Below are 144179 nucleotides of genomic sequence, written 5' to 3' on the forward strand. Positions count from 1 at the left end.
CCTCCAGTTCAGTAGCTTTCAGAAGTAAATAAATCCCCAAGTTCGCTACACCATCTCTACTGCATCTACTACTGCATTCTACTCACAAGAAACATAAGGTCCCTAGCTAGGTTTTTTTGTTGTTATTTTTTGTTTGTTTGTTTGTTTTGTTTTTAATCTTGCATGTCTATGAATTACCTGATTTCATCATTTTGGTCATAAATGCCCTGTGGATTAATGCATCCGTCAAAATATTGGGAAGTCTATAATCAAAGCAACTACCAACATTTCCTGTGGTTCTAGTTGTTAGCTTGATTTATGCGTTACCAAACATTGGCCATGATTCCCAGCCCTTGCTGGAGGGTGGGGGGGGGGGAGCACTCTCATTTCTTATCTTAAAATTAGCATGGCACATAAGATATAATAAACTTCCATGTGCACATGGACAGTTTTATCTCAATGATATTTGCATATTGCCTTAGATCAGCTTCTCCAGCAGACAATGAGACCTGCAGTTGTGTAGCGGTGATTCAGTACATAAAGGCTCTCCCAGGAGAAACCTATGAAGGGATGAGGGAGATAGGGCAGGACAGAGGACAAACAAGGGCATGAGTTCAGGCAAAGTCTCAACCTCAGTCTTATCCTGTGGGAGCTCCGGAACCTGAATTCTACCTAGGGTTTAACCCACCTTTTGGCAAGGGTGCTGGGCTCTCATAAACTGTGCCAGTCTGTCCTTTGTCAAAGTCATCCTTGAGGACATGAGAACAGCCAAGGAGAGACGCTGGCTGGCTGTGCACGCAGGTACCATGGCACCAGTAGCTCAAAGGCAGTCCTTCAAAAAGAGTCACAGTTGCCAGCCTCTAGGGGCCAAGCACACTAAAGCCAGGGAGTGGGCACAAAGCAACAGTCTGAGGGATCTGAGGGGACCTACTAGAGCACTGACAGCATTTGATTCACATATTATTACATTATCTGTGCTAAATAAACAGGATAAAAATATGACTAATCACTGGCACTTATCAAAAGCCAACTCTTTCTTAGGAAAATACCATAAAACAGGTAGTGATGATATTTGCTCTCTTTTCAGGACAAAGGCTCAATACTACCATATGCATATTTTTTTTCTAGACATATATATTATAGAAATATATATTATGTGTGCATTCTAGAAATATTTCTAGAATATATATATATATATATATATATATATATATATATATATATGTATATTTCTAGAATCATGTATGTATTTTAAAAAAGAGTTTGCATAAGTAAAACATTACTCTTATTCACAGTGTTATTATTTCATGCCCCCACAATTTTCCCTAGGGATTTATTTATCTCCCTTTAAACCCAGTTAACTAACTCATTTCAGGTCCTGATGACTTTACTAGAACATGCTAGAACTCTTATTTTATATACCTTCCAATTTTCAAAAAGTAAACCGTCATGATGACCAGTTTCCTCCTTTATCAAGCAAGGAGAGACTAGGTTTCTTTACATCTGTCTACTGTTTGGCTTGTAGATAAAAATGCTTTCTCTCCAAAAAAAGAAAATTAAAATAAAATGAAAAGTTTGAGCAGAATCCTATCAAATCTTTTGACATTTGAAGATCATTAAAAAAATTGGAGAAATCATCACTTCTTAACTAATCTATCCCCATAATTTTACACTTTTAATTTTGCTCATGTTGTAACTCAGGATTGTGAATAATGAGAACAAATTTAAGGGGAACAGATCACTCATGATACAATTTATAGTAGTTATTCCCAATTTAACTTTTCAGACCCTCCCAGTATGTAAATAAACATAAAAAGCTATGTGAAAATCACACATTTACTTGGGGCATAGACATACGGATTAAACACCAGGATAAGTTTATTTTTTCTAAACTCAAAATCACATAAACCCAACATGGCAATACTCATCACATTCATTATCAGAAGCTCTGCTGGAATTTACATCAGTTTGACTGAAAGATCAAAATATGAAAACAAATAGTTATTAATGAATACAATTATTTTGTTAGACCAATTATCTCTAAATATAAACCTTATGAGTGAAAAACAATAGAAGGATTCTTCATTGGTGAAAAGGACTGAGAACACCTTCTCCCTTCTCCTACCCATCTCTCAGGTTGTTCAAGTATCTAAGCCTAATTAATAATTTATCAGTAATACTGGTCTTTAGATAAAACTGTCAGCAAAACCTCCTATAGGACTTATTCCAGTGCTAGCCATTTAATATATTAGAGTTCAGCGCGCCCACATACTGCTGCAAAGTTGTGTATTGTACAATAGCACCAGTCTACAGGGCGAATGGGGCAGAACTACACCCAGGCCCAGGAGCCAAGCTGTGTTTTTCAGGGCTGTAGCTACCCTAAAGCAGTGCCTTTTTTAATTTAGCAAATGGCACCATGAAGGCCAATGGTAGCTCTGTTCATCTTATGAAAATAAACATATCTGACCAGATGTTTTTCTCTTCGTATCTGAAAGGTTACCCTTCAGTGAAGAAACACTCCCAAAAACCTAGATAGCCAATTATGAACAATTAAATAATTTCCAAATTATTCTAAATCAAATCTTGAAATTTAGTTTCAAGCTGCTGAAATAAAATTTTGTAGCTTCAATTGAGAGAGACAGAGACAGAGAGAGGAGAGAGAGATTTTTTACGTATAGATGAAACTACACTTCACTAGAAAGCTGGTCCAGATACAGGAAAACATGTGGATCTTGTATGGGTCAGGTAATTGGTCTTAACAGTCATGTTCCATAGCAATGCATTTTGTCATATAAAATGGGAATCATCTCAAGTTCAGAGGAAAGATACCCTTTGTAGATCCTATGATTCCCTTAAATACCCTCTTGGTAACACCACTAGAATCTAAATTTTGGATTCTATGACCCAAACAAAATTATTCTTTTAGATTCTAAAATTACCTTTCACCAGGTATTTATAACTAGTGATTTGTATTTATTAAATTCAAATGTCGCAATGTACTTTTAATAAATATATATAAATAATCTGATCCTAAAAATATCCAAGCTATCTTTTTGTGTCCTCAAGAACCTTATACACTTCTGTCATTATAAAATGTGGACAAGTCTGTCAAGTATTTACCATTTCATTTTCCATTTTCTCATTTCTTTCCATTGCTTCATTTACTAGATTGTGTTTCAAAATTCAAAAATAGCACACTTAGTAAAAATGCCCCCATTTTATTTTCCAAGCTTGATTTTTTTCTTCACTAATGGGAAAAAAAAGCAGTTTTATTTCATTGATTGTTATTCTATCTACTATAGAGGATTTTCAAATGTTTTACCCTTTCATTTCTGACCACTATCTTGATCCTCAGCAAATAAATAATTCAGTTTCTCAATTTTTCTCTCTCTCCCCATACCCTTACCAAACACAAAGATACAGACACACACACACACACACACACACACACACACACACACTGGCACACTCACAGGGGGGTTAGAAAAGAAATCTTTTCTGTTTGCTCTTTCAAAGACAGGATTCAGGTAAATAGTACTGTTCGTTATTAGAGGAAGACTTAGGTAGAGAATAGATGTTGCTATGAAGAAATAATCTGGAACCATATAGGCATTTTGAAAAGAAACTATCATGGGAAAATAAATAATACGTAGTTAATATCACCTACTGTGTGTCTTGGGCTGGACTATTTGCCATAGTTGACGCAAAAATAATGTCACACACCTAGATGTCCTGTTTTTGCTATCTACTAAGGGAAGTAATGTAATAACACATACTAACTAAAAATCCAAACAGAAGGCAGAAATTCAATTCTTTGCACTGGTCAGGAGAGTTTTTATGATTGTGAAGGCTTGGATTGAGTCTTTAAAGGAGTAAAATTCAGATGAGTGGAAGAATGGAGAAAGCCATTCCTGGCAAACATACAGCATAAGCAAAGTCTAGGGGAGAGGATTTGAAGAAAACGTATTGGGCAGGCAGAGGGAGGTGGAAGGAGGAGACTAAACCAACAGAAACAGAGAGAACATTCTAGAATGCAATGTTATGCCCTTCAAATAGGATACTGCACTCCATGATTGCCTGCTTATCTACATTGGAACGACAGTATCCTTATTTAAAACTACAGATTTACATTTTTTTCCCAATTCTTTGACTGAATATCCACCTCCAAGATAGTCTGCTATTGATAATTGCTCAGAGAGGAAGATAGAGAAAAAAAATAATCTAAATAATTCAGTCCTCAATTCAAAATAGAATTTTTCAAAATGCAGGAGCTGTTTTAAAAATACAAACAGGAAGCAATCATTCTCACTTTATTCAAAGGACAATGGCCATCCTGTGTGAGAAAAGGAACCTGTCTGTCTGGCATACTAACTGTGGAAGCCACAAACACAATTACTTCTCCTGCGAGTTAGAAGCCCCAAGCCTGTGCTAAATCATATTCTATAGAGCACAGGTCAAATCATGAGACACATGTGCAGTAAGCTGGATGCCTCTCAATCCTGGGGGAAATCAGAGACAGATCCAATTGCATAGTTCCAAAGGCAAACCTCAATGAGCCTAGTAAAAGTAGAGCCTCATCCTTTGCCCTCTGAGAGTACAAATTTAATTTCTGTCTCCACACCTCAGTTATAGTCCCTTTGCCCCCTTCAAAAGTGTGCAGCAAAGAAGTTATTCCCACTGCGCATATCTTTCTGGAGCTGATCCAAGGACAAGGTGACATTTGCACTGTATTAGTCTTCAGATTATTGACGAGGATTTCTCTATCTTGTGTGAACTTATGTAAGACGAGTACACGTGAAATACTGATGATAATGATAACTATGGAGACTCCTGACCTTTACTCTCTAGTCCTACGACATTTAAGTTTCCACTTTGATTATTTTGGCTCACACTCAAAGCGAGATTTTCTTCATAACCCCCTTCCTGGGCTGGAGCATCTTCTCTGACTTGATAAGAGTGACACCATGTTCTGAAGAAACTTTGCACAGAGCTGAATCAAAGAGATAAATGCGATTCTTTGCAAAATCTGCCTCTGTTGGAGCCAAGGTTGCTCCCTGCAGGGACTTTCAATAGAATGGATCTCAGACAGGCGCAGTACTGCACAGGGTTATGTATGCTACCACCTGGCACGCACATGATGCATGAGCTGAGATTTGACATGACGTCATCCCTGTTCCAGAATACATGTGAAACCTAACTCAAAATCTGATCAGAATAAACAGCACCCATTTTGCTGTTTTTCACAACTATTTAAATTTCTCTCTTTTCTTAATTTAAGGATAGTTGGTATACAATATTATGTTAATTATATTAGCTTCAAGTATACGATATTCAACATTTTTATGCCGTACAATGTGATCACCCGAGTAATTCCAATAATCACCTGTCACCTTGCAAATGGTATCACAATATTATTGACTATATTGCGCCTCCACCTTTTTCACCATCTCCTATGCCTCTCCCCTCTCGCATCAATCTCTTTGGTCTCTGTTTCTGTTTCTTCTCCCTAGAAGGGGTGCGATTTTTAAAATGTGTTAGCTCTATAGAGGTTTTTAGAAATGGTACCCTGGATTATGAGTTCAGTAAAATTAGAAAGGTATGTAAAAAACATGATTTTGTGAAGTGAACTAGATCAGAAGAGGATAACAGAAGGAACTAAATGTAGTAATGACATCAAAGAAGAAATTAAAAAAATATAACAGAATGATCAGTTCATGAGTACTTACTTTTTACTCTTATTGATGTGTTTTTCAAAGAATGCAATGGTCAACAACAAAAGAAGAACCAAGGAAATATTTTATTGAAATTTATTTGAATTGCAAGTGAAAAGAAATACATAATCAAAACTGTTTAATATCAGAATTTGTGCAGTTTATTTTGACCCCCCACCCCCACTGCAGACACCCTTCTCCATCCTTCTCTGCCCAGGGAGGCTGTAACAAGTCTCTCTGACCCCATCTTGTTCCAGCTTGTATTATTCCTAAGGCCTCAGGATAATAGTTCCTGCTATAGACATGCTACTCATAGAGGAATTCTGCTTGGGGCTTGAGTTTTTAAAAGAAGAGCTCCTTGCCAGAAGGTGTCTCTCCTGAGGAGGTAGGGGAAATGTATACAAAAATACTGTTTATCAAAGATTTTCCAGAGCCTCCAGACAGGGCTCAAATCAGCAGAAAACACCGGGAACAACAAGATTTAGAGATTTCTTGGTCTTCCTCAAACCTCTGCTGGTGCCCAGATCTCTGCAGTTGTTAATCACCTCTCGCGGCTCCCATTTTCCGTTCCCTAGGTATAAAAGAAGCCTGAATTCGGTACTTTCTTAAGATGGATTGGAGAAACTGCTAGCTCTCTCATCTTCTCAGTTTGACGTCTTCTCAATCAATAAATCTCTTCTTACTCCAAACTCTGACATCTTGAGTTTTGGCTTTTTGAAACACCAGGCACACAGGCTTTTGGACCAGTAACAGGCTGACCTCTGGGGACTACATCACCAGGCTTCTTACTTCTGATTGGGTTTAACCGTTGAGGGGCGGGTACTAGAGGGATGGAGGAGAGAAAGGTCAAGATATTTCTTCCGTGACTCCTCCCTGTTTTGAGCCTGTGCCCCTAGCACTCATTGCATTCTCCATATGCATCAACTATAGCCCCTACCTCGTGGCCCCTCATTCAGAGTCCCAGCGCTCCTTGTGTTCTGATAACTATTTCTTCTCCTCCTCCCTTCAAACCTAGAGATGGTAAAGATTTTCGATATTCCTAGTGCCTGGGCACCTCACCCTTATTTTTATACTCAAACTCTGAAAGTAGTGCGCTCACTGCATTCTCTTTATTTGAAGCATCTGGGAAAATGTTGTTCACTGCCAAAGTTTGACAGATAAACTACCAAAGAGAATGAGGACTTGAAGGCGTCCTGGGAAATGGAGTCCAGTATCTTCATTTTGAAAACAATGGAACCAAGGTTCTGAGAAGTAAAGTGACCGGCCCAAGTTCTCACAACCAGCAACTGAACAAGCTGAATTAAACTACACTTCATATCTCTTGACATGTGGTCTGGCTGTCAGTTTCTTCCACAGAACCATATCAGTTCCAGTGTTACTGGTTTATAAAAGGGACGGTAAGCTTAAGCATGTAAATCAGATTGCACTGCAAATTTTATGTGTAAATTAATTTTGTATTTATTGATATGGACTAAGAAGGACTTTGACACATACATTAAATCAGATTGATAACCACTCATAACACAGAGCAAAAGTTTTGTTTTGCTGTGGTAACTTTTGTTATACTGATGTTACATTCAGCCATACTCACAGTGATTTTTCTACTGTGAGCATAATGCTTTTTTACATGACTCAAATAACTAAATTATCACATATTCCAATTTACTGCTCTGTCTAATAAAATGTTTTGAAATGTGGTTATATACACCATTTGAATCAAAATTGATGGGAAGGGAGGAAGTATTTTTCTTCAAATGGACTCAAAAGTGGCTGGAGGGAGCCTGAAGGCCCAGTTCTAGCCCAGCCTCTTTACTGACTCAATAGCTTCCTTCTCTGGGTGTCAGTTTACACGTCTCTAAACAAAGGGAGGGCTCAGATGATTTCTTATATTCCCTTCTATTTTCCCTATTCGATAGTTCTATGAAAGAGAAAATTGAATCAAGAACCTTTCCTTCAGTTCTGTCATTAATATATCAAAATACAAAAAAAAAATTCAAATAATTTTTGACTAGTCTTTTATATTTTTATCTTTTTATTTTACAAATACAAAATAAAATGTAATTGCTATTCCTGCACTAAAACTGGACTTCATGGGAAATAAAGTGTTGAAAATGAAGTTCTATTATGTCTTAACTAGTCCAACAACAAAATTGTAGAGCGATATTTTATTTACTTATTAAATTTATTGGGTGACATTGGTTAGTAAAATTATATAGGCTTCAAGTGTATACATTTCTATAACATATCATCTATATATCACATTGTGTATTCACCACCCAGAGTCAGCTCTCCTTCCATCACCATCTATTTAACCACCTTTTCCCTCTTCTACCACCCCCCACACCACGCACACACACTTACCCTCAGGTAACCACTAAACTGTTGTCTGTGTTGATGAGTTTTTGTTTGTTTATCTTGGCCTTTGTTGCTTTCAGTTTTATATCCCACATCTGAGTGAAGTCATATGATACTTGACTTTCTGTCTGACTTATTTCACATAGATAATGTGCCATTTCAGGCTGATATTTTCTTACTGATTTTTTGTTTGGATCATCTAGCCATAGCTGTCAGTGGCATATTTAGGTCCCCTACTATCATTGTGTTTTTGTCGGCTTCTCCCTTTACTTCTGTTAGTAGTTGCTTTATATATTTTGCTGCTTCCTGATGGGGAACGTATATATTGATCCGTGTTATGTCTTTTTGTTGTATTGTCCCCTTTATCATTATAAAATGCCCATCTTTGTCTCTTGTTACTTTTTTTTATCCTGAAGTCTGTTTCATCTGATGTATGCATAAGTATGGCTACAACCGTTTTTCTCTGGATACCATTTGCTTGCAGTATCATTTTCTACCCTATCACTTTTGTAGCTGAGATGTGTCTCTTGGAAGCAACATATGGTTAGGTTTTGTTTTTTGATCCAGTCTGCTACACTGTGCCTATTTAATGAGTTCAGTCCATATATATGTAGGGTGATATTGATATATGAGGATTTCCTATAGCCATTTTATGTTTTGTTTTCTGGTAGCTTAGTGTCTCCATTGTTTCTTTGCCTTTTTGTTCCTGTCTGTTACTTTAGTGTGGTGGTATTTTATGATTTTTCCTTTTGTTTCCTTTTTTTTTTAATGTTATGTGTCTCAGTTCTGGAGATTTTTGTTTTGTTTTTGTTTTTGTTTTGTTTAGTGGACACCATTAACTTTATATGAAAGAAAATTTCTCATATACAGTAGTCCTTTTTCTTCAGCATGCTTCTTATCTCCATTTTCCTTTGCAAATTCACACCTCTACTTCCTCCCCTTTCATGTTTTTGTTATCACAAATTATCCCTATTTATACTGTGAGTTGATTTCTGAGTTGCAGTAACAAGTTGTCATTTTCTTCTCTTTTTCTTTTTTTTGTAATCTTATTTACCCTTTATGTTATGTTTATGTGTGGAGCGCACTATTCTGTGTAGGGATTGCCATTTCCTGTTTCTGTCTGTCTGTTAGCAATCTTACTCATGGTTTTATAGTCTTCTAATTTTTTGTTTCAGGTCTAATATCCTCCTTCACTACTTCCTGGAATGCAGGCTGTGTGGTAGAAAATTCTTTCAACTTTATGTCTGGAAATGCCTTTTTTCCTCCTTCATTATCTAAAGGATAACATTGCTGGGTATGTTATTCTCAGCTGGTAATTTCTCTCTTTTGGTAGTTTGAATATTTTATTCCACTCCCTCCTGGCTTGTAAAGTTTCAACTGAAAAATCTGATGACAATTTAATGGGCTTTTATTTATAGGTTACTGCCCTTTTTTCTCTTGCTGCCTTTAGAATTCTGTAATGTATCTTGGATAAAGCCTATTGGGATTGGGGTATTTAGGCACTCTATTTGCTTCTTGGATTCAAGAATCCAGTTCTTTCCATAGATCTCATGGATCTTTTTTTTCAAATGGACTCTTTGTTCCCTTCTCCCTCTCTTTTCCTCCTAGTATACCCATTATTCTAATGTTGTTCTTTCTGATGGAGTCAGTTCTTGTAGAGTTATTTCATTACTTTTAACTCGGAAGTCTTTACTTCCATCTGTGTCATTTCCAGATTTCCATCTTTGATATCATTAATTCTTTTGTCTGTCTGATCAGCTCTATTTCCTAAGCTGGCTATTTCATTCTTCATCTCATTTGTTGAGTTCTTCAGCTCCAGCATTTCTATTTGGTTCTTTTTCAAAATTTCAAACTCTTTGGTAAAATGTTCATTTTGTTCATTGATTTTACTTCTAAGTTCCTTAAACTGCCTATCTGAGTTTTCTTACATCTGGTTGAGTTTTTTCAGACCTTCAGTCTTGAATTCTCTGTCATTAAATCACATATTTCCATGTTATTAAGTTCATTTTCTGGAGATCTTTTATTTTCTTTCTAGGCTGCCTTGTTACCTTGGTTATTCATGGCAATTAATGAATTATTTCACTTCTTGGGCATCTACAGGAGTGAAATCTGCAGCAGGTTGATATGAAGAGTTATTTCTTTTGCTTTCCAGTAGCATTTTATTTTCTCTTGCATGCTGTTCTGGCTTCTCATGGGGCAGGAGATTTCCTGGGGAAGTTGGTTTCTCCTCTGTGAACAGGTCACCTTGGTCTCAGGACACCACCTCCGTGGGAGGATGTGGTGGATGATGGGGTTCTGAGCCTCTGCAATCTCAGTGCTGCCCCTGCAGCCAGATGCAGAGCTGTGTGTTTCCGCAGCACTGGCTGCTCCCGAGGCAATCAGCCAGGAGAGATGGTTTGGGAGAGGTGGCAGGCATTTTTGTATCTCTGTGTAAAGCAATTTTTAAAAATGATTTTAAGTCATTGGTTATTTTTCAGGTCTTCTAAGGGTTGTCTACAATTTCAGGGGTGATAAACTAAGGCATCCATGGACTTAAGTTAAAAATTCCTTTTTTTTTTTTCCAACATGCAAATTTTATAGACAAATTTCTATGTCCAACCTTTCTCCAACAGCATTTTCTTATAATTGTTAAATATTTAACATGGATTTTGGGTAAAAATAGGGGTTAAATCCCTATTTTCTATTACTACCTACCCTAGTGAGTTTGATCAACTTACTTGATTCCGTGGGTTTCAGTTTTCTCATCATTAAAACAGAGTGAACCTTTTGCTCTTACAAGGTAAAATGAGATAATATATGGAAAACTGTTCTGAATTCAGTAAAGGGTTTATTTAAAGCAGTTGCTGTTTTTTGTTGTTGTTGTTATTTTTTCACCTAACACGGTGCCTGACCAAGTAAGTGCTCAATAAATATTTGAGCAATGAAGAGATGTTTGAATGGATAAATAATAAACAATTTGGATTTCCCTCCAAATTCTCTATTGAGACTTGGATTGTTGCCACAAGAACATATGTTTACCAATCTAGACTTTCATTTAGAAGTTGTTCATTATCTTAGTTTATTTGTTAAAGACCATTATGTCAAAAAAAGCTAATGGATGTGTAGTACTACAAATCAATCTTTTAAATACTGAGGTAGCTATAGATTGAATTTTTGGGGTCAATAATTAATCATGATTTAATGTGTTGTTATGAAAACGCATAGCAGAGACACAAAATAACTTATAAATAAAAGCAATTTATCGTCTTCTTTTCTTTCTGCTGTTCCCTAGAGAAGTTCACAGTTTAGAAGTTCACAGGCATTAGTCAGGATAGACTATGGTTAAAAAAAACACCACAAAAAAAAACAAACACAAAGAACTCCAAAATCTCAGTCTCTTAAAGCAACTAAGGTTTATTTCTTACTTATAATATATGTCCATCATGAGTCTCTAAGGAGCTCTGATCTTTATAATTATTAACGGGTCCAGGCTGATGGAGCAGGTACCATCTGACATTTCCAGTTGCTGTACCAGTGGGATATAGCCCTGGAGGGTATCATATCGGCGACTAGATGTACCAGCCAGGAAGTGACATACATCATATCTACTCAAACTCATTGGCCAGAACTAGTCACATGGCCCCACCCAATCATATGTGGCCTAGAAAGCACAATCCTACCATATCCCCAAAATGCAGAGAACTAGAAATACTTGGTAAGCTGCACTAAGGACTACTGTAGTAGAGACATAACCAAACTATGATTATTTTAGAAAATCTCAATCTACCCTTAATCAATTAGTGAGAAATCTTGCTTCAAACAAAGCAAAATCATTCCCATGTTTATTCTGAGAAAGAAGAAAAGCAAGAGATGAGGGAGAGGGATGGTTAGGAAAAAAATGGGGAAAGGGAGAGAGAAGAGAGGAGAGAAACATAAACAAGAAAAGTCAGGAGAAAAGCAGCAAGGTAAGAAAGGAATAAATCAAAGAAAATATAATTATTCAGGAATACACATCAATGAAAGCATGTGCGTAGCTATAACATTTTTAGAGACTCTAACTTCTCTTAGAAATATCCAGAATTACTAGGGTTTTCGGATTTTCTGTTTACTGCTTTCTAGTCAAACAGCGAAAATTATTATTCAAATGTTTAGCCATTTTCAAAGTGATATCACTGACATCATCTTACAGGATTAACATCCTCATTTTATAAATACCAAAACCTGAAGCCCTGTGAAGTGTAGTGAGAAGCTACTCACCAATGAATGATTTAGTGGTGAGGTAAGTCATGGGGGAAGGAGTGAAGATGGGAAGAGGGAAATGACATAGAGTGAAAATAAATAATGAGGAGATAGTGTGGTCCCAAGAATGATTGAGGAAGGAGAAAGTCCTCACCTGCAGGTTGGTATTATAAAGTGGCAGAAGGGCTTTGGTTCGGGAGAGCTCTGTCCTTTTTTAGGAATGGCCTCTTGCACTTCCGATGAAATTCTAGATCATTTCAAAGCCATAACAATAATCAAAGCAAGTGGTCAAAGATAGTGAAGTACTAATCAATTTTTTCCCAGATTTATTCAGAATACAGAGTACAGGAGAGCAAGCTATGATGGAGTCACTTGTGCCATCGGCCTGGTGAAGGAGCCTAGGGAACCAAGGTGTTAAAGAAAGACTTCAGCCTGTGGCCTTTCACTGCCAGGAGCAGCAGATGGCACTTGCTGGACATAGATGTCCGTTATCCTGGGACACCTACTCGTTAAGAACAGCCCAGCAGGGTTCATCATTAGTCCCTAGACTTAGCTACTCTGGGCATACCCAGGAAGACCAGAAATCAAAAAACATTACATTAGGTTCAATACAGTTTGCGCAGTGTATAGAAGGTTCTTAATCCCCTGGTGTATATTTTCTACATCTGTATTTTATTTTTGTATCTCCACTTCTCCTGAAAAGATTCCCTTAAAATACTCAAATATTTAAGTATTTGAAGTAAAATATTATTTTGAAGGTGATATTTCCATTTTTTGCTGAAAGAAACCTTTTCCTGAGAAGACGTGTTTGGCAGCTGGTCCCTTGACAAATACTTGAAAGCCAATTATTGCGTGTATTTTTAAAAGTTGACAAGCAAATTATAATTTTATGGGTTCATTAACATCATGGCATTGTTGATGTGTTTTCACAGAACTCTAGGAGTGAATATAGAAGGTAGAAAAAGTTTTCCTGGGAGTCTCCCACGGGGAAAATCTCTGTGAACATTTCCCCTTGAATTGTGTTACTAATTCAGTCTTGGGCAGAGCTCCAAAATGCTGGCATGGACAAGGAAGGAGGTTCCTGTTCCACGGCTCCTCCTGACCCCATCCCTGCTGCTCCTGCCTCAAGCTGGCAAAGCCTGTACGTGGCTGTCAGAGAATCACACTTTTTCCATCTACCTAGGGTACCAACCACAGGCCTGCCATATGCTGTTGGGGCCAGGAACGGTTCTCTGCCTGGAACTATGGAACACACATTCTCTGAAAATTCTGTTGTCATATTTTCATGGAGCAAATCAGCTTGGAGTGTTTTCCAAATTCTCCACTCACCTCCCAGCACAGTGTACCAAAAAAAGGAGCAGATGGGTGGGCATGTAAAATGTCATTATTATATTCTGGCCAGTTTCCTCGTAATCATGAGATATTAAAGAGCAGAAGAGAATGTTCTCTCAGTCACAATACTGTGCAATAACTTTATATGGGTCAGGAGCCCAAAGTAAAAGCACATATTTATGTGGGTGTGAGATAACTGTTTTAGATGGTGAAATTTACTAGGACGTGGCTACTCAAAGTATGATCTTGAAGCTGGCAGCAAGGCGCCACCTGGGAGTGTGTTAGCAATGCAGTCTGGAACCCAACCCTAGCCTGGATTTTCAGAACCCAAATCTATATTTTAGCAACATCCCTAGGTGATTTATATGCACATCAAGTTTGACAAGCAATGCTCTGAGACACATGTATCCCTTTAGAATATACGGGACAATTGAAAGAACAAAAGATTTTTTTTTCTTTAAATTAAAGTTTATTGGGACGACAATTGTTAGTAAAGTTACATAGATTGCAGGTGTAAAATTCTGTAATACGTCATCTACATCTCACATTGTGTGTTCATGTTCACCACCCAGAGTCAGTTCTCTTTCCATCACCATGTATTAGAACCCACTTACCTTCTTCTAGAGCCCCGTTCCCTCCTCCCCTCTTTCCTTCTGGTAACCCCTAAACTATTGTCTATGTCTATGAGTTTTTGTTCTTTCAGTTGTTTGTCTTGTTCTTTTGTTGTTTTTGGTTTATATACCACATATCAGTGAAATCATATGGTTTTCTACCTTTTCTGTCTGACTTATTTCGCTTAGCAATATAATTTCAAGATCCATCCATGTTGTCAAAAATGGTCCTATTTCATCTTTTTTACTGCCGAATAGTATTCCATTGTGTATATATACCACAACTTCTTTATCCATCTATCAAAGGACATTTTGTTTGTTTCCGTATTTTGGCCACTGTAAATAAAGTTGCAATGAACATTGGAGCACACGTGTCTTTATGGATAAATGTTTTCAGAATTTTTTGGTAGATACTCAGGAGAGGGATTGCTGGGTCATATGGCAATTCCATTCGTAATTTTTTGAGGAACCACCACACTGCCTTCCATAGTGGCTGCACCAGTCTGCATTCCCACCAACAGTGTATGAGGGTTCCTTTTTCTCCACAGCCTCTCCAACACTTGTAACTGTTTGTCTTGTTGATGATAGCCATTCTAACTGGTGTGAAGTGATATCTCATTGTAGTTTTTATTTGCATTTCTTTGATGATTAGTGATGTTGAGCATTTTTTCATGTGTCTATTTGCCATTTGTATGAACTCTTTGGAGAAATGTCTCTTCAGGTCTTCTGCCCATTTTTCAATTGGGTTGTTTGTTTTTTGTTGTTGAGTTGTACGAGTTCTGTGTATATTTTGGATATAGCCCCTTGTCGAAGACATTGTTTGAATTTGAAATCAAAAGAGAGGCTCAAGTGCTTGGTGAGAGTGACCGTATAAGCGTAGGCACATGTAAGTTCTCCAGGAGAGGGAGAGAAAGGAAAGCAAAATAGGGCAGCAGCAATAGTGTCTCAGGCATATCACCCAGTCATTCTCAGAGCCACACCACTTCTGAAAATAAGATTTCTCAGAACTTACCATTGTAGTCTCAACTTTATTTAACAAACACTTATCTAGCACTTACTATGTGACAGGGACAATTCTAAGTTCTTTACAAATATTGACTTGGGTAATCCTGTTTACATGTATGTGAGACAGATACTAGTATTATCCCCATTTTATAGAGGAGAGAACTGAGACCCAGAGAAGTTAAATAATTTGCCTGAGGTCAGATAGTCAGGAAATAGCAAAACCAGTATTCCCACCGTAGAGGTCTGCATAAGTCTGGGTCTTAAACAATAAGCTCAATTACTTTTCAAAGGGCAGAGAAAATTGAAACCCAAATCCAGGCATTCCAAATTCACATTTTTTTGAAATCCTATGTTACATATTTAAAACCTGAGCCACTTTTGTTTTCTATTTTATCATATATCAGTGTTGTTTCAACATAAAAATTATTATTTAATTTACCTGCAACTGGATAAAATTGATGTTTCTAGCATGTGGCTTCACATAACAGGGTGGGTGACCACGCTCGAAAAGTATAGATTTCAAACTTTCCCAAGGACCATCCACAGCTAACTGTGGCCACATGGCTGAGTCCTAGTCCAATCACGTAACACCCTGAAGGTTCCCCTAGGCTGAAGGAAAGGCTGCCAAACCACAACTTCCATTTGAAATTGCAAGTCCTTACATTAGAATCTAGCTAAGATTAATTGCAGTTGGTAGAGCTGTTTCAAACTTGGAAAAGCTTGTAAAAAAAAAATCCTTGGTTGACTTACTGTTTTTATAATTTATAAATAAACTGGTAATCTATATCTCCAGTATTCTTGCTAATTTTCCTTACCACATAGTTTTTAATGACAAAAAATAAGTTGACACATTATGTTGCCACCCATTTGGGTAAAATTTGAATATTCATTAACCCTGTTTTTTTCCATTATAAAGTATTTTATCTAAGCCTCAGGTACGGCAGAGGCAAAAACTAAATAATTACCATATCAAAGATTTCAGAAGACCTCTTACTGGATACTTTTTCTTCTTCAATAGAAAAATATACACACATTTTCCATGTATTTTCTTATAAATATAAGTGGTACAATGAAACAGTTTGCTTTGCTAATAGTGTACTTTACTTATAAATACTAAGCATAGCTAAGTACATTAAAAGGTCTTAGTCAGTGTAAGGAAAAAAAAAAACACAAAAAAAAACACCTGAGGATCAGAAAGAGCAAGACTGCTGGTTAAATTCATTTCTACAAATTTGAATACTTTGTCCTTACAAATGTTAGAGGAAAAGAAAAATCCCACCTATATGTAAAGCGTAGCCTGCAACAGGGAGAAGGTGCTGGATGCCTAAGAAGGCTGAGAACAGAAGTAAAAGGGAAATCACTTTCGTTCACCAAGATAATGTGAAGCAGCTTTAACCTGCTGGTTAAGAGCATGGGCTCAGGTACCACCAAGTGGCCATGTGACTGATTTTCCCACATCCTAGTTGTGACTCCATAGGGTTGTTTGAAGATTACATAAGAAATGCTTATAAAAAAAATATTAATCATAACGCTGCCCCATGACAGGGGCTCAGTAAATGTTACTTATGTGTCTGTATTTACAAAGTGGTACTCCCTATTTCCCAGCCACTCAAACATACAAGCGCTTAACAAAAGAGTTATTGATCTATAGTCATTAGTTTCACTGAGAAGCCAATTTGACAAGAAGAGACCTCAGTTGATTTGTGCCAAACAACATGGGTTTAGCACCTTTATGAAGAGAGCATAGTGAAAAACTTCGGCCACTGGTGTGAAATATCTAGTTGTTTTCCTCTGTCTTGAGCTAACATTTATTAACTGTGCACCCACCGTGTTCATACCAGTTCGCTACTGTCTGTAGAGGATACAAAGCTTCATGGCTCCTGATTTCTAAAAGCTAACATTCTTGGGAAGATAAAACACATTAAAAAAAATCTGTGATTCAGGGTTTTATATGCCAATTATGTCTGTGAAAGTTCTGAAGAATGTGAGATTTTACTCAATGAGCCCAACAAGAATAGCTTCAAAGGGAGGTGGAAGAGAACTGGGTTGGGCTTCCCAGTAAAGGAATACAGACCTCTCACCACAGCCCTGCAGCCTCCACTCAGTTTGGCTGCCACTGCTCTGCCATCATCTGGCTATCTCTTATGGTTGTTTTGATGGTTAAGTTAAAGAAGGTATGAAATAGTTAAAACAGTGTCTAACACGTGTAATCGTTCAATATGTGCTTACAAAATGTAAGCTCCATATATATTCATAGTTAAAATAATCAAATAGTAAAAATAAAAATAATACTTATAAGTTATGTATGGTAAATTGTATGATTATTCAAAAATATTTGCTGAGCTTTCATAATAGGAAGATTAACCTTCAGGCTTGACCACATGATTGTTTTGGTCAATGAAATGTGAGTGGAACTAATATGAAACACTTTCAAAAAAGGTTTATGAGGCATCATTTGGTCTACCACTGATCTTTTTTCTCTATTGCAAGACCAGCATATCCCAGGTCGATGCTGCTCTCTCATTCTAGGTCTCAGAATGAAGACAAAATAGGGCATCAGGGTGACCCATGATGGTCATGTAATGTGAGCAAGAAATAATGCTGGTACTGAAAACCACAAAGATTTAGGGGCTGCTTATTATTGAGAGAGAGAGAGAGAGAGAGAGAGAGAGAGAGAGAGAGAGAGAGAGAGAGCGAGCTTGAGATTATAAGGATTGGCTCATGTGATTATGGAGTCTGGAAACTCCAAAGTTGCAGTTTGGGCTGGCAAGCTGGAGACCCAAGAGAGTAGATGGTACAGGTGAAATATGAAAACAGTCTGATTAAGAATTCCCTCTTGTTTAGGGAGACTGTCTTTTTCTTCTATTTGGGCCTCCAACTGATTAGAGGAGGCCCACCCACCTTAATGGAGAGCAATATGCTTTGCAAAGTTCACCAATTGAAACGTTAACATCAGTCAAAATCACCCTCCAAGTTGACACATAAAATTAACCATCACAACCATGGAAGCTACATCCTTTAATAAGCAATGGAAAATTGATGGTGGAATGAAAAACAAAGAAAAAGTAATATAAGAAGAGGTCATGGTCAAGAAGTGTCCCAATCATAAATAAATAAATAATTTTTATGAAACTGTCATTTTTTTATCATTTGACTTCCACATTTAAATAATATGTGATACAAAAAAATTTTCAGATTTTATTAATGAAATTTAGTGATATTCCTGTATTTTATATGTTCACGCAATTAATAATGCTAATTCTAAGTCAGTTTGTTAAGGAAATCTCAAACTTTCAAATCTCTTCTATTACATGTAGTCCTTGCTTTTAACATTACTGTGTTATCTAAAACTGTGCATTTCAGAGTTGGGCAAAGCAGGGACACAGCTCTGATATGCTCAAGTTTCAGTTAACATAGTGCCGTGGAAAGCAAGGACTGCCTGCATGTATTTGACTGTGAGAGCTACAAATGTAAACTAACATAGGTACACATATTAGCAGTTCCAATACTACAAATAGCAGTGCTATAAGCACAGTGAGCTTTGGACATTAGCAATATTTCTTGGTAAACTTCCAAACAAAATAAAGAACAATCTTTTCTTGGTTTTCATGGTGTTTACATTCCTGGAAATTTTGGTATGTATTAAAATGTACAAAAAAATATTATATACATATATATACTAATATATATATATATATATATATATATATATACACACTAATATATATATATATACTAATATATACATAAATATTAAATACTTTATGTATATGTGTGTATATATATATACACATATATATGTGTGTATATATATATACACATATATATGTGTATATATATGTGTGTATATATATATATATATATATATATATATACACATATATATGTGTGTGTGTATATATATATGTGTATATATATATATATATATATATATATATATATATACACACATATATATATATATCCCTAGATCCTTCTCGGCTAAATGTCAATAGCAATAGCAAGGGAGGTACCATGCTGTGATAAACAAAAATTTCCCACAAATTTCCAAAATGTTTTTAAAGACACAGAATACTCTCAGATGGAATCACCACGTATAGCCTAAAAAATTACCGTAAGAACCACCCACGATAAGTTCTATTACAAGTAAATTTCAGGAGACCTATTTTCTTACGTAATGATTAGACAAAATAAGCATGCTAAAATTTAGGAAACTCTGACATCTACCCCTCAGGTTAAAATTGCTCATAAGATCTTAGTGGATTAGTAATTCTGACAGGGAGACATACTTCCTTGGTTCCTCATATATAGTAGATGCTAAATAAACTTGATTTAAATTTAACACAGGTAAATTTGGCTTTGGTTAAAAAATATTATTGAGAGTATTGGTTATAGTAATTCCTAATGCTTACTTGAGTAAAATGGGAAATAATTCACTCAAAAAACACAGATTTTTCTTTAGTTTCTTTGGTTACTACTAGTTTTCTCATTGCTGCTTTACATCAGAACCAGTTCCCCTTGTAGACCCCATTGTCAAGGTGGTGGGAAAAGGAGAATCATCAGAAGAGGCTACTGCCCTGAAAGTAAACCAGCCCAAGGACAGGTAAAGGGTGAAAATGATGTCCCTGAAATTATGCATTAAGTGCACACCATGTTTTTCAGCTCATGGAAACAGATGCACTACTGTTGTTTTCTTTTACTTTAAAATTTTGTTTATAAACTAAACTTCCATAACACATTGCCAAGACAGTGTATTTGTGATCAAGGCAAATGTTTTTGTAACCCACTAAACTGACAATTTACTACTTTAGTTATGCTTTTGATAACATCATTCATTTGGGATCATTCAATTAGTAAACACAGTGGGGTCCTTGATTATAAGAAAGTGTCACTAATTCTGGAAAAATAAAATAAAATAAAGGAATGTGCTTCTCAATGATTGTTTATCATTTGATAATTACAGAGCCCTTGCAGCTATTTTCTATATTGCAAGAACTCCTATTTTTTCTCAGGATCCAGCAGTTCTTTGTTTTAATTTATTTTCTTCTTAAATACCTCCTGCTATTTAAGAAATAATTCCTTCTAAATCAATTGTTAGCAGCAGTTAATGATCGGTTGGTTAATTAGTAGCTCAAAGCAAAGCTGAGGGTGTTCCCTGTTCTAACAAACCACCAGACTCTAACTGGGGTATTATTGTTCAAGAACCCTGTAATCACTCGCTTCTCACAGCCTCATTGCCACATATTATTTTATTTTAACTAACAAGGAGGAGATGAATGGGAAATAGATGGCATTATAAAATCAATCATAATAATATACATATTTATAAATTATTTGCATGTCCAGATTGATCCTTATTCCATAGGATGTGTCATAGGCAAGGCATGAAATATCAGCTTGGTATTGTTAGGAAGCTCATGTAACCATAGCGTTTCTCTCTTCAACCTCCAGGCTTTCTAGCCTGGTGTAGCTGCAGTAGGTTCGTGGCATTCTGAATCCTTTTTGTTCCAAAATTGTACTCTTAAGAACTGCACTCACTGACGGTGAAAGGAGAGACACTGTGCTGCACATTTTCTGCCTGATAAACATATGGTTTACTTAGCGACACCAGATAATGCCTTTTGTATAGCTAATAGAGAGGGTATGTGCTTAATAATTAGTGCAAGAAACTAAACATCAAAAGTCCTCAGTTGTATTCCTAACAGCTTCTGCCTTGTTCTGTGTGATCACAGGGAAGTGATTTAGCAAGTTTGTGCTTCTTGTGCTAATACTTCTACCAATCAACCGAAATTAAAGAGAAGACAAGTATTCATTAAGACCAGAAGAGTCTAGAAGTGCGATAATGCCCTACAGTTTTGCCTTTTCTGAACATGTTCTACGAAAATAATTGTCAGGCAGATTTTGTGTGATATGCTAAAATAATGTTACATTTTCCTATGCTCTCCTTTTAACCATCAGTTCCTTGAGATGGTAAGATAGCTTTCATTATATCATCCAACCCTCTCTGTTTACTTACAAGACATTGATTTACCAAGGATAAATAATAGTGTGGAGGGTTTGGATATGAATAGTAGGTAATATTTTTCCTTCTATTCCATGATGTCAATGCAATAGAGTATTGCTGGATGAAACAGGACATTATCATGGAATCATAAATCTCAAACCCCAACTTTAAGGGTTTGCTTATAGCATAGTGACATGGGCTTTCAGAGATGACAAGGGAGGAGACAAGTGGATGGAGATAGAAGCAGAAAGGAAAAGTATAAGCTATTCATGGATAAAAAACACTCCAAAGGGGAAAAGACATGAAAGATACATAAACACTAGAGGATAAAAAGATGAGTATGAAAGACATTATCAAATGCATGGCCAGTAAAGGTTGTGTGGTACACTTACACTTGTGAGAACCACAGATAATGATTTCGGCTGAGTCACAACGGAAATAAGAGCCAGAGCTCATGCCCTCTGATCTCTGACAGGATTTCAAGCTCTGTTTGCAGGTCATTGCTTGACTGTTAGTAAAGGTTACTCACTGGAGCTCCAGTCTATCTATATTTTATTATTTTCATGGTTTCTAAAATTTCAGTATTCACTGAAACTGCCTCAGATTGCCAGAATAAGCAAAACATATCCATTAAAATAATAAATTTCCAACAAGCTCCTGGTCTGCAGAGATGATTAACAACATAAAAGATTAAAATATTCACAGAAATGACTTTTTGGCTAAACTAAATTCCCAAGTGGATTGCCCTCTCATGATTACCTGTAATAGTCTGTGCTTTGAAACAGGATATTCCCATCAGAGATATAATAGACATTTTTTTGTCCTGCATCAATTTAAACAGCCTTCTCAGATTTAGGGAGAGCAAATTTATTCAAATTTTAGTGGGGGTTTATTTTCTTAATTATATCATTACTGTGTATATTAATGGAAAAATAGTAACTTCTGCTTGCTGCATCTAGTCTATTCTAAGTGCTGGACCTTATTTCATTTAATCCTGACAATAAATCTGCCTGGTGAGTGTTATTATGTACACTTTACTGTGCAAACTGAAGACACTAAAGCACAGAGATGTGAAGTAACTTGCCCAACTTCAGCCAGCTAGCCGTTAGCAGAACCAGGGTTCAAACACAGGTCTGCCTGACTCCCATACTGTTATATCCAGTAAGTAGCACTGATCTTTGAATTCCGTGTAAGTCTCTAAATCAGTGTGTGTTGATTGTGATGATGACACAATCATCCTTTACATTTTTCAAGTTCCATTCTTGCACCACATTTGTTTTATGTTTTCTCAAAATGTATTTTCAACCATAGAATTATCTGGAGGAAAAAAATGTGAGGTCATTCTTGCCTTTTGAAGTCTCTTGATTAAAATTATATGCTGATTGTGAGACAGAATTCCTCACCTCAAAGCACTTTGCACGGCTGAATGAAAACCCATGACCAAGCAAAGAAAACTTATGCAAACTCAGGTCAAGGACCCACGTGCCATAGAAGCACTGAGGGTTTATTTTACTGTGCTCAACAGGCTTTACTGAGAATCAACCACAGGCGAGGAGGCCTCACAGCTGCCCTGTAGGATTCCTCAGTCTCTCAGTAGTTCACTGAAGGAAGACTGAACAGTTCATAAGTGAGCACAATGCAATAATGGGAGAGAGTCGACAGCAGCCTTTGGGACTTCTAAACGACCCTGACAATAATTATAGCTGTGGGTCTGGAATCAACAACATCACATCCACCTTTGTCAAGGCAAAGGGAACAAAATCTCTATGCCTGTCCTACTCATATCAAATATAGAATTTCTTTATTAAATTGACTTTTGTTTCAGGGCCACCACCTAGATGTCTCTGCTCTCAGGTAGGCTGCTATGTAAGCCTGTTACAACTAGTAATTAGTTATGGATTGAAAAGCTAAGCATAATCTATGATCCTATGCGTGTCGGACCACCTCGTGATCATTCACAGCAAGACTTCAGTCAGGTGGGCAATGTTTACTTTATGTAAGAACGAAGACAAAATAAGCTATGCATAATACATTTATTTCTCATATGTAACCACATGAACATATTTGGCTTTCAAACCACACTAATTATTCACACAGTTCGGCAAATATTCAAAACACTGCAGCAGTGGAAACTAATGCAGTAAAAATAATTTTCACACATTTTCATTTCATGTGAAGATTGTTCTTCCAAGTCCCTTTCAAAGTGTTTACAATTCATTAGAAAAGGTTTAATCTCCACTGAACTGTATTCAAAGCATTATGCTTTTTATTCCTTTAAATTACCTCATTGGTGAATAATAATCCAAGAAAGTGTTGTTCAATAGTAAAGGATGTAAATTGGGAACAGCTCTTGGTTTTGCAAGTTTCCGATTTGCGAAAGAGGGGCCTCAGACTATTCCCCCTCTTCAGAAAAGTAATTGAGAAGTCAGGCCTCCCCTGGGAGAAAAATCCTCTTGGGAGGAGCTTCTGATTGGAGTAGTAGGTTGCTTGGTCTGAGTCTGAGTTTTGAGGAAAGTTTCAGGAGGAGGTATCATTAAGGTAAGCCATCAGGTGGAAGTAATGCACTGCTTGGTGAAATCTACATGTATATGTAACTAGCAGCGAGTGTTCCGATGAGTGTGGGAAGACAATGGAGGAGGCGAGCTAAGGGTAAGGCATGTCATAAATGCCAGTATAGGCATTCAGTCTAGCTCCATAATTAGCTGAGAACATCAGAGCTACCTCTTCATTTTTATGCATAAGCCGAAAAAGAAACTAGTCACTTTATCCTGTTTTTTAAGTGCATAGCAAGCATAGATATCCAAATTTGTCCTCAAAATAGAAAAAGAAAAACCTGGTAAATATTTTCAGAGAAATCTTCATGATTTATGGTAATATGGATTTCACTCTGATATTTTTTCCAACGCTCGCCTTTCCTAATGGTATTTGTCCAAAGGTTATGCAGTCATAGCCAATAGAATATACTCCACAGAATGAGAGAAATGGTAGTAGTCAAGAGTTCCAGATAAGTTCAAATATGTCCAAGGTAAAGATGGTTTATGCTAGATTAATCTCCAGTCTTTTTCAGTCACTTTTGGTTAATTAGACAATGTGGAGAGAAAAGAGGTTAGTTGAAATGACATGTCTGGATAATCACACTCCTTTCTTTCTCTGTTACCTTGAGTATGGCTCATGGTGAGAACCTCAGTATAGTCCTAGCCTATCTTATATTCATCCTGGGACAAGAATACTGAGGTCCAATTATTGAAAACATATAAGGTTTTTTTTTAGTTTTTGTTTTAGAAATACATTTATCAAGTAAAATGTATTCTATCTGCCTACGTAGGCAAACACCCTTCAAAATCCCCTGGAAAACCAGATTGGAATTTTGAATTTTGGCAAGTCTCAGGGTTGCATGCTGGGAAGGCAACAGCCTCAGGATTTGTGTCCTGGGCTATGAAGCTTGTGGGAAGTTATTTTCTAAACCTGCTCAGATTTTCAAACATTACTCCAAGGATGTGCAGATCAAAACTAAAAGGAATAAGCTCTCCTTCAGGAACACAGGCGATGCATACATATTTTGGAAAGGTATCCATCCAAAATAGTTTCAGTTGTGAGCATAAATTTTATTTGTCTGAAAATGCACTTATAAAAATCAGTTCATGCCTGAAAGTAAGCAGATGAATACAAACTAACTAGACTTAAACGACCGTTGGGCTAATAGCAAGCATAGCAGAAAGACGATTTTTTGGCTTTCACATGTCATTTCACAGCCACAGGCATGTATGGGTTACATTTTACGGCACTGTCACAGCTTGGTATGGCTGACTAAAAGGTTTTCTTTTTCCCAAATAGATTTCTGTATGGGAAATTAAGAGCCCAAGTTTTTGTTAGTTTGATTATTTTAATATTTTTTTATTGTTTTTCACTCATTTATTCCTTAACTCATTCTATCACACCACCTATTATTTTACCAGGTACTCTTCCAGGTATAAGATCTACAGAGATTAAAAAAAAAAAAAAAAAAAAAAAAAAAGATAAACTTTTGCCAAGTCAAACAACTTCCAATATTATCTGACCTACCCAGGGTTAAATATTTACATTTGATATTATTTGAGTGCTTTGAAAAATACCTCAACATTGTCTCAAGAAAAACAAAAACAGTATTTTTCAGGAACTTTATGAAAGTAGGGCACGATCTGAAGCATTCAGCTGTATCTATGGGAAAGCAGCAATCTGAAGGAGGCCAGCAGCTTCACTTGGGTACCTAATGCTATTATGAATTATTAAGCCTACCTTCCTCCTCTGGGTAACTAATTTGTATTGAGTGCTCACTATGAGCAATTCTTGTTTTCAAGTTCATTATCTCATTGATTTCCCCTATAAAAATGCCAAGCTCTACATAGGATCAGAAGCTGCCAACCCTTCTCACAGGAGAGTATCATCTGAGACTAGCAGCTTTGGAAGAATCTCACAGTTCTTTAAATATTACTCCCTGGCTAGAAAGGGGTCTAATTCTATGTTCTGTACAGTGTGTATCTCTATGTTGGTGCTCAATAAATGTTGAATACCAATAATAACTATGGCGGTAATCAGAATTCCTTTTGATACAAACTAGTTCATCTCAACCTTGCTTTTACCCTGTGTCTCCTAGTAATTGTCTGACATTTTCCCTGCTGTTCCTGTCTTTTTTAATTATATCCTACGGACATGACTCCTAAAGCATCTTAAAGCACATGGAAGAAAGGCTTAATGCTTTCTACAGGAAAGGAGCAGCAGGAAGCAGGTTCCTAGCAGTCAGAATAATAAACTCAAAAGAAATAGGCAGGATCTTGCTTTCATTCCTCATAAATGCAAAAAGGGAGGCTGGGGGAGAGAGAGAGTGCAAAGAAGGAAGAAAAGAGGAATTAGCTTGCCGAAGTTTACTGATGACGGTAAACATTTTTTCTTTCCCTTTTTTACATTCAGCTGTATTGGGCTGGGTTGGTGCATGGTAGCAGCTCACAGCTACAGCATAAGGTACTTGCTTAGGTTTAGAGAAGAGGTATGGAAAATGTGCACATAAATATCATTTATGGACAGGAACTGAGTATCTATTTCACATAAACCACATATTCGTGTCCTAGTGGAGAAACACAAAGTTAACTGACTCCATTTCTATACTTACAGTTCATATTGCTGATTGAAAAGACAGGTGTTTTCAGAGATCAAAGGCTGTGGTTGTGGGGCCTTCTCCACAGCAACCAGCAAGTCAGAGGTCAAGTTAACCTAAAGAACACTGAAGTGATGCTGACTATTAAAGGGCCACTGAGATTGTTTTAATCCAGTGGGTATTAGCAATAGCTTTGGGATATAGTAGTTTATTATATGGGTTACTTAGATTAAAAAGGAGTTGCTATAGTTTGAAGGGGATATATGAAAATAAAAACTATGAATCAATGCCTGCTATGTGCACTATTGCTTATGCAGCTTCCTATGATCATGTTGTCAACTCTGTGTGAAAATGCTCCCATCTTCGTTTTCCAGGTGAGGAAATCATCTAAGAGAGGATAAGTTACATACCTAAAGTCATAAGTAGCCAAACCAGTATTTCTACTTGGGTTCATCTGACTCCACATTCAGTGTCTTTCCTGTGGACAAAGGCTAGTGATTGGTTTAAGAAGAAAAAGAGACAAGAGTAAAACTTGAGTCCATATTTTTCTGGCCTTGTTAGGAATGAGACTCACAATGTGTGCTCTTGAAGAGGTGAGGGTGGAAGGAAGTGGTCTGACTAAACTTGTGTTTAATGACTAGATTGGCATCGTCTCCTTGGCTAACCATATTAGAATTTTTGTAGATTATGAAAGAGGGGGTGGGGTTAGCAAGAATGGACAGAGAAGAGCAAAACTATCAACACTAATGGAAAAAGTGACCTAAGCACAATTGTCAGTGTGTGAAGAACAGTCTCTTTAGGACAGTCCTCTAGTATAGATTGGTCAAGCCATTCTCCTTTATCTGGCCTTAGGAATATCTGGCTGTTTTGTTTTATTTTGTTTCGATTGCTAGTCATTGTCTAGGAGATACAACCATCTTCACTCACTTGGGCACTCATACTTTCCTACTATTTCTCTCTGAAATACCTTTCTTTAATATTTTTCCTGGTTTGTGATTATCCTTCAAGCTGTGCATTGCCTGGTCTACATTCTGTCAGCAAAATTAATCATTCCATTAGCAAGTCTTTTAATTTACACTCCACTAGAAATAAATTATTTATTAGATAATACTATAAAGAGACTGTTAGAGCTGTTACTCCCACTATATTGTGAGCAACTTGAGATGTCCAAATTATCTTTGCATCCCTAACTTTGGACACATTACCTACATAGTACATACCGTGTTTCCCCGAAAATAAGACCCAGCCGGACAATCAGCTCTAATGTGTCTTTTGGAGCAAAAATTTATATAAGACCACTCTTATATTATACTATATAAGACCCAGTCTTATATTATAATAAAATAAGACCAGGTCTTATATTAATTTTTGCTCCAAAAGACACATTAGAGCTGATTGTCCGGCTGGGTCTTATTTTCAGGGAAACACGGTAGTAGATACTCAATATAAATGAAAAAAAAAAAAAAAGAATAAAATTCACAGTGTAGGTAACTCTGGTTTAAGTACCAATTGAAACCCATTCGTGAATGAAGGCCATGTGCTACTAGAATGAATAAGTTTTTTTCTTAGTTACTTCCTTGAGGATAGATGTTTATATTAAAAATAGTGTCATTTCCTCAAAAGATTAAAAATAGTATCATTTCCTCAAAAGATCAAGCACTAGGCATGGATTCTTAAGGACCTTCCAAGCTGTGAATAGAAGACCCAGCAAAATTTATGTAATGTTTAAGTCAATATGTAATGTTAACCCCATTCACATATTTTAAAGTCATATAGCTTCCCTATCCATGAAAAATCACAGTCCCTGCTTTCAAGAAGCGTATCATCCAGTGGGAAAGACAGACATTTTATAACTTACAAAAATAATTATTAAGTTACGTGTGTAGAAAAACATGATTGGAAAAGTTCTTTATGAAAAAAATACGGGTGCCATGTAAGTATGTAGCAGAAGGGTGATCTTAATAACATGAGGGAGAGCAGGGAGAACATTTAAAAACTACTGCAGTGGTCCATGAAAGAGATACTCTTCACTTGGGATAAGGTTGTAACAATGCAGATGGACAGGAGTGGATACAGGTGATATATACTTCAAAATTTGAATCCATAAGACTCTGAGATTATCGTATCCAGGGAAAAGTGAAAAAACAGAAAAAGACAGATAGCAAGGATGACTGAGTGAATAACAATGCCCTTTACTGAGGTAAGGAACAATGATGAGGTACAGTGGATGGATGGGGAGTAGGCAAGAATGAGAAATTCAATTGTGGACATGTTAGCATAAAGAGTGTTTATGTGAGTCCTAAAAACAGAAATACAACTACGTAAATAACAGGGTTTTTTGCCTTCAGATAAGCTTTGTAAACAATGTTCTCCGCTGTTGAGAAGACAAAGTAGAGTACAGTGGACTAATGTCATTGGGGGCTCCCCCAAAACTTTGCATAGCTCCACGCATTTTGACAGGTTCCCATATTTTGAATCCTACCCTCTTAATTTAAATTTTTAATAGAAACATATTTTCCAGGTTCCTTTACAGTTAGGGTGCAGACATGTGCCTTAAATTTCATCAGTCAGAAGTTCCTGCGGAGACTTTGATTTGGAGGTGAGCTACTGAAAGCAGGAAGCCAGGCATCAATGTTTTTGGAGTGCTGGCATTGTTTTGAAGTTGGTGGTGGCAGAAACAATCACTATAGGGCCCGTTAGAAGTGATATTCCATTGTTGTTCCTGAAAGTTTAAAGCCTTTTGCTCCAGATCTCTTGATGAATCTTAGAGCTGTGTAATATTGTCTAGTAACTCCCATTCTGTTTAAAATAGCAAAAGTTATTGTCTTCACTAAAATAACTCTGTCTCGTTAATACATAATGACTGTTAACATATATATTAATATACTCATATAACACATCTACTCATATATGTTGTTATATGTTGAACAACATATCTACTTCAAAGCGTGACAATATCACATAAGTGCTTTTAAGAAAATGACCTAATGATTTTAAAATTAATAATTCAGTTCATAGGATGTAAAATAATGCCACATAAAAGGAAACAAACTTAAAACTGCAGGAAATGAATATAGAAGCTAATCCTAATAAATATATTTATAATCAGTGATTAGGAGACAGAAAAGAAAAATAGAAAGGAAATCTATGTACATAATCCTAAATTCACAGATGAAAAATTGTTGCATAGCAAGCATGCTCACACTAGGCTTTCAAATTTTCAATTTACACTAAATCCAGAAAATGGCTGGTGCAGCATAGCCATTATGTGAAATGTGTGAAGGAAATTTTATGTACTGCAGTTCATATGTGTAAATTAACACACTTTCCGATAGGTGTACCTATCTAAAAACAGGAACTTAGTCTTCTTCAAACTACAATTAAAAGTAAGGAATTATAAAAAAAGAGCTTCTTAAAATCTAAATGTTCTTATTCCACCTAATTCCACCCAGTTATCTATAATATTCAGCTAACCACCTGAATTCCCTCAAACATGACATGTCAGTCCAGCAAAATCTGAGGAAATTCCATGAAACCAAAAAGTTTTGGTTGGAAATAATATTTTACTGCCTTAAACCCAGATGCAGATTGTTTTAAGGAGAGCCAATATTTATTCAATGCTATCTGTATGCCAGGCCCTCCATTAGATACTTTTCTCACAATATCCTACAGACAAAGATCATGAAGTCTGGGGAAAATTGACATTACACATCTAGTAAAGGGACAAATCTGAGACTCAAACAGATCTCCTTTAGAGCTCTAACCTTTCCATGGTACCAAAATGGGGAAGTGTCCAGTGGTGGCCTCCTACCCCTGCCAGCTAATGGGCTTCTGAGCAGGTCTTGCCCACCCAAGATTTCCCTCTTGCTGTGAAAAGTTGATATTCCAGAAAAGCCCAGTTCCATGGTTCATTTTTTTTTCCATCTGTGACTTGCCCCTCATCTTTTATTTCTACCAGAGTTGAATCCTGTTTTCAATCTTTCTGATTGCCTTCAGAATGATTCTTCTGAACCTACTCAAATTCTCTATCTAGAACTTCAACTGTGTTCTTTTTATATTTCTAGTGTTATGTTTCCCATATAGTCCATCCAATCTAGACACACTTAGGTTGAAAACTTTGCATTGGATTTTTCACTCTTTCTTGAGTTTATTTAAAGCTTGTGGGGCAGGGAGAGAGTTCTTGATTTGACCTTGATTTTTTTGTTTTTTTCATTTACCTGCAACAAGTTCCTTTCACTTAGAAGATTGCCACCAGAATGCCAAACCATGTGGCTGGCACTCCTCTTAATTCTATTCTAGGAACAGTTATTTAAAAAAAAAAAATACACTGCAGGAAAGGATCTCCAATACAATGAGAGCGTCATCAATGACAATAAGTGACATTAGTATTATTTTGTCCATTACAAAGCACTTTCCCATTCATTGTCCATTTTAAGGTAGTGAATACATGTATTATCCTGTGATTACAGAAAAGTAAAATAGAGGTCCTAAATATTAAATGATTTACCCAATGTCACAGAGTTAATTGATGGAGCTGGGTCTCAAACCTATACTTTTTCATTCCAAATGCCATCTTTCTGGGATATAACAGCATTTACAAATAAAATAAGCCATCCAGTAAAATTCACTAAAACATATTAGTGAAATACATAATTTAACATTAATGAGTTTTTAAATCAGAAATAAAGAACAGGAAAATTTTTTACCTCAGGAAGAAAGTTATTCTTTGAAATGCAAGTTAACAGTCTACTGTTTTGAAAAGCTCTAATGCTTCTTGACAGTTTGAGGATTTTTATTGTCTAAATTGGTAATTATATGTGATTGATAGACAGAGGAAACTAAACATCTTTACAAAAACAAGTGTGTAAGTCCAACACATTCTACGTCATGGATGTGCAATACTTTACTCATTTCTTTTTTCAACAACAGGGTCCACACTATCAAATACATCCCTGAAGAAGCTTATAGTAGAAAATATAATGACTAGCATAAGGCTGTAAACAAGAACTAAATGGGTGGCTATGAAAATAGCTGTTAGTAGAGTTCAGAGATTGCTGTGATCTGGAGCAGGGCTCAGCAAACTCTCACCCATGGGCTCAATCTGGCCCACTACCTGTTTTTGTAAATAAAATTATATTGGAATATAGCTATACTCATTCACTTACATATTTTCCATGGATTCTTTTGTGCTAGAAGAAGGGCAGAGTGGAGTAGTTGCAACAGATTTGTTCAGGTACACAAAGCCTAAAATATTTATTATTTGGTTCTTTTCTGATTAAGTTTGTTGCATTGGTCTGTAGTCATTGCAGAAGGTTTTATGGGGTAGAAGAACTGGGCCTACGTTGTTGGGAAGAATGTGGAAAGAAGAAAATTCAGGCAGAGAATCTCAAAACAGCAGAGGTATAGCAACAAGATATGCCTGGGAATGGTCAAGGATAGTAAAACGTATGGCTTAGCTCAAATAAAGGACTGATGCTGGGAATGGAAGGGATGTTAATTTAAAAGACCGACACAGTGGAGGGCCTGTTATGCCAGGCAAATTTGAATTTTTTCCTGAAGATCTTCATGGACAATCCACTGAGGGTCTGACCCAAATAAATGTTTGTGCCCTCTTAGCCCAGTTCTGAATAAAATCATATCAAAGAGAAGCAATTCAGAAACTAAATAAACAAATATAAAATTTAAAGAATTCTTTTTTTTTCTGTATTTTCCAAAGAACATTAAAGGGAATCTCATTTGCAATGAAACCAACACCTGTAAAAATCCTCTTTCCTTCCATCTCTAATTGTCTTATCTTCCATAGTGTCTGTCTATCTCTAACCTTTCATCTCCTCTCCACCCAACTCACATAACACTTGATATCCCCCCCCACTTTCCTACTTTCCTTTCTCCTTTCTCCCTCCCATTTTCTTTGACCCCTCCTCCGTCAATCCATCAATTCTGCTTTATGCAATCTTGAGACTCCTAGAAAAGATTGGACTCTCTTTATAGCAGGTCTTGTAACCAACCTTTTTTGTGCCACTGAACTGGTTAGCATCTGGTGAAGCTTATGGGTCCTATCTCAGAAGACTGTTTCTAAATGCCTAAAATAAAATGCATTAGACTGCAAAGGAATCAAAATATATTGAAATATACTGAACAAAATATTTTTTTAAAAATTATGTCATAGTTATATATGTTGTTGATCTATACATTAAATAACAAGATCTAGTGATAAAAACAACTACTATAATTACACAGCAGTGATTAGTGTGAAAGATAATTTGAGATACATGCAACAATTAAAATATGATATATAAATATTTATGATTTCTATTGCTGAAAATTCCCAGGTGGTGTCATTAATATTACTGTGGTTTGTTGCTACTTAAGTTCACAACTAAAAATGTTCAATTTTAATTAGTAGTGAAAACAATGAGGAGGTTAAACGATCTCCTAAAATCTAAGTTAAAACCTTCTTCCTTAGAGGATGAAGGAGGAGAAACTAAACAAACAAAGACAAAAATCTTTTTAGTAACCTAGGAACTCTCACATGCAAATAATTTTATACCACTAAAATTGTTGCGTAAGGAGGATAATTGTAACAGCAAGGCTTTATAAATATTAAATTGACAGTATTCAAAATATATTGGGAAAAGGAGATGTAAATAAACTAGTCAGAAAGGTTTTGTCATAGTCAATGTGTGAGGTAAACTACGGTGGTTATGTTATATTTGAATTTAAAAAAGGAGCTAATACTTGCATTTAGAAAGTATTTCATTTACTTGGCTGTCACAGTTAAATTAGAAGTAAATGACAATTAAGCAAATGTTTCCAAAAGAATATAGAATATTTTGTTTCACAGAATAGTTTATTCCCCTCAAACTGCAACACACACACACACACACACACACACACAAACACACACTCACAGGAGCGTGCAAAAGTAGAGAAACTAGTAAAGTTGTTAGAAATCTAGTGCACTGAAATTATTCAACAGGAAATTGTTAGAAAATTCTTCCAAAATTCAGACATTTTAAACAATGGTTTATCTGTGTGTCACAGAATAAGTGTTAGAGTTGAAGTTTAAATTCCCATCTGCCACTTGTTAACTGTGTAATCTTCAGGAAATTCCTTTAAGTACCAGTGTCATTTTTTCATCTTTAAAATGAGAACAATACTAATGATACCTACCCCAGAGGGCTATGGAGAGAATAATTAGTCTGCATATTCAAAAGCACTAATCATGGTATTAAATATATTGTAGGTACTCAATATGTGTTGATCATATTTCAAAATAAGAGTGTACTAGATCCACAAATTAAGATGATATCACCTAAAATAATTTTCAAATGAAAAGTATCCTATGTTACCCCTTTTTTCTTGGCTAAATCATGTGTTTGTTGTCCTAGAAAGAAAGCTATAATTTGGCTCCCCATAAAATTTCCTTGGTCCTGAGGCAATACTGAGGTTATAACACTTAAGCATTCAGAGTATTAGAAAGTTGAATATCTAAATAAGGTACTTTGAAAGAATTTTGATTACATTGTATACTCCCATCTTATTGCCTTGGTACAAAATAATTATACTCTTTTGAACACAAGGTTTCCATGCACCAACCCAGTTTTCTGAAGTTGTGCAGTCTCTAGACAAATGGAGCTTGATGTTATGAAATGTGGTTTCACCTTGTTCTCTTGATAACAAGAGCAATGGTCAAAATAAGAAACTCAAATCCCATGTAATAGCTAGTAATGTAACTCAGAAATGAGAAGAGTACTGAAACCCTACAGAATCCACTTAAAGAGGTACTGCATTCTATCTGAAAAGAAAAAAAAATAGCAGCTTTTATATTTGTTTTCTTAAAAAGAAAATGTGGTACTCTTCTACTAGCATCTAAAGAGAGGATGCACATATCAGCCATTCAAGACTTTTTCCAGTGAAGGTTTATTTTAACTAATTAATGCTTTTTAAAACTATATCTGCATTTTGTCCTGAGAGGAAATATTGGCCATGCTCCCTTGATTGTTCTGGACTATTTTTTGAATCTACCTTCTACTCATGTTGGTTTCTCTGTACTATTTCTCAATCTGGCTAAGTGTCCCTATACTCCCAGATTTTATGAGTCATCAGCAGCTTCCTATCCATCACTTCAATTGAGCATAGGTTTGAAAATTTAAGCCAAGATGAAAGAAAAATGATGACTTGTGTCGGCCTTCTCGTGGACATTCTCTTTCTCTTCTGTCTGACCCTTTGCTGATTTTCACCTGAGAGGCCTCCAAGCTAAAATTGGTCATTTATGTGACCCCTTTCTCACAAACACGGTGTCAAATCCTGTTCGGATTTTACCTATTTTCATGCCCTTCTGTTAACTGGAGCAGATTTCTGTAAAGATTCCTCCTGACTAAGACCCCATCACCAAAGATTTAGTACTTTCTGCATCTGCCTTTTCAGCTTGCATTTCAAGAGAATCCTCATGTTCTGTCTGTAGCCCACACACTGATAAAGTAACTACTTTTTTTTTTTCTCCCCAAAGTTTGCATAATTGCAAGATCTGTGTGTGGGAGCTGTGTAACCATGCTGCCATAAGATAAAAAACACAGGCAATTTTTGTAACTCTGCTACCATTTAAAAGCATAGCACTGTAAAACTGCAGAAACAGAACCTCAAAGAATATGTACGACAGAGATCACAGATTCAAATCCGTTTTGGGTCTACTCCTAAGACAACAGAGTAGTGGGGCCTCTGGTGTATTGACTTCAGTCATTGAAATTAATTAAACGCTGTGCTATCCAAACAAAACCTGTAAATGAGCCAGATCCCACGTGTAGAGCATACCAGTTTTATGATCCATAACTGGTCAAATTACTCTCAGCCTACTCATTTAACCCTCAATGAAGAATATACCCTCTCCATCACTTCTGAAACAATGAAGTACTGATATTGTATGATGGCCAGCAAAGCCCTTTCTGCCTTTTACACCAACTGTCCAATCTAAAGGTGGTTTTTGCAGTTTATTTCTTAATCTTTTTTTTTTTTTTCCTGAAACACAGTTGAAGTGAAGATGGTAATTACCTAGAGTTTTGCTCTACTACAAAAATCTTGTAACAGATAGCTCTATCTTCAAAACTCTACACTGCACACAACCACAGAAACCATCTTCCTTAAATATATTGTAATAATATTGTTTCTCTGCCTAAAGACTTGCTGGGGACGTCAGTTTTTTCTTATGCTTATTATAAATTCTTACTGATGAGAAAGCTTCGTATTAACACCTTCATTTGCAATCAGGCTTCCTCATCTCTAATTCTCATTTGAACTCATCTTTTATGTCTAGCAAACTTGCTTATTACCCCAGATGCTAAGTCCAGTTTCTGCATTTTGACACACATTCTCTGTTCTCCCAGGAATATTTTTCCCATTACTTTTTCATAAAACTATGACCCTGGCTCCTTCAAAACTTCATATGCCACATGAGGTCTCAAAGAAGAAATCATAGACAAACTAAAGATTTTGGTTACACCGGTCATACAAGCGACATCTCAGCATTTCTAGATATACACAGAGTTTTATGTCTCATGATTTTGCACATAATTACAAGGATTATACAACTACAAATATGGGATAGTCGCTAAAAATGCAGGAATTGGAGTCAGATCAAGTTCATATCTTTGCTACTTACTAGATGTGTGGACGTAGGCTACATATTCAACTTATCTTTTATTTTTCTCATCAGTAAAATAAGAAAAGCATCATGAGAGTCATTCATTCAACAAATATTTATTGAGTATCTAGTCCATGGAAGGACCTGTTATTGGTACTAGTGATACAACAGTCAAAATAAAAGACTAAAAACCTAACTTCATGGAGCGTATAGTCTAGTGGATTGTGGGAAGAATAAATGATATAATCAACATCTTCACACAGTTTCTCAGAGTAAGCATTACATAAATGTTACCTACTAACAACATCTTTAAATTAAAATTGTATAGTAAGTTTATGGAATTAGCAAATGTGTCATGGAGAAAATGTAATGTGGTTTTAGGACTACCTCTGCAAGCATTCTGTAAGTATTAAACTAGATGTTGCATTTAAAGAACTTAGCATAATGCAAATGTTTGACGTCTTCTCATCTCTAGTTTAGCATGAGAAAGTTTATTTTGCCTAGTCAATAACTTTGTTGTTGCAAGTGCCTCACTGTCCCTTAGAAAATGACAAATTGTACTTCAGAAATCCTAGGTCACCGGTTTTTCCCTGCAGCAATCTCGGTTGCTGTTCTGATCCCATAGCTACCTTTTGAACCTTATCATGTAATGAGGAAATTGTAGATAATTTCTTTAAAATGACAGTGATTACGTTATCTATGGCAAAATTCACCTTCCCTAAACCAAATGTAGCAGAATTTCTTGAATAAAGTGTTGCATGCCCAGAAAGAGAGAAGGAGCAGGATCGAAGAAATTTGTTCCCAAGATTCCCAAAACACTATTTAGGGGCAACTCTAAATCTGATTTATTTAAATCTGAATCATAAGAGAGCCTTGATTTCAAGTAATTACTTTCTTTGAGATCAAGGTAACTAAGGAAAATAGCCTTGGCTTTAAACTATATAGTAAATTAAAAGTGAATTTGTTTTACAGATAAGGGGCCTAAAGGCAGGGTAGGATAAGGGACTAATGGATTGCTGATGGAGACAGAAGACTTAAAACTGGCCCCCTTTGAGGCTTTATGACAAATACCCCTGGAGACTATCACACAGGAGAGAAGTTCCATATCTTGAGAACTAAACTACCTGAACATAATCTGAACAGAGATTAAACACTGTTTTCAAAAAATATCTCTTCCCAACTGTTCTAAGAGGGCCTTAGATATCACCCAACTCATTCCCTCTCTGACTCACTTCACTCAATTTTCACTCACATTATGTAGAAAGAACCTAATATATTTTCTCGTTCACATATCACAAAAAAACCTCATTTCTTTTTTTTTTTATCAAGTTCGGGAAAATTGAAGATATTTATTAAGAATAGCTAGTTAACAAACGGGTAAAGCCATAATGCAAACCTTGGTCTGTTTTTTTCGTGTTGCTGATTATGAACACGTTAACTACTGTGTTTGGGGGACTGGCTCACAAATATGAGTGTGGGGGCTTCCTTATCACCACCACCCCACTGGGGTTCCAAAGCTCCGTGCTCCTTTGCTTGAGTACGAGAGTATAGGAGGCTGTCCCAATGCTGTCCATATGGGATAAGTCAGGTGCAGATACAGCAAAGGCTTGGGATTCTAATGGCCTTCAGCTGTGTTCGATGTCACTGCCCAAGGAGCAGATTGCGGATAAAGGGAAGAGTGGACCAAGGGGGAAGGTACACTGCACTGGATTCTTGGATGAGGTGATAAACAATATTTACTCAGACGACATTTGAAGTCTGCTGAAGGTGATTCAGGGCACACACAACTCCTGAGTGCTTCTCCCTGCCTTTTTGACCCCCTCAAGTCCAGTGACACTCCGTGCCCTTGCTATTCTAAACATGCAGCTTTGATATCAACCTAGGAGCTTGGTAGAAATGGAGAAGCTCAAGCTCCACTTCAAATCTACTGAATAATAGCCTGTATTTTAACCAGATCCTGAACGGATTGTTACATTAAAGTTTGAAAAGTACTCCAGTATGTTATTTCTTTACCAGGCTTGAGACAGAAGACATCTTGGAGGTGGTCTATGGTCTCATCCATGTGGACCTTCCCACAATCTGTCATTCTAACGGCCTCCCTGGGAATCTTCCTAGTAAACAGAACTCAGCGTTCCTCTCCTTGAGAACCATCAGCCCCTCTATTCCCATCCCCTGCCTCCCATCTCCTCTTTCCAGCCACAGACATTTCTTTCTAACTTGGGACCATATCCTCTTTATATTGTTTGTCCCATCATTTGATCTATCTTCATTGAGGTCCACTCTAAGGGCTTAAGTGGTTTGGAGCAGAAAAGCCTGAGAGACTGGGAATCAACTTCTGATTCCTACCTTGCCTCAACCCTGAGCTGAGGCAATTAAATAGAACCAATTCTCTGCTGGAATAAGGGAGAAAAAAAAAAAAAAAAAAGGAGTAAGTAGGAGTTGAAGGACAGACATAGATAAATTTATCAAAAAAGTATTCTACCACATTTATATATGATGTATATGAACCAAGACCATCACCATCATAATGTTTATTAAGCATTAGTTATATGCTTCATTCTCATACCTTATCATATATAATCCTCACAATTTGTGAGACAGTTTCCCTTTTCATCTTTCTCTTTCACCTAATCTCCAAACCTATGTCCTCTGTTCTGGGCACATAGCTAGAGATTAGATAGGCAGCCATCCTTACACCTCAGCGTGACCATGTAACTGAGTGGAGTGAAAGGTGTGAGTCAGAGATTATACTTCTAGGCTTGGCCCACTAAAACCCACCATGTGCCATTCCTTGTTCTCTTTCTTCTTCCATGGCAACCTTGAAAATCATATGTTGAAGACAGAGTTGCTACAAGATGGAAGAAGCCTGGGTTCTTCACTGCCTTTTAAAAAACATTCTGAATTTTATGTAAGTGATAAATTAACCCCTATCATGATAAGTTTCTGGTATGTATTTGTTACTGCAAGTAATCTGACCTTAACTACTTCACTTAAGAGTTTAAGTAGTTTATCGAAGGACACACAACCTACAATAGGGGACCAGGGATTCTAGACAAGTTGAATTCCCAAACTTGTATTCTTGTTCATTAAACTATACTGGCATCAAGATTCATCTGAAAGCCACAGTAGTTTGGTTTTAGTTGCCTGGCAAATTATGCCAAATAGTAAACACTAAAAGGAGGTTAGTCTGAAATCAAGAAACACCTCAACTGGGCTGTTTTCAGAAGCCAGGGCATGAATCAGCCAATTTGTAAGCCCTGGGAATTTACCACAGCTGTCGTCAGATGGTCTCAGGCAATGCCAGTTGATAAGGAAAACAAATTTGCCTTAAGAACCTGTCATTGATTTTCCGAAATCTGTTGTCAGTTTTACTTTTCCCTCTATGGGGTATTGAACCAGTGACGTGTTCATTTGGAGCCTCTAAAGAGGTCGGTAACAGCCTTATAAACTGTCCATGGAGCTCTCACACCTCTAATTGAGAATCAGACTTGAGATTGGACAGAGCCCAGGGAATATTCTCAAAGTGTGTACTCATGGTGAGAATTATTTGCTCAGAAGGCTCACAGTGCCTTCTCCCTACCAGAGCCTTAAAGAACAGGGCAGGCATAGCTCTACTTGGTGGAACAGAAGCTTTATAATCAAACCAAAAACAACACTTATAATAACAACAAAAAACATTTGCATGGCACATACATATAACAAATATATAGTTTCAGTGTCAATAGGTATTAAGATGATCCCCATTTTTATCAATAAGATTCCTAAGAATCAGCGAAGTTAAGTGACTTGCCAAAAGCATAATAAACTAAGGTATAGACATTGGCCTCCTAACTCCAAATCCATCACAAAACTATTCCATATCTAAATTCTCAAAGATACCAGTATGCTCGCAGCAAAGAAATCAAAGGAGCTGATTCTCACACTTTCCATTGCTGGAAGCTGACATATAAACAAAGCAATATGGCCTATGAGTGAAGGTCTGTCAGAATCAGACCCTCAGATCTTCCAGAAGCTGCTGCTTTGTATTGACAATTCTGTGTCTCAAGTAGCATTCAATATGGCTTCTATAATTATTTTTTTTAAATTTATTGGAGTGACAATTGTTAGTAAAATTACATAGATTTCAGGTGTACAATTCTGTATTACATCATCTATAAATCCCATTGTGTGTTCACCACCCAGAGTCATTTCTCCTTCCATCACCATATATTTGATCCCCCTTACCCTCATCTCCCACCCCCCACCCTAATTAATTTTCTTCCTTCTGCTCAGGCTTGGCCTGGCAAACCAAATTAAAGAAACTTGACAGAAAGCAAGATGGTTTTCTTTGCTCTGTATTCTCCTCCAGGCATATCCCAAGAACATTTACACATGCAAAGGTGAGCATCAAGTATGTTCTTGTCAAAAGGCTCATTACCACCAGTTCCATCTCCACAACACTAAACTGTGAATCTGTATTCCCACCTTACCACCATATATATGGTTTTTAAAAAATTCAAGGATGAGCTGAAAATACCTGAGCCAAATTCAGCACTTCTGTGAAAAGGCTGAGCACACCTGGGCACACCGGTGCCACCCATGGTAACAACCCATGGTAACAAACTCACCAACAATATACGCAACAAGTCACCTGATGACTTAATTGCCCCAATTGAGCATAAGCAGTGAAGGAAAAGAGTGTGTTAATGCAGAAGATTTTACTCTTTCACACATAAAATAAAACCCCAAATAGAGATTTTACATCTTATGAAAATTTGTGCCAAGATAACTTTTACGGAGAAAAAGTAGGGCTCAGATTTGTAGATGAGGCTATCTCATGAATAAAATATAATCATCCTTCATCAGTTCTAAAGGAAAAAAAATGACTATTTAGCACACTTCTGACTCCTTCTGACTCAGCATGGGTTAATGGAAAGAGTAGGTGCTCCAGAGTGAGGAAGACCCTCTGTCCTTCTCTTACTGGCTATGTGGTGATGACCCAGTTTGTCAACTTCTGTCATTCAATTTCCATATATGTAACATTGGGCATAATGACCTATTTCCCCTGGGCTGTTTTGAAAATTAAATGAAGTCTCACACACACACACACACACACACACACGGAGTACCTAATGCATAATAGGTGTCCAATAACTATTGGTTCCCTTTCACACTGTACTGTAGAGGGTAGAATGAAGAAATGAGTAGAATAAAGAAAAACATATAAAATAAATTTAAGAAAAAAAACGGAATGAAGGCTAGAACGGCATTGTGAAGTCTGGCCAAATTTAGTCACAATATTGATATGGAAAACAAAGTGAAAACAGAAACCAAGTTCCTGCTCTTCAAAGCTTCATCAAATGAAAACTCTGTGGCAGTCATTATATTTCTCATCAATTGAATGCTATACACCCACTCTAAGTGACTTGAAGTTACAACTGAAAACAGGAAAAGAACAAATGGCTATAAAAAGGTGATATGAATTATCTTGACCACACAGGCATTCCTGATGCTTTGAAAAATTATTAGATATACAATACCAATATTTCAACCATAAAAAATTGATAATAGAGACGTTCAAAATCAGTTTGCAGTAGAAGAAGTAAAATTCTTACTTCAACTGTTTTTGCTTAGGAAAACCCATTTTGTTTGGCTATTTTATTCAAGCACCAGTGTGTGTGACCTAGGCAGGGTCTGCAGAAGCTAGCATATCCAGAGAAAGATCAAGTGCTCTGCAGGCATAGTTAGGAAATTAGAGATACTAGGGGGCATTTCTGAAGGATGAGGAGGAAGGTGGAGAGACTATGAAGAGGAGAGAGGGGAAGATACAAGAACACAACTGTCAGAAAAATTTCTAGTGGTCATGTTGGCTGAGGGATTCTGAACATCTGGGGTGTCTAATAGCATGTGTGAAATGTGCTGGGGTGCATAGTAATACTCCTTCATTGCCTCCAGCCTTTAGGAAATGTCTGTTCTACCCATTGCCTTCTGATAGTGGGTGCTATATAGCAACAATTAAAAGAGCACAGAGCTTCATTTTACAACTGGGTTCCCTATGAATAATGGATGAATGACGAATGAATGAGCCATCCAAGCAGAAAGATGCTAGTTGGTTTCTTGCTAATTATGGGCAGGAGCTCGAGTCTGGGTACTCACTACCACCTGACGTTCAATGTTTTGCGAGAGGAGCCCACAGGATTCAGCATTATCCATGTTATCTGACTCCAGTCAGGGGCCACCTTTATAAGCTGGCTTTGCTAAGGACAGCAGTCTCAGGCTGACTATGCTAACTAACTCTTTCTGCGCAGAGCTCAAAATAGTTTTAAAATATTTTCAGAGAAACATGACCCTCAAATCCTAGAGGACTATAGATGTCAAGTGTCTGATATTTGGGTTACACCTTTTTATTGCACTTTACACTACAATAGGCACTTTCACATGTGCGTTACTTTATCTTTACAACAGTGCTAAGGAGTAAGCATTCTTGTCTCATAGTTGGGGGACCCCGGGGCTCACTGAGGTTTAGTAACTTTCTTACGGCCTCACATTCAGTGTGTTACGGAACTGTGCTTCAAACTCTGGCCTTTGGACTCTAAATTCAGCACACTTTCCAGTAATTCACAACACCTACACCATTTTCAGCTAGTGACTTAAATTCCAGTCCTCACATCTAATCCTCTCCGTCAGGAGCTTTCTATTTTCACACCTGCCTAAATCTAATAATGAGACTGTGGCAGATTGTACTTCACCAGGATACATGGTCACCAGGATATTTCCACTCGCACTTGCCTTTCCAAACCCTTGCTTGCCCCTCTCCCATGGAGATGTGAGGCCTGTTTCCCCCGACTCTTGAATGTGAATTGGTCTTTGTGACTGATTCAACGTGGCATATGTGACGCTGCATGGTTGCAGAAGCTGAGTAGTCAAAAGTGACACAGCTTCTCCCTGGATTCCTCTCCTACCCCCAACCCCCACCACCTCTGTCTCCAAACTCTGGGTAGCCCTGAGGTAACAAGTAAGATGTGCACCTACCGTGAAGCCACCATGCATTTCATCCCCAACTGTTTGAGGCTACCTGGTCCTGGCACCTGAAATGCAAGGGAATAAAACTTCAGATGATTCCAACCCCAGCCTTCGAGCCACCCCAGCTGATGCCCAGTGGGACACAAACGGTCCCCACCAAAACCTTCCAAATTCCAGATTCATGAGCAAAGTAAATGTTGTTATTGTTTCAGTTTTAGTCGTCTGGTTTGTTACACATCAACAGAGAGCTGAAACAGTGACACTGATAGGGCAACAAGAGAAAGTAGGCATTTAGATATGTTCTTAAAAGAAAAATTAAAGCTGATATACGTAAACATACACAGCTGTTAGGATATTTCATATTTACATTGTCACTAATCTTTTCAAGCTAAAATGTTACAATATAGTAAACATTAATGCTAATCAGTCACATAATAAATCTGAATTTGAAAATATGTATAAATCTTAAACTTTTTGTATTTCTTAAGAGGAAATCATTTAATATTTTCGGACAATAATATCATACTTAAATAGAGTCCTTTTAGCTCAGTAATGATGACCTTTCATCATAGAATTGGGCACATGACCTCATTTAATGAAGGCACTTACTTCTTGGCAGACATTAGCTCCTGTATCTCCATCAGTTATAACTTAAAGAGCTGGCATTCATGGAAGGTGAAACGATTAGACCCTTGGAAAGTGGCATCTGACCCCTGAGGACTGAGAAGTGCTAGGAAAACGCCTTGCAGTGGGCAGGTAATATGAAAGTGACAGGCCAGGAATATCTGGGTTCAGAGCCAGCACGTAAGGAGAGGAAAATTCTGTGACACCTGAGCTGGCAGTAACCACCAGAGGAACTAAATTGAGGGAAAATGGAAAACAGGATGCTAATGAGGTGAGAAACTAGAGAAATTAGGAATTTGTCATTATGGGGGAGAGAAAATAAAACAAGAGTGTTATACCTACCTGAAGATGAGCAGAGCTACTTCGTCTACACTTTCCAAGGTAGAGCTCAAGAGAAATAATACTGCTGGAACTTAGACATGGTTTTCTACTATTCAACAGGGTGTATGGGGTGGGGGGGACTACTGAGGGTAGTTATACTGTGGCGTAAATCTCCAGAAAGTAGCCATATCCCTAGTCACCTGGACACATACATCTATACCAACAGAGGGAGAATTTATCGTGTTCCATATTCATGTGAGACTGAACTTGCTATTTATGTAGAAAATTACTCCGTGGCCAGATCTGTAGAAAAGGAGCCTGTAGGAGGGACATTATATCATGCCTCCTTTCTCCACATCTCACCCAAGTGTTTTTTTTGGTGTTTTTGTTGTTTTAATTAAACTTTAACAGAAATTTTTATTAAATTTATTGGGGTAATATTAGTTAGTAAAATTATATGCATTTCAAGTGTAGAATTCTATAATATATCACCTGTATATTGCATTGTGTGTTCACCACCCAAAGTCAAATCTCCTTTCATCATCATATATTTGACCCCCTTTACCCTCTCCTACCTCCCTCTCCCCCTTGATCCTCTGATAACATTAAACTATTGTCTTTGTTTATGAGTTTTTGCTTGTTTGTTTGTCTTGTTTGATTGTTGCTTTCTTATACCTCACATATGAGTGAAATTCTATGGTTCTCGACTTTTTCTGTCTGACTTATTTTGCCCATTACTGGTAAAATTCAGAATCAGACCTTGAATGGTGGATATACTAGGAAAACAGAACTTAGAACAGAAAAGGGGATTTTAATTATGACAATAGTTATAACTTTTCTTCATTGACCCTCTGTCCCCACAACTCTCTATCCTCACCTCCCACAATTTCTTATAGACTTCAAGAATTTAAGTTTTTATATACAAATAATTATTTTTGGCTTTTAGGGAGAGTTCTGAAAACAATACCTCATACTGTTTTGTTAGTCTGGCCTTCTAATGATATTGCAATATTTCTTTTGTGATGTACAGATTTTGAAGGCAGCCACCAATATTCCCACTGCCTGGTGTACATGCCTTGTATAAAAATCCCCTCCCCTTGAGTGTGATCAGAACCTGTGAACACAATGGATAGTCACTCCCATGATTATGTTGCTTTATACCAAGATTCAGTTATAACAGGCTAGAGAGATTCTCTCACTGCTTTGAAGGTATAGACTGCCATGTTTTGAGAAAGTCACATGGCTAGGACCTAAGGGCAACTCTTAGAAACTGAGAGCAATTCCTGGCCAACAACCAGCATGAAAACAAGAACCTCAGTCCTACAACCATAAGGGCCTATATTTGGCCAACAAACAACCTGGATGAGCCTAGAATTACCCTGAACTCCAGTTGAGAACACAGCCCTGCAGGCATCTAGATTTCAGCCTGGTGAGACCCCAACCAGAGGACCCCTTCTATGTAGTGACCAAATTTCTGATCTACAGAATATATGAGATAATAAATGGGTATCATTAAGCCACTAAATTTGTGGTTATTTGATATACAGCAATAAAATACTCATGCAGCTCTCCCCACACCTCCTCTGAGTCTTGTTTCCAAAATGGTGTCACATAGCTCTTACCACAGTATGCATATATTTTATTATTACTATTTTTTAAATTAAGAATATCTAGAAGTTTGGCACAGTCTTTGAATTTATCCTAGGTTGGTCTTTTTGTGTGTGTGTTTTTTGTTTTTGTTTTTTTGTTGTTTTTTTTTATCTATTCTGTGCTAGATGCCCATAACCTGATTCAGCAGGTTTTCAACTTTTCCCTGTTTCTACTTTGTGTGTCCATGAGAAAGAAATCAAGAACAAGAATATTTACATTACTCAGGGCAGCAAAAAGTGATGTTCAATGCTGGCCAAGGGTGGGCACCCTTCCTGCCCCATTTCTTGTGTCCTCTAGCCCCCCATTACAAATACTCATGTCCCTTTCTTACCTCACAACTCTTTGTGGCTGCAAGGATGCCCAAGGCTACTACTCATTCTGGCCCAAAAGTATTGCTGGGAGGAACCCCTCTATCTCTACTTCTATGTCTTCTCTTCGGAGTCTGTGATACTTTAATTGCTAACAGAAATCAAAGTGGTGAATGAAGTCAGCAGTTGGTTAAATTTCCATGAGCAGGAAACATCTAAGATTGCTGCCATATGCAATAATGGTTGACATCAAAAATCAGCATGGAAGACAAGAAGTTAAAATAACCAAAAATTATAAATTTTTTAGGGTGAGCAATGCAACTCTATCTATTCCTCTACCTATTTTAATTTATGACATATTTCCCTAGAATGCTACAGAATGTGACCTAATTTGGAGAAATGGTCTTTGCAGAGGGGATCAAGTTAAAATAAGATCATTAGGGTGGGCTTTAATCCAAAATGATTGGTGTCCTTAAAAAGGGGAAATTTGACAGACAGACAGGCATGCATCGAGAGAAGACAATATGAAATGGTGTAAAGAGAAGACAGCCATTTACAAGCCAAGGAGAAAGGCCTGGAACTGATTCTTAACCTCACAACCCTCAGAAGGAACCAACCCTGCTGACACCTTGATATTAGACTTCTAGCTTCCAGCATTGTGAGACAATACATTTCTGATGTTTCTGATGTGCCCATTTCGTGGCACTTAATTAAGGCAGCCCTAAAAATCTAACACAACCCTCACCCTTTGTTCTACACATTCTTTGTCTGATAAGTCATTGTATTCATTCTGCAGAGTAGCCCTTAGTCTCTGTCTCCATTTCTTCCCCCATGGACCACAACTTTAGCCTTTTCTGTACAGGAAATTTTATTCCTTCACCATTTATGTGTTGTTGTTTTTTTAAAGCTCATTTTCTCACTATATTATCAGTAATGGTTCCATGGCCCTATCACTGGACCTCCTGTAGGAACAAGCCCTGTAAAACACCCTTATAACTATTTGCTGAAACCAGAGGAAAAGCAACAGCTATGTAAGATGTGCAAATTTTGCTATGCTAGACAAATTGGGGAATCAGTGGACAAATCATTTTGGATTGATTAGCGAGTTCATGCCCCAAAGAGATAAGTGAGGAAAAATCAATTTGAGCATAATTTAAGGGAATGTTGGAGAAGTCCAAACCTCATCTTCCAGCCATGAGAAGTCATTAAAGAGGTCGGGTGGTTGTTTTCTTTTGTTTGCCAGGAATGTTGTATTGGATTCAGTCTTTCTGGCAGAAGCATTTGGCCATAATTTTAGAAGATAGATTAGAAAAAGAACTGCATGAGCTGCATATTAAAACCTAGATAATAATAATACAGTAAAAATGGGAAGAAAAGAATGTATGTGAAAAATCTAATGAAGAAAGAATCAACATGTCTTACTGAAGTGTAAGATGACCATGTGTAAGCCAGCTGGGGAAAGCAAAATTGATTCACCTACTAGAGATAAGAAAAAAAAAAAAAAAAATATGTAGCTTACTCCACATAATGTAAGTTGTTTAGCAGGTCTTAATATTGACTAACAAATTTAAGTTACTAATAAAATGTTTTTGCTTAGTAGGGATAGTTTAAAAATTTCTTCTCAGAGAGAACACTTAAAGAGTCCAATACAATTTGGAGTGTTTAAATATTTGGGTTATTGTTTGTTTGTTAAAATTATATGCCAAGAATTTATCCTCTGGGGAGAGGAGTTTCACGGTTTTCTTCAGAAAGTGAAAGAGCATGTCACTTTCTTTAAATCAAGAAAAGAACTCAATTATGCTTGCTTTGTATTGACTGAACAGGTAATCATCTAGGTAATTGTGCCATGTCAGTGTTTACTCATACGCGCACACACACACACACACACACACACACACACACACACACACACACATGTTCACACACAGTCATACAAGGTTTTCTGTATTATAAATGACACCCTTCTTCAGTAGTCTTCAGGAATACCATGAGGCTTAGTAAATGTTAAATTATAACCTAAATAATAGCCCTGAATCCATTCTTTCTAAAGAACCAAATTTAATACTAGCGAGACGGCCTTAATGTAGAAATACATGAGCAACAGGGTCAGTTTTACAATGAGAAGACAGCCTTTGTTGACCCTCATATATTGAAATCAATAGCCTTGATATCATTAAGGATTATGTAAGTCCGTATTCATTCTCTCTCTCTCTCTCACTTACTGCTTTGGATTTATTTAGTGCAAATAAAATGCAGAAGATGGCAACTAAAGAAAGTAAGAAAATGCTACAGAAATGTCAGGGGCAATGGAGGATTTTGAAAAATGGAGCAAACTTTACACCTGGCTACCTGGCAAACATTTAGTCATGGAAATGTAACATCAAGATTTTGAACATATTTTAAAAGTTGTCAGCACTTGAAGTGTGACAAAGCAATGTACAGCCCAAAGGCCATAACATCATAATTTGTTATTATATGACATCCCTAAATCTCAGGTTATTTGGATATTACCTCCCCAGATACAAAGTTCTAAACGTTTTGCAAACTTTTTGGCTCAGCTCCATATCTCAACCTAGGCCAGGCAGGTACAGAACTTACTGCAGTCCACGGATGAAATTCTTTTTACTTCAGAAGGGTGGGGGGAAATATGAAAAGAAACAACCTTTGAAAAATGCTGATGAAATGTAACTTTTCCCCATAATAATTTTCCGGCATTTATGACAAAGATCTTCTGCTATTTACAACTTCCAGTGAATTTCATTTTTGGCTTAGCTAAAAATCTGACAGGGGAGGGATATTAATATATCTTTGAGCAATGAGGGAGCTGTTTTTCAAGTGAGACTGAAGCAATGAGTGTTTGGAACACCTCATACTTCAATGAAATCCAATTTTCTCTTATAGGTTTTACTCAGTAGCAAGAAGGCACTCTTATTGCAATGTTTAGATTCCAACATCTATAAAAGAAAAAAAAGACATTCTACAATGATGTTTAGGGGTTTTTTGTTACTTACAAATGTACTTTCATCTTGTCCAGTTCCAGTGAATTCTAACCACTGAGGCAAGACCTCAGACTTCTAATGATTTTAGAGAATTATGTTACCAGTAGTTTTACATATTCCTCATTTATGAAGTCTCTGGGTTTTGTGGAAGCACACTGCCAGGGACTTGATGGCAGACTGGAATATTTTATAGCAAATGATTAGATGGTAGAGAAGAAGGTTTTCACTAGAGTGATATAGTAGTATGTAAGTTTGGAAATATGAACATTTTCTGCTTTGGAGACATTAAAAGTTCAAGAAGATTCACAGAGTCAATCAATACTTAATATATACCTATTGTGTGTCAGGTCTTCAAATAGCTCCCTTCTTGACCATGAAGTCACCCCAGGCTATTTGGAGTAATGGGAGGTGGAAAACCTGTATACTTTTTGTTAAATCTTTGAGGTGGAAAAAAAGATTGTTTACAGTCATTGAGGCATCTCAGTGGTCCATTCTTTTTTTTTTTTTTTTTTAAAGATTTCTTTTTTTGTATTTTTTTTATTGGGGAAGAGGAACAGGACTTTTTATTAGGGAACAGTGTGTACTTCCAGGCCTTTTTTCCAAGTCAAGTTGTTGTCCTTTCAGTCTTAGTTGTGCAGAGCACAGCTCAGCTCCTGGTCCAGTTGCCGTTTCTAGTTTCAGGGGGCACAGCCCACCATCCCTTGCAGGAGTCGAACCGGCAACCTTGTGGTTGAGAGGATGCACTCCAACCAACTGAACCATCCGGGAACTCAGTGGCAGCTCAGCTCAAGGTGCCGTGTTCAATCTTAGTTGCAGGGAGCGGAGCCCACTATCCCTTGTGGGACTCGAGGAATTGAACTGGCAACCTTGTGGTTGAGAGCCCACTGGCCCATGTGGGAATCGAACCAGCAGCCTTCGGAGTTAGGAGCATGGAGCTCTAACCGCCTGAGCCACAGGGCCGGCCTAGTGGTCCATTCTTAAACTAGCTACCCTCATCTAGAACTTTTGTCTGGAGTTTTCAAATCTGAAAGATAACACAAAGGCTTCTTCAATTTCTTTATACAAATAGATATACGGAGGGTGCCAAATATATATATATATATATATATATATATATATATATATATATATATATACACACACACATTTTAAGAAAGGAAAAAACTGTATTAAAATTGTAATACTCAATATTGTAATAAAATTGTAATACTCAATATACACCGATGAATAACAAAAGATGAATACAAATCATGTGTATACATCATGATTTTGGCACCCCCAGTGTTATAATTTTTTTTTCAGTATTACAATTTTAATACCATTCTTTTCTTTTCTTAAAATGTATATTTTTGGCACCCTCTGTATATACACATATATACATAGATGTATATATGAGAGTAATTGTTGTTATTGTGTGAGCAATTAACTGAAAGTCAATTAAATATGAAAAGAGCTTGAGAGAACTTGAGTCTTCCTACTAAAACAAGAGTCTCTGTTCAAAAAGAATAATTTTGGTTGTTAATAGGAAGGTTAGAGCACTCTTTTTAAACCCTAGCTTTAGGAAAGATATGATGGGAAGTCTTACTAGCAAATGGCCCACTTTCTGGAGCCTCCACAGTTAATTACCCACAGACACATGCTACATTCGTTAAGGTTCAACTGCAGGCACAAGAGTTGGTTAGCAGTACCTGATAGGTGTCTTTCTAGTGAGATTGAAGAGAGTCTCCTCTTACCAGCTATAGATAAGATAAGGCAAGGGCCAGGCGCATTGGGTGCCCTGTGATTATCTCAAACGGTAAGAGTTTATGAGTTCCAACAAGAGTGGAGCTGAGACTTACAAGGACAAACGGCAATGCTTCTGGCCAGGGTATTTGGAAGGTCTGTACAAATTTTGCCAATTGAGTTTTAATAATGTCATTACTACGTTTATCCATACCTGAGGATTAAGCGTAGTAAGTGCAGTGAAAGTGTTGTAAAACTAGCCAAACAGCACAAACTTGTTGAAGCACCTGACCAGTAAAATAGTTTCCGCAACCACTGTGTAGTTCAAGAGGGTTTCCCCAGGTAGAGATAATCTTTTCTAAAAGGACTTTATCCCCAAAAGAGGTCATAGCTTATCTACAAGGGAAAGCTTCCATCCAAAGAGAAAACATACAGACCATCATTACAACATATTTATATCCATGAGACAGGGGGTGCTATATGAAATCCATTTGCCAAACTTGTAATGGTTCATTAGGCAATTTTAAATGTCTGGGAACAGGGCAAATAGGCCCCTGGGTTATACTTTGGACGAGAGGGACAAGTGAGGTAGGCACTTTCTGCAGCCTTGTTAATGCTTCCCTACCAATACTGACCCATGAATGTTATCATTTTTGTCAGTGGACCAATGGTTTAATGAATGTACAGGAGTTAGGAATGGGAATTCTTGTGCCTCCAGCAGGACTGAGTTGTTCTTTGTCCTGAACCAGAGCTTTCTCTTTTTATCAGACCAATAGCTGTTGACTTTTTCAATCTTGTTTTATCCTTCTCTGAGGCTAATTTTTGGGCTACTCTAGCCAGTTTTTCTAAGTTATCATTTGGGGAAATAGGCCTTTGTACCTTGACAGAGGTCTGACTGCTGTTGGTTTCTTTAAGGGTAACATTTCTTTTGGAAGTGTGAGTAAGGTGATTTCCTTTAGCTTCAGAGAGTCAACATTAGAATGCCCTGGGATCTTAATAATAGCTAAAGCAGCAGGTTAGAGTATAGTATCCAATAATTCCTAAATATACCTGGCCATTTTAAATTTTATTCCCTTGGATGTAAGATTGTTTCCACAACATTCCACAATTATGAGCTACTCTGAAAGCATATCTACTATCAGTATAAATGTTGGCAGTTTTGCCTTTGGCTGGAGTGCAAACCCAGCTGAGTCTATATAATTCAGCTTGTGGGGCCGCAATGGCCACAGGCAAAGGTGCCGCTTCAGTTACATAAAAAACAAACAAACAAACAAACAAAACAACAACATTGATTATTGCATATCCAGCACAATATTTGCCAGTATTACCTTTTAAGTAAGAACCAATAATGAACCACGAGAAGTCAGTGTTACTCAAAGGAGTTTCCTGCAGGTCATGACCAGGGGTCAGGAAGTGATTAATCAGCACTAAGCAGCCGTGAGGGGCTTCATTAGTAACAGGGGGCTGAAGAGTAGCAGGTGAAGTTGATTACAACATGAAAGCGTTATGTGACAAGCACTTAACAAAAGGCTTCATAGGAGGTGAGGTGGCTGGCTGAAAAATGTTGAGTGTGATAAGAATTCAGGAAGCCTTTTACTGCATGGGGTACAAAAATGTTTAAAGGGGATCTCACAATAATTTCTTCAGTGGCCTTCACCAAAAGAGCAGTGGTAATAATGGCTCCAAGGCAAGAGGGATAGCCCCATACCACAGGGTCTAGTTGCTGGCTATAATGCCTTATGAAACAATGGTGGTCCCCATGTTTGTGGTGACTCCCCAAAGGGCATGCCCTTCATTTTCATGTACAAAAAGGAAGAACGGAATCTGATAACTGGGATGCTGAAGGGCAGACGGGTACATTAAACTCTCCTTTAAGGCTTGGAAGACCTTGTTGTCCTGTCCTTCCCTGAAATTGGATTGGGATTGTTATTTTTTTAGTGTGCCGTAAGATAAAGATTTGGGATCCAGTTTCAGCAATAACCAACTCGTCTGAGAAAAGCTCACAGCTAATGCTTAGTTTTGGATTTGGGGAAACTTGGGACACCATGAAGCCTAGTTGGATCTAGGTGTAGTCCTTTTTCTGATATCAAATGTCTCATGGTTTGGGAAAACTGCAATTTTTTCTTGGCAAACTTATGTCTCTTAAAGGCTAAAAAACTTTAGCAGGTGGATGCTGTCTTCCCATCAGAAGACTTGGGAGGAAAAGCAAAGTCGTCCACATACTGCAACAAAGTAGAAACCCTAGGGACCTTTATATCATCCAGATTAGCCTTCAGGATTTGAGAGAAATAAGAAGGACTCACCGTTAAACCCTGAGGCATTACTGTCCAGTTGAATTACTTTCCTTCTGAAATAAAGGCAAAAAGGTATTGGCTAGCTTCAGCAACTGGAATGCTAAAGCATGCACTGCATAAATCAATTACAGTAAGGATTTACTTTCAGTTGGGATGAATGTTAGTGGCATTTGAGAATTAGGAACAATAGGGGGGCAAGGGATGCCAATATTGTTGATTGCTAAGAGGTCCTGGACAAACCTTTACCCATGACCCTGGTGTTTCTTACCGGTGAACTAGGAACAATACACAGACTGGTTCAAGGGATAATAAGGCCCTGAGTCTTGTAAGCTTCTATTATGGGCTTTATACCTTGAACGACTTCTTTACTTATAGGATATTGATTGAGCTGGGATGGGGTTTTGAGGGATTTATTTGAATCTTGATAGGAGGTGCACTGTGGATTCTGCCAATATTAGTTGAAGATTTTTGACCATAAAGATTAGCTGATCCAACAGGGATGAATGATCAGTGCTTCCAGATTCAGCTCTAGTGGCATCAGAATAAAGCACATAGAGGATGCTCAAGGGTCATTTAATTCACCAGATTGGCTATTTTGATAGCTACTGACAAATTCTGGAAGTACTTCCTCTTTTGTGAGAAAGAAATTCTACCATGATACTTTTCTAAGCAAGCAGTCTTAGCTTAATAGATGAACAAGGGAGGGGGTCTAAGGAGAAAAGGGTGAAGTTTTCTAAAAGGGCTCAAGAAGGGATAGGTTCAGAGACTGTAATCTATTGAGGTTTATTAGAGATCCCCACTATTTGAACTGTTTTAGTACTCTAAGCCGGGAGCTGCTTTATAGCAGTGAGTTTGGACACCACGGTTGTGGTTCCAGTATCAATAAGGACACAGAGATTCATTCGCAATCTGGAGAGTGCTTTCTCCAAGCCAATTAAGAGGGAGGATTGGAAAGAGCCTCTGCAGTTCCTCAGAGCTCTGTCATTGGAAATAAGCAGGAGCTTAGAAAGGCTAGTTAGAAGGCTGAAGGCACTTAAAGCACTTACATTTGTGACAATCTCTTTTCCAACGTCCTGGCTTTTTGCAAAGAATAAAAGAAATAGGAGGTTTTTGGCTTCCTATAGGGATTTTCATTTGCCAGAGTTGAAAATTAATAATTTTAGCGGTCTTCCTTTTAGGTGACTCATCTAGGGTGGGAGCAAGCTAATTTGCCAAAATAACTAAATCTAGACTGGACATAGTTTCCCATTCCTTCCCGGTCCTTTTTACTAGAAGAGAAAGCTCTCAGTTTAGCTCATCAATAAACATAGAGTTAAAAGCTACTCAGGTGGATTCACCATTTGAAAGAATGCCAGAGTTTTCTTTGAAAACAATCTGAAGTCAATTATAATAGACATAAACAGATTCATCAGACTTTTGTGAGCAAGACTGGATTTTGTTCCAATCAACAGGCTTTGGGAAAGCTACTGTAATTGCTTGATGGAAGCCTCCAGCGAGTGTTCTAGCATTTTGCCAAAAGTTAGGGGTTTGTTTTTCTAGCTCTCTTTCAGGATGTTCCCATCAGGAAAGTTTCATCCAATGTTTTGCTTGACTCTCACAAACAAACATGTGAACTAACTGACATGAATCTCAGAAACATGTGTTAAATTCTTCAGCAAAGTTATGGAAGTCCTAGTTACTTTAGGAAGTTCTTTATAGATAGCAATTCAGTCTTAATCCAGGGAATATAAGAAACTTGGGGTTTATTAGGATCCTCAGAAGGCTTAACCTTAAAGGAACAAGTTCTGATAGATTCAGAGGAGGAGGGAGGAGGTAAAAGTTCAGAGGAAGGGAAAAGGCAACAGAGGTGGAGCCTAAAATAAAGAAGCCGGGAGAGAGAAACATGACGGTCCAGGGGCAGAGCCTGAGACAAAGGAGTTGAGGGTGAGGAACGTGAGGCTTCAGGAGCCATTTTGTGTTTCTTTAATTGTTTGTTTGCCTCAGTTAATAAAAAAAAAAAAAAATGTATTTTGCAAAGAGGCAATTTTAGACTCCTGGAAACATCGGGAAGCCTCAAAATTCCAATTGAAGTAGGTGTTCCATTCAGTTTTGAAAATTTCAGAGCTATGGTTGTTCAATTCGTTCTTAAGAAAAGTAAGTTTCGGGAGTTCAAAAGTTCTTAATGATGGTCATTGGTGTTCTAAATTACTTTTGGTCAAATTGGTCCGTTTAGTTAGAAATGTACATGATGTGGGACAGTGGTTTTTAAATGTAAAAATTAGCTGGGTTCCTGAAGAGGTATCTTCAAAGTATTTGGATAACTGGAATCCCATTTTTCCAAGGCCCTTTCTCTGTATCAAAAGACTAAACAGCTTACAGGCCATATACCAGCATAGTTCCTCTAGGAGCAGTCCGATTGCAAAAAGTTGGACCAAAGGCTGAACAGTATAGTTCCAGTAGGAAGACTCCAGTTCCAAAAGGAATTGGACCAAAGGCTGAACAGCACAGTTCTAGTGGAAAAGACTTCTTCCAAAGGAGTCAGACCAAAGGCACAGTTCCAATGGGACAGCCTGATTCCAAAAGGAATCAGACCAAAGGCTAGTACAGTTTCAGTAGATACAGCCCTGTTCCAAAAGAAACTGAGCTAAAGGCTAGCACAGTTCCAGTGGAATACCCTGATTTCAAGAAAGTCTTGTCGAAGTGCCAGCCATGCACTCACAGGCTAAATAAGACCTTAATCAGAAAAGGACAAAGCCTTACAGTAGGTCCCACATGGAGCCCAGAGAGCTTCAAAACATAAGGAGAGTGCAAGCTAGGATCCAGAATAAAGACTTATCCTCAAACTCTAGGGTCAGAGAGGAAGCAGGGAGCTCAATTGGCTCTTTGGGTCCCATACCTGTTTGCTCACCAGCCTTGGAATTGTCAGGGGGATCTTCTTTTGATCCCCATGTGAGCCACCAAATAACATTGACCTTAAACAAATAGATGGCTAGATATTTCTCCAAAAAAATGGGTTTACCCAGGAACAACAAACAATTACAATTTGGGATATACAATCTAATGTCACACCATGCTGAAGTCCAGAGAACAAAGGAGATAAATGTTTTTTTTTATAGAGGAAAAGAGGAGGTTAGAGGGGCTATTGTAAACAAAGAGTCCACTGGAGGAAACTGGGAGATCAAAGTGTGGCTTTTCATTGGTTGAGTGGTAACAGTCTTTCACTGGCTGAGTGGTTGACAGGTGAGGAAAAGATCCTCCTTTTTCCTGCAGGAGCCGTGGAGTAGAAAAACATCATCCTGTTGGAGATGGAAAGCATTTGTCCCTTCTTATTTGGGACCATTGACAATCCACAGTAGGACATGAGAACTCTCCCTACAGGTGCTCCCCACTCCAGTTTAAATCAGGTTTTTTCATTGATCTTCACAACTCTATTCATACCAATAACAATTATTATTTAATTTTGCAAAAAGATTAGGTATTCCTTGAGAAAATGGAACATTTGACATCCTGACATTTTCTGTGTATTGTCTTTTTTGTTTTGATTTTCGTCAAGAGAAGTCATGTTGATAATGTCAGATAAAATTAGCAAAATTCTGAAGTTTAATCAATAGGATGTACAGCTCTGTGTGTGATTCTTTCTCTTTTTGGCATATCAGCATTTTTGTCAGTAGAAAGTGATCTCCTTACTACCCACTCTAATTCCTTTCTCGTCCCCGCACAACCAAATTCTTGGAGGGGATGACAAGACCCCTGTATCTAAATATACTCAGCTCTAATCATATTGCACCGGAAATTGCAAGTAAAATTAGAAACATCCAGAGATTTGGCTCTCAAGGAAACCATGTTTTCTTTCTTATGAATCCCAAGATGCCTGCAGGAGAGCAAAAGAAATCCTGTTAATGCAGAGACCTAAAGGACCAATGGAAATGATAATGATTTTTCTTCCAAGGGAGAGAAAACTCTGAGTTTTCCTCCTATAGAACAGCATGGTGTGGGATTCAGGCTGTTCACTTCCTCCTTTCCCTTGACTTCTTCAGGAATTTTTTATTTCTACTGATGTGTTACAAAAAATGGGGTCAATTGACCCTCCTATAATGGTTGCAGGAGTTCGTATCTTTGTTTTATTAATCAGTATGTACATTCAGCTGAGGATTAGCAGAAGCTGCTTGCTTTGTTAGCATTCAGGCGGAGCTTCCTCAATCACTAGGGAACACATCAAATCAATGATATGCATCTCTACATCCACTTCCACCTCCACTCGCTCATAACACTCTTTAGAGTTACCAGCTGACTGTGAAATGGGAACAGGTACTCTGAAAATCTCTTTCTACACACACACACACACACACACACACACACACACAATTTTCTGCAATAATCTCCCACACTGGAGACCGACAAGGGCTTTCATACCATTGCAGAGCGCCCCTTCTAGGTGGGAAGTGAGGAAAGATAGACTTGATTTACAGTTCCTGAAGGACCCACTCTCTAAGAAATGAGGTGTGCTCTAAGCCAATGGAGTGGTTCCTTGTACTTTGTGCCACGACTCATACTCCAACACCTGTGTCCTTTCTGCTTGACTTCAGTAAAGCCCAGTAAAGCACACTGTTCACTTCTGCAGGAAAGTCATTACATCTTCAAACTCTGGATGTTATGGGAGTCTTCCTCTTGCTGAAAACTGCAGCAACACAGTTTGACCAATACTGGCTCTGGTCACTTGCTGTTCCTTTTCATGAACACATGGAAAACATGAAAATGAAGAAAGAGATAAATTAAGGTTGCTAAGACTTTGATGAGAGTTGAGTTGTGTTTCAGCTTTTGTATGATCTGACAGATGGCTGGAAACCCTGATGAGAGCATCAGATGCAAAGATTTCATCATCAAAGATCTAGTCTGGCAACCATTTTCCAACCCCACCTTCACTTACATGGACCTCTTGTGTTTTAATTGTAAGTTATCAACTTTGATTTATTTGATTGTTTTGCATTGTTATTTGTCATGACTAAATATTTGCATTCCAAATACCAAAATAATAATAATAACAACAACAAGAACAACACAGAGGTTCTTAACTTATTTTACATGAAAATTCTAGGTTTTTATCATGTAAATTTCTCTTGTGGTCCAGGTTGCTAGTCAAGAATATCAGTGTTTCAAAATTATTCCAATTTTTTTGAGTGTAGAGAGAAGTTCATCTTATTTTATTTTCTCTGGACTTTCTGCTGGCTTTCTTTTCCCCAAGGTTGAATTACACTCATCTAAAGATGAGGAAATTTTAAAACCTAGCCCATTTGTAAATTAGGACATGCCTGCCAATGAAAGCCATATGTAATCTCCAATCCTGATTTTAATCAGTAGTTTCAACTTTTTCACTGAGCAAACCTTTATGCCAGAATGCTCATGGAGAATCCTGAAGTATTATTAGCATAATTGTGCAGCCCCGGGGATTAAGAGTAGGACAGATCTGGGCTGAAATCCAGCTCTACCACTAGCTAGCTGTGTGACCTTGAGCCAGTTGCTTCATTTATACGAACCTCAGGTAGTCACTCTCTCATTTGGCTTTTATGAGGATTAAGTAAGCTAAGGCATGAAAAATGCATTGTTTAATGCCTGAAACATGATAAGCACTCAATAAATATTACTTAATGTTATCCTTCCCCCTAAAGTTTTCAAAGAAACTGAATGTACATCATTTACAAGGCAATGACAACTAGACTGGCACCGGACTTCTGGTCAGAAAGATTGAGGCTGACAGACAGGAAAGTAATACTTTCAAAGTTCGGAGACAATGAGATTTTTAATCTAAACTTCTATACCCAGCCAAATTTTAAATAAGGTATATCAATGTAAGCATCAGCTACAAACCACCAGGAACATACCTCTATTCAAACAAGATTGGGTTCATTCATTCTTGCTGCAGGAAGGAAAACCTCACCATGGAGAAATGTGGGCATCTCTGTAAGAGGCTAAGATAATTCTTGTTATAGGATTGATGTTTGTGTTGAGTGATTTCGGAAAGAGTGCAAGGAAGTAGGGTATGCTTTGATTTGCGTGCTGTCAAGACGTGAGAATGATTCTATGATTAGGTGCCTTAATAAATTTTCATCTTGGAGGCAGGAGAAATAGAACACATAGGTCTAAAGCTGAATTGGCATGGAAGCAACAGACGCTCATGATAGCTAGGAGAGAGGATGCTGAGCATTTCTATGGTCTACTCTGTCTTCTTGCTGTTGTCTGTGCTCAGGCACGCTTACAGAGTGATCCTTTTTTTTTTTAATTTGCTCTATCATGGTCACAGTTACCTTGTCTTATGTTGGTGTTTTGTGAAATTGTTTATGTTGTATAGGAAACAGACTGTTAGTACCAGGCCTGCCACCCAGCTGACAACACTTGCTCCTCCTCAGTGGAATGGAAGACTAAGGACATTTTGAGACATGCAAGGACTCAGATATTTTACCTTACATACACTCTTCCCTAAGGAGGTACTTAAGGATGTGCTAAAGCAAAAACAATGGAGTGACCCAAGATAAAGAAAGATTTAGAATCCAAGCAATATTGGTACCAACCCAGGAAAGCTGGGCAGGTGTCGCCAGGAGTAACAAGCCCATACCAGAGAAAGGGTAAGAGAGGCTCTCTGGAGAGAAAATAAAGCAAAATGAGAATAGCTGGCTAGAACACAGAACTGAAGATATAGAGGCTATGATACATTCAAACAGTATAAGAAAGAAAAAGGCCAATTAGCTTTACATAAAACAAATATAATTAAAGTACATTATATAGCCATACCCTGAATAGTTAAATAATGCAAATACAGTACTTTTTATAAATTTCTATTAGGAATAATATATGTAATGATTAGACAACTTCCATGTAAATTATGTGAACATTTTCAACCTTGATAGTATAAAAATGTTCAGATGACAGAGGTCTACAGTGGGAAAAAGGAAGAAGAGCCGAAGGAAATAGTAGGGGTAATAATATCATCTACCTGCAAAATGGAATTTAGGAGAATCTATCAGTGCAAAAATAATCGTGGTTTAAAAGTTTAAAAATAATTGCAAAAACCACAATTACTTTTGCACCAACCTAATAAAACAATTTTATGGTATAAGAGGTAATTTTGTTATTAAGTTACTCAAAGTTACAACAATAATCAAAAACCAGTTAGGAGAATGCAGGGTGATGGTATTGTGAGGTAAATCCTCATTTATCAGAATAAGAAATCTAAACTGGTCATAAGCATATTTATGCAACATAAGCATATTTATGAAAATGGTGGAAGTAATGATCAGAAGAATGAGAAGGGCCCAGAATAGTTCAAAATGGTTACCTCTAAGCAGCAGGTCTAGCATTAGAAAGGAATTCAGCCGGGGATGGGTTTTCCTCTTTCCAAATCATTTTCTCTGTTTGATTTTTCTCATATGCACAAATTATTTTATTAAAACCTAATTTTAAAGAGCAAAAGGAGTAGTTACAAAAATGAGCATGGTCATTGCTTAATAAATATTTATTGAATACATTATTTACTCTAGATTAAAAATAAGAAAATTATAATTTAGAATCAAAATTTTACCAGTAACTTTCTGGACAGTTTGCAACTTTTTCGTGGTGCAAAAAAAAAAAAAAAAAAAAAAAAAAGGACACATTAAAAAATATATATAACATAGTAGTCCAGCACCCAGATCCTTTAGAATTCACTAGTAAATTTTTCATCATGGGAAGCTGTTTTCTAATCCTACAACTTCTGAATGCCTAATACCATTGACAGCAAGTGGTTGACTTCTGCAATAAACTGTGTCCTCTATGTATTCATCTGACCTCCACCAACCTGAAGATCAATGAATCCAGGACTTTCACAGGGCACCACATAACTGAGTGCAGCTCCATGCAGAATCCAAGACATGTGGAGAGATAACGCCCTCCACCCCACCTCTACCCACCCAGGACCTGCAGGGATCTGCATTGAGAATTGTGACTCGACACTTGTACCTATCCTTTCCACTGATGCCTTCCAGCAGCTCCATCATTGTTGGTGCTTAGATCCCAGGGATTCGCTGAAGTGCAAAACCACTATACAGAATAATTTTAAAAGTCCAAATGTGAGATTACAAAACAGTGTCTCCACAAATGGGAATGACATTTCTTTTTGAAGCTACTTGGTCCAGGGGTGGTTGTTTTTGACCACCCAGTATCAATTTTCCCTTCCTAATAATGCCCCTGTTAATGGAGAATAATTCTCCCCATTGAGTTTGATTTGGTAGGACTGTAATGGGAGAAACTGACTGTCCCTAGCCAAGGAGTAAGTTCATGACCCAAGGTCAGTCAGTCAGGGACTCCTCCCATGAAATCCAAATCTTGAGCAGAGGAACCAGGTCATCCAGGTACCAGCTCACCCAACTCTTCGAAGAATAAGCTGCTCTGGAAAGAGCATCATTATGACTCTCAGCACTCAGCTTGCAAGGGTGCTTGAGATCTGCCTATTTCTAAGGTTGGGTCTACACCCATCAATCCTGTGAGATCAGGCAGTCTTATGTGAGTTAGCTTTTGCTACAGGGAACCAAAGAATCCTAATTAGATATACAACATAAAATGATACTTATATACTTACTTACTGATAGCGACTTTAACCAAATGAAGAATAATGATATCAATAAAGTGAAGATGGTATTTAATATATGAACATAAAAAGGACAAAAAGTGTGATTTCTAAAAAGTGTTATTTCTCCAGTGTATGACAGGACAGATGATATCCACATGTGTGTTCTTACAGATAGAACTAGAGACAGGAAAGAAAAGAGAAGGAGCTGTTTGTTGTTCTTGGGTGTATCTGGGATTTTGTGCAATTCCCTGTGTGCTAACCAGCCTTCCAAAATAAAATTGGAATGCAGTGTGTAGTAATGGCATTACTATAGGCAATCATTCAGATATATTTTGCTCTAAAAAATGGATGTAAATCATTCACAAATTATGGTAAATTAACCACCTCATGTAATAAATCACTGATACAATTCACACCTTGTCATGTCACACCAGTGGCTTTTAACCCTGAGTTTTAAGAACTGTGATCTTAAATGAGGTAAGTAAATATTTGAAAATCATCTCTTAAAATTAAGAAAGGAGAAAGAAATTAAGTTTTCCATACAGTCATCTAATCTATAACTGCTTTCCAAAGAGAGGGCTGGGAGGCAAGACCATGGAGACAAAACGAAAAAGTAAAACAAAACAAATTGATGAGTGGAGGTGGGAGGCATGTGAGGAAGAAGATGCAGAGCAGAATGAGAATGTGGTACATAAAGAGAAAGGAAAATTTAAATATATTACATTGGGAGAGAGGAATGAGATTGCAATTATAAATGAAGAATAAATGAAAAGGTTGGTAAAGCTTCTAGCAAGGAAATATGCAAATAGGAAAAAATGGAGGAGATAGCAGCTTGGTTGGGGTATCTGAAGATGAGGAAGACAGATAACACTTTCCAAAGTATTGATAGTTTTGAATTATATTTCTCAGGTTTTGTACAACAGAAGGAAAAGGGGAAAAGTGAACCTTAAATTATATGTTGTGAAATTTGAGAGGACACATAATAAATTCGGAGGAATTATGATACAATTCATCAAAAAGACATAAGAAATAATGAGTCCTGAATAATATAGCCAACTGAAATAAATTCTCATCTCAAATAAAACACAGACTTAATATAGAGTACAAAAATAAAATACTATCACTTTAACCATATTCTAAGTTTGAGAAACACTTTCAGAGGTTTATTAATAAAGATCAACTGACTAAATTAAGAAAAACTACAAGATGAATTCTGAATTTACTGAACAGGTAACAATCTCAGAAAATAACACTTTAAGACTTTATTCAATTTATCTGAATTGGCTTAAAAATTGGCTGGCAGGCTATCAAGTAAATGGCAACAAGCAGTGATATTTTGGATGCCTGAAGAGGTTCACCAGGATCCAATATTAATTCAATATCACTGAATGTACAAAGAGAGCGGCACTCTTTCTGAGTCAGTAACTGAACAGAAATTACATTCTCAAAGTCCCTTGTAGTCTAGGGCATCAACTTTATTATATTTATATCAAATGGGTTTAGGGTGTTGGGAACATTTTATCATTGTTTAAGATTCAAAAAAAAAAAAAAAAAGAAAGAAAAAGAAAGAAAAACAAAAAGAAAACATCAAGTAGGCAGGCCTCCAGCAAAAAGTAGTTAAATTTAAGAAGTGAAATTTCCTCTGCTTGCCTTATTTGTTTCTGTTTACATATGAAATGTAGGTAGAAGAGAGAGAAAGGAAAGAAACTGTCTCTCCAGGTTTGAAAGAAATCCCAGAAGAGGGGCACATGGGAGACACAGGGGGAAGAGGCGGGGACAATTGGAGGGAGAGGAGGGATAGAGAGTTCCTCAAAAATGAGTCCAGGTCAGCTTCCCAGTCTCAGGTACATGTTGTTAGGCAATTGAAAATTCACTTCCTCCGGTGAATTATGTAGCAATTAAATGTGAACATTCTTCACACCTGTTGTGTTTCTAAGGCAATGGGATTTGATATAAGTGAGGAATACAACAATATAAATCCCAAGTTGCATTGAGGAATGTATTTTCCTCTCTTTTTTTATTAAACATGCTGTTGAATAGAAGTGATGGGAGTGGACATACTTGCTTTGTTCCTGATCTCAGGGGGAAAATATTGTGTCTGTCACCATTAAGTACAATGGTAGTTGTACATTTTTTATAGATGCTTTCAATCACATCGAGAAAGCTCCTTTCTATTTCTAAATTCCCTTCTGCTCTTTATTTTAACAGTAATGCATAATGTTGGTAACAGTGCAACAAGACTGATACACTATACTTTGCTGTGGGGGTGTGAGATTGCACATTCTCTAGAGATCAAATTAGCAATACATTTCAAATATTTTTATGCCATATTTTATGGTGATACATTTATTTCTATTTATCTGACTTAAGAAAGTAATATTATATATTGTTAAAAATTTATTTACAAAGATATTCATCAGAATGCTATTCATAATAGTGACAAATACAAACTAACAGAAGAACAATATTAGGAGAATGGTTAGGATAACTATGGTCAAACATAAAGGAGAATAACATGCGACCATTCACATCCAATTTACAAAGGCTTTTTATGCCATGGGGGAAATGCTTATTTAAAAAAAAAGTACAATAAAGATCATATCTGGGCCAGGAACTTGGTTTCAAGGAGGTGAGGTGAATGGATTTGAAGTAATATGGATCTGAGATCCTGATCAGGGACATGATGTTGGGACCAGAGACTGAAGTGAAGACTCAAATTAGAGTTGCAAGACCAGAACTCTGGGTTCAGTGGGAGAAGGGCTTGAACAAAATGTGGGGCAAGAGAGACAGAGAGACAGAGACAGAGACAGAGATAGACAGAGACAGAGACAGAGAGACAGAGAGACAGAGAGAGACATCAGTGAGAAAAACATCAGTGAGAAAAGGCAGAACAGAAAGAAGACAAAGATCACGTTACTTTTTGGTTGCTTTGGCTTCTCATATTCAATAACACTTTTTCTTTTTTTTCTCTTTGACTCCCTTCACCCATTTTTCCCTTCAACCCACCCCCTACTTCTTGCAACTGCCAATCTGTTCTCTGTATCTTTGAGCTTGGTTTGTTTTTTGTTTTTATTTATTTATTTATTTTTGCAACAAAGCAAAAATAAATATAACGTCATACTAAATAAAGATAACATCATACTAAGAAGCTTTTGCACAGCAAAAGAAACTATCAACAAAATGAATGGGCAACCTACTAAATGGGAGAAAATATTTGCATTCATATATTTGACAAGGGGCTAATACGCAAAACATATAAAGAACTCATACAACTCAATAGCAAAAACCAAACAATGCAGTTGAAAATGGGCAGAAGACATGAATACACATTTTTCCAAAGAAGAAAAACAAACGGCCAACAGGTACATGAAAAGATGCTCAACATCATCATCATCAGAGAAATGAAAATCAAAAGCACAATGTGATATCACCTCACACCTGTTAGAATGACTATGATCAAAAAGACATGAAATAATAAGTGTTTGCAAGGTTGTGGAGAAAAGGGAACCCTGTGCACATTGCAAGAAATCTTTGCCTACACAATCTTCACAGAGATGACATAAGAAGTCATAAAGTTTGGAACATACTTTTCCTTAGAAAAGGGAATTACATGAGTCCAAGATTTTTCCTAAACTATTAATGAAATCTTGACTTTCCCACAAAACTGTATGGGGATGTTATAATCCTCCAGCACACCACCTGCATTCCAAATAAAAATATGATAATCTTATCAATTTTGAAATTACTTGTGTGCAGACCTAGCAATGTCTCTCATTAACTCATTCAAATATAATTATATACATGACATGATGTTTATTATGACAACAAAATGAAAAACAGACAGGTGGAGATCAATCAATAGGAGATTGAAGTATAATACATACCTAGTTAATCATGAAGAGAGATAATTAACTAGTTTATATTACTCAGGTGAAAAGTTTAAATATAAAAGGATGAATAAGAGAAATTTCACTCCCAAATGAGTAATGTTTCCCTAAAGGCCGTATTTGGTTTGTTTTATTATTGACACATACTTAATTTTTGGATTTGAACATACTGGAGTTTCTTCCCACATGAGTGAGAGTTCTTTTGACTTCAACCACCCTCTCTTATCCTGGCTTATCTCCCACAGGGCTTTATGCTCAGTGGCCCCAAACACTGCAGTGGGCATGGCTACGCATTCTCAGTCCCCACAGCCCCAGCCATCACACACCTGGAAAGTTGTAGCAGCAGCAGCAGAAACTAATGAGACTTTATATTCAAGGTGAGGAGACAGCTTCTGGATAAGCTTATAAAGTGTGCTCCGGTCCTCTTCTCTGCTCTTTACTCACCTCTACATGTGTTAAAGATTCTTAATCTTTGAAATCTTTCTCACAGCAGCTCACTTGCCTTTACACCTACTGATCCATCTCTAAGACTCATAGGTAAACAACTAAAAAAAGCACCTGGTGCCTGATCTCCTAAACATCTATCTTGCTCTTTCCTAGGACACCTTATTTACTTCTCCAATTATGTGCATCAATGTAAGAACACTTCCTGAATTTACAGGGCCAGCCAACTGCTCTACCTGGCATCAATGATCCCACATTCTAACATCTGTATAGATTGTTTACATTGCCCTACATTGGTCCTCTTGATTCTTACTCCTTAACAAAATCAATTCCTTTGCATTCGTTAGGGTCAACAAATTAGACTTTTTCTTTCTTTAAATGGTTCTCTCCCTCAACAGAGCTACTGTAAAAATCTTACCAATCCTTTAAAGCCGGGTCCAAATGCTATTTCTCCAAGAAAAATATTGCAATCTCTACAAGTGGAAATTCTGTCTCTCTGACTATTTCTCTCTCTCTTCATCATCATCACCATTACCATCATCACCATCATCATCATCATCAATCTTTATATTACTTTAATAGTTCCAGATTCAGGATAACACCATACTTATTATGTCTGTATCTAACACCCTCTACTAGACACTAGATATGTGCCTCATCAATGTTGAACAAGTAAATGATAAAGTTTCTCTTTTTCTATTCTCTCATTCAATTCTTCAAATGATTAAGATGGAAGGATCAAGGGTACAGGTTAAGAAAAGCAGGGCAAGAGCCAAAAGTCTACTTTCTTCCCCCAGCCGTGTTTGCTAATTTAATCAGTATCTCTGTAATGTGCTGCTTTGTAGGAAGAAGAAAGTAAGCTTGAGGTTGTTCTCCTTGAAGAGAAAATCAAGGTTTAGCATGTAAGATTGCAAAAAAAGATTTTTCAGATTTTTCAGATTTTCTTGTTCCATTATTCATTTCACTCTCCATTTTCTACAGAAGACATTAGAACAAGACACACAAAAAAACATTCATATGTTAAAAGACAGATTAAATTATCTTCTCTGTTTCCAAGATAAATGTAGTAGAGGGTCAGTTAACCAGCAATCTGGCAAAGAAAGAGATACCCCTGCACCCTTCTGTCATATGCCTCTTTTCCTGAGTGAGGCAATGGCCCCTCTAGAATTTATCAGAACACACACATATGCCTCTCTGTGTGTGTATATTAGTAACAGGTAAGTCAGTCAGTCCATCACAAATATCCATTTATTGCCTTTGATGCATCAGGAAGAATGCAAGCTCCTGGGGATTCAGAAGAGAATCAAACAGCCACTACCTTCATGGAATTTTCATTCTTAATATTGCAAACAAAATTCTCCCAAATCACTGGAAATGTGCAAAGTGTTATTTAAGAAAAGCACTACACATGGGTGTTGCAGTTAAGCTCTTGTCCATGGGTGAGTGACCATGGACAGAGACATCCGCATCAAACACATATTTATTAACCACCACTGATATCACATTAAAGGCCCTTCGTATGTGCAATGCTTGGCACATACTAAGTTTTCAGTAAGTGACAAGGAACATATACTTAACCTTGCTAAGGAATTATGTATTTCCACTTCTAAATATTCTACTTTTCATTTCATTCAAATTTAGACTAGGAAATATTACAAAAGTCACTCCATCTTTACAGGGTTGGTGTATCATCCCCAAAAGTTGGTGTACAAAGTGCCAAGGGTTTTAAATAACTCCTCTTTTTGTTCCTCACTATCTACCCCATAGGAGGTTTTTATAGACTCAGTCCCTGGTTTATGACAGATGATACAGTAGCAAGGGCATGGGATTTAGCATGAACTAAACTTGTGTAAGTTATACTCTACCAGTGATTGAGCAAACGTAAATCATCTGTGAAATGGAAATAATAATATTTTCTGCAGGCAACTTTTAGGCACCTGAGATGAGGGCACATCCAAAGGATGCATGATGACCATTGGCAGGAGGACTGGAGTATTTGAGCTATTTTCTGAGGACAAATGAGATTCAACTCTATATTTAGAGGCTGTAAATGCTAACCCAGCCCCATACCGGTACCTTCTAAGGATAACAGAAAGGCATTCTTCCCATTTGTCCTAAGCACATTGTAAACACAGACACAAAGCAGTGATTAACTTCCCACCAGCGAGGTGGCTCATGGAGGGTGACTGGGGCTACGTGCTATGCTGCCTGTTAAAATACCCAAGTGGACCTGACCTTCCCATTGGGAATGCAAGTCAAACACAAGGCACCTCAAGAGTGGACCTACAATCCCCGTTTCATTGGTAGCCAAATGGCAGACACTGCTGCTGTCTTACTTACAGCCTCACTCCAAACCCTCAGCTTGGGCTGCCTTTATTACAGCCTTTAGCATCTCAGTTGCTGCACAGGATTTTCTGAGGACTGGTCTATACAACACCGTGGGTTGCTGGATGTATGTATGCACTAGCACAAGTAAGTAATGGAGAGCTGGCTCAGGCAGAAGGACTTTTTTTTCCTCCTCAAATAACATATTTAAGCATTAAAAACAATGTATTCAGTTCTCCTGCTAGCAAGGAATAATGAAACTAGAGTGTTGCCTTCCCAGAAGCTCTCGCCTTTGAATCGTGCAAAGCAGAAATGATCCTCCGTTTGTAGGCAGCAACAGCCTCCACAAGCTACAGGAACATTGCCAAGAGCCCTGAAAAGCCTCCACAGCTAATTGGGAACTGGCTTATTAGTGACACTTTTGAGAGTCAGGTTGTCATTAAAGACAAACGAAGGAGAACATGGTGGGCGCTGTAGCCTGGAATTAGGCTGTGGGAGGGAGGGCTGGTTCCCGTTCCTCTCAGGAACATTGCTCTGTAATTTTCTCAAATGCTGTGCTCAGCTGTCTTGCAAAAGCCCTAGATCTTGGAAGGCTGCAAACAACACCTTAGCCTCCACTCCTCCTTGAATACCAGCCCCCACCATCCACATTCAGAGAGCAATGTCGCCATTTCAAGGGCACCCTGAATTAGTTAACTCAACCTAGAAAACCACAGCATGCCCTCTTAGTAACCTCTTGAACATGTGTCTATATTTTTGTGTAGCTGACTGAAAGTGTTTTATTTCACAGTCATTAGACAATTCCAGTAGCAAACAACCCCTGACGTTTTGGGTAAATATTAAAAGCTCAGTTAAAAGGGAAGTGAGTTGAAGAATTTTTAAAATTTTTAAATGACCTTGTCAAAATACGAATCAGGTCACATAGTTAGAAAGGACCATAAGAAATGAATCATGTTTTTTTAGGAATGTGATTGCTAATGTCAGACCAGCTCCAGTCAAGCAGAATGCTATGTCTGTGTGTGTTGTCTGAGTTTCTAGAGAGATGTTTCTCTGATAACAAACTGGGTTTCTCAGCTCCCTCCCCTCTTGGAGGATGGTGCTGATCTGGGTAACCTTTCCTGATTTCTGTACTAAGATTCCAGCCCTCACTCAAAAAAAGAAAAAAAGAAAAAATTGAAGAACAATCTGTGTCACTGTGCATTAGCAATAAGAGCTGGGTAAGCCTATACTTCAATGCAATATGCTCTCTGCTAGCTGAATTGATGGAGTCTTGTTGCTTGTGGTAGAAAGAAGGAAGCCTAGACCCTGGAGTTAACTCTTGGAGTTGCCCAGTGGGTGGAGGGGCGGGAGTAGGAACTGCCCCAGGAAGCTCTTCCTGATGGTACTGGAAGTGCATCTGGGCACAAAGACTGAAACATGAAAATCATAGTTGACAGGCAGCTGCCTGTTTGCTACCTTATTCCATTAATTGCCTCCCTCATCATTTCCAGCAAATTCATTCTTATTTCTGCATAATAATGATTTAGCCTTTGAACAGTCCATACTTCAACACAACCTGTGACATGAAAGGTTCCCTGAATCTCAACGTAACTCACTTTCTCTCTCTGGCTCTTGCTTTTAACATCACACACACACACACACACACACACACACACACACACACATTTTAGTAGTACACAAAATTGGATTGGTTGCCTATCCAATAGTTGCCCATTTTATCCTTCTTTCTTCTTTGCTAGGACAGTTTGCCTCCTACAAGAAAACCTAAAATATCACTTACCAGCATTCCCAGCTTCCTTGCTGCTAGAGGTGGTGGGTAATGTGACACAGTTTTAGGGTGGCCATATAGATAAGAGTCCTGGAGTGGCAATGTGCATAGTTGTGGGGTGCAATATGACAGAATCCTGTTCTGCCAATGTGATGATGTGACACATTTCTAAGCAGCTGTGTGACCAAGTTCTAGGGTGGCAAAGTGACACAGATCTGGGTGGCTACGCGGCACTGTTTTGGAGTGGCCATGTAATATAATACTTGGGTGGTAATGTGACAGTTCTGGAGTGGCCCTGGAAACATTCCTGGAATAACTATATAGCACAGGTGTGAGACACAGTCTGCGGTGGCAATGTGTCACAGGAGAGGACCACGTGAAACATTTCTGGTTAATGAAACCTAAAGGATGTCTGATGGAGAACTTCCACGAAATATTCCCCCTCTATATCAAGAGGGATATGGAAAATGACCTTTTTCACCACTGGGATTTTCCTTTCTTTTCTCACCGTTGAACAGATTTACATGAGCATATATTGCTTAGGGCTGCGCTGCAACAGTCCTCGTATTGTGACTATAGAAGACATTTCGTTTGCTAAAGATGGCAGAAAAATGAAAAATAACTGGAACCTTTATGGCCTTTTGAGCAAGTGCAACAATCTCTGCCTGTATACCCCTAGATTTCTTCTTAAGTGAGATAATAAATAAACTCCTGATACTTATGTCACCCACACAATCATTGTTTATTTTTATTGCATGTACCTATCGCATATACACAATTCTGCTAGCTTACAAATATATAGAGCTTCCCTGTAGAAATCAAAATTATTTTTGTAAGCAAGGATACAAGTAGTTTTTTGATAAAAGTTTAGGACAAAAATATCAATTTGAAACTTTGTGAAGAATAACATGAATAGTCTCCTCTAGTTACATAAACATGGGGCAAGCATTCTCCCTGACCTGAAATAAGGGCACATGAGACTTTTTGACTTACCAAGTTTTCTTCTAAATACTTTGTGGTAAGCAGCTCTAAGAAGTGAGTAACCAATTTGCATGAGAAGCTCAAGGGCTTCTGGGAAATTAAAGTCCCCCAATTCCTGCTTTCCAAAGTTCAAAATAAGGGAAGTCAATCAATTTGTACTAAGGTGGCCATAGCCACTTGCAGTAAGATTGCCTTGACCAGGAGGAGACTAGCGTCACAACGTAGGGTTCAGAGTGTACATCAAGTTGAAAGCAATTCACTTTCCTTATCTGTGACTGCAATTTAGGAAACAGTGTATGAGCATGAAATCTAAAAACCTCAGTGTGTATGTGAAAGGATGTGAACAAACAAGGGTGCACCAGAGCCAGTAGACAAATAATAGCATCTGTCAAATGGTATAGGATGTGGAAGTAATGGCACCAGTTAGATTACAAGGTGGCAAATCCCCACTTGTTTTCTGTGTATGGAAGTGGATTGAATCCCCTACCCCAACTCACTCTGAGAGTGTGAGGAAATGGATGGGTTCTTGGCCAAACTCGGACTGGGGAGAACTGAAGGGAGAATTAATAAGATCCCCACTAAGAGAACTTGTGGAGGTCAAAGCTTATTAACTGAAAATAAATAAGTGAATGAATGAAAGCATCAGAGTTCCCACATCATCTAAGTAGTGTATATAAATATTTGTCTATGTCACACATATACCTAAGTATCAAAGTCAAGAACTAAACGACAACTTTTAATTGTCTAAAAATAAAATGAGTAACTGAGCACAGTTATTCTTGCCTGATATAATCTTTCTGGTCTTTGCCAAAATATTTTATTCAGATAATATTTTCTAACATGTTAAGAAGAGTTTTTCAAGAAAGTTTCTAAGGTCAAATAAGTGTGGATAATGCTTTTTACACAAATTTAAACCTGTTGCTTTGATGCAGGCCTTCAGAATTCTTTATAATCTGCAGTACAGCTCCTCTAAAATTTATGTATCCACCGAGGCCTTCTTTACAAAATACCTCATGAGACTAGTTTCTTGCAGAACATAATTTGAGGAACACTGCTGTACAATTTTAAACCCTGCACACATATTATAAATGTTTAATTCTTACATATATTTCCTTAAATTAAAATATTCAAAGATATTGTAATTATTTAGAATTTAACCTTATAGTCAACTGCATTTTTACTCATCAGAAGTTCCTTTATGACTTCACCACTCTGGAGCTTTTAATACTAACATATGGCTTGGTCTGTTGGAGTTGTTTTTAAAGTAAGTTTTCAAGAATGGTTCATGAATAATACATTTTTCTGATGCCCCCACACCCAAAATACGTGGAAATATTTTTCCTGTTGGCTCTTTGTGTGACATTGATTTGGGTTATGTACAAAATTATTAGGTCCTGAAAACATGCTTTCAAAATGTGAGGCAAATGTATTATATATTATTACGTAGATGTTAGGAGCAAGCCTGAATTTGTCCTTTTGGACATAACTTTGTGAAATAAGAGGCAGAGGAGAAGCATGTAGTTAAGCCTATGAGGATACTCATAGGCTGTTTGTTTTGATTTATATTATTTAAAATGTTTGCATGGATGTGTCTAGTGTGAGTATCCAAAATAATTTTTGAATGAAATTTACAAAACAGTTTAAATCTATGTGACTTTTTTACTACAGAGTCTAGATTATTGGGGAATAAACCTGAAAAGCATTCTTTTGATTCAGTAATTGGTACCTTCCGTGTTCAATGGTACTTCATTTCCTACTAGATACCCAGCTTTCTAACTGGCATCTTGGTTTGACTCAATAAAATCTCATTTGTTCTAGAAAGATTCATGTCAGTTATTAAGAGACAAACATGTTCTTTTAACTTGGAATCACATATTCATTTAATGTTTACCCCTATTCACCCTGCCTTCTTTCCTCAGGCTAGACATGTGGTTTCAGGGTTTGAAGTGGAGAGGTTTGGAGTGAAGCAGGACTATTAGAAATCCATCGTCAGTGTAGGCCTCCCTTTGTGTTGAAGCAATGGCAGAAGCAGATCTTTCATCACTAACACTTCATGATAACTTCTTTTCCTGTGTTTCCTAAACTTGTTCATAACACACATACACACACACACACACACACACACACACACACACACTTACATTATTTGTATGGAACGCTGGGGAAAATGGGAGGGGGATTTGGTTTCTACTGATATGACTTAAAGAAAAACTTTATTATGAAAAAACAAAATGCAACGCATTGAGATTATATTAAATATTGAATTTACATAAAGCTTCCAAATAAAAATTTGTCAGTCAGCCACTTGATCTGTTTTCCAGGAAGAAAATTTTCTTGTAATTGGGTTTATTTTACAGCTTTATTGAAGTATAAAGAACAGAAAATAAGCTACATATAATCAAAGTACAGTTGGCCCTTGAACAACAGGGGTTTGAACTGCACAGGTCCACTTACATGTGGATTTTTTTCAATAAATACTGTTAATGTATTTTCTCTTCCTCATGCTGTTCTTAGTTACATTTTCTTTTCTCTAGCTTGCTTTATTGTAAGAATAAAATATATAATACATACAGCACACAAAAAAATATGTATTAACCAACTGTTTGTGTTATTGGTAAGGCTTCCTGTCAACAGTAGGCCATTAGTAATTAAGTTTTGGGGGAGTCAAAGATATATACGGATTTTGGACTGTGCACCCTTAACCCCTGCATTGTTCAAGGGCCAACTGTACACAATTTGATAAGTTTTGACATGTGTATACAAGTGTAAAACCATCACCAAAGCAAGATAATAAACATAACCATTCCCCAAAGGTTTCCTAGGGCACACTTGTAATTCTGTCTTGCCAGCCTTTCCCCCTGTCATTGCCAGGCAGCCGCTGATCTGTTTTCTGTCACTTGATATTTGCTTGTGCTTCCTGGAATTTTATATAAATGGAATCATACCATGTATACGTTCTTTTGTCCAGACTCTCACCGAGCTTAATTATCTTGCGATTCATCATGTTGTTGTCTGCAACAATACTTGATTCCTTTTCATTGTTGATAGTGTTTCATGGTCTGGGTGTGCCACAATTTGTGTAGGCGTTCTCCTGTTGATCATTTGGGTTGTTTCTACTTTTTGGCTATTGTAACTACAACTGCCATGAAAATCCATGAGCTGGTCTTCTTGTGAATATATGCTTTCATTTCTCTTGGGAACATACCTAGGATTAAAATGACTAGATCATCTGAGGTGTGATCAAAACATATGGCGACTGTTTAAATTTTTTAAAAGTTTATTACAGTAAAAGACACATTGCCATTAGTCCCCCTCAGAATACTCCCGCTCGCTTTGAACACACTTATCCCGTCATTCTTGCCACTTTCTGAAGCAGTTCTGGAAGTCCTTTTTCGGGAGTGTCTTTATTTGTGCTGTCATGGCTGCCTCCGTGGCTTGAATTGATTAAAAACTTTTACCTTTCATGGTCATTTTGACTTTGGGGGAAGAGCTAGAAGTCGCACGGTGCCAGGTCCCATGAGTAAAGTGGATGAGGACATAGTGTAATGTGTTATTTGGCAGAAATTGCCACACCAGAAGCAATATGTGACAAGGTGCCTTTCTGTAGTGATCAAAATATATGCTGAATGTTGCTGCCGAGTGCCATCCAACGGAAAGGTCGGGATCGTCAATATAGGAAGTGGCACATCACACCTTAGTAACAGTGTGTGACAAGTTTCAACTTGTTTAGTGCAGTCAGTCAAGTGTGAGCTTTGGTTGAGAGAAGGTGTGTTTTAAAGTGTGCCCTAAATCATCCTCCATCAGGACAACATTCCATGTCACACATTGCTTCTGGTATGGCACTTTCCATCAAATAAAAACAATACAGTGTGTCCTCATCCACTTTATTCACTGGATCTGGCACCGTGTGACTTCTCGCTCTTTCCCAAAGTCATAATGATTCAGAACATCAAGGTAGCCATGACAGCGCAACTGAAGATGCAAAAGCGGCCTTCCAGAACTGCTTCAGAAAGTGGCAAGAATAAATGTGTTGGAAGCAAGGGGGAGTGTTTTGAAGGGGATTAATGGCAATGTGTCTTTTATTATAATAAATCTTTTTTTTATTTAAACATTCACCGTATTGTTTGATCACACCTCATATGAGAAGGCTATGTTTATATTTTTACAAAACTGCCAAGCTCTTTTCTGAAGTCATTGTTCCAATGTACTTTACCACAAGCAGTGTTTGAAAGTTCCAGTTGCATCACATCCTCACAAAACTTAATGTGGCCATCTTGCTAATTTTAGCCATTCTAATGGGTGTTAAGTGATAGATATTTCACTTAACTGTGGTTTTAATTTACATTACCCTAATGAATAATGATGAGGAACATTTTTTCATGTACTTATTTGACATAGGTATATCTCTGCGGTGAAGTGTCTGTTTAAATCTTTTGTCCAATTTATTGTTTTTTGTCTTATTATTGAGTTGTAAGAGCTTTTAATATTAGAGATGTAAATCCTTCATCAGACACTTATTTTGTAAATATTTTTCTCTCAATCTGTGCCTTCCTTTTTTCATTTTCTTTATAGTATCCTTTGAAAGGCAAAGGTTCCTAATTTTGATGTAGTCCAATTTGTTAATTCTTTCTTTTGATAGTTCTTGCTTTCTTTGTTGTACTTAAGAAATCTTTGCCAAACCTAGTAGTTTTACATTTTTAATTCTTACATTAAAATCTATGATTCAAGTTAATGCTTGTTTATCATATAAGTAAAAAAACAAGCTTCATTTTTTCAAATGATTGTGCAACTGTTATAACACCATTTGTAGAAAATATCTTTTCTCCTCTTAGTTTGGTAAAAATTATTTGATAATATATATGTCATTTTATTTCTGGATTCTATTCCACTGATCTATTGTTTCTCTCTTTATGCTAATACTATACTATCTTTATTATTGTAGCTTTATAATAAATCTTGAAATTGGGTAGTGTAAGAACTCCAATGTGCTTCTTCTTTATTAATGATATTTTAGCTGTTCTAGATCTTTCATATTTTCATATAAATATTAGAACCAACTTGTTACAAAACAAAAGCCTGCTGGGATTTTTTATTAATATTACATTGAATCTTTAGAGAAAATGGGTAAAATTGGCATTTTAACAATATTGAGTGTTCTGATCCATCAATAGATATATCTTCCTAGTTACCTATGTTTTTTAAATTTCTCTCTACAGTTTTTTGTAGTTATAGTGTAGATATATATCTTTTGTCATATCCATTCCTATACTGTTAATATTTTTAATACCATTCTAAATGGTACATTTAATTTTAATTTGTAATTGTTTCTTGTTAGTATATAGAAATACAATTGCATTTGCATATTTATCTTGTATCTTGCAAACTTACTAATCTCACTTATTAGTACTAGTATATTCTTTTGTCAGTTACATCAGATATTCTACACAGATAATCATGATATATGAGAACAGAGACAGTTTTACTTCTATCTTTCTAATCTAGATGCCCTTTATTTATTATTTTTGCCTGATGGCATTTTATAGAACCTCCAGGATGTTGTTAAATAGATGTGCTAACAGCATATGTATTTAATTTTCCAGAAAAGTTTGTTTAGAATTGGCATTATGATTTCCTTAACTCTTTGGTACAGTTCATTAGTGAAACCATCTAAGTTTAGAACGTTCGTGTGGAAAGAATATATTTTACTAAAATTTAACTTTCGTTGATACAGGATTACTTAGGTTACATATTTATTATTGTGTAAGCTTACAATGGAGGATAGAAAGATTTGCATCAGGGAATCTATTAGGAAATGTTGTAGTGACCCAGACTTGAGGGGATAAAGGTCTGGATTAGGTAGGTTAGTGGCAGTGAACATAAGCAAAAATGGACAAACTAGAGACATGGTTAGCAGGCAGTTTCAAGAGAACTTACATTGCTTCAGTGTTGAAGCCTAGGGTGGGGTGTTGGATAAGAATGGAGATGTTAAAGATAACATTTCTATTTATAGCCAAATTTAGACATGCAATATAGAATGAAAACTGAAGACTTCAGAATCTAGAGATTCAATGTGAAAACCAAAAGCAAATGTCCTGTGGCTAGTTGCATAAATGGCTTTGAAGCTCATGAGATGTCAAAGCTAAAATATATATTTGAGAGCCAACATATTAAGTTTTTAAATTTCATCTCACATTACTCTTCTCTCTTTATTAGTTTTTCTGCCTTCTAAATGGTCTTTTCAAGTTTGCATTCCACATCACTTGACTTAGTTTTCTGCTACAGAGTTTTGCTAACCAGGCAATCCATCCTCATTTTACTAAATTCCCTTTTCATTTTGTCCTTACCCTCTAATTTGGTACCTTCTTATGGTTGTCTATTCACATTATATAGCTTTGATTATATTGATGCTGTCAAACAGTTTTCGAAATTCACTTTGAGTTTCTGTAGTAAAACATTTTTCAGAACTCTGCTCATTCATTCCCTATTCAGTATTTTGTTTTCATTTCAGTGTCATATAATCATTTTTTCTCAGGAGCCCTGTGTTATTTTGACCTCTCTCTCATTCTCATAAAAAAGATTCTTAGTTTTGGTTCTCAAAGAAGTTAATCCTGAGGGAAAAAAATTGAATGCATGTAGTTTATTTGGGAGGCATAAAAAACATTGATAGAAGGTAGGGAGGGGTAGGATATAGGTAAGGGAAAGTAGTAAATAAAGGGTACATTGTCAAGCCAGCTACTACTGTGAGTAAATCCATGGGAAAATTCTGGGAACCAACACACAATACATACCTGAGAATTATTCCACCTGTCAGGACAAGGATGCTGTGAATGATCTTGACTGAGGTGCTGTCAGAATTCTGGGTAGAGCTGCCTTCCACAGCTTAGGGAAAAGCTGCCAAATAAAGAAATGCACATATTGGCGGTTGGAGATCTGCCAGAGGCCACTGAAGTGGTAAGTCCTGGGGGATATGGCACATAGCATCTGCTGCTACAACTCATTTTTTCCCCAACATACAGGAAGTGTGGATGTCCCTTTGTTTGTTTTTTTTTTAACCTCTTGTTCTGTTTCACCTCCAACTGGGAACACTGCAGTACAATTCTGATAACCACTGGAACTTAGCATCAGACTACACAGAAAAGACTCAGTGTGTTACAGACTGAAGTTCGTATCACCCCAAATTCATATGTTGAAGCTTTAACCTCCAGTGGTATTTGGATATGGGGCCTCTAAGGAAGTAATTAAGGTTAAATGAGGTCATAAGTGTGAGGCCATGATTTGATAGGATTAATAGTGTCCTTATAAGAAGAGACAAAAGAGAACCTGTGTGCACTGGCTCTCTCTCTCTCTCTCTCTCTCTCTCTCTCTCTCTCCCTGCAAGTGCATGTAAAAGAGATCATATGAGCACACAGCAAGATGGTGACCTTCTATAAGCCAAGAGAAGAGGCAGAAATAAATTTCTGTTGTTTAAGACACCCAGCCTGCAGAAATTTTTTTTGGTAGCGCAAGAGACTAATATACTTCCATAAGACTGTCCTTGCTTCAGATGCCAGCCACACTTCAGGAGCCCGTAGGTCACCTGCATTTCTGATTGATTGGCTATAAATTTATGAGTTTCTATCACCCTCTCAGTTTCAATAGTTCACTTACTTCAATAGTGCAGTTTTATTATGAAAGATACACATGGGACAATGTCTGGGAGAGAGTGCGGAGCTTCCATACTCCTTGTGGAGTCAGAGTATATCACCCTCCTGGCACATAATGTGTTCTCTACTGTGCTTCAGTGTCCAGAGGGTTTGTTTTGTTTTGTTTTGTTTTAATCAGAGTTTAATTATATAGGCATGGTTGAGTGAATCACTGGACATGTGATTGAACTCAATCTCTAAACCCCATACCTTCCCTGGGGGTCTAGTGGTTGGCTGATATCACATGGCTCAACCCTCCATCCACCTAATCACATGGCTGGTCTTTCCGGCATGGCCTAACCCCATCATGAGTCATCTTATTAGTGTAAGCTAGCAAGGTGCCCACCATGAGTCACTCATTAGCATAAACCATCATGGGCCACTATGAATTTTTAAAAAGCTCCTATCACTCATGAAATTACAAGAACTTAGAGAGTCCCTTCCAAGAACCATGGACAAAGACCAGACAAATTCTTTATTACACCACCTCTCCATGTGGAGACAGTTGAATCTCCTTTGATCTAGATCTGGAGGGCGAGTTGTTATATATACTACTATTTTTTTCTTTCTAGTGGGCATTCATTTAGTGTAGTTTTCGTTCTAAGAATCTTTCTTTTCCGCTACTTGATCCTCTTAAAAATTTAAATTCATTAAAACTATATCTTGCTCTGTAAAAGACACTGTCAAGAAAATGAAAAGACAAGCCATAAACTGGAAGAAAATATTTGCAAAAGACATATCTGATAAAGAATATGTATCAAAAATATACAAAGAACTCTTCAGTCTCAACATTAAGAAAATAAACAACACAATTAAAAAATGGTCCAAAGACCTACACAGATATCTTACCAAAGAAAATATGCAGGTGGCAAAGAAGAATATGAAAAAATGTTCCACATCAAGTGTCCTCAGGGAAATGCAAATGAGAACAACAACTAGATACCATTACATACCTATTCGAATGGCCAAAATCATAAACACTGACAACAAATGCTGGTGAGGATATGGAGCAACAGGAACTGGCACTCATTGCTGATGGGAATGTGAAATGATAGTTTCTCTGAAAGGCAGTTTGATAGTTTCTTACAAAACTAAGCATGCTCTCACCACATGATTCAGCAATTGTGCTCCTTGGTATTTACACAAAGAAGTTGAAATTTTATGTCCACAAAATAACCTGCACCTAGACCTTTACAGCAGCTTCATTTATAATTGCCAAAACTTGGATGAAACCAAGACGTTCTTCAATAGGTGAGTGGAAAATAAACTGTGGTACAACCAGACAATGGAATATTTTTTTATAATAAAAAGAAATGAGCTATCAAGCTATGAAAAGATATGGAAGAAGTTTAAATGCATGTTACAAAGTGGAAGAAGCCAACCTGAAGAGTCTGCATACTATGTTTCCAGCTATATGACATTTTAGAGAAGGTGAAACTATGAAGACAGTAAAAAAAAAAAAAAAAAAAAAATCAGTGGTTGCCAAGAGTTTAAGGGGGAGGGATGAATAGATGGAGAACAGACTATTTTTAGGGCAGTAAAAATACTTTTTATGAGACTCTAATGATAGACACTTGTCATTATATATCTGTACAAGAATGTACAACACCAAGAGTGAACCCCAACTTAAACTATGGACTTTGGGTGACAATGATGTGTCAATGTGGATTCATCAATTCTAACAAATGTATCACTCTGCTGGTGGCGTTGATAATGGGGAAAGCTATGCATGTGTGGGGATGGGGTATATTGGAAATCTCTACACCTTCCACTCAATTTTTTCTGTGAACCTAAAACTGTTCTTAAAAAGTAAAGTCTATAAAGAAAAAAACAAACTAAAATAAAAAAAACAAACTATACTCCCAGCATACACTACTTTCTTCCAGGATTTTCGATGTTTTCTGAAAGCCTTAAAATCCGAATGAAATATTTAAGAGGAAGAGTACTCTTACCAAAGAAAGCAGATCCTTTTGTTTTCTGGGTGGACACAGACCGTGGGTCACTGAATGGAAGATAAGTCATGAGAGAAACGCAATGTGTCCTGGTATCTTCTTTCAACAAAGCAGAATATTTTATTTCATTATTTTTCTCCATCCTGATGAATTGGCTTTGTTATTCATGAAAATTTCTTCCAAGATTCTGACAATAGGTTGTTAGTCTTAGTTTTCAGAAGTGATATATTTTTTTGTCTGTAATAAGAAGTTGGGAGAAGTTGAATAAAACGTTGGGAACCAAGCACCACTTCAAAATATAACTCCTACCATTTCTTTTCAAATTACTTCTTTGAAAAACTTCAAAATGTCTAATCTTTTATCATTACAGATTTTTATGTCCTTTAGTTGTTAACAAGTTCTGGCTTGCCTTTCACTAGAGAAGTGGACTTGGCAAAGTTGGTTAATACAGCTTCCTCACACAGACACGCTCCTCATGTAAAACTTCACTACGGAACTCAGAGAAATCAAATCTATATGCAAGTGAGGTATGCGTTTCCACCCCACAAAATATCAAGGTTGTATTTGACGAAAGGCTTTTCATTGCCATTTATCTTCTTTCCTTACTTTTGTTTTGTTTTCTTTAATGGAAATTGTGATTCAATACTATATGTATACATCAATATCTAAGCTCATACGTAAGATATAACCATATACCAACCCTACATCAATGTAACATTCTTCTTTTAGAATGTAATCCTTCCCTGTAACTATCCTTGGAATAAGTTAACAACTGTGTGATGTTCTGTTTAGATTAACCCTCTGTAATATCATCAATTTTTATGTCATAGGAGGATAAATTTGCAGTTATGCATTAATTATTTCATCAGGTTATATAAAGCATAACCCATTAGGTTTAAAAATGAACCATCACTTCAGACTAGCACCATAAACTATCTCTACCTTATTTTCAGGGAAAATATTATGCACAAAAATGATTTAACAGCATCTGCTTCAGTCACTGTTATGATCCTCTCAGTGACAACTGAAAGGATAATCATTTTTGTCATGTGAGAATACAGTGTTCTGTTCTAAATGGGTTAAGTACAGGCAGTGGCAGAACACACAGGAAAGTCACCATGGGAAATATCAGTAGAAGATGGTTTAGCTTTGAGCTGTGCAGCCTTATTTCATAAAATAACAAATTAGTCCACACAGAAGCTTTCTCTGACATTTGTGATTCGGTCAACCCAGCGTTCGTCTTTGGGTCAGTTCCCTGTGCTGCCAGACATTAGACTCTCTGCTTCTGTTTTCTCAATCCACAATAACAGTCATCCCAGGAATGTGGGCTCCACGAAGGTAGGAACATGTCATTCTTCTTCTCTGTTTTATACCTAATTTTAAGCACAGTAGCTACCACACTCTTGGCCCTTAATCAATAGTCATTAAATTATTTACTCAATCATTTAACAAACATTGACTGTGTTCTAGACATGGAGAAAGACAGGTGAGCTACATGCCATCAGGGCAGTCACCAATTTAGCAAGAGAGAGAAGGGCAAAGGAGACAGAAATGGAAGCAATTAGGATCGTCTTCCATAATGGAGACAGGTACTAACTGCCATAGGAACACTGAGAAAGGAACCTCTAATTCTGCCTAAAAGAATTGGAAAACATATCCAAAGAAGATCGTGATCCTAAAGAGTAACTGACATTTATCAATTGGAGGAGAATGAGGAGAACGTAACAGATTAGGGAAGCAACATACTCCATGACCCTGAGTAAAGAGTTTCTCACTCTCATGTCCCCCCTGCAGTTCTTGTGCAGCATAATATGTGGTGGGCAGAAGAACAGCAGGAGAACATGCCCGTAAGGTAACCCTAGATCAAACTGTGAAGGGCTTTGTGTCTCACACAAAGGGGCCTGGTTTTTATCCTGTAGGTAGTTAGGAGCCATAGAAGGCTTTTAACAAGATCAGAATTGTGGTATTGAAAGATGATCTTTCTGTTGAACAGTTTAATTTAGAAAGTACCTTAAAAAAAGACTAGTTAAAAAATTCTGGAATCAGTCCTTAAGTGATGGGGATATGTACTAATACAATAGAAAATTTATACAAGTTGGAAGGCTACTTAAAGGGAAGGGTAGTTAGGATTTCATGATTGAAAGCATATATGCCAGACACTGCTCTAGGCCCTGAGGATAAAACAGAGACCAACACTGAAAAGGTTCCTTGCTCTCATGGAATTCATAATCTAATGGAGTAGAAAGAGGTAATGGATTTTGTGGTGATGCTCTTAGCTCCACTTTTTAGGTCCTATTCATCCAACTCCCAGCTGCACAAAATATTGACTGTTTATGCCTTATAGCTGTGGCACTCACTGTGCATTGCCCTCACCCAAGGTTAAGGCCCTCTCAGGGGAAGGCCTATTGCCTAATACTGGTGCATAAAGGAACATAAGGGCCCCGTCCCTCAATGTGGAAAGCCATCACAGGTACAAAACTCCCACAGGATCGTTTGAAGCCTTCATGGCAATTACATTACAGGTCAGTTTCTCCCTTTGCCCAGGCTTGCCTTCTGACCTTCCTTACACGTGTATCTCTCAATCACCAGTAAACAATCTGCACACAATCCTGTACATTAAAAATCTATTTCCAGGGCACCCAACTGAAGATGGCCAGGGCCAGGAATGGTCTTAGGAAGCCAAATTTAAAATAGAATTTTGGAAATGGATCACTTGCCAGAACTGGGCAATAGGAATCCCATTGCTATTGGTAGATGGAGGATGGCTAGGTCCTGGCTGCTGTAGTGATACAGTTATTAAAACTATTACCAATGGTGATCTGGTATAAGGCACAGGTGGAAGAGGGCACAGTCGCTACTAAAATATCTCTGGCATTGAGAAATATGAGAGAAACATTCACTGTAAGGACAATGAAATGTTGGTGAGCAACATTGATTCATTGGAGAGAGATAAAAACAGTTTCAGGATGATTACTCAGCAATTCAAGACAAAACTGAAAGCCCTGGTACATTCTTGGTTGTATTTGAAGCTCCTAAATTCCTGAAGCTGGAGGTGAAACAGAGCTGAAGTCTGAGTGCAGGACTTAAAGCACAGTGGTTTCTGCAGAGGATGGATTCTCAGCTCTGAAAGGCCTCCTTACTCCAAGGTCAGAACCCTATTATGGAAACAGTATGGCATTAAAATTTGGAATGTGAATATCTATGAGGACGATGTGGAGAATCTTGACAAGCCATGACCCCCTGAACCTACTAGGCCTGTGGTAGGGACCTACTCATGCTTATTGGAAGATAGTGGCCCCTTCCTGTTTGAAGATCATGCAAAAGCTTTAGCTGAGGCAAGTGACTTCCTTACAAACCAATGCGTCTTCCACTCAAGATCTACCTGCTGCTGACAATTAGATTAATGAGCATCAAATAATGGCACAGATGTGCTATGCCTGCTATGGGAGGAAAAAACCTGCAAGAATCTATCTACTAAGCACTGCCAAGAGCTGAAATTCTCTACATGGAACAGGATTCTGAGGGTGCCAGATACTGTACATGCACTGGACCCTGAGGGTGCTGGGTACAAATGAAAACTGCATAAGGAGGAGTTTGTTTGATGGGGGCACTCTCTAATGACACAGGTTTTAACACCCTGGCAAGGACCTCGGGAGAAAGTGTGAACATGGTACAAAGATGATAAAAACTTGGAAAAAGTGATGGTTTCTGCTAAATTAAGTAAATTAACTGACAGAATTGCTGTGGCAGTTCATGCAGCAAGGGATCCAAAGGCTCAAAGAAATGGGCATACAAGATTGGGAAACCCACCAGGAACCTATACTGTTTACAAGGTCCTAGAGGGCGCTCCATATACCAACACACACAAAGAATGTGCTGCTGAGATGGGCTCCAGCATCACTGAGAAGCTCACTGAGGTTTTAGGTATAGGACCAGGCTTACAGTAGGACTTGGTTTCCTCATAGTGATGAGGGTGAAAGGACCTAGGATAATAAAGACTAGGCAGTGGCACTTAACAGTCAGAAGCAAGGTGAGTACAATTATCACAACTAACAGTAAGGTCAGAGTGGCAGCCAGGGTCCGTGACACATAAAGAACTACTGTGATGGTTAATATACCACAGTGACCCTACAGGTAAGATGTATGGGCAGCCAATAAGCTTTATTTATCCAACAAAAATTTAAAAAATCCACATGGGTGATCATGTGGCTGAAAGCAATTCAGAGTTGTTATCCCTTGACCAGTTTTTAGATATGGCCATTTCTCAGACCCTAAACCCTGCATGAAAGAGCGGCTACGTCCATAGGATAAAATGATGCTACATTGATATCACAGCAAGCATACGCAGTAATAGTTCTCATATTTTTACCACCAAAGGGACCTGCAGCTATTTATTTGGGAAAATATGCACCAGAAAAAAGGGTATACCTGAATCTTTCATGGATTGTTGAACACATGATCTAAATTAACATAGATGCCTAGAGATGCAAAATGCTATCATGGCCCCCTTTTAGAGGAAGGGAGAAATGGAAGCCTGCAGGAAATGGAGGCTTGGCCAGTAGTGAATGGATCTGGTTCATAAGGATTTATAGAAACACCTGATGGTCATATCCCTGGTTGTTAGCAGCACTATCACATTAGTTTGTAATTAGGCCTAAGGCATGAGATCTATTGAAATAGGGAAAGCAAACTCAAAGTCTCTGTACCACTCCCGTAGGCAAGACAGTAACTCAAAAATGCTACTATATATTTGGGAAATGGCAGATCAGTGGCATCCTCAAAACCTTAAATGCAGGAGTGCTGGTCAACATGGAGGCTGTTAGTTACCCTGGCAAGGGCACTTTCAAAGGCATATTGGGAGTAAAAGCCTTGTTGAAGTGGATTCAAGAGAGAATGAGTACTGTACTAGCAACTTCTTAGGAGCTTTGCTGTAACAGCAAATAGAAAAATGGTTTTAAATGAAGATTGTAAGGGAAAGAAAAGAAAAAGATCAGTTTCTAACTTGTTGGATTAAGCATGTGTTAACACCATTAATCAAGATTGAAAACAGACATGGAATAATGGCTTTGGAGATTTGGAGGAGAAAAATGATAAGTTTACTTTGGAGCCTATCCGATTTGAATACAGAATTATCTAATTCAGGCAAGCCAGAATCAGGGGTCATGGACCTTTGAACAGGGCCAATATCTCAAGGGCTTAGACAAGTGTGACAGACATTGGGGCTTTTGCATAGTAGCCAAGAGGGGTCCAGGAGATTTGAGGACTCGGGAAAGTAATCTTGATATCTTGGGCAAAGTATATCTAGGGGAAAGAAAAGAGAATTTATATGATTTCTCTTATATGTGGAATCTAAAAAAATAAAATAAACAAACGAATCAAACTCATAGTACAGAGAACAAACTGATTGTTGCTGCATTGGCTCTTACCAATCTTATCTGAAGCTCATATAGAATTTACAATCTGTGCAGATCTGTGGAAATAGGATGAGTTCCATATTGGATACAATGACTTTGAATATCTGGCCAAATGCAGATAAAGGTTTATGGTCAACAGAAATAAAAATCACTAATACCTGTTGTAAGAAACGTCCAAACCTTTCGAGAAGTTTAATGAGTTTATTTGAGCCAACCTCATGACAATTGCTGAGAAGCGAAATCTCAACGGATTAAGAAATGCTCTGGAGAACTGCAGTTTTGCAGCTTATTTTAGACATTAGAATCAAAGGAGGAGAAGTAAAGAGGGTTACATGAAATCCATTGGTGGTAGATTAAGGGGGTAGGAGAAAATGAAGTGGGGAAATCTCGGGATTGGATAAAAAGTAAAAGAGACACATACTTCTTATACATTGGTGGGTACAGAATAGTTAATAATTAACATTTACAGCACACAGAGATGGTATGTGGGGGAACAAGACAACAGTGAGAGGTTCTGTAGTCTGGCGCTTTGGTATAGTGGATTGTGTCCTGAAGGGTTCAGAAAAAGGGATTACTCTGACATTCCAAGAATCTGTTATCTTAGATGCAAAATGACAATAGACAGACTCACTTAAGATAAAGATTGACCTTTCCCAAAGAAGCTACAGACCAAGGACGTGACTACCTGCCATAACCGGCTCTTAGCTAGGATTTTTTATGTTCAGACCATCCTATGTGGTTAATTTCGGTCTCTGAGTTTGTAGGCCTTGCCATGCCAGTCCCACTTGAGCTTGTCAGGTTTAGTACGTGGTCCCTTTTTCACCCACACACCGGAATATTTCTTGTTTTGCACCTCCTCCTTTCCCTCCATTTTGTGCTGCTAAAATTCTCCTCTAGGTACAGGAGCTGAGTAATGAGTGAAACCCAGGAAAGGCAACATAAAACAAAGAAGTGAGTTAATCTACATCATAATAAACTTGGAAAGTAAGATGGAAAAATCAGATGGGCTGAATATTGAGGCAAGTTTTTGAAGGTTTGGAGTCAAGCGTGGAAAATAGTATTTCAGGGAGCAACTGCTATCTGCTGCAGGAACCCCAAAGTTGCAGAAATGGAGGCAACCTTTTAACCTGTGCTGTGCATAGAGAATGCTTTCACTTATGCATTTCATCAAGAGGCTATTTAAATAATTGGATAATTTTAATTATTTAGAGCTAATTGGCTAATTTTTAAAAATTGTAACACCTTTGCTAAACAGGTCTACATAAGGTCTTTATTTTAATGACTACATATTAAATGTTTACATAAGTATATACTGTTTTTTTTCATATGACCACCTTATTGAAGGGTTATTCATGGATTTCAGTGTTCAATTTATTCTCATGTTACCCCAAAAAGTATGGCTTTAATTGGGGAGGACAAAAAAAAAAAAAAAAAAGAAGAACTGGACATAATATATAATGTTGGACTTATGCCAAATGAAATGCAAATGTGGTTAGAATGCCCTAAACAAGTAGAAGTTGCACAGTGGTTTGAAAAGAGAAAACTAAATGAGAAAATAAGCTACCGTACCTTCTGTAGTAGAGCAACATTCAATATAAAGGGCTAATGTCTTAGCGTCTTCACCTCATTTATCTTCTGAGCAGAGATATAGTAGTGTCATCAAAATAATGTAATCTACCACATTAAATTAATGAGATTAATTATAAATATATTATTTAAAAAGTTTGTTTATGTTAAAACGTATTTTTTTATTTTTTAAATTTATTGGGGTGACAATTGTTAGTAAAATTACATAGATTTCAGGTGTACAATTCTGTATTACATCATCTATAAATCCCATTGTGTGTTCATCACCCAGAGTCAGTTCTCCTTCCATTACCATATATTTGATCCCCCTTACCCTCATCTCCCAACCCCCACCCCCCTTACCCTCTGGTAACCACTAAACTATTGTCTGAGAGTGTAATGCTGAGCGAAATAAGTCAGACAGAAAAAGCAGAGAACCATGTGATTTCACTGATATGTGGTATATAAACCAAAAACAACAAAAGAACAAGACAAACAAATGAGAAACAGAAACTCAGGCAAAAACGTATTTTTTTAAGATATAAATTCATGTCTGAGTATGTTTAAGTAACACGTTCATTAAAATAACGCGTTAATGGAAAGAGAGAGAATTTTGCCTTTATGAGTGGTCCACTTTTACTAAATTTAAAAAGTACTTGGAATATAAGTATATATCCAACACTTGATGAAAAAGTATTTGAGACAAGCTGCAGAGAGCAGCTGCAAGAAGTAGAAAAGATGCTGCAGCAGTTCTAGAGCCAGGTAGAGTACTTGGAAACTTTCCACCAAATTTATAGAAATGTTTCTCAGATATAGTTTTCTGAATTTCAGATAATACCTCAGAGTTTTAATTCAATAATATTCATTTATATTTGACATTTTCCACCATATCACAAATTTGTTTAGTGTTCCCAAAGCATAATCTTGTGTTTTCTATGAGTGAGTACTGCATTTACCAAATGTAAGAAGCATCTTAGTTCTCCTGGCAACCATAGTTTGAAATAATGGAGTTATACTCTAAATAATAAAGATATTATAATGTTGTTATGGCAACTGGAACATTTCATTTTAAATACCCATGGATCCATAATTTCAAATCACACCTAAACAACAAAGACTGTATTGATAATTAATCAATCCTTATGGATTCATTTCTATTCATTCTTGAATACTATTTCCTTCCCTTAAGTCTTAATTAATTTGTCCAATGTGAATTTTTGTGTAGTTACTACCTTCAAATCTTTAGTCTGGATGAAATTACAATAGGATTTTGTTCCTTTCCATCCCGACGTATTTCTTGTCACTATGATTCCTCCTATACAAACTAGCTCCAGCCAAATTGAAATTTTTCCATTTTATGAACAGCCCAAGACCTGTCGAATCTTAAAAATACTTCTCAAATGTTCACACCATTGAGTCCATCTCATCCAACAGCTTTTATTCAAAATTTAGATAGGGTGCCAGATTCAGCAAATAAAGACACAAGACACCCAGTTAAATTTAAATTGCAGATAAACAATAAGATTTTTACTATAAATATAATCTCTATATTACCTTGGACATATTTATACTAAAAAATTATTTGTTGTTCCTCTGAAATTCGAATTTTACAGGGCATCTGTACTTTATCTACTAACCCTGCGTGAGCTAGAAGAATTCTTAATGCTACAGCGTTTATTTTTCCTTAAAGCATTCCCTCTCCTTCCAGTATGGCTGAAAAGAAAAGTAAAGCCATCTGTAGAGTAAAGCAATGACCCTAGACCTGGTCCTGAGCCTCTTTTCCAAATTTCACAGCCTGCACTGCTATGTTTCTCAATGTTATTGTCTACTTTCCTCATCTTCTAACCCACTCTTAGACTCTAATGGATTAGATTTGACTTATATCTGACATCGCCTCTGGGATCGGCATGGAGAATGAGGGACCCATCTTAAACTCAGGTTTCTGGTACGAGGATTAGATATGGCAATGAGTGGGGCTGGTCTGTATGGCACAATGAACAGCCAAAGTCCAAGTCCTGTATGAGACTGGGACTGCCAAGTGTACACCTGTAGCATCAAGTTCAAGGAAGGAGGGAAAAGTAAAACTGGGAAAGAAAAGTGCAGCAATAGATGCCATAACCTGCAGGATGAAGCGGCAAGAGAGAGGAACTCCTATGGAGCAATTACAATGAAATATTGTCACAGAGAAAGCCATTAAGTGTGCCAAGCTTATTGGGACAATTCACATTCCAGCTTTGGATGCCTAAAGACAGTGAAGTTCTATTTTCAATCTTAGTGGTAGCAGATACTCTTCTCCTGGCAGTTCCTTGATCTCAAAGCCCTAACTCCACTAGGACTAATAAAATGCTAAGCCCAGGCCTGTTTTGATTCTCTACTTCTCCCCTATCCAGATGTCCTCATTTTGCTTGACTCTCCCAGTCCTGTATCCCTGCCCCTTGTCCACATCTACTTGGTCCTCATGGTTTACCATGAGAAAAGGGGTAAGTCGTGGCCTTCTACCACATTAAAGATCACCACCATCTCCTAGGTGACAGCTATCTATATTCAAATTACAGTGCCTAAAAAATCACAATCAGATTCCAATATAGTGTACACTATAACTTTCATCTCATATCCCTGAAAACAAATTTATGAAGCTGTGGCCTCACTCCAACAGCAAGGCATCCAAATACTGACTCTAATCAATCAAATAGTAAAAAAATAGAGGAGAAAAGTCTTGATCAAAGTGACTTCTCGTTCTTGCAATGGCTGACTGAGAATAGTTAGAAAACTTGGAAAAAATATAAATATCATTGGCTTGAAAGCATTAGGAAACTAGCAAAATATGGGAAATTTCCCAGAGGAAGATGTGGGAGAAAATGAACTCCAGAGAGGTGCACTAACATTTGGGGCTGGTTTTATCCTATGGAAGTTGCCATTTATGGAGAGAAAACTGAGAAGCTGAGAAGTGCTTTGGACACCTCCAATGGTAAGGGAGATAAAAATTGAAATCAAGACCCAAAAAGTTAGGGGACATGGAAAAAGCTGCACATATTGTTTGGGAAACCAGGGTTGTATGTGAGGATTAAAGGTGAACTGAAATTAATCGGACTTCAAAAAGCCTCATTTACCTCATCTGGGTCACTCAGAAAAGTCTGTTCTAGAAACTAAATTAAAGTGACCCCAGATTACTTGAACCCTATCAGTTGTAGATATAAATAAAAACTCTCTGTAATAAAAAACAAACTAATACAGAATTACAGTGCCTTGAATTCCAGCTTTTCCGCTCCGTGTTAGAAAGATATGTTTTTAAAAATCACATATTCAAAAAGGTGTATTCCATTTACAATTGGATTGTGTGTTGAAAACTTTATTTCCCATTAAGTTGCAGAGACATAAATGGTTTACAAATGTGAAAGAATAAAAAAAGATAGCATTACCAGTGGTAGAATATTTGTACTTCTCAGTCCTATTCTGAAGTGTTTTCTAGATACAACAAAAGATTGCACATCCCCACCCATGATTTTGGGAGTAGCCACATGACTTGCCTGAGCAATGAACTATTTAAAACCCAGTACAAAATGCTCCAGTATCACTTGCTGGCCTTATAGATATGGTTAGGAAAGATAGAATAAAGGAAGAACCTCTCAGAGGACACAGCCATGGATGACAAAGAACAGTGGTTTGGGGAATCCTTCTCAGGGAAGAGAAGTCTAGGTCCTCAGGATAAGGAGCTACTGAAATGTATCCTCAGGATGCTCAGTATTACTGGGACCCAGTGACTTCTATAGGTCACCCATTCTTCCCCATTCAGAATGAAAATGCTTGTTGTGATCATCCTGTCCCTTTTCTACCACCATATGTTTGTATGGAGCAAAGGATCAAGTGCTGTCACGTCTGGACATGATATAAAGACCGCGGCACATCACACCCTAATGGAGAGACAACCACGCATTGCCAAAAGATCCTAGATTGTCAGTTCTATGATATTATTAGAGGGGACTTTGAATTAGTAACCCCTGGGGAAAGAGTGGGTATATTTGACACGCAGAAAAGACAATGAGCCTAATATTTAGTGACAATCAGAGCAGTCTGTGGTAGAAATTAGTGCCTTTCCCCACTATTTCCAGTTCTTCTCTCCTAGACCCATGCGAGGATTGTATTTCCCTGTCCCCTTCCTCTGGCCAATGAAATATTAAATAGAGGTGATATGTGCATCTGCAGTTAGAATTATTTAAAATACAATCTACAATTTTGCCCTTATCTTGGCAATTGTAGGAGCAGCTTTTAATATGAAGATACTATAAGATTAAAGCAAGATGAAATGCTCAATTGCTAAATTAAACATGTGAATAATAATGATACCAGAGAGTTAGATGGTCCCATCTGCATGAGAAAAAACAACTTCTTTTTGTTAAGCCACTGAGAATTTGAGGTTATTACCACAGCCTAACAAAGATTATCCGACTGATACTTGAAACTAGACTTTAGATTATTTCTCAGTTCCCTCAGTTTCCCTAAAAAAAGTAATATTTTTAGAGCACCTATTTTTGTTCTAGTTGTAAAGGCCACATTTGTCCATTGAAGAGAATTGAAGGAAACCAGACAGAATAAAAGGGAAAGTCCAGGTTGCACTCAGTCATCACTGTGAGGAATCCTGTTAACACGCAGACTGTTAGTTTCTGTAGCCTAAAGGGGACAATTCACTGTTTACAGATGAATGGAAAGGCATAAAAGAAAAACTCGCAGTGGCCAATGAAGCACTATTGTTAATTCACAGCCACATATACAAAATATACTATAACTTGTCATATTAACCATTCTGTCACAGATTTAGAGTATTTTGAAGCTCAAGAATTACCCTTCAACCTGCCTGTTTTTCTTTGAAGGGTGGCTGGCCAAAGTTTATTTCCCATTTGCAAGTACATCACTTGAGTGATAGTCCAAGTGAATTTTTTACATTCATGATTTATCAATATTTTCTCTCTCTAATGGTGCCTTCCACATTTAATAATCAACCTTGATGATATATCAGAGTAAGACGAATGGGTGGTGGATTGTCAGGACCAAATTCACTTGATTTTGTGTCTTCCCAGTACTGCAGGAACAGCATTAGGCACAGATTAGGAGTTTAGAAGGTGCTTTGCACCAGTAAGTCAGATAGATAGAGCCTCTAGATAGCGCCTCTCCAGTGACTTACTATTAGAAATTAATCTTTGAAGGTTAAATATTTTTCCTATCCACTAGTACAATGCTTTTAATAGTTAAAGCGATTCCAAGGGGCTTTACTTACCCTGAAGATGCAGTTATGTAGTCCATCCTGGGATGCTCACTGAGTAACTTCTGTACCTAATACTAAGCAGTAAGAACATGCAGAAAGAAAACTAAGTTGCTATGTTGTGCTGGATAGATTCTTAAAGAAAAATGACACCTCTGACTTATTTTAGCCACATCCTACAAGCAGCTGCTCATGCACAGCCTTTCTAGAGGAGAATGAACAATTTGTGTGTCCTGGTTTTCTTTCACCCAGAGTGACATCTCATATGATATGCACAGACTGAGGCATAGAGATGTGTATGAAGGTTCCAAGAGTATTCTTGAAAATTGCCTGGGACCTTATGTTTCTGTCTTGTCCTTAATCTCATTCCATCCCCATTTGACCCTCAACTCTTGGCTCCATGGGCTGTGTCTGATTCCACCTCTGGCAATTTAGACTTGGTATCTGTAATTGGTCTCACTGGGGATAGCTTCTCAGCTCTGCCTAAGAGATTTTGGTCTACATTCTGATTGTCTCCTTGGTAGATTGCCTCAGAGAGTATAGTCCATCCTCATCCTAGCTTCACATGACTTGGCTGATACCCTAGCCTAACTGATTCTGAGATTGTGATGGAGCACTATGCTTCTTTCAGAAATCATGATTATTGTACAGTGTTCATTTCTCCTGCTCTTCTTTGTGTTCCATATACATAAACAAAAGCCTCATGTGGCTTAGGAAAATACAGTAAAAACTATGTAATAGCTTCAATGAAAAGCTAGTTGGAAAAGTACAATTTAGAGTTTATTTGGCTATTGAAAACACAGAGCTCATGAACAGTTATTGAGATGACAACATTCCCGTTTCATGTTGCACTGCATTTGTTTTACGGAACTGAGGAAGTCTCACTTTTTCCAAACAAAGAAAAATCACCAGGCTTCTCTGCACTTGGTAGCAATTTAACTGAGCACATTCAGTTCCATTATTACATAAATAAAAGGGAACCAACTATTTTTGACAGGAGCTGGCTCTTCCTCATATGAGTATATGATGCAGCCACTTGTTTTATGAGCTAGCAAACTGGCCAGTGATTATTAACTTGCCTCTTTAATCAATGACCTTAGAATAAGATGGCAATTATGAAGAGAAGAGTTGAACAACACATTTCTCAGATCTGTTATTAACCTTAACCATAGGCAATGCCACCAAATATTTAAAATGAATATTCAAAAATCATTTCTCTCCTCTCTTTGCATTAATACGTTTTAGGTTTAAGAGCTTTCACCAGATAGGAAATTTCCACTTATTTGAATTTCACCATGGCCTATAAAGCTAGAGTGGGTGACCCTTTATATTCATTTGAAAATGAGGACAGAAGCACAAGAATATTCAATATCTTATTCATCATCAGAAAGGAAGCCAAAAAAGAGAAGAAACAGACTGGCCCAGTGTGAACTTCCATGGCTTTGGCATTGGTGAGATCTAGTTTTGACACATGGTTTTGATCTGAACATATCGTGTGACTTTGGACACTAACTCAAACTCACTAAACCACAGTTTTATCAGTAAAATAGGATTAAAATAAAAAACAAACAAAAAACACCTATATCATGACATTGTTGCAAAATATTGAATACAACCATATCATTAGCACATAATAAATTATGGTAACTATTTTTATTGAATTTTTACTAGGTTTGCTTAGAGCCAATTCTAGAAACACTGGTCAGTAGAAATGAGTATTGAAGTGGAAAGAGTATTCTTCCACCAATCAAGAAGGTAAACAATTACAGCACAGGAATTACAAGGCCATTGTGTCTGGGTTTTAAGGACTGTAATTTGGTAGTGGGAGCTGGATGAATTGTGAAGGATAGATACAAAGATGAGTGCTAGAGAAAATTCTCTGGGAAAAAAAAAAATGATTTTGTGGCTGTCATTGGAGCCAGATACTCTTTTGGATAAAATGACTTATTCTACAAATGCTGCCATTGACTCAAAATCATCTGGCTCTGTGGAATATAAAGATAATTATATAATCACAAGGGTTATCTATTTTGTGCTAAGTGGTTCACATCCACAAACACATTTAAGTTCACCACAACTCTGTGAAGCATTACTTCTTTTTATACAGATGAGGAAAGTGAGGCTATAGGGATTAAATATCTTGTTCATTTTATGATTCATAAATCAGAGGCAAGGAAACCAAGATCCGTTTGACTGGACACTCAACTTCTCACGATTCTACTATGTTTCCTCCCCAAGAGCCAGGAAGTCACCAACAAAAAATATATCTACATTCTGTTTAAGAAGAAAAAAAGATATTAAAAAATAAACGTGTTTTTAAAGGAAATCATTACCATACACATAAAATCAGAAATCATAAGTTGTAGTATTTACTCAGAACGGATTATTTGAGGAACAAGAGGAGGACAGGAGCAATTAGTTTGTAAGAAATTGTAAGAATTGAGAAAACAAGAGACTTTCAGACTCTTTTATTAGCTATACCTTTGTTGTCATCTTAAAATGATAAAGAGGGTTGCTAACATGTTTCCTATCAAGACGTTTCTAACTGCAATGGAGTTACGTTTCTTAAGTATTTTCTCATAACACATTTTCTAATAGCATGATTTATCATGTAATTATGAACTATGTGAACTACTCAGAACAGGTATTCATATTTGTTCATATTTTCTTTCCCAGAACAAGTCCAGGGATTTAGATTCTCACTGGGAAAAATAATGAGAAATAGATTATGCAGGTTTCTGTGTCTCTCTATAAAATACTTTTACCTCTGTAGGAAGAAACGTAAATACTCATATCAGAAGTACCTATTGAGCAGCTATTGTTTCAAGCCACTGTACTAAATGCTAAACAGAAACTAAAAAGTTTCCTGGCCTTTAATAAATGTATAATCTTGTTCAAATTCCAATATGAAGGGATTATCTGACTGTCAAAACCATGGAGGACACATTTTGCTTTTCCATCCGCTTGTGTTCCTGGTACTCCGTTCAGCCTTTCCTGCCTCTACTAAGCCTAATAATAGCCTTACCATAAAATGTGGCTTAATGTCTCTATAGGACAGTACAGAACATCTGGTCAACCTCCCCCCCTCCTAATGTTTGAGCATACATACAGGGGCCCCATTTTCAGAAAATATTCATGCCTTCTGTATAATTTCATCCAATATTTTGAGAGTACTTGCTCTTTACCAGGTATTTCTCTAGGAAATTTCACATCCATTGTCACATTTATTTTCACAGTGGCTCGATGTTAATATAATCACCACTATTTTACAAATGAAGAAATGAATAATCAGAAATAGGAAATAAAGTACCCAAGATCATGCTACCAGTTCATGACAAAATTGAGATTTTAACCTAAGGTCTTAAAAAAAACACAGCTAATTTCACTGCACTACTTTGTACCTAAGGACAAGAGATGGGTGTCATGCCCACAGGTTGGGTCTCCCAGGAAGGAGATTCAAAGATGGAGATTAGTGCACAGGAAGGTGATTGGGACGTGCTCTCAGGATCAACATCATCAGTAGAGGGAAGGGAGCTAAGGACTTGGGCACTGACGCAGTCACAATAAGACCCAGGCAACAAGACTTTGAACTTGCACACTAATGAGGGATTGGATGTGCACTCCTGCAATAAGAGCATTTAAACTGGGGTAAAGTGACTCTCTGCAGTGACACAATTCCCAGAGATGGCTAACAAATAGTTGAGAAGTGGCAATAACATTCCCCAGCTGGGAAAAGACCCTTTAATCTCAAATAAGGGGTTTAGGTGGCGGGTGGTGCAGAACAGAATTCACACCTTGGAGGTTTGTGGGTCAAACTACCAAACTAATTTTTTGGTGTCTTTCATCTCTTTTAATCCAAAGATTCTCCACTGCAATGAATCAACCAAAAGGAAAATATTTGATTTGCCTATTTTTCCAGGAAGCACAACATCTAACTATTAATAAATAAACAAAAATAGAATGCGAGTGAGAAAATGTGGTCAGTATTTGGCTAAAGACACAGTGTGGCTGAGGCTCATCTGCAGGTGAATCTATTTTCAAAAACTTTAGTTTCACTCCTCTTCCATGACAGAAACATTGAAGGAGGCAGACTTTCATTTAATATTTGTACCTTGATACCTAAGAATTCCTCTAGATTTCATCCCATACAAAAGATGCCCACCAACTTTCAAGAGTTCCCTTCCCCCAAAAGTTTTACAATACAAACAAAAAATAATATAATAAAAAGAAGTCCAAATTTATAATCTATGTAATACATTGAGTTAACATAGGACTCTTTCACTCGAATTGTAAAAAAAAAAAAAAAAGCTACATAAATTATAATAAAACATTTAAAATACAGTTATGCTCAAAGTTAAGAAAATTCCAGTTCTAGAAATAAAGAACTCAAAGCCAGGGCAATAAGGAGGTACTGCTTTTCTCCTTTTTTTCCATGTGAGTATCAGAACCAGATATATGCCTAAGGGGCTGAATGTCATGCTCTATAGATACAGGAATTATAACCACAGTCCTATTGTCAAGTGTTACTGAGCACTTTACATAAAACCATAAACCAAGAAGGGCTGACCCATCCTTGAAAAATAGATTACAAAAACCCTACCATAGACAGTGCGTGGGAAAGAGAACTAAGAAATCTGAAACCCAAACTTTCAATGTGTACAACTAGGAAATTCCAGTTTGAAAAATTAACCCCAAACAAATTCAATACTGGCAAAGCCTTAGAGCTTAGGCAGAGGGAACCAAAATGCTATCCCAGAGAGACATTTTCACATGAAAGCATACAGGACTTCCATGGGAGCAATTTCTTCAAAAGATGAGTTGTCAAACTTACAACAGAAGTGAAGGAACAAATTTCCACAAAGCGTATGCAAAAATATGATACACTAGAGAATTTATACCACAGAACAGTAAATAATAGAAAAATATGAAAGATCTTAAAATAAGTGTGCTTAAAGTGGTCAAATAACAGTAGTAACAAATTTAAAGCAAGAATAACAGAATATGTAAAATGAGCAGACAGAAGAACTAAAAGAAAATTCTTGAAATGAAAATATGGAAATCAGATTTTTTTTTAAACTCAAATTTTGATTAAATAGTTTATTAGATACAGCAGAAAGGGTTAGAGAATTGCCAGATGGATTTGGAGAAATCATTTTGAATGTAGTACAGAATGATAATGAGACAGAAAATATTAAAGAGAAGATAAATAGACAAGGAGAATAGAAAGAGAAGTTCCAACATACCTCTAGGTGACATTCCAAAGGAAGTAATAGAGGAATGGGGAATAAGCAATGTCCAAAAAACAAAAAAATTTTCAGATTGGAAGATTGAAGCTATCATGAAATCCCAAGCATAATTCAAAAAGATATATACAATCCATATTTAGATTCACTCTAGTGAAATTGTAAAACCAGCAAAGAATGTGACATGGATAATGATGTATGGGGCGGGGTGGGGGGGGACAATGGCATTATAAGCATGGACGCTGGCATTAGAAGAGTCTGAATTAGGAGAGAAAATTAATTAGTCTAATAACAGTACTGCAGACAAAATTGTCTCCTTCTTTAAAAGACACTTTCAAAAGCATGCTTCATTAGAGTCTTGGGAATGCAATAATATTAGAATATGAATTTTTGGTCTCAATCCCTAAGTATTCACCACAATGTCCTAGTCAACAAATTATCCTCCTAATAGAGGAGGACGCATTGGGCCTGCTTTGACTTATCTGACCCACATATTTATGACATGGGAGCTAGAAAAGCCCACCATACTGGATTTCTCAGTTTTTACTAGAAGGCTCTCTCCATTTTATACAGAAATCACTTAATGTATAACCAAATTAAATTGTAATTCTGTGACAAACCGTTGAAGCACAGGAGGTCTATCAATGTATAAAGATTGTTACATTTCATGACATATTTTGTATATGTCTTTTATTTTTAAATTATATCAACCTTCTGAGGGACAAACTGCTGTCAGGAAGAAGCTGTATATTGTATTTGATGAAATTCCTAAAGATCTCAACCTTTCAGTAGATGTAAAACAGGAGATTGTTCCTCCTCCCAATTCATTTCATTATCATTTTAATCTTATTAGACCCTTATCAAAGCAATGCTAATATTCTTTTAAAGGAGTACTTTGACATTTTAAGGTACTGCTGCTTTTTAAATAATTGTGTGATAAAAAAGACTCATTTAATTAAATGGTTTTTTTTCCGATACAGCTAATGTATAAACAGTTCAGCAATTTTCCCAAGTTTTCCTAAATTCTCTAAATATAAAGAGTTTCAACTCAATTATCTCAGTGATAAACGAATGAAGCTGAACAAAAACCAGGTGGCTTCTAGGAATCTTTATAATTCATTGTCTACCACAGATGCACAAATTGCCCCTTATTATCTCAACATTTTTCTTACTTGGCAAAGTGTAATATTTCTCTGTACTTTTAGGTGCATTCACTCATTCCAAAGGTCAGAAATCCTGGCTTTTTACTCCGGTCTTATTCACACAAAGACTGCTTTGTCAGAATGGTCTCAAAAGTAATGTATACACAACTGACTGTGGTATAAAAATAATTGCTGAAGTACAAAAAGAAAATACTAGGTCTTTTATTTATGTTTCGTTTTAGCTCAAAAATAATATGTAGTGTATTTATTACGAGTGGCACATGCTCCCTCACTCCGTCCAGAGGACAGTGGGGAGAGTAACAGTGTCGCCCGGTGAGGCTCAACATTGCTTCCCTCTCATGTGCAATAGTGAGCTCTCAGGCAGGTGCATTTGCAAATCACACCTAGATTAAATTAAACTGATGCTCACACAATAGATGAGTGCTTTCAAAAGATTCTTGCAAAGAAACGGTTGATGGAAGAAAATGCTAACATTACTTCCCTAGTGTGAAACACATCTCTACAATTTCTTCGCAACATTTAAAATCATGTAATGTTTAATCTATTTATAAATGTCCACTAACTACAATAGTGAATTTTGAATACATGTTTTGGGGGTTTCTTTCTTATTATCAAAGGACAAAAATCTCCATATCTTTGAGGAACGTCTTTCTACTGTGGCAAAAATGACCAAAACAATATAAATAAATCACTGTGATGATAAATCACTATTCATTCCACTGTTAGCAAATACTGTTTAAAGATACGGAGAAACATAGTAAAGATTGAAAGAAACAGATATTAGAACAAATTAAGCAGTGTGGGAAGTTTATTTTACAGTTGAGTCAAACCATCTATTACAATAGATGTAATGAAATGTGGAATGACTAGGAAAATCCTTTGTTCCATTGAGTTCTACTGGTTGTCAGGTGATAAAACACCTAAAAGGGTTGCAGAACTTCAATACAGCTTGCATCTTTTTTCTGCCTTTAAAAAATAGAAAAGTATTCCAAGTTTGCTTCCCTTCTGTGATACAGAGAGGCTGTATATATATATATATATATATATATATATATATATATATATATATATATATATATGTACAGATATTTGAAACAAACGTGTAACCTGTCCTTCATAGGTAAGGTGACATTTTTCAATGAATGAGAAAGTACCATTTTATGAAAGAAAACTGAGCTATGGAGAGAACATTTGAAATGGACTTTTGACATTATTTTCCTCATTATTTCTTTTGCTGAAAATAATGACTGTCACATAAACACCCCATCTACACTCTTTAAAAACGAAAACTTCCAAATGAAGTTTTGAAAGGTTTTGAACTCATTTACTAAACAAAAAATTTAATTGCAACATCTCTTCCATTTAGTTTGCAAGAACAACTAATTTACATCAGGGGGATGGCGATTTATTACCAAAAAAAAATTTTTAAACAATAAAATTTTTCCAAAAAAAATTTATTTTTGAGTAGAAGCTATTGATTTAGCTAAGCACAACCAGTGTGTATCATTTCCATTTGCATTGATGATTTTTTTTTCTGCAGTAACATTTTTAGCTGTGAAAGACATTGGGATCATTATTTCAATAAATTTTACTTAAGATAAACCAAATAATCACTTTTGTATATCAAAATGGGTTAAATCAAGAGGTGTTTTTTAAATAGTGAAGGATATTCATTGGCATCGCTTTCAAAATAGTACTTTTGGCCTCATTAATAAAATATATTATTTTAAAATGAATGCTTATTCTATATTTGTATTTGACATATACTTTGATGTGTTTTATAATGTATGAACTAGTACTTGGACATAACATGTAAATACACATATACTGGGGTATACGCTTAAATATTTTTACTGATGAAGGCCTGAAATCCGAAAAGATTGACATTGACTCTTGACTTTCCTTTCCACTAGAGGCCTCTCCTTCATGTTCATTTTTGGATGTTCATGCTCTTGACCAGCAGGTGTCAATATCTGGAAACATGGCTGCATTTATTCTGCAGGCAGAATGGAAATCTTAACCTCACACAACAGGAAAACTCCTCTGCTGGTTTAACAAAAGTCAATCGCTTGAGTCTGTTCCCTTGGCAAAAATAGGGTAGGGCCTATTTTTATTGGTAAGAAATGGCAACCTGGCAGTGCATTTTTGCGTTCATATTTATTAAGTGGGTTTTAAGGAGAACAGAAGTCTTACTGGACAGCAGGAGATGTTTAGGGAAAGGGGACACTAAAACACCCTTGCCATGAAACCACCTGATTCCTGAAGTGGGCTTGGGGCAGTGGAATGAGCAAGAGAGTCTTGGTTTCCAGTCCTCTTGGTAGTGACCTTGTGTTCAATGCCTCAGGCAACCAATCTGTAAAATATGCATAATTATGCCCAAATCTCACGATTATTAACAGAATTACAGAGAGTGGCACAAAGAAAGAATCCACCATTCTGAGGCCCTTTAACATTCTGAATTTATGAAACTAAAAGCACCATCAAAATAAAGACTGATTAACAAAGTTATTTGCACTTTTTTGTTTTGAACCAAGGGTACTTCAGGCACTTCAGAAATGAAAATTAAATACTTTAAAAAGAATACGTTCCAGCATCCAGAGGTATCTCTCTCTCTCTCTCTCTCTCTCTCTCTCTCTCTCTCTCTCTCTCTCTCTCTCTCTCTCTCTTTCTTTCTCTTCTACCTATCATACACACACATACAGCTTTTCTGAGATATAATTGCAATAAATGGTACATATTCATGTATTTAAAGTGTAAAATCTAATGACTTTTGAACTGTGTATACACTCATGAAACCATCACCACAATAAAGTTAATGAGCATATATCCATCCACCACTCCCCAATGTTTCCTCAAGTCCATTGTAATGCCTCCTTCTGGCCCTTCTCATTTCCTTCCCATCACTAATTTCTGTCACTATACATTATAATTTTAGTTTTAGAATTTTGTGTAAATTGAATATACAATACGTACCCTTTCTTGTCTGGCTTATTTTATTCAGAGTAATTGTTTTGAAAGTCATGGGTGCTGTTGTTCATTCTTTTCCATTGCTGAGTAGTGTTTAATTGTTAGATACAACACCATTTGTTAGTCCATTCATGCATTGATGTTCAGTTAGATTGTTTCCAGGTTTGAGATATTGCAATAAAGCTATTATGAACAAATTTATTCAAGTCTTTCTGTGGATATATGCTTTCATATTGCTTAGAATGAGATGGACCTGATTGAAGACTGGGTCAGATCACAAGTATACCTTTATCTTTTTAAGAAACTGCAAATTGTTCTCCGAACTGGTTGTACCACTTTATACTTCCACCAGCAAGGTATGAAACTTCCAATTGTGTCATTTCCTGCTCAACAACACTTGGTGTGTTCAGATTCTTAAAATTTAGACATTTTTAGACTTTTAAGTTTAGACATTGTCACTTTAGTTAGTTTACATTTCTCTGCTGATTACTGATGTTGAGCATCTTTTCTCATGTTTTTATTTTTTAGCATACATATATCTTCTTAGGTGACCGGTCTATTCAAATCTTCCACTAGTACTTTAGTGGGTTGTTTGATTTCTTATTGTAAATTTTAACTGTTCTCAATATATTCTAAATTCAAATCCTTTATCACATATGTGATTTACAAATCTTTTCTTGAAGTCCATGACTTGTCTTTTCTCTCTCTTAGCAATATCTTTCAAAGAGCAACAGTTTCTAATGTTGATGAAGTCTGATGAACTGTTGTTTTTGGTCATTTTTATATTTTATTGCTTCAAATGCTTCAAACTATTAGGTGTTTCAAACAATTAAAATTTAGGCATTGTATCTAAGAAATCTGTGGCAAACCCAAGGTCACAAAGATTTTTCTCCTACTTTTTTTGTCTTCAGGATTTACGTTTCAGTTTATGAGTCATTTTTAGACATTATGTGAGGTTTGAATTGAAGGTTTTTTGTGTGTGTGTGTTTTTTCACATATGGATATCTAATTTTCCCAGCTCATTTTTTCAAAAGACTAACTTCCCCATACAAATGCCTTTGTACCTTTGTAGAAATCAATTGACTGTACATGTGTGAGTCTATTTCTGGACTCTCTATTATGTTCCAATGACCTATTTGTCTATCTTTACACAAATGGTACATTGTCTTGATTATTGTAGTATTATAATAAGCCTTGGAATTCAGTATTGTAAGTACTTTAATTTTATTCTTTTAAAATTTGTTTGGCTATTCTAGTCCTTTGCATTTCTACGTGAATTTTAGAATCAGCTTATACATTATATAAATACTGTCCTGGGATTTTGACAGTGAATGTGTTGAATCTATAGAGTGCTTTGAGGGGAACTGAAATCTTAACAATATTGTATCTTGTGATCCAGGAACACAATGCATCTCTGTATTTATTTAAGACTGCATTCATTCCTCTCAGCAATGTTTCACAGTTTTTGCTATATAAATTGTGCACATCTTTTGTCACTTTCATGCTTAGGTACTCCATATTTTAATGTTACTATAAATTATGGTTTAAAATTTTAATTTCTCATTGTTTATTATTAGTATATACAGAAACACAGTTGACTTTTAAATATTCATTTTGGATCATGGAAAATTACTAAATTCATTGTTAAGCCTTAGTAACTTTTTTATAGATTCCATAGGATGTTCTATACTGATGATTAGAAAGTCTGTGATGAAAGGTAATTTTGTTTCTTAATGTCTAATATGAATGTCTTTTACTTGCCTTTTTGGCTTGAATCTTCAGTGCAATGTTATAAAACTGGTGAGAACAGATGTCCTTAAAAAAATACTCAGCAGTAGTCTCTCCCTCTTAATTAGGATGTTAGATGTAGGTTTTTCTTAAAATATCCCTTATAAGATTGAGGAATTTCCCTTCTATTATTAATTTGATGAGATTTTGAATTTTAACAACTACTTTTCCTGCACCTATTGAGATGTGTGTGTGTGTGTATGTGTGTGTGTTACAATGGTGGACTACACAGATTTTCAAATATTAAACTAACCTTTCATTTCTGGGATAAACCTTGCTTGATTATAATGTATTATCCTTTTATATATTGTTGGATTTGATTCATTAACACTTTATTAAGAATTTTTGCATCTTTGAAATACATTATTTTTACTTGTCTTGTAATGGATTTTTCTGGTTTTGGTATCTATATAATTTCAGTTGCATAGAATGAAGTAGGGAATATTATTTCCTCTTCAATTTTCAGAGAGAAGATTTGTATAAATTGGTATTATCTCTTCCTTAAATGTTTGGTAAAATTCATCATTGAAGACATCTTGGTCTGAAATTTCTTTTGAGTAAAAGTTAGTAACTTAAGTTTAAAATTATAAAATAGACACAAAGATATTTGTATTACATATTTATTTTTCAATAAGCTTTGGTAGTTCATGTCTTTCAAGGAATGTATTCATTTCATCTAAGTTGTGTTATATATTGACATAAAGTTGTTCATCTGATTCTCTATCATCCACCAAATATCCGTAAAAACTGCATTATGTCACCTCTTTCATTCATGATACTGGTCACTTACTCCTATGTGTTCTTTTTTTTTGCCTGATTAGTCTGGGTTGAGGTTTACCAATTTTATGGCTCTTCTCAAAGAGCCAGGTTTTTTGTTTGTTTGTTTGCTTCTTTTACTTTTTTTTTAATTAAAGTTATTGGGGTGGTAATGGTTAGTAAAGTTACATTGGTTTCAGGTGTATAATTATGTAATACATTATCTATATATCAGATTTGGGTTTCATTGGTTTTCTCTGTTGTCCTTCTGTTTTCTATTTCATTGGTTTCTACTCTGATTTTTATTATTTTCTTTCTTCTGCTTACTTGGAGTGCCATTTGCTCTTCTCTTACTATTTTCTTAAGTTGGAAACTAAGGTTATTTATTTGTAAACTCTTTCTTTCTTTCTTTCTTTCTTTCTTTCTTTCTTTCTTTCTTTCTTTCTTTCTTTCTTTCTTTCTTTCTTTCTTTCTTTCGGTAGATGATGTTTATTTGTAGGGCTTGCCAGAGTTTCTATGTACACAATTTTAAAATTACCATTGACATACACTATTATATTAATTTGAGGTATGCAACATAGTAATTAGACATTTATATAACTTATGAAGTGATCACCCTGATAAATCCCATCTGACACCATGCATAGTTATTACAATATTATTGACTATATTCTCTATGCTGTACTTTGCAGCCCTGTGACTGCTTTTATAACTGGCAATTTATACCTTCCTCTTTTTCACCCATCCCTTCAAACCCCCACCCATCTGGCAACTATCAAAATGTTCTCTGTGTCTATGAATTTGTGTTTTCTTTTTAATATAGTCATTTTGTTCTATAAATTTCCCACTAAGTAATGCTGCATTGCAAATATATCGATATCCTCTGTTTTAATTTTCATTCCATTCAAAATGTTCCAATTTCTATTTTGATTTTTTCTTTGACCCATTTTATTTAGGATTGTTTTATTTAGTTTACAAAAACTTGTGGGGGGTTTTGGATGTTTTTCTATTATTGGTTTTGTAGTAATCCCATTGTGGTCAAAGAAAATACTTTGAATAACTTGAATCCTTTTAACTTTAATGAAATGCTTTTTGCCCAATTATAATATATCTTGGTAAATATCCCTTGTACATTTGAAAAGAATGTATATCTGTCATTGTTAAGTGAAGTATTCTCTCAACGTCAGTTAGGTCAAGTAGGTTTGAGTCTTTTATATCCTTACTGATTTTTATGTCTACATATTCTATGAATTATTGAGAGTGAAATCTAGAAATATCTGATTATCATTTAGTATATGTTTATTATTTCTATTTACAATTCTACCAGATTTTGCTTAAAGGAATTTAATACTCTTTTACTAGTTGTACAGACACTTAAAATTGTTAGATCTTCTTGATGAATTGACCCCATATATTTCAAATGATAAACATCATGAAATTAATTTTTATCACTGGTTATGTCATTTTCTTTTAAATCTATTCTGATATTAATATATGCTTGCTGCTTGTGAACTCTTTCAGCACTTCTATGTCTAAAATGTCTTTAGTTTACATTCATACTTGAGAGAAATATTCACTGGGTGTAGAATTCTAGGGAAATAGTTCTTTTCTTTCATTACTTTAAAGATCTTGCTTCACTGTCTTCTGGTTTGAATTGTTTCTGATGACAAATCTGCTATCATACTTATTTTTCTTCCTTTGTACATAATTTAATCCCCCTCACCCCTAGCTGCTTTTAAGATTTTGTCTTTATCTTCGGTTTTTGAGCAATTTGATTATGATGTGCCTTGGTGACTTTTATCCATATTTCTTATTTTGGAATTTAGGGGAGGTTTTATGAGGTTTCTTTTTTTAGCTTTGTGTATTTGTGGGTTTATTGTTTTCATCAAATATGGAAGTTTTTAGTCACTATTTTCTCAAATATATTTCCTGCTCCCCACCTTTGGGCAGTCCAATTACATGTAAATGATTCTACCTGCAATTGTTCATCTAATTTTTTACTACTTTATTTTGGATGGTTTCTCTTTCTGTCTCTTCAGGTTTACTAATCTTTTCCTCAATAATGCCTAATCTTCCACTAATACCATCAGGTTATAGTCAATGCTTGTATTTGTGGATTCTGTCTTTGTAAACTCACCTCATTAAAATTTATTTGAAACCTCAAAATCAATACTCACTGCACTTTCATGGTCATTGTTGGACATGAGCAAAGCAGCAAAAAATAAAAAATATGAGTTTCCCAACATATAGCTGAGGTCCAATTAGGCAACACTCTGCCTTCTTGTTTCAGCTGTCATGCTGTAAACAAGTGTTTTGTTGTTGTTGTTGTTGTTGTTGTTTTTATTTATTTAGTGCCATACATTTTACATTTTTTCAATTTATATTGTTGATTTTACTGTTCAGAATGGCCCCCAAGCATAGTGCTGACATGTTGTCTAGTGTTCCTAAGCACAAGAAGGTTGTGATGTACCTTACAGAGAAAATACGTGTATTAGATAAGCTTCATCCAGGTATGAAGTATAGAGCTATTGGCTTTGAGTTAAATATTAATGAATCAACAATGCATATTAAATACGGAGTTTTTAAACAAATACACACATTAAACAAGATTATGCAGTGATTGATTGGTTGAGGAAAACTTTATAACCATAGGTTCACAGGAACCCATGTTTCCCTTATGAGCCATTGTTCAGTATTCACTAATACAGTGTTTATAACAACTTTATAGATTCTAACTACCAAAATAACAAGAATCAACTGTGTTTCTCATCTCAGATAATTTTATCTCTCTGAAGTTTTCAACTCTAAAGTTTGATCTGGGATTTTTTTGTATCTTTCATTCCTTTTTTTAATATGTCTAATCATTCTCCTAGCTTCTTGAAATATGTAATATGGTTATAATAACAGTTTTAATTTTTTTCTACTGTGTCATTTCTGAGTTAGTTACTATTGATTATTTTTCTCCTCATTATGGGTTGTAATTTCCTGCTTCTTTGCATGTCTGGAAATTTTTTGTTATATATAAGACATTGTGAATTTTACATTTCTGGGTGGTTGATATATTTTTATTCCAATAGAATAAAAATTCTGTATTCCTTTAGATTTGCTGGAGGACACAATTAAGTTACAAGTATATCAGCCAGTTTGATCTTTCAGAATCTTGCCTTAAAGCTGTGTCTAAGACAGCTTAAAAACTTAAAAGCAAGACTTGAAAGGATCAAACTGTTTCCAAGTAACTTAACTGCATCCCAGAACAAAGTTCAAGAATATTTATGGGATACTGTAAATTTTACAAAATGTTGGTTAATTTTATTCTACTACTAAAACAAATCTCCAGATCACCAGAGATATTTTTTTGAGTAGCTCTCTTTTTTCTCCCCTGGCATTCTGATATGTAAATTTTAGATATTTTTGGCCTCTCTGGTTTCCAATTCTATCTCCTCAACTTACGGAGACTGATGGCTCTGCCTGAGGTCCCTCCTTGTACTCTGACCCAGAAACTCACTCAAATTAGTTAGGTGGAGGAATCATAGTGCTCACTCCATTGTTGTTTTTTTTTTGTTCTTTTTTGTCACTAGGAATCACTTCTTTTGTCACCGATGTCCAATGCCTTTAAAACTGTTTTTTTTTTTTTTTTCCTCAGCATATTTTTTTCCATTGTAGCAGGTGTGAGCATAGATCAGGTCCTTGTTATTTCATCTTTGCCATTTTTTTTCTCTACGTATATTTTCAGTTCTGAAAAAAAATGTAGAGTAATTTAATTCCACTTTCCTCAATCAAACAGGCTCAAAGGCCATTTACAAGATTAAAGTAGGTGAAAAAAAATGTGGGCTTACTTTTTTATATTGCAAATTCTAAATGATAATGTATATGCATAACCTAGCACATGTCAGTAAATGTCAATACTCAGAATAATCATATTCTTCATCAAGTCCTAGTGTCCATGTACTGGAGGTTCAGAGCTAAACATTGTAAAGGATACAATAATCCTTGCTTTCTATGGGTATAGATAAAAGATTCATTTTGCAAGAATACTATACAAATTTAGATCATTGAAAGTTGAACATTGAACTCATCCCTTGTTTTACAATTAAGGAAAGTGAGACTCAAAAGTTAAGTGACCTTCCCAAGGTACCACAGTTTGTTATTGGCAGGGCTGGGAAAGAATCCTGGTACTAATTTCCAACGTGATTTTTCACTCTTCAAAAATGCTCTTTTCACTCCATGTTTTTGTCATATATTAGTGGTCTGAACATCTACCTGAATAAAATGCCAAGTACGTGTGTCAGGGTCCCTATATGAAGCAGATAAAACTAAAACAGTTTAGAGAACTAAAATAATTATAGTAAAGAGAGTCTAATAAAGAGAACATTTTGTGGAGGTTCAGACAAGGTGAAGAAAACCAATAGAATTGTGGGAATTCCATAGCATCCTTAGAGCTATGGGGCTAAAACAGAGTTCTATAGCCAGAGTGATAGCCACAGAAGAAAAGGCCCAGAAACACATCAGTGGATGTGAAAGAACATAGCCACTTCCTGTCAAGGAGAGATCAGGACAATTGACTCCCAACTTCTCTCTCCTCCCAGTCTCCAATCTTTGCCAGTGTTTCCCACTGGCAAAACCCAACAGAAGCCAGAGGGCAAAGGAGTCCATAGAGGCCAGCCTCCTGGACCACAGAGTAGAGAAGAGAAAATCAGACAACTTGGAGGAGAAAGGAGAAAAAAATAATACACCATTTTTTTTTTTTTTTTTTTTTTTTTTTTTTACTTAAGTATATGGAAAGAATTTGAGGCCACAAAAATGTCAAGGAAATTGAAAATACCAACCTGGGGACAGTTAAAACTGTTTTGGAGACTATCTCTACTTTGAATGTTTTCATAAACCGTTTACCTTAATTGTCCTTTTTCATTTTTTTAATATAAAAGAAATATCTATTAGTAATTTTTCACTAAGAAGATATAGCTAATGGACCAAAGGATTAAATATGTATTTGTATACCTGAGAGACCTAACATTTTTTCACATTCACCAGAAAGGATCTTTTAATTCATTAAAGAGTGTCTTTCTTGGTGGAATTAAAAAACAATTCTGAGTGTTATGATTGAGAACTCAGAACAATTTACCTAGGTTTTGCCTTCCAGATTTAAAAATTCCACTGTCATATCTGTTTGAAATCTCAGGTTGAAGAAATATAATCTGTACAAATGACAGAGTAAACCTGTATACTGTCTGTTAGATCCTAGGGGACTCACACTTCATATCTTGAGGTAAGTGTTTTATTCAACCTTTGACTTGGTTTGCTCTAATCAAAGACAATTTGTGACATCAAGAAAGTTGTAGGGTGGGGCTGCTTACTCTTCCTGCCTGTTCTCAGGAACACGCAAAACTTGATATCAGTTCTTTATAGTTCCAGACTGCAGAGCAGTACACGCAGTTTTTTCAAAATAAAATTGTTGCAGAAATATCACATAAGCACCTCTTGTGTTAATGCTTATTCCTTAGAGATTTTTTTTTTTAATGGTTATATCATGGTGAATTATGCTGGCAATAGAAAGATGGTTCATTTATAAAGTTCACATAAATGATGCATTGGGAAAGAGTTTTTTTGTTCTGGTTGATAAAAGTTAATCAAATGCAAGATGGCATAGAGCAATTCAGTATAAATCTTCCACAGAGCACTGCTTCTGCCTCCCAGCTCCCAGGTAGGGAGAACGTTTATCTGACGATTTCTAAACTGTCCCAATAAATCTTTGATTAAGAGAGGCATATCAAAGTAGCTGACTAATGACTTGTTTTTCAGAACTCTTCTAGTAAATATATTATAAATGGCACCTCAACTCTTCGATAGCTTGAAAACAGAGACATTTAAAACTTAAGTGAGAACCACAGATGAGTCAAAGGAAGTAAGCATTGGCCTCTTACGCTGTTTTCTGTTGACACCAGAGAACCTGCCACCAGGCAAAAGGAGAGAAACATAGCAAGTTCAGGTTCTACAACACTCGCAAACTGCTAGATTTCAGTTCCTTTACGGCCCAGGTTGAATATCGTTAGTGGTGGTGTTTATAAACTTAATGGTTAAAAACAAAATCTCTTACTATTAATTTCAGCTACTGTCCAATATCTAAGACTCAGCACTGATTTCAAAAGTAACTTTCTCTTCCTCTATTTATAACCCTAAAAAGGAAAAGTAAGCTCTTTGAGTAGAGGTAGCTTTACTAAACGATACAGTAACATCTACCTCTACAAACCAGTTTCTGCCTCCAGTCGGTTCACCTTGGCCATGCTTTTGTGCCTAACCACATGATGCCAAATGACCTATGTTTTAAAAATTGGTCAATGTGTGCCCTTTTCCATGTGACCATATGAATTGAACTAGGCCATGATGTTGAGAGAAAAATTGATATATACCTCTTAGCATTTTTTTTAAGATTAGGGACTTATATGACTATAGTTTATAACAATGCCTGATAATCAAGACCTATTGGTCCATTTCCCCTTTTCTCTCCTCCACTATTCAGGCGCTTGGTCCAAATATTCTGAATGTGTATTATTATTATTATTATTATTATTATCACTTATTCGGTATATTCAGTATGCTCAGCATTTCTCATCTATTATATTAAAGCCATACAAATTTGGGGGCCAGGTACTTATCATTCTATTGGTGAGTAAACCAAGATTCACAGGGGTTAGTAACCTAATTAAGGTCACAGCATCTGTAAGTGACTGGTCCAGAAACTGAACCTCGTTTGTCTAAATTGGGGAAATCTATGTTCATTCCATTGTCTCTTTCTTATTAAACAGCTAAAGGTACTAGGTGTTAAGATTTCTGATTCTGCATGTAATGAAGTATAGCAATTAAGGATTCTCACCTAGACTGCTAGAATTTAGGGAGATCAATCAAATGCCTATTTTAAAAACTTGAAAATTTCAGAGAGATTGTAATATCTCTTCAGACCATCTATTTATTTTTCTTAGGCCTGAAGAAATAGACCATGTGTAATTACAAATCCTAATTTGTGGATTCAAGCAAAATGGTCTGACTATATAACTCTACAATGCATAAAGATGTTCTTATCCAGGGTACAGTCCCACCCAACCATTGCAATTTTTCTTTTTTTTTCAATGTGAAAGAAACAGTTAACAAAACATTAAGTCCTCTGAGCATCTGTACTTCATTTTTTTGAGCCACATTTTTTTGCATGTAATTTACTCAATTTGAAAAATGGTGCTTTCATTTTGAGGACTAACTGAAAAGCAAAGGAGCTACGAGATCATGATAATAAAAAATAAATACCTATATGCATGTATTGCATGGTTGGACTGCAGAATAAAAAAGCAAATAATATTACTTACTTAGCATTTTTACAGTGATTCCATGTACCTTTGAAAAGCAAAATAACTTTTGTCTCCCCTATTGTATTTAATTAAAATGTGATGTTTTCTAAATTGGCTGAGTCACTTGGCTCTGCTGTGTATACTTCAGGCTCCACTCATAAATTCTTTACCAAATTTTCATTTTGAAGGGTTAACCATTTGCAATCTAATTTTCTTCCAGTAGAATGCCTCTGGTTCTTTGTCAATATTCTGGGGGTGAGGAGGTGGGGGAGGAATGAGATCTCCAAGAGTTTAACGCTCTCCAAACAAATGAACTCTCAGTTTCATCATTTGATAACTTTCTTTTCCCCACCAACCTGGCCAGGAGAGATTGCATGTGGACAGTTTCTCCCCAGATGGATAAGGATTGCATAGCGTCATCCCCCATGAGTCCAGCCTTTGCCACACATGCCTTATGCCAGATTTCATCAGACAAATTCAAATCTCTATACCACAGTTGTCATCCAAGGGATTTTTCTCTTGGATAATAATCTGGGCTAATAATTTCAAATTTCAATCTCATTGCTTTCATGTGCCTTGTATTAGTGTTGGAAAACCTTCAGAAATCATTTAGATCAATGCCCTCATAATTCAAACAATGACACTGAAATCAAGATAGCTAAAATAAAAATATGACAAATGATTGAATGGCAAAACTGAGACCACAACCCTTGTAACACATACCCAATGCTTTTTCTACATAACAGAGTTGCCTCATACATGACTTCTTGTGTTTAAAAATTTCTGACATTCTCTTTTAATCCACTGAGATAAGTTAACTGAACAATTATTCCTGTGTCTCATTTGCACAAAGACAATTTTTTTTCACTTTTTAATACTTCTAAAATAGGGATGAATCTTAGAAGCAGTGGTACCTCATTGCTCCAGTTAGCCTGGTGTCAGTAATGATGTGTCATTACCTGTTCATGTACCATCTTGGCTGATATTCTGAGGGCATTTGCAACCCCTTGGACAATTACAACTGCTTGATACTGGTTAAAAAAAAGATCTTTAGGAACTATTGAGGAATTAATATCACTTAGCTGTTGAGTTTCATTGACATTGTCTGGTAAGATTAAGAGAAATATAGCATCAAAACTTGAAAAGGTGAGTCAAAAATTGATTCAAAATAGTCAGCATCTGTGAAGAAATTCTAGAACTATCTTAACTAATATATTTAGCTTCTTTATTTCCTGTTATATATGTATAAGGGTGCTGCATAGCCAAAAAAAATTGAAATAAGTAAAAATTATTTTCAATAAATTTAAAATAGAAATTCTAAATCATAGTTTAGTTTCAGTGTTTTATTTTCTTTTTCTTTTTTAGTGGTAAATAGAACCACAGTATATCTTACAACTAATGGCAACCTAGATTTCATAAAATAATGTATGTGTTTGGTTTTGTGCTGAGTAGTTTATTGACTAGAGAAAAGATCTAAGCCATATTCTCCATCTTAACAAATCTCATAATCAGGACAGATTAATCCAACCTAAGAAACACTCAGAAATCAAGACTAAATGTAACCAAGAATTAAATTTTATGATCAAGCTTATGTACATGGTATTTAGCAAAGAAAGCATTTTGATGACTGGAGCCCTCAGGTAAGAAGTAAGTTATCAGCTGGGCTATAAAGCTTGTATTGGATTTCAATAGGCTAAGAAAAAATTAGAGGAGAAAAAATAAATTCTCCTTACCAGTCGGGTCACCCAAATTGGCCCTGAGATGATGGATTGACTAGGGCTGCCACATACCATTGTGCAGTTTGTATGGTGCAAAAGACCTCTCGGGGAGGGATACAGGGAGTGGGGGCCAAAATCCAACCCTCAGCAGCTTATCAAGCCAAGCAGGGAAATGTAATAATTTGAGGAAAGCTGTGCCTTTATATAACTGATCCATCCAGAAAGAACACCTTTTTGGCAATTCCTACAAAGGTGCAAGATGGGCTGGCTGGTGGAGGCCAAGGATGACAGATTTTACAGGTATTCAACTTCCCATTCATCAGGAGAAAAGGGGAGGGTGTTGCAGGGGTGTGTAGAACCTGATCAACAGCTTGGCAGCAGAAAGATGCACTGCATATTTATAGGACAATAAAAAGATTCTCATTTGGAAGGAGAGGGGACTAAGAACCGGGTTAGGTTATGGAAGGTCTTGAAGATCAAGTCTCTGAGGGAACTAGATTGAAGTTTGACATCAGGGGCTCTGATTCATTCCCAGGAGTAATTATTTGACCTGCACATGAAGCCATGAAATTACAATGTGTCTGACAAACTCTGGCATATCTGTGGTAGCCCAGGTGGGACATGTGGGAGAAGAGAGTAGGCAATTCTTATCTATTTGAGCCAGCTCTGGTAAACAATAGGAAGCACTTTAGGTTTTGAGTACGGAATGCTATAATATACAAAATGCTTACAGGAAAAGCATATCACAGCTTGGGGGCGCGGAGTGGTGAATGAAGGGCAACCTGGTGTCTGAAAGATCCACAGGGATGTATTCTTAAGTCCCTGATCAGGGTATAGGGAGCAGCACTAGAGGATAAAGGAGAGTGATGCACAATGAATCCCATGTTTCCATTCTGGGCAACTGAAAAATCATATTATCATTGATCAGGGAATGAGGGAACTAAGACAAGTTGCTGAGAAAAAACTACTTACTAAAATGGAAAAGCCTCCTGAGTATGCGTTTCAAAAGTCTGTGAAAAAAATCCTCAATCTCTAAAGGACTATTATCATTCCATAAATGTTAAAGAAATGAGAAATACAAATGTAAACCACTGTTTCGCTCTATCTGCCCTACTTTCTGCCAAAGATTTGACTGCAGATTTGTTGTTCTCTCGGTGGAAAATTCTGTGATCTTGTGTTATGTTAGAGATGGATCTAGTATTCTCCTAAAGTAATGGCAAGTTGCATTGCACCTCAAGGTAAAGCAGGTAGAATTTGTGTGGGGTCAGGTGTGCTGTAAGGGACCTGGAATGGGATCCACCCCGCGAAGTAGGGCAGATACGAGGGCAGGGAGAGACGTGAGGAAAGAACAGTCAGCTGCACGTAGCAGCCTGACAAACAGCACAGTAGATGGCACGGCAAGCAATTAACAGGTAGCTCTGATAAATCAACTGTCAAGCCTGAAAAGTGTAGCATTAGCAAATTCAGGAGCAAGGGAAAATTCCACAAGCAGGCAGGCAGGCAGCATCAGGAAGTCTGTCAGCAAATGGGAGGTGCTTCCATTCCTTCAGGTGGGGGATGCACTAGCTGCTGAGGAATAGTAAAAGTAAAGCCTGACTCAAATTACAAGTACCAGATAGGCTACAAAAACTCAGGCACACAGAAGGAAATAAGGATCCAGGTTCAAGAATGGGAGAAGGGAAGCACCAAACTTCTGGAATAAGGGAGCTATGAAAACTGGAGCGTAAGGCACTGGAACTCAATATAAATCAGAAATAATATGCTATTTTCAAGGAACCTGTCATGCAATGGAAACTACTACCTAATAGGATAAAGTTGTTTAATCTCTCCAAACCTCCCTTTCCTTGCCTATGACATGGGGATAGTCATTCTTTCCTCGTGATCGCTCCAAGAGAGATTGTTAAGTAAAAAAAGAAAACAACACAATGATATTTATTCTATGATTCCATTTATATTAAAAATCTGCATCCAAGTTTCTGTGTGCAAATATGTACACGCAGTGACACACACACAGGCTCTGGAAGGGAACAGACTCCACCACTATCAGTGCTGACTGTAGGGGACAGGGTGGGAGGGGTGCTCTCTGTTTTATTATAAACGATTGTTTCTTTAAATATTTTACGATGTTCACACTTTAATATAGTACGCTTCAAAGAAATAAATATTAAACACATAACTCAGAGAATTATCATAACGTTAAAGAAATAAATATTAAACATATAACTCAGAGAATTATCATAAGGTTTCAACAAAAACAAATGTTTGTTTCTAAAGAGTTAACAGTCACATAGTTAGACCTGGACAAATGACAGCGCTGTCATTATTGTCACTGCTGTTGTTAGAGGGGGAAAGGCGAACATCCACAGAATTTATAAGAATAGTGCAAAACAAAAATACAAGCAGACGCACAGTGAGGAACGTCAACATGCTATATTTAAACACAAGCGCGGAGCAGACTGGTGTGTGCGAAGCAGGATGGAGTCCACCTGGGAAGGCTCCATGGTGATGACACAGGTTGAACAGAATTCGGCGGGTGGGAAGAGATGCGGTTTGCAGGCAAAGCATGGCATGAGGATCATAAAAGTGGGTTGAGAGTGTTCAAGACCTAATGATGCCAACATATTTAAGTCCACTTTCCAGGTCAGATCATATCAGAGCCTTTCTCTTCGGAGAAGAAAATATGCAGTGGGCAGCGAGGGAGATTGTACATGGCTGTTCCAGGGGAAAGGCACAAGGCAGGGAGAGAAAACGGATGTATTTATAGAGATTGTCATCTTCTCACAGGTGGTCTGGGAAGAACCAGGCCAACGCTGTGGGAGGTCAGCCAACAGGAAAGGAATGCTTCACCTGCTACAGTGCTTTGTACAAAACACCCGAGTCACTGGGGCTTTACTTATATGAAGGTTGAAATCATACATCTATCTCCTCCTCACAGACAGATTCAGAAATCATGTTTCAAACTATCTTAATATCCCTTAATCCAGGGAAGTTGACACATAAAATAAACCATCACAGGGGACGAGGGTGGAGCTCTCATGACCAAATTACTGCCTTATAAGAAGAGACAAGAGAGAGCTTCCTCCCTCCCTCCCTCCCTCCCTCCCTCCCTCCCTCTCTCTCTCTCTCTCTCTCTCTCTCTCTCTCTCTCTCTCTGCAATATGAGGACACAGCAAGAGACAGTCTTTTGCAAACCAGGAAGCAGGTCCTCACCAAACACCAAATCTGCCTGCAACTTGACTTTTAACTTCCCAGAACTGTGAGAAATGCGTATTTGTTGTTTAAGCCACCCAGTCTGTGGTAACTTGTTCTAGAAGCCCTCACAGACTAAATCATGGTGAGTATTTCTATTACTGATCATCCAAGGAGTCTGCGCTTATACCTCTGGGCCAGGACAGGGCTTTTGTGACCTACCATGTATGACACCAGCAGAGTCACCAACAAACGGATAGCCAGGCTCCCTGGTTCTCCCACACCTGCTCCAATGTGTCGCTCCCTTTCCTGGTCATCAGAGTGCCCTACTAAATAGGTAGCTTGTGCAGCTTCTTATTTACACATTCTCCCTCAGAGCACAGTCTGCATCAGGGCCTCCTCCTTCCCCAACTCTCCATTCATACCCTTATGGATTCTCACTTCACAGTTTCCAGGTTTCCTATGTCAGCTTATTGAAGTTCTCATGCAACCTGCCTCTCATGGGTGCCCATTCAGCCCAGGGGTTCGTCCACCTGGGGGGTCACTCGTTGCCTGGTGTGGGGTGTCTTCCATAGTACAGTGAGCTCCCCTTGGCCAACAGCACGTAGACACAGGGAACCCAGTCCAGGAGACTGTCTGTGCTCTTTGTAGCCAGACTTCAACTTTTTCTACTTCAGTATACCAACTCCTATCGAGCCCTTTTTTGTGGCTTGGGGAAAAAATGAGAAAAAAGGTGACAGAAGGCCTAAGGCAGCAGAGATTTTGCATTCCCAATCTCAGGTTATAGAAGCAACACTTTCAGCACAACTTTGTGAAGCAAGGAACCATCTATTTCAGAACATCCCGCTGAGGTTAGGCAGAGACATGGTCCAGAATGATAACATGGGAAAGGAGTATGCATGCACCAAGCAGTGACCTACAGAGAAATTTGGGGCAGGAGGCCGAATCCCTGGGCCGGGCTTATGTGAGAAGGGAAGGTGCTTTAGGCTTCACTATAATAGTACAATAGTTCTGTAATATTACAGAACATCCTAATTAGCAGAATTTATTTCACAAGTTCACTAATTGGTATCCCAAGCCTTGACACTGAGGAATAAACCATGGACCCTGTAGTAGTCTACTCAGGTCTTTATAACAAAATACCACAGGCTGAGTGGCTTAAACGTTGGAAATTTACTTTCTCATAGTTCTGGAGGCTGGAAGTCCAAGATCAAGACACCAACAGCACAGGTTTTTTTCTGAGGCCTCTCCTCTTGGCTTGGAGTGGTCACCATCTAGCTGTGTGCTCACATAGCCTTTCCTTGGTAATGGGCACGCAGAGAGAAGGAAAGAGCGAGTAAGTGCAAGTGTGTCTTATGTTAGTGTCTCTTATTATAAGAACACTAATCCTGTTGAATGACCTCATTTAACCCTAATTACTCCTGTAAAGACCCCACTGAGCATTAAGGCTTCAACATACAAATTTGGAGGGACACAAACATTCAGTCCATAACAGGCCCCTAAATTGAATGAGCTTCCCTAGGAACTTACAAGTCAGATTTGAGAATACCTACAGGAAATTTAGACCTGTGATTTGATTATTAGCAGAGTATGCAGTATTTGCTTTCATAATACAACAATAATGTTTTAACCAACAGAATACCAGCGAGGAGAAGGCAGACCATCCAGGTGGGGCCACTGCTCCTGAGAAATGGAATTATCATGAAAAGGACTGGATAATACTCCCTGTAGAACAAAAGGCAGCAGAAGAATCAAATCTTGAGAGCATGAAGTTTGCGGGGAAAGCAGAGAGGTAGAGCCAGTGAGCTGGGAGAAGGCTGCACAATGCATAATATTCCACCCCACAACTCTTATCTCATGAGATCACATGTCTGTTTGGATTTCTTATGAACCACAATGAAGTGGCTGAGCCAGAAATTATTTACAACCAGGAAAGTGCCACCCTTGCAGGAGGTAGGGAACATTTGGAAATGTGTGGCACTGTTTTGGATTGTCATGATAACTTCAGAGTATCATTTCCAGGCTTAATGTCTACAATGCAAGGGATGGTCCCATAGAAGGAAGAATAGTCTCATCCAAATGTCAGTAGGTTTAGTCTAAATTTACCTAAGTCTCTGAGGAGTACCTCAGGCCCTGGGCAACATTATTCATTTATTCATTCATTCATACATATATTTATTAAATGTCTGCCAAGTATGGAAAACCTGGGATGAACCAACATGAGGAAGACATGGAATCTGCTCTCAGAGAACTTATAATCTATATGTACAATCAAATATGATGTTTTATAATATGTCCTGTAATTGTTGTATAGATAGAGTGATAAGGTAGTGATTAATTTAAACTGGGTAAGACGGAGAGGAGCTCATCAGAGAAAACATAATTGAGCTGAGATGGAAAGGACCAGTAGAATGCCAACAAGTTACCATTGTAGAAGTAAGGGAGGAGGCCATTTAGGCAGAAGGAACAAGAGCAAAGTCGTGGCAGTGTGAGCGTATATGACATGTATGTCATATATCACAGGACATAAAACACGGGGGTAGGTGATACTGGAAAGACAGGTTAAGATCAGACTGTGAAAATCCTTTAAGTCATGTTAAGAAGCTTGTATTTCAATCTGTAGAAAAATGGAAACCTATTTGATTCAGGGAGATGACATAATTATTTACGAATTTAAATGGCAACTCACAGCAGCAAGGAAATAAAAGGAGGAAGACTACTAGAGAGCATTGCACTAGGGCAGAGGAGAGGAGATGAGGATGGTGGGAAAAGAAATAAAGTAAAATCAAACAGGTATTTCAGAGCTGGAATCAACACACTCCTGTACTTTGGGGAAGTTCATTACAAATGCTCAGGGTGGTTTTTCCAGGTTTCTGTGCCTCCAGTTAAAATAAAATTTGGCGACATAAATGTATCTGTAGTGGCATTATTCATGGGCATGTAAAAGATTAAATGGGAAAGACAACAGAAAAAAATTTATTGTGACAAAAACTGCATGGTCTTATGTTAACTATGGATAAGACTATGTTTACTTTATTAGTTTTGCTTCCATCTAGCTATATTTCCCTGAAGAATGGGTTGGGTAAAATTAACTGCTGTATTCCTAAAATGCCAGGGGGATTTAGAGATAAAGTCTATCTCAGGATAAGGAGTTTTCCACACATGGTGGTACCTCTGAAACTTGTTTCTCTACCAATTTGGCCTTCAACTGAATTGTTATTATGTTTCCCTCTAACCTTCAGGATATAGCCCATCTGTTCAATAATGTTTTCGCCAGAACAATATGGATAGGATAGATGACATGGAAAAAGCCAACAATACAATACTGTTGCTGTTTTCCAAAGTTTGAATATGTGAGTCTCAATGCCCTGAATAATCGTAATTCACAGAATGGAATATCTGTCTTTGCCCAGAGAGAAAATAACCTTGCTTTTCCTCCTTTTGATACACCACTGTTCACTTGAAGATATGGAAAAGGTAACTGGACAGGGTTCTGATGTTGGCATGTTCACTAACTTCCAACAATGCTGACAAGATTCTCAAAATTTATTCGGCTTATTGGAGATGCTGCCCTTCGGGGCTTTGCATCCAGGCAAGGGATTTCCAACTTTGTTGGATTATGGCTTCTGGCAACCAGTGCTGCTGGTGGTAGGAAGTTTCTTTCCTCTGTTTCTGTTTTGATTCCCTGTTGTTTCTGAACTTTCAGAAAGGAAGTCAGTGGGAGTGAATCATATTTGGTATTTTATTATACTATTTCTATATAATCTTACTCTATAATTGTTTAAATTTAATGCTCATGTTATTAAAGGGAAAAGTAAACACAAATCAATTCCTGTTGTGCAGTTATATTGGGAATCTAAACTAATAATCCAGAAGAGATTCAAACTCAGTACTTTCCCATTGAGCAAAAGGTACAGGAACTATATTAATGCTATATTCTGTAATTCTAGAATTTCGCACCTAGGATTCTACCTCCTTCAGTCTTGAAATATCTCTTACCTTCACAAGTATCTCACACATGCCATTAAATATCCAGAGTCCATAAATACTTACCTAATTCAGGGTTACAAAACAGTAAGCAATCTTTACAATGACGAATACTTACTGAGAACCTACTGTGTGCTAACTATAGTGCTTTAGATGTATTAGCTCATACCATCCTCACAACGCCCCTGTAGGACTGCTACTATCATTATTCTTCCCATTTTTTTCAAATATAGATAATTGTTTTATATATATATATATATATATATATATATATATATATATTGTTTATATATATATATATATATATATATATATATATATATATATATATACACACACACACACACACACACACACACACACACACACAGATGTGGGAAAAAGTCATAAAGAGTTATATTAGCATTTTTTCAGTGATGTGATTTCCCAGGATTTTAATTGTATTTTTTAACTTTTTTATTTTGAAATAATTTTAAACTTACAGAGATGTTGCAAAAAGACTACGTAGACTTCCCATGTATAATGCCTTTCACCATGCTTCCCCTAACATTAATATCTTATTTAATCAGAGAAACAATTTTTGAAACTAGGAAAATTAATATTGGCACGTACCATTAGCTAGAGACCTTATTCAAATTTTACCAGATTTTTCACTGATTTTTTTTTTTTTCTGTTCCAGGACCCAAACCAGAATCCCACATTGCATTTAATTATGTTTCCTTAGTTTTCTCCAATCTGCGACAGTTCACCGGTCTTTTCTTATCTTTCATGACCTTGACACTTTTGAAGACCACTGGTTAGTGATTTTGCAAAATGTCAATTTGGTTTTAACTAATATTTTCTTATAATTAGATTGAGCTTACACATTTTTGGCAAGCATGCCACAGAAATGGTATCCTCTACATTATATTACAATGCACCTGAGGTTGATATATCTTAATTATGACGATGTTAACATTAATAATTTTAAGTTGTTGTTTGTTAAGTTTCTCCACTGTTTTCCATTTGTTTAATGAAAAATTGTAAGAAACTCTTTGAGTTTATGCAAATATTCTTTTTTTTCCTCAAACTTTCAACACTAATTTGGCAACCATCCATGGATCTTGCCTGCAATTATTACTGCGGTGTTTGCCTAATAATTTTTATATTTCCTTCACCTCTTCTATATTGATGAATAGGAAGTCTTCTGAAAGAGTAGCTTCTCCCCCGCCCCATTTACTTGTTTTTCTGATGATCTATTTATATCAGTACGGGCTCGGGGATGTTTATTTTATTCTACTGGTACTAATTCCTTATTTTCATTTATTTTGCATATATTGTTCCAGGTTTGTTCACAGGGAGCTTCTTCAGTTTGGCTACTGTGTCTTTTCAACAGGACTTATTCCTTTTCAATAACTTCCTTAATTTCTGGTACAAAACTATACTCTAGGATTTTCTTGTATTTCCATATCCCAGCATTGGATCAACCATTACTCCAGAGATCTGGCTTCTTTCATTGGAGAGTGATATTTACAAACCAAGATCTGGGTACCAGGTGTGTTCATTGTTCCTGGGCTCTTCTTTTCTCTAGGCCCACTCAATGGACAGAGTTAGAAAATTTATATCTGTACAGTAACCCTGAGGTACCCACATCTACATTTATCTCTGGATCTACCTATAAAAATCTATTAAAAACCATGGATTCGTACTATTATCTCCAGTTTCAATTCAACACCATGGGGTTCATTCTAGTCTTTTCCTTTTCCTTATTTGTAACAATTTTCTCTGACCATAAGAAATGTGGATCTCATTATCTATAATATGTTTCACTTATTTTTGCAGTTTCAGAATTACAAGCCCACATTGCTATGAAAAAAATAATACTAATGAGAATGCAGTATTGGTGCACAGTTCTTTCTGTCTTTATCCTTATATATACTGCTTTCCAAAATTTCTTACATCAGTTCTTTTCTTTGCCACCCTATTATTCTTTTATTAAGTATATTTCCTGATATTTAACAATAAACACTGTTTTGTGTACTTTTTTATAGACTACCTTCTCTGAGGTCATTAAATTGGCTGGAGAATAGAAACTGCATGAACAAAATAAAGTTTGAAGGTGATATCAGATACAGGTTTCCTAAATGATATATTGTTCATTACATTAGAAACAAGTGTTTATAAACATTTTTCTTGTGCTCAGCTGCTGTTTCCTGAGGTCTATAGCTCAAATCTCAAGACTGTTCTGTGGATTCAGCAACAGTCTCCTCCTGTCTCTTCTCAGTTCTCTAGTCTCCCTCGCGCTATCCCCCTTTACCAGTGTTTAAAATGGGCACAGAACTTCATGTCTGGGAAAATGTTCATGACACTTAAGAATCATTACAGGGGAAACAAGGGAGTACAATGATGGGCATATCTTTTTTTTTTTTTTTTTTTTTTTTAAAGAAATCAAAAGACAACAATATATTTTGTGTTTTTCATAAAAATATAGTCCATAAAGAACTTGGAAAGCGTCATGAACTATTAGATTTATGTTGATACATTTATGGCCTTGGAAACATAATGATACAGACTTAATAATAAAGGTGTGACATTGTCCTAGCAAAGAACCTAGGAAACTTCCAATAAACTGACCATTCCTTTTGCCGGAAAGATGAGTAACACTCAGGCATTCATTATATCAGTAAACAGAATAGTTATAGATGTTTATCAATAGAAAAAAATAACTCAGATTTGGATCAAAATGGCAGCGTGAGATGAGCCTCTATACATCTCCCCTGGAATTTACAACAAATCAAACAACTATAACTCCACAAAGAACTCCCTGCACAGTAGACAGGCAAGACAAAGAGACCCACTACTGAATTCACCTAAAGGTGGGCGAATCACGAGAGCGGGGGAGGAGGGAAGGCAGAAGTGTGGAGACGGAGTTGCCATGAGGGCGCAGGACGCAGACCTAGCTCAGTGCTCCAAGCTCAGTGCATCCTGGAACTACTGCAGCTGTGGGAGAGGGAAGAACTCGGACTGCTAGGGCTCCATTTATGGCCCTCAGGGCTGAGGGCACAGCATACAACACGGCTGAACTCAGCGCTCATGGCAGAGACCTCGGAGAAAATACTGAGGGAAGAAGGCTGAAAACGGTGGTTTAAGCCCTCACTGCCGAGCAGAGAACAGAAGCCTTAGGCACTGAGACTAGCGGCCCCGTCCCTACCCTCCCAGAGCTCATCCCACACCCACTTGCCCGGTGCTAGAAGCGGCACAGTAACAATGTCAGATCAAAAGAACAGAATATTTGCAGTTCTGAGAACTGTGGACCGCAGACACAGATTCACAGCCCAACTAGTTTCGGCAAAGGGGAGAGAGCTGTGGAAGCCAGACCGGATGTGGTGGTGGTCGCTGCCATTGCTCTGGGCCACCTCTCACAACTCACCCCGCCCCTGACCCCACCTATCTGGGCGGATCCCTGCAGGAGTAAACAGAACTGCTGAGTCACCTGGGCTATGAATCCGGTATAGGAAGAGCTTTGGAACTTCAAAAGGTCTCCGTATACCCAAATGGACACTGCGCCCTGTGATCCAGGTGAACTGTTAACAGAGGAGAAGCCCGTCTCCCAGGGAATCCCCCCATTGTGTGGGAAGCTGGAATACTGCAGAGAAAACATAGCACTATAGTGTGAGAGAGAAAAAAAGGCTGCAGTCGGAGAGAAAATAAAACATTCTACCAACAAGTGCTGGAAAACAAAAGAAAGACCTCTTCCTACCAACCTGTTGCAGAAGCCATTCCTGTAGATGTCTAGGAAGAGAAATAATAAATCAGTAACTGCCATGAATAACCAAGGCAACAAGACAGCTCAAAAAGAAAGTGAAAAGTCTCCAGAAAATGAACTTAAAGATATGGAAATATGTGACTTAAATGACAGAGAATTAAGATTGCAGTTCTTAAAAAACTCAATGAGATGCAAGAAAACACAGAAAGGCAGTTTAATGAACTCAGAAACACAAAGAACAACATGAACATTTTACGAAAGAGATTGAAATTTTAAAAAAGAACCAAATAGAATTTCTGGAGATTAAGGACTCAATACAAGAAATTAAAAATGAAATAGCCAGTTTAGGTAGTAGAGTTGACCAGATGGAGGAAAGAATCAGTCACATTGAAGATAGAAACCTGGAAATGACACGGATGGAAGAAGAAAGAGACTTGAGACTTAAAAGAAATGAAAGAACTCTACAAGAACTTTCTGACTCCATCAGAAAGAGCAATATAAGAATAATGGGCATACCAGAAGGAGAAGAAAGAGAGAAGGGAACAGAGAATATATTCAAACAAATTGTCAATGAGAACTTCCCAAACTTGTGGAAAGAACTGGATCCTCGAATCCAAGAAGCAAATAGAACACCTAATTATCTCAAGCCCAACAGGCCTTCTCCAAGGCACATTGTATTGAAGCTGTCTAAAATCAACGACAAAGAAAGAATCCTCAAGGCAGCCAGGGAAAAGTAGACGGTAACCTACAAAGGAAAGGCCATTAGATTATCATCAGATTTTTCAGCAGAAACTCTACAAGCCAGGAGGAGTGGAACCAAATATTCAAACTATTGAAAGAGAGAAATTATGAGCCAAGAATAATATATCTAGAAAGATATCCTTTAGCTATGAAGGAGGAATAAAGACCTTTCCAGACATACAGAAGCTGAGGGAATTTCCTAATATACGACCTACACTACAAGAAATACTAAAGGAGGCTATTCGACCACCATCAACAGGGATAATTTGTGGCAACCAAAACATAAAAAGGGGGAGAGTAAAGGCCTGAACCGGAATATGGGAATGGAGAAAGTAAGCGGCTGAAGAAAATGGAATACTCTAAATATAAAACTTTCTTTTACATAAACTTAAGGGTAACCACTCAAAAAAAATCCAGAACTGAAATATATACTGTAATAAAAGAAGAAACAGAGGGAAACATCATAGAATACTACCACACAGAAATAATAGACAACAACAAAAAGGCAAAGAAACAATGGAGACACAGCTTTGCCAGAAAACTAAAGATAGAATGACAGGAAATTCTCACATATCAATAATCACCCTAAATGTAAATGGACTGAACTCACCAATAAAAAGGCACAGAGTAGCAGATTGGATCAAAAAAACTAAACCCAACCATATGCTGTCTCAAACAGACACATCTCAGCTACAAGGACAAGCATAGACTCAAAGTGAAAGGGTGGAAATTGACACTCCAAGCAAATGGTATCCAGAGAAAATCAGGTGTAGCCATACTGATATCAGATGAAACAGACTTCAGGGTGAAGAGGGTAACAAGAGACACAGATGGACATTTTATAATGGTAAAGGGGACTATACAACAAGAAGACATAACAGTCATCAATATTTATGCCCCCAACAAGGGAACACCAAAATATACCAAGCAACTACTAACAGAACTAAAGGGAGAAATTAACCAAAACACAATTATACTAGGGGACTTAAATACATCATTGACAGCTATGGATAAATCATCCAAACAGAAAATAAGTAACGAAATAACAGCCCTAAATGACACATTAGATGAAATGGACATAATTGACATATATAGAGCACTTCATCCTAAAACATCAGACTATACATTTTTTTCTAGTGTACATGGAACATTCTCAAGGATAGACCATATATTGGGACATAAAATCAGCCTCAGTAAATTTAAGAAGACTGAAATCATACCAAGCATATTCCCTGATCACAAGGCTTTGAAATTGGATATCAACTGCAAAAAGAAAGCAGGAAAAAACACAAATACATGGAGATTAAACAACATACTTTTAAAGAACGACCAGGTCAAAGAAGAAATTAGAGGAGAGATCAAAAGATACATAGAAACAAATGACAATGAAAATACATCCTACCAAAATTTTGGGGATGCAGCGAAAGCAGTTTTAAGAGGGAAATTTATCTCATTACAGGCCTATCTCAAGAAACAAGAAAACTCCCAATTAAATAACCTCATGTTACACCATAAAGAACTAGAAAAAGAAGAACAAATGAAACCCAAGATCAGCAGAAGAAAGGAAATAACAAAAATCAGAGCAGAACTAAATGAAATAGAGAACAAAAAGACAATATAAAAAATTAATGTGACAAAGAACTGGTGTTTTGAAAAGATTAACAAAATTGACAAACCCTTGGCTAGACTCACTAAGATAAAAAGAGAGAAGACACTAATTAAGAAAATCAGAAATGAAAAAGGGGAAGTTATCACGGACTCCACAGAAATACAAAGGATCATCCAAGAATACTATGAAGGACTATATGCCACAAAATTCAATAACCTAGAAGAAATGGACAAGTTCTTAGAAACATATCGCCTTCCTAGGCTGAACCATGAAGAACTGGAAAATCTAAACAGACTTATCACCAGTAATGAAATTGAATCAGTCATCCAAAACCTTCCCAAAAGCAAAAGTCCTGGACCAGATGGCTTCACTAGTGTATTCTACCAAACCTTCAAAGAGAATCTAATACCAATCCTGCTCAAACTCTTCCAAAAAACTGAAGAACAGACAATACCCCCTAACTTATTTTATGAGGCCAACATTACCCTGATACCAAAACCTGGTAAGGACAACAAAGAAAAGAAAACTACAGACCAATAGCTCTGATGAATACAGATGCAAAAATCCTAAACAAAATTCTAGCAAATTGAATACAAGAATGCATTAAAAAGATTATTCATCACGACCAAGTGGGGTTCATCCCCAGGGCACAAGGATGGTTTAACATCCGCAAATCTATCAATGTGATACATCACATAAACAAAATAAAGGACAAAAATCATATTATTATATCAATTGATGCAGAAAAAGCTTTTGACAAGATACATCCAGTTATGACTAAAACACTTAATAAAATAGGTATAGAAGGAAAATACATTAACAAAATAAAGGCCATATATGACAAATCCTCAGCTAATCTCCTAAGTAATGGTGAAAAACTGAAGCCCTTTGCTCTACGTTCAGGAACATGACAGGGCTGTCCCCTATCACCTCTGCTTTTCAACATAGTGTTGGACGTCCTTGCCAGAGCAATGAGGCAAGAGAAAGAAACAAAAGGCATCCAAATTAGGAATGAAAAAGTTAAATTGTCAGTCTTTGCAGATGACATGATGCTATATATAGAAAACCCTAAAGACTCCACCAAAAAGCTATTAGAAACAATCAACGAATACAGTACAGTTAACGGCTACAAAAATCAATGTACAAAAGTCCATTGCATTCCTATATACTAACAATGAAATCTCAGAAAAAGAAATACAAACAACAATTCCTTTTGCAATTGCAGCAAAAAGAATACCTAGGAATAAACTTAACCAAGGATGTGAAAGACCTATATGCTGAAAACTATAAGACATTTTTTTAAAGAAATTGAAGAAGACACAAAGAAATGGAAAGACATTCCGTGCTCATGGATTGGAAGAATCAACATACTTAAAATGGCCATATTATCCAAAGCAATACACAGATTTAATGCAATCCCCATCAAAATCCCAATGGCATTTTTTAAAGAAATAGAACAAAAAAATCATCAGATTTGTTTAGAACCACAAAAGATCCCGAATAGACAAAGCAATCTTAAGAAAAAAGAACAATACTGGAGGTATCACACTCCCTGACTTTAGCTTGTACTACAGGGCTGCAATAATCAAAACAGCATGGTATTGGCAGAAAAACAGACAAATAGACCAATGGAATAGAATTGAGAACCCAGAAATAAAACCATATAAACACGGACAGATAATTTTTGAAAAAGAAGCAAAAAACATACAATGGAGAAAAGACAGCCTCTTCAATAAATGGTGCTGGCAGAATTGGATAGCCACATGCAAAAGAATGAAACTGGACTGCTATCTGTCACCATGTACCAAAATTAATTCAAAATGTATCAAAGACTTAAGCATAAGTCCTGACACAATAAACCGCATAGAAGAAAACATAGGTACTAAACTTATGTACCTTGGGTTCAAAGAGCATTTTATGAATTTGATTCCAAAGGCAAGGGAAATAAAAGTTAAAATAAACCAATGGGACTGTGTGAAACTTAAAAGCTTCTGCACAGCAAAAGAAACCATCGACAAAATAAAGAGGCCACCAACTGAATGGGAGAAGATTTTTGCAAACAGTGCCTTGGATAAGGGGCTAAAATTCAAAATATACAAGGAACTCATGCAACTCAACAACAAAAAGCAAACAACCCAATTGAAAAATGGGCAGATGACCCGAAGAGACATTTCTCCAAAGAGGACATACTAATGGCAAATAGACATATGAAAAAATGCTCAACATCACTAATCATCAGAGAAATGCAAATAAAAACCACAATGAGATATCACCTCACCCCAGTCAGAATGGCTATCATCAATAAGACAAATAGTAACAAGTGTTGGAGAGGCTGTGGAGAAAAAGGAACCCTGGTACACTGTTGGTGGGAATGCAGACTGGTGCAGCCGTTATGGAAGGCAGTGTGGTGGTTCCTCAAAAAATTATGAATAGAATTACCATATGACCCAGCAATCCCTCTCCTGGGTATCTACCCAAAAATTCTGAAAACATTTATACATAAAGACACGTGTGCTCCAATGTTCATTGCAGCTTTGTTTACGGTGGCCAAGACATGGAAACAACCAAAATGTCCTTCGATAGATGAATGGATAAAGAAGTTGTGGTATATATACACAATGGAATACTATTCGGTGGTAAGAAAAGATGATATAGGAACATTTGTGACAACATGGATGGATCTTGAGAGTATAATGCTAAACGAAATAAGTCAGACAGAAAAAGCAGAGAACCCTATGATTTCACTGATATGTGGTATATAAACCAAAAACAACAAAAGAACAAGACAAACAAATGAGAAACAAAAACTCATAGACACAGACAATAGTTTAGTGGTTACCGGAGGGTAAGGGGGGTGGGGGGTGGGAGATGAGGGTAAGGGGGATCAAATATATAGTGATGGAAGGAGAACTGACTGGGTGGTGAACACACAATGGGATTTATAGATGCTGTAATACAGAATTGTACACCTGAAATCTATGTAATTTTACTAACAATTGTCACCCCAATAAATTAAAAAAGAAAAGAAAAAATAACTCACTAAAATAATAATAAAATAATAATAGTCTTCCTCCAAAGTTATTGGTAATTGATGATGACAGTTAACTTTAGATGTTCAAATCAAGAAGTCATTAATATAGAGAGGCATCATCTTTTGGTCATGACTCACTTGCCTCCAAACCAAAAAAAACTCTGTCTTTCTACCAACATGCTCGCTGTTTTGCTGACCCAGCTACACAGAACCTCAGCAGCTGTACTGTCCAGCATCAACCCATGATGACCAGAATCTCTCCTGCCAGCAGGGAACATGAAGTTTGATCTCCAGGAATTTTTTGAATCTAAAATCAGGGGTCTGCCTGTACTTCAATTCATCCTAATTTCATTTTCATTTCATTTGCCTTTCAATTTCATCCCAGTGCATCCCTGGAAATCAGGTTAAAAGCAAATCATATTTTGCCTTAGATGTCTGAGAGTTTATTTTTTATACAGAATCCAAACAAATAATAAAAATGCCCCACAGTACGTCATGGAAGGAAAAATATAACAGTAATAAACCCTTAACAAAATATATTTGTCAAATAACATTCTAAGTCCTAAAAAAATGGCCCTAAATGTGCATTATATAATGTTTACACACAAACCCCAGTGTACTAAAAAACATAGAAAATGAAAACTTCAATTGTACTATTAAAGAGGCAAAAAACTGAAATCAGGGTATTGGCTCTAACACTAGTCACTTTTATAATTACTGCACTTTTGGTTGATTTAGAATTTTTAAAAATCTGGAGTGGAAAGAAAGTGGATGGAGGAAGATTTGGATTGATTACTTTATTTGAATAATCTGTTCAAAAAAATTGAAGTTTCTCTCTCATCTCTCCCCTCTCTCTTTCGCCCTCTGTCTTCTCCACATTCAGCTCTCTCTCCATTAATGTGTCCATAACAAACAAAGGCAACCAATCTCTTGCATTGACTTTTTCTCTTGGGAGGGAATGGGGGTTGAAATATAATGATCATTTAATGCTAAAGATTCAGGAGAAAATTTTTTTAAAATATTGTTTTAACATTTAAATAATGTTTTAATTTTTTCAGTTTTATTAAGGTATAACTGATGAATAAAATTGTAAGATATTGAAAGTATACATCGTAATGATTTGATATATTTATACATTATGAAAAAGCTCATCCTATCTAGTTAATTAACATATCCATGACTTCACATATCTATCCTTTTCGTGTGTGTGAGAACATTTACATTCTATTCTCTAAGCAAATTTCAATTATACAGTACAGTGTTGTCTACACATGTTATACATTAGATCCTCAGAGCTTATTCATCTTATAAATGAAATTTGCACCATTTTACCAACCTCTCCCTATTTCCCCGCTCTGTTCTCAAAGTACTTAGGAATCTGAAGGCAGTGGATTCATTGTTTTCAGGAAAGTGAGGACATCTAAATAGTAGTAAGTCACCAAAAGCAGCCCAAAAATGCAGTGTGCTTAGAAACAATGCTAGTAATGTCTGATACAAAACTTGACACCTTAAGTGAGTCACTATAAATAAATAATTTAGCAACTTATTTGTTAACTAGCAAGCACTTAATCAAAATAATAATTTGCTGTGCAAATCACAGCTGACCAATTGTCACTGAACTGGCTAATTAATAACTATGTAGATGACTTTTATGACTTTGAAATATTGAAAGCTAAAGAACAAAAATAAATAAATGTTAATACTGACAGCTGATCAAACTGACCTTTTCTCAACAACCTTAGGAATTCTTTTCACTTGATCTAGAAGCTCCATTAACTGATGAAAAAACTAGGCTGACAGAGAGATACTATTGAATACCCACAGAATAGCTAACATTTTACAAACTTATAATACGAGAAGTTGATGAGACTGTGGAACAACTGGAACTCTGACACACTGCTGGTGGAAGTATAAATTAATACAATCATTTGGTATTTTAAAGTAGAGCTAATCATATGCCTATTTCAAAATCAAGAGTAATGAGTTCACGTGACCACCAAAAAATGTACAAAAATATTGATAGCAGCTTTATTGATAACAGCCCAAATGGGAAACAACCCAAATGTCCAATCACACGAAAACAAGTAAATAAGTTGTGTATGTGTTCACAAAATGGAATACTACACAGCAATAAAGAACATAATACAACCATAGACAAGCAACCACATACTCTCCCAGATGTTGTCGATGAAAAAAACATCCAGCCTAAGAAAAAGCTTATAAGAGGTTATTTGAGCCAAACTGATGACAACTGCCAGGAAGCAAAATCTCAACAGATTGAGAAAATGTTCTGGAAAATGGCAGTTTTGCAACTTATTTTATACATTAGAATCAATGGAAGAGGTTTACATGAAATCCGTTGTTGGTAGATTAAGGGGGTGGGAGAAAGCAAAGCTAGGAAATCTCTGGGACTGGATGAAAGTAAATTGGAGAGACAGATACTTCTTTTACAATGGTGGGTACAGGATAGTTAATAGCACATAGAGATGGTAACCAAGAGACAATAACAATGAGGAATTCTGTAGTTTCCTGCTCTGGTGTGGGGAGTTGTGCCCTGAGGGACCCAGAAAAAGGGATGACTGACATTTCAAGGATATGTTAGATGCAAAAAAGACAATAGACAGGCTCACTCCAGGTCAAGATTGACCTTTGTCAAGGAACCTGCAGGCCAAGGATGTGACTACTGGACACAACCCGCTTTTTGTTAGGAATTTTTATGTTCAGACCATCCTATGGGGTTAATTTCGGTCTCTGAGTTTGCATGGCCTGCCATGCTGGCCTCCCCTGAGCTTGTCAGATTTAGTATGTGTCCTCATTTTCATCCACATTATGGTGAGCAAAAGAAACCAGACACAAAAAGTACACTGTATGACACATTTAGATTAAGTTGAAGATCATACAAAACTAACTTAAGAGGTTAGAAATCAAAATAGTGATCACTTTGTGGAAGATATTGACTGGAAAATGAGGAAATTTGTGTGGTATGGGAATACTCTGTCTTCAGCTGGGTGTGATTACATAGGTGTAGACGTTGAAAAAATAAATCAACCCGTGCATTTACATTTAGTGCACTTTTATGTACTATATTCATATGCATAATGAACTTCAGTTTTAAAAAAAAAATTAAATATGGTAGGGAAAGTGCCCCAGGAAAATAGAGAAATTTTCAAATCTTTGTCAACATGAAACAAAGAGCTACATCTCATCTACCTAAAACACAAGGACAGAATGATGAATTTAAAGCTAAGTATATGGAGCACAGTCACGTGGTTAGACAGAAAAACAGAGGTTATTAAAACATCAGACATCATTCCCAGTCCCCTACTGCTAATTTGAGTCCATGGACGCTACTTTTCAACTCCAAGACATAATATGATAAATGAGGATTGTCTTCTACAGAGGCAACCAAGTCCTTATATGAAATCATGGGTTGTTTCAAAAAAACAGATACTGAAATTTGTAGGGTTAATTTCTTTTGCTTTCTCACAAACTCACTTTACATCCAAAGAATCAATCAATATTCAAGTTTAGCTACACTAACCTAAGTCATATGTTAATTCAGTTCTACTTGAGTGGCTTTTACATAATCTCTAGGCAGGGACCTTGTCAAAATCTTTGCTCAGTACAAATCCTGGGACAATGATGACATTGAGTTGATAGTGTATATTATAATTACTATGGTTATAACAATAACACACAAGGAAAATACATACTTCTTGCAGTTTGCAAAAATGTTGGGCTGCAGCTAACACAGAATATTAATTCAGAATCAACAATGAAAAGAGAGATCAGAAGGCAGCAAGAGCAATTGGATTCAATTAATTTACAAACTCAGCCTAAACTGTAGGAAAAAATACTTACTAAGGAAGCTAAATGAAGCAAGATAATTTCGTGATCCTAATGCATTTACTTTATCATAGTGAAGATTGATATCTTAGCAGCTACATGAAGACAAACCTTTTTTCTGAAGGTGAAAGAGATTGGAAGTGCGTGCGTGTGTGTGTTCATTTACGTATGTATGTCTTTGTGTATACTTGAAAATGTTCAAAAGTGTTGATGGGTAGGGTGAGAAAGGAAGAAATGGTAATAAAATCCTTTTGTGACAGACAAAACGATTGTCTAATGAAATAAGCTACGGCTTTATTCCCACTATAGGAGGAACTGCTGGTATAATGAGGATTAATAAACATTCCCTAAAGGTGCAGAGTTGTTGATTGTTTTTTTCCATTGGAGAGCAGCCAACATCTACTCTCCAATCTTCAGATCAGGAACACACATCTTACTTTGCCAGGAAAACTAAAAAAAAATTCTTGTCCGCTTTTCACAGGGACATCTGTCAAAAAGCCTCAGGGCAAGAGAACATTCCTCCCCAGGCCCCCATCCAGGTTTCCTCTGAAATGTTCCTTTTACAGTTACTAACAGTGATGCTCCCAGTGTGGTCCCTGAACAGCAACATCAGCATCACCAGAGAATTTGTTAGAAAGCAAACTCTCCTGCTCCATCCCCGATTTCCCGAATCAGATACTCTGGGCATGAGCGGGGTAATCTGCATTTTGATTGGCCCTCTAGACAAGTCTGAGGCAAGCTCAAGTTTAAGTTGTTCTTAATTCCACGTCCTCTTCCACCCCCTCCAAGAAATAACTAGGCTAAGGTGGTCCCTTATTCAGCTACTGCAAGTTTCTTTTCCTGCTCCCTTTTTCTTTTTTTCTTCTTCTTTTTTTTTTTTTTTTTTAGTTAATTGCTCCTCATGGTGGAGTCATATTTCCCACTTGCCACTTTACCCAACATTATTCAAATAGCATATACTCTCCTACCACAGATCACTAAAATACAAGAGACGTGTTGTCTACCCCCAAATCTTGTTAGGGTCTATTAATTGTATCAGAGCCACCACAAAGCACGACAGATCTGCAACCCAATCCTAAGTGTCACGTTTCAGAACAACCCATCAGCAGCAATACCTCATCCACAAAACACGTTTTTCTACATAGTATGTGAATTTGCATTTAAGGCTTCTGTGGAGGAGACTCTGGCCATTTCTAACCTCAGTTACTGATTTCTAAACAATAAAATGTGGAGGAACTAATTAATGTGTAACATTTCTGGGTCAAGGCTTTTAAAAGCAGGTGTTCCTTTTTCCCATCCACCCACTGAATGCAAACAATACAGGAATGCAGGGCCAGAAGAGTGGTTCTTAAATTTTACCTGGCATCACAATCACCTGGAGAGCATTTTAAAATGTGAGTTCCTAGACTCCACCCCTGGAGTTTCTAGTTCAGTGGGAGTAGGATGGGGTCTAAGAATTTTCATTTCTAATAAGGTCCTAGGTGACGCTGATGCTACTGCTCCTGTGACCACAGCTACAGAACCACTGGCCTGAACTGTTGGCCTAGAGAATGGTGGAGCCAAAAGAAGGAAACTATTTCCCTGAGGGGCTGTGTAGAGAACTGCTAGCTGACAGAGAACATCACCCTCATTCTACGACAAGCAAGAAATCAACTCCTATTGGTTTTGAGCCAATACAAGCATCTATTTTTTACCGTAGTTTAGTCCATCCTTAACTATAAAATTCCTCAGAAAAGTAGATTTTGTCATCTTTGAGATCATATCTACAATATATATATTTAAAATATATATTAATGTTTATCTTTCCTAGAGTTTCAACAAGATCCTATGAACTAATTTCCTTTAGTGCATTAAGATATTTGTTCTGTCTAGTTGTGGGGACAGAGCCAGCAGTGCAGTTTCCAGGCTCTCACCCTCACGCAGAAAGGTGCTCACTCAGGTAGTAAATGGCCATCGACTGTGATTGGATGGCCATCAGCTGTGGCTAGTTGGCCATCAACTGTAACCAGTAAGCCATTGGCCACTAATATAACTGCCGTGGCTACACTACCAGAAAATGGGGGCTAGCAAGAAGATGGTGGCTGAGCTAGCAAGCGCAGAGTGTGGATTGCGGATTGCGGAGAGGCAGATTGCAGTTAGCACAGCAGATTGCGGATTGTGTGGCTCCTGCTTCTTGTGTCTCCAACCCAGCCGCCAGCGAGATTATAGTAGTATGACTCCTCTATCTACGGCTCTATGGGTGTTGCTTTTTGGCCTCACCATGTCCTGCGTTCTTATGTGGGGAGCGGGACCAGAGACCCTGCATGACACTAATTTTCCATCACTATCTTCCGGTAACCATACACACACGCACACACACACGGAGGGTGCCAAAAATGTATACACATTTTAAGAAAAGAAAAAACTATTAAACTTGTAATAATATATATCGATAACAAAAGATGAATACAAGTCACGTTTGACTTCTGCAATTACAAGAGGTGCTCAAAGTGGTTACCATCAGCATTCAGACACTTCTGATTACGGTGAACTACTGCTTGAGGAACATTGACCAAAATGTTAACATCTCTTAAAATGTGTATACATATTTTTTGGCACACCCTCCCCATACACACACACACACACACACACACATATGTGCACACAGTCTGACAATTAAGTTCAAGAATTTCTTGCAATGATGTTGCTAACCTTTTTTTGTATGAGAGGGATTACTCATTATGGATTTGTACCAACTGGACAAACAGTTAACCAAGTTTACTATTTGGAAGTGCTAAAAAGGCAGTGAGAAAAAGTTAGATGACCTGAACTTTTCCCCAACAATTCATGGCTCTTGCATCACGACAATGCACCTGCTCACACGGCACTGTCTGTGAGAGTTTTAGCCAGTAAACAAATAACTGTATTAGAAAACCCTTCATACTCACCTGATCTGGTCCCCAGAGACTTCTTTCTTTAACCAAAAATAAAGGAAATATTGAAAAGAGGACATTTTGATGACATTCAGGACATCAAGTGTAATATGACGACAACTCTGATGGCCATTCTAGAAAGAATTCCAAAATTGCTTTAAAAGGCACACTAGGTGCTGGCATCAGTGCATAGCTTCCCATGGGAAGTACTTCCAAAGTGACTGTAGTGATATTCAGCAATGACGTATGAAGCACTTTTTCTAGGATGAGTTCAGGAATTTAATTGTCATACCTCGTGTGTGTGTGTGTGTGTGTGTGTGTGTGTACACACATACATACTTGTAGGTAGCTTAACATAGACTAACTGTCATGCAGGTACTCTGGTCCCGCTCCCTGCACTAGAACGCAGGATATGGTGAGATCTATAAGGAACACCAACAGAGCCATAGATAGGAGAATCATACCACTATAGTCTCACTGGCGGCCAGTCCAGACATAAAAGCAAACATCCGCCAGTACCCCAACGAGGGGTCTTCCTGCACCCCCGTCTCGCGGGTGGCTGGGCGAGACACACACAGGAAGTAGTAGCCACAAGATGCACAATCCGCCTGGAGGACCCTCCACCGACCTTCTCATAAACTTTTCTCATTAGTCCCTCATTTTCATACTAAAATCTCCTCCCAAGAGTGGAAATTTTCCACCACTTTTGAACATGAGCTGTATGTATAGGCACGTCTTCTAACTGTGCATGGGCAGGAATGTCCCAATCTGTATACATGATGACGAAGTTCCCCTTGATGTTTGTACATAATTTCCCTGAACAAAGACAGATCAGATCCTCTGTTCAGGGACCCCTCCTTTGGGGAAGTGACCTCTGCCCTCTTCTCCCGCCCCATCTCCCCCACAGTCCCCCCAGTATCCTTGCTGCAGGCACCCAATAAAGTACTTCCTTCTCATAAAATCCTCTCAGAGTTGTCTTTTGGCTGGCAACTACCGAGTAGTAACTGGACCTAGTTCAGTCCAGTAACATTTTTGTGAAAGCACCAGGATGAGGATGTTTCTAATTTATCATAACTTTCCTGTTGCCTAACAAAGTGCGTAACTCATGGTTGAGATTCAAACAATACATTTGTGACATGAGAAAGAAAAGTATGGAAGATGGACAAATGCATGATACCTTTAAAAGTTGGTTTTGTTGACTGCCAAATCTTAGGTTCCATTAATTTCCACAGTTGCATTCAACAAATTTCCTTAAAAATATTCCAGGCATTGTTCAGATGCTAGGTAAAAAACAGTGAACAGAGAATCAAGGTCCCTGCTACAAAGAGTTTATATCCTATGAAAAAAAGATGTAAACAAGAAAATATTTTATAAAATACAATACAATCAAATAGAAGCAAACAAGACTGGTAACCGAGAGAGATAGGCTCATTTAGAAAATTAAAATAGGATGATGTTCTCTAAGATGCCTGACACAGACAAAATTATTGGGCAAACTTTATTTGGCATAGACAATGGAAAAATCTCTATTGTACTGGTAATACTTATTAATAGGTCCCTGTACCAGTACATTTCACTTCACCCATGGTTAGTTTGACAGAGCACATAGGATTTAGCAGACAAGATGACTTGACTTTGTCAGCCTTCAGTACAAGTTCTATCTCATTTCTTGGTTCATTTAGTTGTGCAATCAAATGATATAGATATGTCATAAGTTTTAATGATCACTTACATAAAGAGAAAAAGATTACACACCTCATACTTACCACATCCGACGTGCTATAAATTAGCTCTCTTCATTGACAGCACTAAAATTTGTATTTTCTATTACGATCTAATTTAAATAGCTTGAGACCTATCGAAATAAGAAATTCTGTGATTATCTGTGGTATTCAAAGACTCCCAGATTAGAGAACAAATTGCTCCTTTTACGTAAATGGACTCCCAACACTTTAAACATCAAATTCACAAAGATTAGCACTTTATACCTAGCTACAAAACTGTATATTCCTATTTCTACACTAAATTGTGAGTGCTTAGAAAACCAGATGGAATCTTTTTTTCTTTTTTTTTTTAATTTCCAATAGCACTGCTAAGTGGAGCACATTGCCAAAAACAATCAGTTCAATTGGTGAAGACTAAATTTATCACACAAAATTGACAGGCAACTGTGCTTCCTTAGGCTTTCTGGCCATAATTTTGTATTTTGACCACTGATAAAGTATAATATTTCAGTTCTTCAGTTCATCCAGTACCTGCTTTTAGGAAGCCTGATTTATAAGGAAACCTACCACAATTTGGAAAAAAGAGAAGCGGTGTAAACTCAACTATTAAACTTCGTTCTTATAAATAACTTTATAGGAAGTTCAGCTGGAGACAATGTGTTTAATTCATGGCCCACACATTCCTGCCCATTAGAACACGTTAACGAAGACTCTGCTTTAATCAGGGTCTTCTTTGGCCTTTTCATTCCTATTTCATAGTTTCACCTGGAAATGCCCATAAGGTGATCCAAGCAAATGCCTAACCACACAATCATAGAAAAAATACCTCATGGTTATCAGTTGTTCTTATGAATATTGAAAGAGCTCTTATCAGATATTGAGTTTTAAAAAAAATTTTTTTAAAAGATTGGAATGTATACATTCCTGTTCATTTCAACATATATTTGTGTTCCGTTTTTCCTACAAAACAGCTTCCCCATGCTTCCGCCAGAGAGTATGACTCTAAAATGAAAAACTCGTGACTGGGTGTGGGAGGGAAAAGACTAAAATTAGAGAGACCAACAAGTTCTAATATTAGGGATTTATTTTGAAAATGCCATTTCTAATGAGATCTAACAAGGAAATGTTCTAACAATGAATTTACTTGTTTAATATATTGAACTTTTGTCCCAGCCTAACAGAAGAAATAACTGCCATTTCTATATTATTTTTGAAGATGTACAGTCAGATTCAGAAAAAAACAAAATAGTCATACATTTAATCATGTAGAGAAAAATTAATATTTGGTCTAAAGGGAGAGGAGACTGACCAGGACATAGGTACGGTGAAGGTAAAGAAGCCTAGACACTCTTGATCAGTTTGTCTGTGGCTTCTAAGATCCTCCCCATTTTCAACTGAATAGTTAACACACAGACAGAATTAGATATCACATGCTGCATTTAGAGGGGGCACTGTGTCACCATGGCAACTGGTTTTGCTTAAACATAGCCCTGTATGTAAGTACAGTCCAAATTAGCTACAGAAGGGACACACACACATAATATTCCTGGAGCTTATATAAAATTTGCCTGTTATATTTTTCTGAAATGGGGTATTTGAGTTCATGTTTGTAAATTCTTTCTTTAACATTTTCTTTTCTAAGTAATGTGTCTCTGATCAGTCAGTTGTTACGATCCTGGAAGCAATATTAGAGATAAAATTTCAGGTGGTAATCAGCATGTGAAAAGAATAATTTGTGCTGGCTTTTGTCAGTAAGTTCTTAGTGTGTGGAATATGAATTGTAAAACTTACCACTTTAGCTTCTTACCTTTCAAATGCTTTTTTTTTTTTTTTTTTTTTAATTTGGCTCATCTTTGTGGAGTATTTTGGATCATTTTTCTTGAAAGAGTATCCTCAAATAGTATTCCCACACCCCACTGACTCCTTATGATAAAATTGCTAAGAAAACAACTTAAAGCAAATTAGAAGAACTTTTAAAAAGAAAAGAAGTTGTCACAACATGATTTTCAACAAAGAAATATCCCTAATATTCTTTTAATAATTTTTACTTGAAGATTTATCTAAAACAAAAACAATTTATGGATTGAACTATACTATATGACACTGTTAAAAGCATGTGATCTTTTGTTTTTCAAAGCCTCTATTTCTTTCTTTTATTTTCTGAGAAGAGAATTAAATGTGATACACTTTGGGGAAAAATTACATCATTGGCTATTTTAGTTTTAAGGACCACACTCATCTTTGTTCTAAAATGGCATAATGTTCACAGTGTTAGTGAATATTTGCCTGAAAAGAGGGAAAATTAATCATGGTATTTCCTTTACTGAACACTAGTGAAATTATCAATCTGCTTTTGGCTACCGGATATACTCACAAAGTTTGTCCAGTGTCTGTAGCTGCATCCCTTCCATTCCAAAGGCTGTAGCTACCATTTAATTGAGCCCCAACTATGCACCAGGCACTTGGTGGGGAATTTAATATGCCATGTCATTTAATTCTCACAGAACCTTTCAAGGTACATGTGTCTCCATTGCAGAAAAAGACAATGCTCAGAGGGGTTAAGTTATTCTCCTTATTTTACACAGCTTGTAATTTGACAAAGTTGAGATACAAATGCAGATTCCAGAACACATTCACTCAGAAGATACTCAACCCATTTCTAACGGTGCTACTTCTAAGTATCAACAAATAAGGGCTCAGCCGTGTTGCATTAAGTTGGATCAGCTGTTTTTTCATTAGCACTCATCCCCATGTTTGGAAGATCACTACTGCAATCCTCCTAAAGGACCACTAGGAGGCAGTAGTAGTCTGAACCCAACACCAGATCTTCAAGTCATCATCATTGGCTTGCTTTGAGCTGAGGTCTCCATCTCTACAAGGAAGTATGTAGAACTTTCTTCCTTCCCCAGACCATCAAGTCTTGATTGTGCTGAAGTGGTTCTTGAAAACTGTTTAAGGACATGCAATGTCCTGGCCTCTGTATGTAATGAGAAGAAGGAAGCTAGAGGTTCAGAGGAAGTTTCTCAGAGCAAATCAGTAATAGCAGTTACGTGGAGAAATGGAGGCAGTGGGAAAAGCCCGCGCCCTGAACTCTCAGGGATCAGTGTGGTGGGAGTAGGGGAGAAGCTACTATCAGCCTTCCAGAATGTAGGAGCAGTGCGAAAGTTGGCAGAGAGGAATGAAGAGCTATAGTCTCCCCTGCGGAGGGGGAAAGAACACCCTTCCATGCCACCGATGAGAGGGCCATATGGTAGGGAGGGAAATCCACACGTCCTTGATTGCCGGAGCTGGAAACAAGCTTCAAGAAAATCTTGTCTAGTGTTGTCACGCTGTGTCTTGGATGGCTTCTCATGCAGTGCCCCGAAAGCTACTACGGAGGTGAGCCAAGGGCCCTCCCAGCTGAGGCTCTGCGTGTGCATCCCATCCCTGCTTTTCAATCACAGCCTTTCCGTTTTTATCGGTTTTATATTTGGGACTTTCTGCGTCAGATTTTATTTTATAAAAGAGACCTCTAGTTTTAAAAAGTTCGGAAACTACTCTGTAAATGAAGAAACTGAGACTTAGAGGCAATCTCCTGTGTAATATTTCTTTCTTCGGCAGTAAGTAAATGTGTGGGAGCACATTCCTTTTGACAGTACAAATAGTTTTGCCTAAGATGTTCTGCAATATCACAACGCAGCTTTGGAAACCTGCTAAGAGGATTGGACATCAGAGGAAATGACGATCAATGCACAAGCCCAAGGTCTAGGCCTCAGTTCTACCAAAACGTCTTGCTGGTATGTGCCTTGAGACAAATCAGTGACAGAGAACCTGCTTGTATTTTCTCTTTCAGATGAAAACTGCATTATCTGCCTCCTTTATTAGAAGCAGATTCAAAGTACAGAGTTGGCTGGGTGCTCCATCAAGAAAGGGGAAAAGGGGAAGAGCTAAAGGAAACAAAATCATGTGTTAAGCAGAGTAATGTTTTACGTATTAACTCAAAGCAGGAAGCCTTAATTCAGCCAGGGAATTGAAAAGATACCAGCCCTGTGGTTTTCTATATGGGCAGGGAAAAAAAAAAAGGATAAAGCCTCTCTTTTGCAAATTAATGTGCAAATTTTTCCTAAGCAAACAGCTTCCATAATTTAGGGCAACAGCATCATTTAGGGAAAAAAAGCACCAGCTTTGCACCCAGATGTTCCTGAGTGAATCCAGCTCTGCCAATTCCCAGGTGTATTCCCTTGACCACGTTGTTGTGTTTGTGGGCCGCATGGTCCCCTCTGTACTTGTTACATGCCTGCTAGGATCAGAGAGAATGTGTGAGAAGTGCCTGGCATGTGCCTCACGTTATTGTTATTACACATTGTTGTTGTTTTCACTGTGATTGGACCTAAAAATAAGGAGTCAGAGTGAAGTGAGGGGACTTGTCTGATTTTCCCACAGGAAGGGTATTCTTCTCATTCTATAGCTCTTTCAACTAGCCGGGAAGTTCTATGTGGTAGTGGCTGTCTTGAGTGCTGTGGGGAGAAGAATTTTGAAGCTTCTCAGCAAAGAAAAAGTGTAGGAATGCAGATATGGATAGCGTGGCAGCGCCAATGTCAGGTAAAGACCATTCTGCTCTGGGCTAAGTAGGTATTAGGAAACAGGAACACATGCGTTAAGCCCCAACTCTGTGCCCAATGTTTTATTCATCACTGATGGGTAGGAGTAGAGAAAAATACTGTCCCCTTCCTTCATGGCAAAGATTTTACTTGGGACAGAACTGACTGTTTGCAGAGCCTCAACAGCGGGTGCAATGGACTGGGTTTTGAAAGTGTCAACTTGAAGGAAGACAGTTCAAGGAGAAGTTGGATAAAGAACAACCTAGGCTAGAGATGTGTGTATCTTGACAGGTGCCACCTGCCACCCTTAGCATTAGTTCAACCAGGAAACTTTCATTTTACAGGTTGGAGGCTTCTTACCGCCACTGTGAACTACTGAAATCATCTTAGTATTGAATGGTACAAAGTCAGTTTGGAATTAAGGTATCCAGAAAAATATGACCTGGACCAATTTTCTCCAGAAACCCCAGAGGTCTGAAGTCAGTGGATTTAGAGTAGCCAGGAGCCCACCTGGCTGGCACTAAGTTTAGATGCTCTAGAATTATTGCTGGGTCAAGGCAGATAGTTACGAGAGGGGCTCTTCTGGATAAAAAGGGGGAGAAGGAAACAGGACTTAGAAAAGCTTCCCTAAAGTGACTGTGGTCATAAGAACGTGGAATTAGACAGGGTGTACCCTTTGAAGTTTTTCTAGAGCAACAGGCAAAATAATAGAGAATAATAGAACCTCATGCAGAAACAATTTTTTTCTATTGAGATTGTTGGAAAACAAACCTTTGCTCCCCAAGTGAGAAGTCTGTCAGGCTGATCACCCATCTCTGATGGGTAGAAATTAGAGTTTGGAAAACCTAAGCCATGGCAGCCATACTGAGTGTATGGGCTGGCAGTGTGAGCCATATAGATGGAGGGCCACAGTGGGTCACCCTGCTTAAAATGTGTTAGCCAGATCCTTTGGTTCTCCCAAGACAGGTTGCTAATAGAATCTTTAGTGCTTCTTTTCTAAAGCCTTGTTTCCTAGTTATGCCTTTGGGCTAATAATTACCTGCTTAAAGATGACATTTTTCTTTTGCAAGTAAGAGGTCTAGG

The sequence above is a fragment of the Rhinolophus sinicus genome, chromosome 1 (genome assembly GCF_057876585.1).
Source record: "Rhinolophus sinicus isolate RSI-liver-muscle chromosome 1, RSI-T2T, whole genome shotgun sequence".
In the NCBI taxonomy this organism is placed as follows: domain Eukaryota; kingdom Metazoa; phylum Chordata; class Mammalia; order Chiroptera; family Rhinolophidae; genus Rhinolophus; species Rhinolophus sinicus.